Raw genomic sequence first — 144179 nt, 5'->3', positions numbered from 1 at the left:
GCCTATATCACAGAGGGTTTGGTTTAAATCCCTGTGTTTGGTCTTTAAGGCCCTTCATGGACTTGGAGCTAGACATTTGCAAGGGCTCTTTACATGGTACATTCCATCAAGGCGCCTTCGCTCAGCCACTGCCAGCTTGGTGAAAGTTCCAAGGACTCTAAGAGCAAGATCAGGAGGAAGAGCGTTTAGCTTTGCTGCGGCCAAACTCTGGAACAGTATTCCTCTGGAATATAGGCAGATGACTGATTTGCTGCAGTTCAGGAAAAAGATTAAAACGTGGCTGTTCCCACGTAATATCTAGGAGCCGCCTTTTATTCAGTATTCTTCCTCCACACATGATTCTCTTCTCCACCGCTTGTTGAGAATGTATGTAGCAGCGCTAAGATACCCTTTGGGTGATAGTTACGCTTTACAAGTGCCAAATACAATAAAATACAATACAAATACAATGTTATTATCCCACTTACCTGTTTATCATTACCCTCATCCTAACCTCTAATCGCCTTCCACAAACCCCTTACCCCACCCTGCATCCTACATGTAGCATGGGGAAAGTTTATTAAAAAATTTTGTGACTGTATAACATCACCCAACGTGTATTTATCTCCTTAAATAGGTGTATGCAGATGATTACCTATGATGCTTGTCAAAATTTAAATCAATAAACAAATGTAACCATAAAAATGAATGTATAAAGAACTCTATTTTGTTTTTGACCTTCATTGACCTAAAACACAATTCAACTCAGTAAACAGACCAATTTTGAGGCAAAGTTTGCTTGCTCTAGACCTCACTAGTAACCTTGTGTCCACTTTCAATCAATGTCTACATAGAAACACAGCCTCAGGAAGATATTGACCTAACGGGAAAACTACACCTAGCTTCAATCGAAAGACCAGTTTAAAGCAGTAGTTGTATCCTGGAGCTAGTATTATTTAACCTTTTTCATTAATGATGTGGACAAAAGCCTTCTAGTCCTGAGCCTGGATGTTCCATCAAATGGAGAAGATAAAATACCCATTCTCCTGTCCGCAGATGATGCCGTATTATTGACCAATACCAATCTATCAATGCATACGTTACTCAGAAGATTTTAAGATTTTTGGTACATAAAAACCCTTACAGTCAATAAGCAATCATCATAATCCATGTTTAACTTGAAGAAAAACATTCATAATCTATAATAGGGCCTTGTGTAGAGTTGATTACTATTTTATCTGTGGATCAGATTTGAGGAGAAACTGTCCTGGGCTAAGCAGATAATAAAAAGCGAAGCCACCATGAGCCAGTACACTAACACTAATTACACTCCCCTTACAAGTCTGTAAAATGAAAGTTGTAAGCCATTGGTTATTGGTTGAGGAAGAGTTGGAGGCCACAGCTAGGAAACAACAACAATCCTTGTCAATGCAAACTACAAAATATCACTAGATTTACCTGTGCGTAACCCTCTGGTAGCTTGGTACAAAGCAGTAAGGCTTAACTTAAGGCAATGTGAAAAGTATTTATGCAGCACATAAACAGTAGTAATTGAAAACACAAAGTCCAGCACAATGATTTACCTTCAAAGTGGAGGAGGCTATGATGAGCAAGGAGAGCATTACGGATGGTCGTCGCTGTAGCTCAAAGAGCCGGTTGGGGTCGCGGGCGGTCAGTGCTGAAGTTTTGCACTGGTAGTCAATGAGGGCTGTCATTGATGTAAGGTGAAGAGCAGATCTTGTGCTGCAGATCTCAATGGAGGTCTCTGCAGTGCGAAGAATTGGGTTCATTTCTGGCGGATATTGTGATCGACAGAGTTGCGGCATGGGCCAATTCGCAGCCCCAAGAGTCCCAAACCTCAGGATTTCACCTTTCTTCAGAGGAGGAGCTCAGCTGATGCCAACCAAGGGTACATGACCTGAGGAGGCACCTTATGGGGATCAGGTGCTCACTCCAGCAGAGGCCAGCAGGGCCCAGGCAGGTCCAGTGCAGCTGGTCAGCTAGGCAGTTGCAGGGAGACCTCTAGAGCTTTTTGTGTCCCTGTAGCTCAGACATGAGGTCAACCAACTGACCTTTGGTTAGCATGGACTGAAGGAAGCAGGTCCAGTCTTCCTACTCAGAGAGCAGGGTGGCCCTCTGGTAGCAGCAGGGCATCCTCAGAGATGCAAGGCAGTCAATCAATCAATCAATCAATCAATCAGTGACACTTGTAAAGCGCGCTACATACCCGTAGGGTCTCAAGGCGCTGGGGGGGGGGGGGGGTGCCGCTACTGCTCGAACAGCCAGGTCTTCAGCTTCTTCCTGAAGGAGAGGTGGTCTTGGGTCAGGCGCAGGTCGGACGGGAGGGAGTTCCAGGTCTTGGCGGCCAGGTAGGAGAAGGACCTTCCTCCTGTAGTTGCTCTGCGGATGCGGGGGACGGCGGCGAGGGCGTGGTTGGCTGATCGGAGGTGGCGTTTGGGAGCGTAGAAGTTGACTCGGTTGTTGAGGTAGCTCGGGCCTTGGTCGTGTAGGGCTTTGTGTGCGTGGGTGAGGAGGCGGAAGGTGATTCTCTTGTTGATGGGGAGCCAGTGAAGGTCTCTCAGATGTCCGGAGATGTGGCTGGATCGTGGGATGTCGAGGATGAGTCTGGCTGAGGCGTTTTGGATCCGCTGGAGTCTCTTCTGGAGCTTGGCGGTGGTCCCGGCGTAGAGGGCGTTGCCGTAGTCCAGTCGGCTGGTGACGAGGGCCTGGGTGACGGTCTTCCTGGTCTCTGTGGGGATCCACCAGAAGATCTTCCGTAGCATGCGTAGGATGTTGAAGCACGCCGAGGAGACGCTGTTGACTTGCCTGGTCATGGAGAGGGAGGAGTCCAGGATGAAGCCCAGGTTACGTGCATGGTCTGTCGGTTTGGGTGCGGTGCCCAGGGCGGGAGGCCACCAGGAGTCGTCCCAGGCGGAGGGAGAGGAGCCCAGGATGAGGACCTCCGTCTTGTCCGAGTTCAGTTTCAGGCGGCTGGTCGTCATCCATTCGGCTACCTCTTTCATCCCTTCGTGTAGGTTGGCTCTGGCGGCGGCGGGGTTGTTGGTCAGGGAGAGGATCAGCTGGGTGTCGTCGGCGTAGGAGATGATGCTGAGGTGGTGTTTGCGTATGATGGCCGCGAGGGGGCTCATGTAGACGTTGAAGAGGGTGGGGCTCAGGGATGATCCTTGGGGGACGCCGCAGATGACTTCGGAGGCCTCTGACTTGTAAGGTGGTAGGCGGACTCGCTGTGTTCTTCCGTCGAGGAAGGAGATGATCCATTCCAGCGCCTTGTCCTGGATTCCGATGTTGCTGAGGCGCCGTATTAGGGTGCGGTGGCAGACCGTGTCGAATGCCGCGGAGAGGTCTAGGAGGATGAGGGCCGCTGTTTCTCCATTGTCCATCAGGGCTCGGATGTCATCGGTGGCGGCGATGAGGGCGGTCTCGGTGCTGTGTTTGGCTCGGAAGCCGGACTGTGAGGGGTCGAGGGATCCGTTCGTCTCGAGGAAGGCGGCCATCTGCTTGTTGACGGTCTTCTCGATGACTTTGGCTGGAAACGGGAGAAGCGAGATGGGGCGGTAATTCTTGAGGCCGGTGGGGTCCGCTGTTGGTTTCTTGAGTAGAGCGCTGAGTTCGGCGTGTTTCCAGCTCTCGGGGAAGATGGCGGTGTCGAAGGATGTGTTGATGATGTCTCGCAGGTGGGGTGCGATGACAGCGTCGGCCTTGTTGAAGATGTGGTGGGGGCAGGGGTCGGTTGGTGATCCGGAGTGGATGGAGTTCATCGTGCGGATGGTGTCTTCTGTGCTGATCGGGGTCCAGGCGTGGAGGGTGGTGGTGGGGGGGGCTGGCTGGTCGGTCGTGGTGTGCGTTGGTTGGTTGTTGAAACTGCTGTGTATGTCCGCGATCTTGTTGTGGAAGTATGAAGCCAGGGAGTTGCAGAGGTCTTGCGAAGGGGTGATGTCGTTGTTTCCCGCGTTGGGGTTGGAAAGCTCTTTCACGATGTTGAAGAGTTCCTTGCTGTTGTGTGCGTTGTTGTCCAACGCAGTCCAACGCAAGGCAGTCCTTCTATGGTAATCTCCACAAGTCCAGGAGTGTAATAAAGAGTGGCACTGGAGGTCAAATATGTATACCTGTCTGCAGCCTTTGAACTGGGAAGACTCCCTATTCTACCCCACATCTGATTCTGGAAAGTTCTAGCCTTCCCCTGTAAAGGCTCCCAGAAGTATGGGACAACAAAAGACAGGGAAGGTCTGCTGTCAGATTCCTTTGTGTGTCTAATGCAGAGTCATTTAAAGTGGAGGGGGGACTGGGTGCAGCTCATCCCACTTATCTTGCTAGAATGGCCCAATCCGTCCACACCTAAGCTCACTCTGAGTCACTGTGTAGAAAGAAAACACAACACACAACAGCAGAGTCATGGCAAAAGGAAAAAATCATTAGGACAAGAAAATACAAATTTTCTAAATGTGGTGTTTCTAGAATTATGACCTAAAATCCGACTTTACCATTAAAGATGATTTTAAATTACAATTAATTTGAATGTAAACACCACAGCTCTTTCTGCTCCTAAGAAAAAGTTATCACTTATTAAATGTAATAAGTTAACCCTGTGTTAGTCAATGGGAGAGATAGGCCTTACAACACTGAAAAGTCACTTTAGGATTTATTTCACTGGCAGGACATGTAAAGCTTATGTACACATATCCTACACTTTTTAAGTACAATGCACCCTGCCATGTGAGCCTTTAGGGCATACCTTAGGGGTGACATATATGTATTAAAAAGGAAGGATTAGGCCTGGCAAAAGGTTTATTTTGCCAGGTCGAAATGACAGTTTAAAATGGCACTACAGGCTGCAGTGGCAGGTCTTAGACATGTTTTACAAGGATACATTAGTGGGTGCCACAATCAGTGCTGCAGGTCCTTGAAACATATAGTACCATTTACTAGAGAAATATAAGTACATTAAATGTGCCAATTAGGTGTAAGTACATTTTACCATGTTCTAGGAGGGAGTGTGCGAAAGCACTTTACCACTGGATAGCATGGAAAAAGTGCACAGAGTGTTATGCCAAGAAAACCGTGATAAGCAACAGAAGACATACATCTAGCAGATACTCTAGAAAAAGTGCCAGGTCCAACAAAAGCATTGGCAGAAAGCTTTTGTGAAACAGAACTTTGAAGGGGTTTAAAAATGCCACAGGAATGGGGAAATTTTTCTACAAAAATAATTGCACTTTGGACACCCATAGCTTCATTAAGGATGGAATTGTGCATCAACACCCTTGAGGGCAATTCTTTACTGGATTCAAATATGCATAACACCTGAGTTGGCCAATTATTTAAAAGTCATGTGTGAAATATTGCAAAGTAATCATTTGAGTAAATTGCTCTGTCTCAGCCACATTTCAAGTAATTTAGCTGTTCTTGGCTGCACTGAATTGTGGACCAACCCTGAGATGATGACTTCCTCAAAGGTGCATCTAATTAGCGGAAATACTTGAGTTGTATGAAAGCAAAGAAAGGGGTAAACCACTGTCATATTTACAGGTTCTCAATTTCTCCAATCAGTTTGAGCAACATATGGAGCAGCGTAAGATGGATAAAATAATTGTAGATAAGGTTCAGGCATGTGAAATTACAAGCAAGTAGGTGATGAAACAAGCTTGCACTTTCTGCCACTTTTTAGCAATTCCTTGCAAGCAAGGGGGCTTCATATAAGCCCACTCTTCATCAAATACAATATAAGACACTGCAGACGCATTGTCTTATGCCTCCAAACTGATTTTGAAGCTATTTTTATCCCGGTGGCTTCATACATCTATACCGCCCCTAAAGCTACGAGTCCCTGTTCCTTAGAAGCCCATCATCTTCACTGAAACTGTGCGTTCAGTTCTTTGAAACCTGCAAAGTATTGCTAAGAATGAGACTTTATATGCAGAAATGTGACTCCCAGTGTACCCTGCTCAGAACGAGTTTTGGACCTTTGGAAGAACAGAAGAGGAATGGACCTTTGGTCTATGACCTGAGCATAAACCTGCTCTCCCTCCTTTTCCCTGGACAATGAAATAGACTCCAAGGGTCATACGGATGACCTCCTGTTCAAGCCTCAGGGATACAGCAAGCAACAAGTGGGCTTTTCTGCAGCTGCCCAGATGACCAGTCCCACTGAACCTGACCTGGACCTTGTTGCCGGCCACTCCTGGAGTGAGACCTGATCCTCAATGATGTCCCCAAGGTCCTGGACCTTTGGATGATGTCAGTGTGCTCATCTTGACATTCCTGAAACCTGGAACTTTTGGGCTCCAAACACCTCTGGAGGACCTGGACCAACCTGCAAACCCGATCTGATGAAGATGCATTACCTCTGTACCAAAGATTCAGGTTGCCCCCCCCCCTGGGATTTTCTGCAGCAATAAAATTGATTTCATGAGACCTCACTGATAAGGTATCCAGCTTTGTTGAGCCCTTTTCAGCCTTGCCCTATTGATAGAATCCAAGCTGCAAAAGGTGACGGAGCCGGAATATGCATATCTTCACTCAGCAAAAGCACCAAAAGTATTCAGGTCGTGAAGTTCCATTCTTCGGAGTGAAATTCTAATTTGTCCTGTTATCCAATGTTATAGAGCCCTCTTCAGCCACAGCATTCTACTTTGCCTCACTGATGACTGGATCGAACATGGTTTCTGATTGCAATCTGCGCTCCACTGCAGTCAGATATAACTTGCGTCTAGGTATGGATCAAACACATAAGACAAACATAGAATAATATAATAAGGCGTACAAAAAAGTAAACTGTATATATACAAGACTTATTCATAGTCAATCAAATGCATGTTGAATGAGACTACAAAATAAGCCATTGTAAAGAGCACAACCGACCTACAGAAATCAGAAAATCAAATGTAACACATTTATACTGGTGATTAATGATTGGTAAATATGCTATTAATGATAATGATACGTAAAACATGGTTATAACTTGAAGTGGGTACTCACCCCTCTCAACTAATACCCCATTTTCCTAAAAGGCTGAATTAGAGCTTGTTTGGCCTGCGGACAACCCTAAACATTAGCAGGAAACACTGTCATGTTGCTTCCTGTCAATGTATTAAAGGCTTGACAGGTAGTACCGTCAAACTTTTAACAAGCTTTTGTTTTAAAAACAAAAAAATCCCAAAGCCATGTTTTTGTTGTTGAAAAAACTAAACTAATGGCACCACACCATAGGAGTTTTCTCCCATGGTGTGGGGGTAATTTTAGCATTTTTACTGTCCGTTATCATCACGTTTTTCGTGGCGATAAGGGAGAGTAAAAACTGGCTATTAGACTGCCCACTCTACATCTGGCTGGTGGTCAAATGGCCAAATCTCTGATGGGTCTTATGCCATTGGGCCATTGGAAGAGTATGTCAGCAATGGAGATGGAGTATCTCTGTGGCTGACATGCTTATGTTTTGCCTGTATATACATTAGGCCAGCAGCCCTTTATTTGATGGAGAGGGCACTGCGTCGCAACGGCGACAGCATACTCTCTCTGCCAATTATTGGACATCCGCCTAACTCTTAATCATCCCCATTGTCTGGTATACTGTAGAGTGTTGAAAATACTCAGGAGGATAAGAAGTCAGATATTGCCATTCTCTAGCACTGACTCAAGAAGCTATAGCAGGGAAAATGTATTTGTAGTGACAGAAAATCTTTCGAGGAAAATATGTATGATGTAGGTGGGAGGGTGTTAGATCTGGGGTCTCTAGTTGGCAGAGGTAAGTACCTTTGTCCAAATAGGGACCCTTGCTTCTAGTCAGGGTAAGGAGGAAACACACTGTTGATAACCCCTGTTCACCCCCTTGCTAGCTTGGCACGAGCAGACAGGCTTATCCCCAAGGCAATGTGTAAAGTATTTGTACCAACACTCACAGTAATATAGTGAAACACCACAAATGTAGCCCACTTAGGTTGCTTATAAAAATAAAGTTATCTTAATATAGATTAGGCAAGATCAAAACGACATAAAAATCACATAAACAGTTAATTTTTCCTTTGGAAATGTTCTTTGGAATGCTTTAGCAAGACAAAGTAAGTGAACTTATGATTTTGTTATTTCTCTTAGTTTCTCTTCCTTCAGTGCAGCTCTTCCTCCTGACTCGGGCCGCACGGTGAAATCAACACAGAGCCTCCAGGCAGCACACAAAGCGCTCTCACTCTCCCGAGCCGGCGGTGGTGAAATTGACATACAGGACTGGCTGGGTCACTGGCCAGTGGCGGTGGAATTGTCACAAGGCACTTGCAGCTCACAGGCCGGCAGCGGTGAAATTGGCACAAAACTCCCAGGCCTCTTCACGGCCACGAGCAGGGGAGAGCAGGCAGATGGTGCCAACTAACCGCACGCTTCTTGCAGCACCCACGCTGGGGTTAAGACACATGCCCACAGTCAGGAGCAGATGTTCTTCTGTAAACCGTTGTGTCCCTGAGTTTGCAACAGGAGGCCAGCTCTTCTCAGGCCCTTGGAGACATAGACTTCAGAGGGGGCAAAGCACACAGCACAGCTCCTCTTCAAGCAAGGGGGACATGGCACACAACAGACAGTCCCTTTGTCCTCTTCCTCAGCAATCACAGCAACTGCAGGTAAGCTCGCAGACACTCAGCAATGGCAGGACTTTTCCTCAGTCTTCCTGGCTGTTCTTCTGTGGCAGCGATTCCTTCTTGATCGCAAAGTTTTTCCTAATCTACATTCTAGAGGTTTCAGCTCAGATATTTATACCCCAAAAGTCTTGGTTCTTCATTTATGAGGGGTCCTGTGCCCAGTCCAAACCAGTTCTGGGCGCACTCTGCCAGTGCACACCTTCTTCATTTGTGAGTGTGGACCAGGGACATCAGACGCATTGCAGGAGGTGGAGCCAGCAATGTGGAAGGCAGGCACAGCCCTATTCAGACCCAGTTGCTACCCCTCCCACCACTCTGCATGCAGATAGGTCTATTCAGCCTAGTGCTGACTCACCCAGCCTCCTGGAGCCATTTTAAAGCTCTACGACTTAGAATGTGGAACCACGATGAAAACATAATATGTCACATGCAGTGGCATGCGACCCAGAACCTGACTTAAAGGTACATACACTATAACATTTAATGCATGTAACACACCCCAGCCCCTGTCACTCACAAACCAGACAGTCAATCCACAAACAGGCAGAGGCACACAGAAAGGTTGAACAAGAAAATAGCCACTTTCTAAAACTGCTATTTACAAACTTAGAATTTAAAACCATCTTTACTAAAAGATGTGTTGTTAAATTCTGAGTTCAGGTATACTAGATTCCAACTTTCTATCTTGCGGCTATGGGAAAATATGCAGGTAAACATGTTACACAGCATTCGTCATGTTATCCTATGGGCAAGTTAACCTTTCAATAGAGAAAAACTAAATTGGCAGTATTTCACTATCAGGGCATGTCACCCACACTAGTACATGTCCTACCTTTCACATACACTGCACCATGCCCTGAGGGGGTACCTTGGGCCTACCATAGTGATGTCCAATGTGTAAGAAAAGGGAAGGGTCAGGCCTGGCAAGTGTGTACACTGGCCAGGACAAGATGGCAGTTAACAAACTGCTCACAGGCACAGCGGAGGCATGCCTGAGACACCATTTTAGTGCTACTCACGTGGGTGGCACAGTCAGTGCTGCAGGGCCACTAGTAGCATTTGAATCACCAGCCCTGGCACACTCAGTGCACTTTACTTGGGACCTACTGGTAAAACAAATATGGCAATCATGGATAACCAATTACAATAACAATTTACACAGAGAGCATATGTACATTAGCACCGATCAGTGGTAAAGTGCCCAGAGTCCTATAGCCAACAACCACAGGTCGGGAAAAATAAAGGAAAAAGAAGCAACAAGTTTGGGGATAACCCTGCAAAAAGTGCCATTTCCAACAGAGGGCAACGCCAAGTTTAATAGGTTTTCCAGATAGGAAAGTCAGGTAATTAGCCAAAGGTGCCCAAGTCAATTATTGAGGAGTGGGCATTCTTGGCCAACTTTAAGGTCAGAGTGACAATAACTCTGAGAGGTAAGTGAATAGATTGCATAGGCTACAGAATATCTCTGCCAGCTGTTTGATATGCTAAGGCAGTACAACAATGCCAGTGTGCCCCATGGGGTTCATAATAGGCATTTTTTCAGAGGATGAGAGCTTATCAAAGTGGCGGATTGAATGCTGCTAAAGAGGAAGAAATCCTATTTAAGAATTTGCTTTCCAGAACGAACATACTTATTTACTTTTAAATGAAAGTGAGGATGGGAAGGGGAGGAACTAAGTTGTTTCCTCACTACTTAAAAATGTTTGCTGGGCAGGGGCTGCTACTCCACTACGGCGAAGGAGCATTGCCCTACTACCCGCAGAGGCAAACAAAAAAATAAAATGATCTTAATGCAGATCATTTTATTTTTTGTCCTACGGCTGAGTCTTGGGGTGGGTCCACAGCACTGCAGCAGGGTAGAAGCAGTGGGTCCTGCTGTCAGTGTGCATGATTGTTTGGCCGGCCATCCAAACCGTCATGCGCACTGACATCACTCCAACTCAGCTGTATTGCTGGGTGGAGAGATCAGTAGGCACAGGCCCTAAACCAGTGCACTCCGCCCAATCCCTACGCTGCTCTCATGTTGAGAGTAGTGTTGGAATTGGCCGCAGGGGAAGCTGGGAGATTCTACTTGTGACCTGAAGAGAAACCCAGGGAGTAGCACGGTGAGCAGCAGACCGGCAGGTTCGTTTTCTTTTTTTTATTATTATTCTAGCCGCCCCACACTGCCACCCACCCACACTGTCACCATGTTTCCCATCTCGGGTTCACCTCCCCGAAACTGGCAAACCGCATTTCCCTTACACCATCTGTGACTGTTGCTGGGATTTTAATGATATGAGTTGATTTGCAGATTCAGTGTTGTTTTCTGTACAGTAGCCTGTAGGAAATTGGCTTAGAGGGCGCAGCTCATAATCCCATCCACTGCGTGTTCTGTGTAAATTGCATTTCTCCTGACTTTCCGTAAAGCCCTTGACGGTGTGCGAATGGTTTGACACAGAATCAGGACGCAAGACTGAGAGGATTTATATAATCATAGCCATAATTTGCCAAGTTAACTGAATACTGCAGACCTCTCTGTCTCGTTACTTGTCACCCCGTTGGTCTCGAAATAAGTCTGAAACTGAAAACTATGCTGCACATCTCTTTGGCTACAGCGACAGGTTGACATATTGGTCTATCTATTACTGTGATCTTTTGAAACAATTCGAGGGCAAAATCAGTGACGATTTAGGTGAAACTGGAAATTTTTAATACGTTTATTAATTAAATTAAAATAAAGGACAACCTTACTTACCAAGCCTCTCTTTATCTCTGTCGGTTTTTGGTGTCTTTTGTTCACAAGGCGGGAAGGAGGGCATTCAAAGTGGATCCTGCAAGTAACTCTGGAAGTGGAACACTTCAAACTTTAAACAAAGTTATAATGGTGAATGGGTAACCATCAGTGCGAACGAAAACTGCCTTTTAAGAACCTTAGCGGCAGCTGCATGTCAAAATAGTGTATACAGAGATATTGTCTTTCAAAAATAGTTTCCTAACTTTCGATTCTGTAATTATGTTTTCATTTTGCGTAGATTTTCTGTTATTAATTGGATGATATTTTTCTAGATGATATGTAGGACGCGATATTTATGTCTGGAGATAGTCTAACAATGATATTCTTGTACCATACACTAGAAGCATGATTGTCAGAAGGTGGAGAAGAATTTGGAAGTTTGTGGGGACAATTTGGTTTCTTTGAGCTGCAATGCAGTGTTCTACCCGAGGTCTGGCAGCACAGTAGAGAGATCACATCCAATAGCATTCAACATGAATTTTTGAGGCCATCTGTGATATGCATGTGATCGCTACACTTAAAGGATGTGTCTAGCCATGCGAAGTACTCTTTTAATATTAATTAATTTGATACATTGCAGTAACATTGTTTATTGGCATGTCAGTGCAGGGGTGATCCATGAACTCCCCTCTGTTGTCCTGCCAATAGTTTATTCTTGCTACATTGCAATTGCAATAAAAGGCGTGTGAGGCAGCTTCCTGGCAGCCTCACGCCATATGAGTAAAGTACACACCATGTCTCTGTGTGCCTCTGTTCTGCGTGCCACGTGCTGGTTAGCCTATATGCCCAGCACCACATTGGCGATGATAATGGAGCTCAGCCAGCGCCATCACCTGTGCAGTGAGCCCATTTCTCCTGCAAGAGGGTGGCCACCAGCTCTCTCCCTCGCGACTGCTATGATCATGCTGCATGGCCTAATAAGGCCCACGAGGCCAAACCCTCAACATACTTACATGGCCTTGCCCTCCCCTTCGTGGAACTGCCCCAATCTGTCGCCTTGCCCCCAAGTCCATTTACCCGCATACAGGACAAAGGACTCTGCAGTCCTGATCAGTTCCCCTCACCTGGAGTCACAGCACAAGCCTATTCTGCATATCCTGGGAGAGTACAGCATTTGTTGGAGAGGCCAAACACCCGCACTGAGGTACAGTTGCCAAGCCTGCAGCACCCGTCCCAGCAGCACCACTACCAGACAGCAGGTGGGCACTACATCAGTCCAGCATCCAGGGGGAGCCTGCTGCTATGCACGGACTGCATGTAATTTCTTGGCAAGGTGGCTGTGTCACATCCCCAGTGTGCTCGTGCCACAAGGGGTATACCCACTCTGAAGGCAAGTCTGACAGAAGCCACATGCACAGCCACATAGTACTACAGCTGTGACAACATGGTTGGTGTCCCTGCCATAGAGCCCTTCGTCATCAAAGGCACGCCTTCATTACAGGCCCCCAAAGGGAAAAACTGGGTGAAACGTATCCAGTTCTATTTCGAATGCACAGACATAGCAGGGGAACAGAACAGTGCCCTCCTATTGCACCTGGAGGGCAAAGCCATGAATAAAATATATAAAACCATCATGGAGGTAACATCCAAGACATACACAATGCTCATTTCAGCTCTAAATGCGGATTTTGAACCAATGGCAAGCAGAGATTGCAGGAGGTTTGTCTTCAGACAGGCCCGCCAAGAACAAGAAGAGTGACGTGACACATTTCATGGCAGGCTCAAAGAACTAGCAAGCACGTGCGACTTCCAGGAAGAACACGAAGAAATAAGAGGTCATGTTATCCAAGGCTATGTGTCCTCCAAGCTAAGAGAAGCCATACTCCAGGAGTCTGGAAAATCGGTTTGAGACAGCGTTACGCTAGGAAGATTGAAAGAACTCTCAAAAGCTTGTGCAACACATATGGAAGCTCCCTCCACTCAATGATTAAAACACAACCTGTTAATGCAATCTAACCACAATGCAGTACAGAGTCCCCAAAGATGCCATCATAGACAGAAAGGACTTGAGGATATTGCAGGGGACAACCCCACAAAGCAAATGACTGTCCCTCCAAAAGACTGATAATGCACAGCCTGCGGCAAGTACAATCATTTTGTCAAGGAATGCAGATCAACAAAAGGCAAATCGTTGAAGGAAACCATTAACTCAATTGCAGAAAAATTGAGTGGGCCAGAAGACATGGACGATAATGATGATGGCATCACTGAGTACATGGCAAATACCATTTTCTCTGGGGGACCTGCCTGCACCAAATGCTGCCCACTCCCACAGTGCCAACTCCAGATGGGCCAACGCACTATCACTGTGATGATTAACACTGGAGCCTCATCGACCTCATGCCAAAGCCGCCAACACATGCAAAGGCCAGGGTCAGGGTTTTGCATACGTCCAAACCCAACTGCTGCCTATGCTGGGAAGTTTCAAGTTGTCTGTATCCCTGGAGAAGAGAGCGTGGATACCACCATCTATGTGGAGGAGGAAGGTGATGGCATACTCGTAAGTGGCCGTACTGCCGAAACTTTGGACTTGATCTCATTTGCATTCGATGTGCAAGTCGAAGACCTGTCGAACATACTAGTTGCGTTTCAGAGTGTGTTCCAAGGGATCGCTGCCTGAAAGACAAAGTTGTATGGCTGCACTGTGATCAATCCATGCTGCTGTTAGCACTATGTCACCGGTGCATCACATTCCACCTCATGCTGAAGATGAAGGAAGAGTTGGACAAACTGCAACGGGCCAGGATCACAAGGAAAGTCAATGGCCCAACATGTAGGTATCCCCATTAGTGGTAACAAGGAAACAAAAGCAAACTGCATTGGTCTGCATCTGTATAGACATGCGGCTGCCAAATGTTGCGATCAAGCAAAAATGTTATCTGACTCCCACCGCTGATGACATCACTGGGGAGCTCAACGTGGCAAAATGGTTTTCTAAAGTCGTTCTATGCTTTGGATTCCACCAGCTGCATCTGCACCCCAACTAGAGGTATATAACCACGTTTTTCACCCACATGGGCCTCTACTGATACCGATGGCTCAGCTTCAGAATATTGAGCACAGCTGAGGTATTCCAAAATACCATCCAAAAATGCTCCTCAGTGTCAGCAATGACATCCTGATCGGTGCCAAGCCCATGAAGGAACACCACAAATGCCTGTGAGGAGTCCTCGAGAGAATCTGTGGCTCAGGACTAATGCTTGACAGAGAGACATGAAAATTCCTCAAGCAACAGGCCAGCTTTTTTGGATACACCTTCTCGGCCGAAGGAGTAGCTCTAGAACTGGAAAAGGTGGGTAACATCCAGGAAGCCCCAACCCAGAACAGTGTGTCTGAAGTAAGACATTTTCTGGGAATGGTGAACTACTGTGGATGGTTCATACCTGATCTCACAGACCTCACCAAGCCCCTCTGAGAACTCACCACAACCCCATGAACATGCGGTGTGGAGCAAGAAGAAGCCTTCGAATGGACAAAGTGTTGTGTAGTTCCTAGGACCCCCCCCCAAGACCTGGGCGTTTTGGATGACCTAAACTGAGGGCTTGATATGCAGACAGACTCTGTATACCCCCACAGGATGAATCATCAGTTATACTAGCTGGCTCTACAGTGCCACCATTCTACAGCGGTGTAGGTAGTTTCTGGGAACCACTGAACATGGCAACCCTGATTCCTCAGGAATCATGGAAACAATATGGTGTCTTTCACTCAGTCACTCGTGCTTAGTTTTCTCAGAGTACACATAGAATGATGATTGGGACGGTTTCAATAATTATTCATTGGTCAAGCGTCAGTCTAGTGTGAAACATGTTAGCTGCGACAATCAAAAGACACGAGCAGACAAATGTAATCGCTAGTACAAATATCGTAAAAAGTAGAAACATTTCTACCATAGTGCTACTAAGATGAATAAAAGCATATTGTATAAAACAATAGCATTGACGGTCTCCTACAATGCGTAGCCTACCTAAATGTACCTAGCCTAGGTTTGTGGGTGAAGCCTGTGTATTTAAATGTCAGGACAAATCCTAACTGAGCCAAGAATCCCCCGGGGAATTACCAACTCCTCACCTGATGGTTCTGAATGAAGCACCCCGTCTCTGCATCAAAGATGGCACCACGCAAGGGATGTCAGATCTCTGCTTGTCGGAGGATCAACCTGCGGAGTCTCGGTCCAGCCTGGAAGGAATTCTCCTCTGTTTTGTAAGGGGCAGTCAGGGTCTTTTATACTAGAGTTGTAACTCCAGGATTTTTCCAGAATAGGTATGTTTTTAAAACATTCGCTAATCCTTTGCTAATCCTTTTCTAAACAAAAACACTCATGCACAGCTGGCTGTTGGCCATGGATGAAAAAAGTGGTGACACTTATACAGAATAAATCTACCATGCCTGGGGACATGTTTATGTTTGTCAGGTACAGTGATTAAGATAGGATACCATGAGCCTGGTTGTCGAAGAGACAGAAGTAAGCTACTAGGTAAAAGGTCACCTGTCTTTAGGACCGTTTTGTCATGTGGATAGGACACAACGTATGTAATCGGTATGTACATGATGGGTCCATCCTAAAGAACATGACAAAAGAGAGCCCTCTAAGCAGACACCACTGTGTCATACTTTGATCCAATTAAATCAACAACCATCGTAGGCAATGCCAGTTCAAATAGGCCAAGGGCTGTCCTCACCCAACAAAAACATCAAGGAGCCTGGACCCCTGTGGCATATGCCAGCCAGTCGCTCACCACCACGGAACAGACATATTCAAAGATTGAAAGGTAGGCAATCACCAGCTACTGGGCCTGCAGGTGTATTCATTGGTACATCTACGGTCACTCCTTCATGGTCACCACCGACCACAAGCCCCTCACACCCATGTTCCAGGGCTCAGCATCCAAACCTCCACCCGTATTGAAAAGTAGATACTCCAATTGCAGATGTATGTCATGAACTCATGACTAGGCCTGGGCTAAATTTCCGTTCCGCTCGCGGAAATTGCGATAATTTGACATTTTCGCGTTCCGCGGAGAGGGCGAAAATGTCAAAATTTCCGCATTCCGCAGCTTAGCGATAATTTGTTTCTTGCTCGCGCTGTAAAATAATACATTCTCGATCGCGCACGATTGCCTTACCTGAATCCCCGTGTTGGCCGACAAGTTTTCCCGATCCGGTCGCGTTCTCCACGACATGTTGCATTGTTGGTAGCCATTTGCGCTGTCTCGTGACAGTTCGCGCCCGCAGTAATGTCATTGGTCGCGCGATCACGTCTTTCTTTTCGCGATCATGCACCACAAGAAGAGTGAAAACAAGATGGCCGCGCCAACGAGCAACCGCATGGGTAAGTTGGCGAGCCGCGACCACACAGAAAATACCGCGAACGGGCGGGAAAAAAACGTACGCATCTTCGCGATATTTCCGCGTGTTTGCGGAGATTTTTGACATTTTCGCGATAATTTGCGAAAGTCACTTTCGCAAATTCCGCCCACCCCTACTCATGACTGATGCCAGGAATGTTTGCTATGAAGACCTTGTCTAGTGAGCCCCACCAGCTTATCAGAGCAAGCAGTACAGCTCGCCTACCACAACTACCAAGGCATGGTGAAGACAAAGAACTGCCTCAGGGCTATAGTCTGATTCCTACAGATGGATGAGATTGTGGAAACAACTGTGAGATCCTGTCAATGGTGCCAAGTTACAGGCCTCCCGAAAGCAGCAGCCCCTGTACTTACTGTACCTGAACGCCAGCAGCCCTGGGAATGCACCAGTTTGGACTTTTGGTTGTTTCTTTGATGGGTGCTACACCCTCATCTCAATTGATTACTATAAAAAAAATACCCTAAAATAGAGCTGGTAGGGTCTCAAGCTACCACTGAGGTCATACAGAAGATAGAGGAAATTATAGACACCTATGATCTCATAAAAAAACACAAAACTGACAATGGACTTGGATTTCAAAGCCAAGAATTTTCAGACTACCTCCAATCCTGGTGTATCCACCACCACAAAGTAACTCCGCGCAGGCCCCAAGCCAACGGAGAGGTGGAGCGTTTTATGCATACCCTGAACAAAGTATTATGCATCGCCCATGCCAATCACCAATCAATGAAATAAGCCATCTATGCATTCCTCAGGGAATATCAACAAACTCCCTTTCCACCCCGAAGCATGCCTGCATGGGGCGAGTGGTCAAAAACACAATCCCACATCACCCAGAGTCGACGCCGGAACCCATCATTGATGCTGAAACACTTCAGAAGAGGAAGAGCACAAATCACCAAACAAGTTCCACTCGATGGGCTTATCAGTCCAGCATCCTCCCTGGTGACAGTTTGTTCGTAAAAGACTAGCATCCCAGAAGCAAATTTAGACTACCATTTGAGCCCCATCCCTGGGTTGTCACATGACGAAGAGGCACCATGATAATTGCCCAAAGACAGAATGAGGAAAGCATCTCATTTTCAAGGAGTTAGAGGAGACTTTAATGATGAACACCCTCACCATGTATCAAATTGAAGGACAGGGATGTCACACAAGTTACTATTTACACAGCAATCCAGAGCCATCTGGGCTAAAGGACATCAGCATACCTTTTTTGCTTTTCTGAAGTATTTGCAATTTTGTATAATGGGTTTTGTGTTTTAATTAAAGTGAAGGAGGAATGCAACATTGTTCATTGATATGTTGACGCAGGAGTGATCCACGGACTCCCCCGCTGATGTCCTGCAAATAGTTTAGTATCAAAAGGCGTCTGAAGCGGAGGCTCGGCAATCACAACCCAGACAAAGTAAAGTACACATCAAGGGCCAGATGTACGATGTGGATTTGCATGCGCAAACAGATTTGCGAACCCGTTTGCACATGCAAAATCACTGGCGGCATGTACACTTCCTAAATAGCAAGTCGCAATTTATTTGTGACTCGCTATTTAGGAATTGCGAACTGGAATTAGGAAGGGGCGTTCCCTTCCTAATTGCATGCGCAATTCAATGTACGAATGTTTTGTGACCGCAATTGCGGTCGCAAAACACTCGCAAATTACCACCCTCTTCAAGAGGGTGCTAATGGGGTCACAAAAGGGAAGGGGTCCCCAGGGGACCACTTCCCCTTTGCAAACGCAGTGGAAAATATATTTTAAGGGCAGGCAGTGGTCCCAGGGACCACTGCCTGCCCTTAAAAAATGTAACAAAAACGTTTCATTTTTTAAAAAATGCATCCCGTTTTTCTTTAAGGAAAAAAAAACCATTGCATTAAAAAAAAACTGCTTTATTTAAAAGCAGTCCCAGACATCGTGGTCTGCTGAGCCAAGCAGGCCACCATACCTGGGAGGGCCTGCCATTCCTAATTGGGTCGCAAATTGCGAGAGGCTCATTAATATTCATGAGCCTCTCTATTTGCGACCCCATTGGGACTCACAAAACAGTGTATTAACACTGTTGTACATGCATAATAGCCCTTCTCAAATTGCGTACATCTGGCCCCAAGTCTCCATGTGCCTCAGTTCTGCGCAATACATGCTGGCTAGCCCCCAGGCCAAGCATCACAATTGACTGACTCTAAACAAGCACTGTTTTATAGAGACAGTGTTAGGAGGAGGAGGAGGAGCCTCACACAGGTTCGGATTCAGGATGGTACATACAGTCTGTTGCAGCTCTACCTCATTCTGCCTAGAAGTACTATACTGTTCCCTCAAAAATAATTTCCAGAGTTAATAGGGGTTCAAGGAGCCCAAGGAATGTAGGAAGGCAGTCAGGAACAAGAGAAGTATCTGGAGGATTGGATGGGAAAATTGACAACAACAAAGAAAATGCTGTCGGAAAGTCCCCCCTTTTGTCATAATCAACCCCACTTTTTGCTAACCAGGCCCCAGTGTCAGTGCTCTTTCCCTAAAACAAGGTAAAATGGTCCATTGTCACACAGTTGGCACACACTTTGGCACCCTTGTAAGTCCCTAGTAAGTATTACCTCTGGTACCTTGGGCATGTGTACCAAAGTGGGTCCCTAAGGTCTGCAGCATGTATTATACCATCCTTAGGAATCCCCATACAAATTGCATACGGCGTACCATTGCAGACTACGTGTCATGGTGCAAACCATGAGTAAAAAGATGACACAGCTCACTTGTGTACCATGCCAAAGTCAATGCATGGAATATATGTAAGTCACTCTTAAATCAGGCCTTGTAGCTCTAAGGCAGGGTGCATTAAATTACATGTGAGGGCATATCTGCATGAGCAGATATGCTCCTGGGCCATATTGTTCAATTACTAGATGGTCCAAGTGAACATGGTACCTGCACTGGGCACTGATCATTACGAGTTCCCCAGCTACATTATGGCTTCACTGAAACCCATGGAGTTTGGAATAAAACACCTTGTCTTATTCAACTCGTACTATTACCAGTACAAGATTTATTATGACATGCACCCAGAGGGCACCTTAGAGATCCCCCCTGAAAAACCTACCACTCTATAGTGCGTTGGCTGACTGTTCTTGTCCAGCCTGGCACCACAGGCAAGTTTCTGACCCTCTGTAGGTGAGCTTCCATACCTGCTCCTGAGGAAGGCCAGGGGCTTCAAAGCCCCCTCCACTTTGGATATGCGACCCTAGCTTACCCCAGACCTGAGAGATACCATCGCCTGCCCTTAGGACCATTTTGCACAGGGACACATGTCAAAATAGCTATGCAAGTAGGCATATTGCACTACCATGCCCTTCACACCACTAAGGTGGGCTGCCTGATGTGCTCCACGAAAGAAGGAATCCAACATCTTGTTTTAACTGGAATTCGAAACTCTGAGATAGGGTTATGCCCACTCCCCATAAGAAGTGGTTATGGGAGTGTAGTGACCCCCAAGGGCAAATAGCCCATTGGCTACCACCCTTCATCCCCTTAACACTCCTAAATTCATTTTTTAGGTGGCCCCCTGACACCAGGAATTCAGATTTAACTGACCCAATAAGAAGAAGCACAAAGAAGAGCTGAAGAATGGAAGAACAGTAGACTAGCTGTGGCCTTGGTGCCTAACCCTGCCTGCCTGCTCCTGTCTCAACAATTGCAAAGACCCAACTTGTCCTACAGCTGGGCACCCTCAAAAAGCCTCGGAGGACTGCCAACACACCACCAACCTGTCAGCATCTCCCTTGAAGTGGAGGAGCCACTTCTCTGCAGCCAGAAGGCACTGACCGCAACATCCGGTTCACCTATATGTTGACTACCGTGTCCACCAATGCAGCAGCCACCTAGGATGTCAGATCCATCCTCTTACCAAACTCGGAGATGCTAGGACCCTGAAGAACCCCCCTGCGCTAATACTCAAGGTACCCGACCCCTTGCAGCAGCCAAAGCTAGTGCAGTGTCCAACCTGGATACCTACACTGCCAAGACTGACCTACTGATGAGTGACATCAGCTTCACTGAGGCCAACACTGAAAGGGGCCCTGCTGTTCTGTTTTGCCCCTATCTCCAGGTTGACACCAAGAAGTCAGAGACTCCAACGCAAGCGACCCGCCAGACATAACACCTCTGCACCGGAGCCCCCCCGCCCGAGTCCAAGCCTACCGATGTTGCACCCTTGCTCCAGAGACCCTCAAGAACCGAGCCCCCCTTTGGATTCCGCCTGACTTGTATTCAAGTCCCCACTTGCAGCATCTTTCTGTTACAGGTTTTCTCAATAGACTTCAGAGGTCTATTTGTAAAAAACTCTAGGGTAAGTTCTGACTATCACTTAACTCCTGTAGGAAACACTTCTTTTTGCATGATCACCCCAATTTATTTTTTAATGATACTGCAGTGTTTTTACTCTCTGCACTGTGACTCAACTAACCAGGCCCCAGTGCATGTGCTTTGTCACCTAAAACATGTTGAAAAGGGCTATATCCTGATTGTCTGAGTTAACCTATATATAGGTCCTAAGAAAAAGGTACACAGTGTACCCAAGACCTGCATTTTAAATATTGCTAGTAGAATGCAGCAGACATTGTGGCACCACTAAAGTGGCAATGCAAAACATGACTGTAGGCCTGCCACCAATAGCCTGGCTGTGCAAGTTTAAACTTCAAAACTGAGCTGTCAAAATAACCAGTGTTGACACACGACCTAAACCCTCCTATTAAATATTAATAAGTCCACCCCAAGTAATTCTTAAGTGTCCATTAGGGAGCGTACATGGTGTTCACAAGTAGGACACGTAAAGGTTTGATATAAAACATTTCCTTACATTGACAAGGCCCCCAAAGCTATTTTCTTTGTTGCAGGCTCAGCTGGTCTATAGGGAAGTATTCAATCAACCAATCAATCAGGCATTTGTTAAATGTGACTACTCACCCGTAAGGGTCTCAAGGCATTGAGTGCTGATATTAAAATTAATTTATGCTTTCTTCTCCAAGAAACCAGATAAGAAGTTAATTCATTGACTTTTTAAAATATTTATCGCAAATCCAGTCCATTGGTAAAGTTGGATTTGCACTACATATTTCAATTTTTTTTTATTTTTTAACAGTAACCTTTTTTCCTTGCCTAAAACCTTAGAATCCCATTTGCAGGAGCTTCCAACTGTCATACAGAAGCTGACAGCTCCTTGATGAAGTGAGAATTTCCTGCAAGGGATGAGACAAGGGATTTGAGTGTAGGGAAGTGTCCTGTTCCTCTGACGGGATTACCATCTGGGCAGTGCCCAAGAACTTCATTATCTTCAAAGGGGCCCGCTCTGTCAGAGGCAGATGTGGCTCACACTGGGACCTGCCCCCTTTAGTGTCCTCCTAGCCAGCAAGGAATCAATCCAAGTGGGAGAGGAGCTGCCCCAGTACTGCGTTTGAGTAAAAACAGGGGAGGGATTGCGCATTTCCTTAGCCACACCTGTAGAATGAACACAAGAGAACTGCACAGGAGAGGAAACTGGCATTGGTATTGTTTGCACTACGGCACACAGGAACTGCTGCAAAAGTGAGAAGGGATACTCTTGGGAAGTATTTCCCTATTTGTCATGGAGGGACCGTGGCTACTGACAGGTATAAATGTGGTGCCCTTGAGCACCCTCTTCAGAACACAAATGGACCTGTGAAAGACAGAAGAAGGACTGCACCTTCAATTGTGACATGTGAGGAGAACACTAAGGAATGGACCTGCTCCCACCAGAATTCAGGACTGAGAAGTGATCACCAAGGCTCAGTTGTCTGACATGTTACACTAACGGGACACAAAATCTGCAAGAAACCCACTTTTCTGGAAGAGCCCAGCCGACCAGTTTCAACTAGATCTGCCCGGAACCCTACTGGTGGCTTCAAAAGGAGGGAATTTTGACAACCAGGAGCTGAACCCTTGTCAGACTACTCACCGATGTCAGATTGTACCCCTTCTGCGTAACCCTAAAAGCAGGGACATGGAAGTGTTTTCAAGACCTTTTGCTGGAGAACCAACAGAAAAATGAGACCAACCTCCCAATCCGATGTGCCGAGGGTGAATCGCTGGTGGGCCTGACTTTGTAGTAGCTTCCGCTACATACTCCGCTCAACATCAGAATCCATCCATGCCATGGCCACCTCTAAACCATCCCTCAGCTTTCTCAATGCCGCCATTGATGAGGACTCGATCTCTGCTGAAAGACCAATAGGGTGGAGAAATCTGAATTTCTTCCACCTTTATCGATGACCGCAATGGTACCCGGTCCTCCTGCAAGCCTTTGCCATTGAGCCCAGCTTCAGATTTCACCTCCTGCCTTCTACGATGTCAAAACCATCGATGACCCATATGACATGAACTTTTTCTAAGAAAAGTAGGTAACTCTTTTACCAGGATGAGCCCAGTCACTGTATCCGATTGGTGATTGACTACCGGGTGCCTTTATATTTTTACCTTGCCCTGGTCTAGTTTGACCAATTGCCTGTGGATCCTATTTTATCTAAATCTTTGTAAATTGATTTTTCAATTTACTCTTTTTCGATTTTTGCTCTTTTGGTGTCATTTTGTTTATTATATTATTTTCTATATTGATATCCTGGAATAGTCAGATGGACCTTTATTAATGACTGCCCATGGAAACCACAACAGGCTCGGAAGATTTTGTCTTTGTGCCTTTGCACACTTACTGTGTCTAAAAGGAGCACTGCTTGACAAAAATACAGTTGACTCTTGTGAGAACACAACTTCTTCCTTGGTGTGTTAAAAGCTGGGAGACTGTGGTCATCTCCGAGTGCCGCTCCTCCGAAACTGTGAAAATAATTGCATTATAGCATAGACAAAGAAATTCTGGGGCTGCCATTCCTAGATTCCCTAAAAAGTATTTCCAGAAAGACCTAGCCAACTGAAGCACAACAATAGCAAGCAGGCCATGAGTGCGACCCAAGTATAGCTTTATATTTGAGTCACTATAAACAGGAAGGCTCAAATATCATTAGTTCACAAAATAAATTATGGATTAGGTTAACAATTTAGGTGAAAACATTTTCTATGAATGTCCAGCTCTGAGGAAACAATTTAAAAGGTGACATACGCAAGACAAAAATGGCCTATGGAAGATTTATATCCATGAAGATCCATTTCAAGCTGGAAACTAAGGGCCTGATTTTCTTGGGGGATTGGGTCCAAACTCTAAAACTAAGTGTTAAACTCCCTTGAATCTCAACTTTGTGTGGTACGAAAGGCAGCAGTCAGAATACTGTCTTGGCTTAGAGGTGCATTAGGGGCATATCAACAAGAAATAGCAATAATTATCGCTAAGCGCTGTTAGCGTGAACATTTTTATCACCGGCAAAGTCCTCTGTTTATCGCCGCCTTGTTGATATGCCCTTTAGAGTCTATAGTAGCAAGTCTTTCACCTCCTCCCATGCCAAGTAAAAACTCTGGGCGCGATTCACAAAAGTAATCTGAGACAAAATCCTAACTTTACGACTTTCGGTATTTAGGTATTTAGGAGTACTCAAGTTAGGAATCCCAATTTTAGTTCTCCTAAATGCCCTTCCTATTAAGATCAGAACGTAAGTTTAACTGAGACAAAATCCTACCTTTATGATTTTTGGTATTCACAAAGGCATTTAGGAGTACTAAAGTTAGGATTCCTAACTTGAGTACTCCTAAATGCATTTTGTGAATACCAAAAGTCGTAAAGTTAGGATTTTGTCTCTGATTACTTTTGTGAATTGGGCCTTCTGCCTTTTTGATGTGGATGACTTTTTGCTGCAGGAGTGCACTCAGCAAAACAGCTATACCTTCTGTCTTGCAGCTTCCTCCACAAAATATAAAGTGGAGGGTGATGCTTCGAAAGCAGTCATGTAGTTGATAATTGCACACTCAAAGTGTAGCCAACTTATTGTATGTACCAACTGTAAGTTTTTGGTGTTGAATTGGTCAGTTGAAGTAACTGGTCAGTTTTATCTACTTTTTCTGTGTTCTTCTTCAGATCAGTTATACAGTTTATGTTATACCTGGCATCCTTGGCATGGTTTTACCCTAACTTTATGACTTCATTTTCGCTGGCAATAGGACTCTGCACACTTTACCACTGGTAGCCAGTGCTTAAGTGTTTGTGCTTTTTCTCTGAAACATGGCAACTTGTAAGTCACTAGCAAGGTGGCACTACCTGTGCCCAGGGTATAAATTAAATGCTACTAGTGGGCATGCAACACTGATTTTGCCACTCACATTGCACTCTAAACATGTCTCAGGCCTGCCATTGCAGAGCCTATGTGTGCAGTTTTAAACTGCCATTTCGACCCGGTGAAATAAAACTTTTGCCGGACCAAAACATTCCATTTTAGTACATATTAGCCACCCCTAGGGTAGACCCAGGACAGCCCAAGGCCAGGGTACAGTGTTGTGTAGTTCCTATAAACCTATAAAGGGTCTGCGCGTTTAGACAACATACACTATCGGATTGGTGTCCAGACTGATTCTAGACACCCCCACTGGGTATGTTAGCTTGTATACCAGCTAGCTCACAGTGCCACAAGAAACCCCTCTTAACAAGGAGAGAATAATACTTGGCAACTATCGAACATGACAACTCTGATCCCTCAGGATTGTGTAAACTGTGCAATACTTTTCACTCAGTCACTTGTGCTCACTTTGTCCCAGAAAACTACACAGAATGAACGGGGGGGGGACATTTTTCAATAAGCATTTATTGAACCAACTTCATTCTAGTGTAAAATATGTGTGCTGAAACAACCATTAGACAGTAACAGATATAAATTATTATAAGCACTAACAGAGTAAAAGGATGGTAGATTTCTACCATCGTGCTAAAACAATGAATACAGGCATGTATATAAAATACATGACAATAAAATGCCTAGTCCTACGAGGCAACCCTAACTAGATGTACCTAAGTGTACCTAGCATGTGTGTAGGTGTGAAGCCAAGAATCCCTTAATGATAAAGTCACCCCCATTACCTGAAGTGAGAGACTGTGGGACCCTTTCTTGGTCTCGAGATGGACACCCCTCTAGGGATGTCAGACCACTGCGACCTGGAGTGTCTGTGTGCAGGAGCCTCAGCGTCTTGCGTTGGTGTGTCAGCATGGAAGTCCTTTTCTCCTTTGACTACCTTAGCCAAATAATGTACTTATTACCCAAAGAGGTACCCTCAGGGGTTCCACCTTGCTGTGTCATGTCGGACCTAGGATGACGGAAGGAATGACCCATGTGCATAGTTATTTTGCAGGAGATGGTAGTCCTGCTGAGTTTCCAAGATTCTCATGCATAATGGATGAGGCTAGTTTTCAGGGAAAGCCCTATATCCTGTAAGCTGTACCATAACTGGGTAAAAGGTAGTTCCCAAGAACTGTTATGTAGTGTAATGGTACTGGTAGAGAAGAATACAGGTGAAAGGACAGGTGACTATCTGAGCCTATATTGAGGTGTCTATATGGAAGATAACAGCAGTGTATCTAAAAAAAAAAACAGGACATATACTTTTAAGTTTTACATGTCCTGGAAGTGAAATTTTTTTAATTACTGCAAGGTCTTCCTCTCTGATAGGATAACATTGGAATTACTTCATTACTTTTTGCAAGTGTAATTTCCAAATGAGAACATGTAACCCCTTCATGTTTGGTGTCTACTTACTTATGGTGAAGTTGAGTTTTAACTTGCAGTTCTGAAAATGCAATTTTCAGAAAGTTGCCATTTCTTTGCCTAATGCCTGCAGCCTGTTTCTGTGTCACATAACTGTGTGTGGATCACACTTTGGCTTTGTGTATTCCTCATAGACAGCCACACACAATGGGGAGCTTAGGTGTGACTGGATGGGCCATCACTGGCAGGATGGGAGGGAGGAGTCTGGCCCAGGCCCCACTTACACTTGAATTAGCTGTGCCGTTTCTCAACCCAAGGGGCTGTATAACCCCTGTAGTTAGTATGGAGTCAGGGCAAGGAAGACAGCGAACCTGTGCACTTCAGAGGAAAACCTCTAGAAGATTCTTCCTGCTTCAAAGGCACAACGCTGTATAAATACAGGACCTCAGACACCACCACTTCAGTACACTTCTAGACCTGTGAATACTCTGCATGAAAAAGGACTTCTGTGCTGCTGAAAGGAATGCTGATCTGCTGGACTGCTGCTGCCAGGACTGGACCTGCAACTCGTGAACCCAGACTGTCTTCACAGCCCAGTTTGATTGCTTCCTGATCTAAAGCCTGACAAGGATTGTGGTTGCTGCTTGACTAGGGCTCATACTCAAGTCTACCAACAATCCAACTTCTTACATTGGTGGCAGCAGTGGGATTAGGACTTCTGTTCATGCCATGCCTTAAAGTGATTCTGAATACACTACCATGCCATATATGAGTTCAATTTGAGTTCTAAATTCTCCTTGAATTACCTTTTTTTGATTTTTTGAAATTATCTCTCTGACTGTTGTGCCTGAACACACCTCCGTAAGTATGGAGTTTGAGGTGGATAACATGGTGTCCTACAATGTGGCCCAGTTCAGTGCAGTCTGTGAGGAGAGGGGACTTCCAGCTAAGAACACGCCCAGGAAGGTGGAGCTGCAAAACGCGCTCAGTGCCTGGGTGGAAGGTACATGCTGCTTGAAGAGTAGCCACCCATTGTACAAGCTTAAACACTCACCCCAACTATATACCAACTATATACTGCCCTACAGTATAAATGTCTGGAATATTTTCTGAGAAATATTCGAGAACAGGATTTTTTTTTGTCAGTCTTTCATGGTGTGGGTGGTTTCACAACAATGCTGCTATCACTGTAATGCAGCATACGTTGATGTATCAATTGAGATGGAACTCCGCAGGTATGGCTTGGAATGAGATGCTAGAGTGCCTTCATGATTCCTGAAAAAACAGTTCTGTGCACAAATTAGGTTGCTGCAAAATATCCTTAATGAAGGCTTCAAAAAGTCAAAATGGGCAAAAGAAAATGCATACTGACTCTACATCCAGAACCTCCATTAAAAAGAGAAATTACAGTTTCGAAACTATAAAGGAGTTGCCAAGTGATTACCCTTTCTGTGCCCAGTAGGGCACATATATACATTGTTGAATGTGCCTCAACACAACTGTATTTCAATGGTATAGGTTGTGCCTGTGAAGTGATCACAGTTGCCTTCCTGTGCTGTGGTCCTCTTTTTCATACTCATTTCAAGCAAAGACATCTGGAACTCTACCAATTCAAAAATCCCTTTCAGATTGTAAACCATCGGTGTTTGGACAGAATATCCTCCCCAAAAATATTACGATACAAAAACTATCCTGTCAAGAATATTGGGACTCTTAAGAGTAATAAACATATATTTTATTTTGATATTAAACTCTGTACACATAGGTTTGAAGTTTAGTTTTTTTTCTAGATAGTTTTTACATTTATATTACAGTAAAAAAAACAGTTGATGTTTATGTAGTATTAATTGTGGATTGAAGTTGTTCAGTATGTATTACCTTGTTTACAGCTATTTATATTAAATTGCCTACAGTAAAATTCACCTATTTAGTGTCCAACACCTTTTTCAAATAGCCTCAGATTGGAGTAGGATTATTAAAAGTCACCCTTTTAGGGCCTGATTACGATTTTGGAAGTGTGGAGCCGGGTCTGCACTGCCGTGCACCCACAAACCCATGGGTGGGCATCCTACCAGAATACAAGTGTTTCTCATGTCTGCCAGGCTTTCTTTTGACGTTCCCACGGCGGTGCCTCATAAAATAGGCACTGCAATGGGAACGCCAAAAACAGTGTATGCACGGCATGGACTGTAAAGTCCATGCTGTGCAAGAACTGGTGTACAAGCACACCCGGGGGCACTTGTTGTACCTCCCCAGTGTGCATCCACATGGGGTGAGGCACCAAGGAGCCCTGGAGGGCCCCCTTTGTTTCCTCTCTGCCATGGTTTTTATGGAGGAGAAACTGCCATGAAAACCATGGAGAGAAAACATGTCATATGCTTGGTCGGACCGTGGTGGTCCCACCAAGTATAATACTGCCTCTACAGTCCCGCACAGCCACCAGAGAATGGCCGTTACCTGGTGGCCGTGGTGGGGCAAAGGTGGTCTGACTGCCCAAATTGTAACTGCCACTCCACCGCGAGTTTGACGGCCCATAGAGTGCTAGACTCGCAATCAAGCCCTAAGGGCCTGATTACGACTTAGGTGGTGTGGCTTTGGGTCCTCCCCATAATCGAATCGCCAAAGCCATGGTCAGACCGCCTGCCAGATTAGGAGTTTCCTCCTGTCTGCCAGGCTTTTGTTTGGCGTTCCCACGGCATTACCACTAAAAACGGGCACTGTAAAGGGAACACTGAAAAGTCCATGCCGTGCAGGAACTGATGTGCATGCACACTGGGGGTCACATGTTGTACCCCAGTGTGCCTCCACAGGGTGCAGAGGTGCCCTTTGTTTCCTCTCTGCCATGGTCTTCATGGAGGAGGTCCGGCCATGTAAACCCTGGAGGAGAGGAAACTCCTAATATGCTTGGCAGGACCACAGCAGTCCCGCCAAGCATATGGATGCCTCTACACTGCTGCAAAACCACCAGGGAATGGGGTTTCCCTGGCAGCTGCGGCAGGGCTGTGGTGGTCCCAACACCCATTGCGTAATAGGGCGGTGGGGAGACCATCATGGCCATGCCCCTAGAAGTCTGGCGGTCCATGGACTGCCAGACTCATAATCTGGGCCTTAGTGTCAAACACCTTCCCCCGATTTGTTTAGATTTGAGTGGGAAACGGTAAATATCACCCATTCAGTGCCCAACACCTTCCTCAAATTGGTTTGGTTTGGGAATGGGAATAGTGGATGTAACTCTTTTATTGTTCAACACCTCAGTCAGAATAAATTGGAGTGGGAATAGTAACTGTTTCCCCTTTAGTGTCCTACGTCTTCCCCTCATTGTTTTAGTTTGGAGTTAGAATATTAAGGGCCCGATTACGACCTGGGCTGAAACAGCTCTGACTGTTGGTCAGAGCCCTTCAGACCTCATCGTATTTGGCTGGTCAGATTCCTTTCCGACTGGACCATTTTGATGAGGTCTGTGGGAAGGGAATCCAAATTGGATTTCCGAATGGCCGCTGACGGGCTCTGATAGCCCGCCCGCTATTTAGAGAGCCTACAGTAATCACTCGGCCGGCTCTTTCCAGCCGAGAGATTATGATGGCAGATTCCCACAGCCTTTCTGTGCTGGCATTTCCAACACGGAAAGGCATGTGGAATCTGTCTTTGGGGGCCCCCTGCAGGGCCCCCATGGGTGCAAGGCTGCCGAAAGGTGACGTGAGGGGCACCTATGGTGCCCCCTGTTGATCCCTGCACCCAGTGGCAGAAGATTTTAACAATTTTATATTTATAATTTACATTTAAAATTATGCAAAGACTTCTATTTTGTATATTAACATGTATGTTGTGTACATATGTTTTTTTACGATTTTGATGTTTGTCAGTTTGGGGAGGGTGGACTTATGGGAAGCTGGTGCTTTGTTTTCTGTTGGATAAAAAAATCAGAAGTTTCATTTAAAATGTTATTTTTGTTGTTAGTTTCTAGACATTGAGGTCATTAGGTTTATTTTTGCTCCCTACTTGGCTTGGTTAATATTTTTGCCTTTGTCTATGTATACTTACTTTTTGATATTTTTTCAATGCTATTTGATATTTGTTATTCTCAGGCAGTTTATCAATGTTTCCAGGCATGGATTTTCCTTTTAGGAAGTCTATTTAAAAAGACAGAAGTTGGATAGTACTTTAATATTTATTTGCTATTTAATATTTTAAGTTTAATAATAATTATGTCTTAGTGTACATATTAGTTTTATTTTCTTGGTTAAGAAGTTGTTGAAATGTATGTATTCTTTTGTGATGGTTTGGTGAGCAAATTCTGCAGAGATTCCTAATATTGCAGCATCTGTCATTTTTGAAGTAGTTAGTTGTTTAGATTAGTGTGCCTTTTATATTGTTGATTTAATTGTTTTTTTGGATTTATTGGTTAACGTTATTTATAGTTTTATTTTATTGGTTGGTTTTGTTTGATATTTTTAGATATCAATTTATTTATATCTATATTTATTAATATTTCGGTTTGTGTTAAAATGTTTGTTGTTACTTCAAATTTTTGGGGGGTTGTATTGATAATATTGTAGATCTATAGTTTTGGGGGGTGAATGATACATTTCTTGTTGATGTAATATATTATTATTTGATTTGTATATGTGAATAGCAAGTTATGATTATTTATATATGTTGGCAATAATATTGGAGTTGATATTATGCGAATCAATATTTGTAATGTATTATATGTTTTTAAAAGTATATGCTTTTTTAAGCTTTTAATTTTAATAACAGTTATGTTTTAGTTTAAAAATACGTTTTACTTACTTGGTTGAGTAGTTGTTGAGATGTGTACATAAATATATATATCCACCCAAACTAGGTTCTCCTTAGCCCAGTTCGTATGCACTCAATTAGGTGCATGACCACCGGGGTTGAAACAAACCGCTAAACATCCATCTCATCCTTCGTTACCAAAAGAAACGGGTCACACTTTTGCAGCAATATTAGGCAAAGTTAATTTATTCTTAAATCTATTTGTCAGGAACATAGACACACAACCAACGCGCTTCGGTATTTCGTAATACCTTGCTCATGTTAGCTGGAACTAGGGTGCATGCATAAAGGGGAGCTCAACATGTGACCCCCTGCATGCAGCCCATGGTGCAGAACCAACATGGGGCCCTGCCATGAAAACTGTGTTATTAAGAAAACTAGTAATATGCTTGGGGGTGCCGCAACAGCACCATTACCAGCCTCATACTGATGCAAGACCGCCAGGGATTGTGGATTCCTAGCGGTAGCAGTGGTTCCATGGCAGCCTGACCACCATAATCAAAAAATGGCGGGTGGACTGCCAGTCTGGTAGTCCACAGACTGCTACCACAACTACGGCAGTCCAATGGACCACTGTAGTCATAATAAGGCCATAAGATAGCTAAACCCTTAACAGAGGCACTCTGCCATGGGGTGTACGATACGATTTTGTACCTAGTTCAAAGCTTTTATTAAGACCCTGCTGTGCCAGTCAAGTTTCTTGAAGGCAGGGGTTCTGTGGGTGATTGTGCTGAATTTCTTCCATAATTTTATATCACTTGACACATCAGTTAAGGACTTTGACAATTAGGGGACAACTTAGTGATGGAGTTTCCTCCCGCCAACCGTGGTGACTATTCTGTCACTGTCATAGATAAATTCATCTGTAGACCGACAGAGTAAGAGCCATTGCTGGATAGTCTATTTGACCGTATGACAATTAGGATGTGCGGAGAGAAAGTTGTTTTTGTTCTTTCTAACACTGCCAGGCAAACCTTGGTGCTAAGGGACAGTAAAAAACAAATATGACCCTTACGTGGAGGGGGGCATTATGTTTTTTCGTTTTCAAAATGAAAATCCTGTTGTTGGAAGCCAGCTCCAAACAGCGAAAAGCATCTACAAGAACCGCCGTGTCAGCGGTTCCTGCCAATGCTTTAGAAATGAGCGCTAGCTTGCTTTCAAGATTTTAACTGAATTGGCAATATATCCATAGGTTTCTGTGAGTACAATGTAGAAGTGGCTTTTGAATGAAATTCACAACTTGTTGTTTTTCTCTATTACTATCTCCAGCAAACTTTTCCCCTACCAACCGACTCTCCCTCCCACTGTTTATCCGCTAAACCATCAGCAAGTTACTGAAACCCAGGCTTGTCCCCAATCATTCTTAGCTCTACAGTCAATGAGCAATTGAATCTTGTACTTTTTTTAAGTAGCTTGTTGAACTTTTGAACCTCTTCCAGTTTATGAAATATTTTTAATTCTCTCTGCCATGCACCTTTCAAACTTGTCAGTGCCACAATAGAGGATGCAGCTCCCATTCTCTCATTGTCGAAATACTATTCTACTGATGTTATAACTCTCTTCTGGCATTAATCAATATTCTGTGTTTGTGCAGAAAGTTCTAGAAAAGTATGATGAATGTTCTTGATGGAGCTCCTGTCTGGGAGTAATTCTGGGTGCTTCAGCCATTGTTAGTAGTTCTGGATAATTGTCTTTATCCTATTACAAGACCTCTTTCTCTTAAGACTTGATCCATGCAATCCATGATCCATGATCCATGATCCATGCAATCAAAGCCATATTGTCAGATGTTGACTCAGTTGCTTTGGGGATGCCTACTCTCTAGTCTATGACAGATACCAAAACGTATATATGATTACTTTGTAGACATCGTTTTGACTTTCATAATCCTTTCTTTCCTATGATAAAATCTGCAATAGCAGTGATTCATGATACTATTTCCGAAAGCATTACTTCACTCTCCTTTGCAATGTTGTTAGTGATTTTACATTGGAGTAAGCCAAGTTATGATATTATTGTTGTCTAACAGAAATCAATATTTACTTTTGATCTGAAGGAGATTCCTTCCATAAATCATCGAGGGAATTTAACGAATTTGATCATTTTGAAAGACTGTTTTGACCTGTAACCATTAGCTCCCTATGGCTGTGAATAGCATAGCATTGAGTAACTTCTTCTTTTGTACTTTACCACGTGTTTCCTCTCCTCAACAGATTGCTATGAAAACATGAATTGTATCATTTTTAATTATGTATGTATTTCTCCTAACCCCGATCAATTTGATCTATCTCAAAGAAAGTGGAGTATATGCATGTAATAGTTACTTTGAGAACACTTGACTAATCCCGATAGTTACTAATACCTAATCAAGCAAGTACTAAACCAATAATTAACAATTAACTCTGAATTGACCATTAATCTTGGGACATACAGTAGTGTGCGACCTGCTACAAAGTACTGCAACATCTCCTCAAGGGTAGTAAGTGCTATTTAAAGGAATTTAAAATACAATACAGTTCAATGCGGCATTTCCATAGAACAATCCTAACCAAAAAGCAGCATAGGCTGTATAGGTTCAACATAAAAAGACGCAGTCAATAAGTAATTGAAGGGGAATCTGGGTTCTGAGAGTGGAGGTGGACTGTTGCTTTGTCGTGATACTGTGTTGTTCAAAACCCTTTTAGTACAGAAGGATTTACTGTGATGTCGTCCATTTGCGGATTGTGACAGCTCCATGATACATATGAGGAATAGGTTACCTGGCATAGACCCTGACCTCTCCACCCACACGGTGACAAATAATGTAGCAAAAGCCTTTACCTCATCTTTGGGTGATCGGACCGTACTTCAGCAATTAGCCCCTCAAAGAAGGTAAAATTACACTAGATTCCAGGGACTCATTGTGGCTGCCATCCCTGACAACTTTAGAAATGGGAGAGACAGCACTGGGATGAGAAGTGCCTTATGAATTGAGTCCTGCTAAGAGACTGTGGCAATGCCGCTCCCAGGTATTTATGTAAATATAATAAGCAAAAAAAAAACATACAAATAAAACAATAAAGTTTTATGACACTAAAACTGGGTTCCAATTATACATTACAAATTTGCAATGGCAGGCACGTCTAAAATTAGCAAGTGTGCTATCTGTAGCTGACTATGATTTGTTGGTATCCTGGAATGGTAAAGCACAAATTCTGCATATGATTCTACCTATCAGGTTACTCTGCAAACTGAGAACTCTAGAGACACTTGCAGATAAGGAGGGTCTCCCAGCAGGACAATTTCATTTATACATAAACGTCTTGAACTCATTGCCTGATGGTTGACGGGCCAAAGATTCTGTGCCTGAGAAACAAGTAGTGCAACAACAACTACTCTTCCCAATAGGAGAGGATTGGACGAATGTGGATTGGTTTTATGAAGCCATGGCCAAAATGAAAAAGATATCATTGAACTGACTTAAGGGCCACCAAACCTACAAAAGAATTAGCCAGATTTATTATTTAATAATAGCTGAATATCCTACATGCAAATAGTGAGATGTGGGGTTTTTCCATTTGGTGTTTGATTGCCCTGTTATAAGCCAGCTCTGGAAAGAGGTAATCCAAAAATTTGAAGAAACACTAGACCAGGAAGGTTTGAGCTACTGCTTGCTGGGATTGTTTCTGTGACCAAGAGTGAATAAAACATTTAATAGATGGCTGTATTTGGTCCAAATGAGCAACCATAGTAGCCTGGAAATCGGTTATTACCCTCAGAATGGATGAAGGTCAGAATGGAGTTAAAAAATGGACAAACGGTGAAAGCATAGCATGCTTTGGAGAAGAAAAACAGGGACTACATATATAGCCAAGGACACGTTTACTGGAAACAGAACCCAGGCCACTGGACTGAATTAAAAGACCCATGATTATAAACAGAAGGACACAGACTTGAAAATATTAACCATATTATGCTTAACTGCAATAAGGGCACAAGAAGACTGCAGATGTTCCCCTGAGATATATGGACCCTACCTCAGGGTGCATATCAATTGATTAATACTGATAGACAATATTAAATGACCACCAAACCTGCACAATGTTTTCTGGTTTTGGTTGAACTACATTCAACAAAAAGTGAGCAATTGCAATTACCATCTAGAGGGACAAAATCTGTCCCATGTCACTGTTTCTGGTTAATTAAGTTTTTCAATACTATGGGGTCCCGATTTGGATGTTGGACGAAGAGCCGCCCAACATCCTGAGCCTTCCCTCTGACCGCCATATTTTGATTACGGTGGTTGGAAGGAAACAGCAAGGGGATTCCGCTCCTGTTCTGTCGGGCTCTGTAAGCCCGTCAAAACAGGAGCGTAATAGTAATCCCTTCAATGACGGCGGATTATGATGTTGGTTTCCGACAGCTTTTTCATTTCTCAGCGGAAGCTTGTGCTGTGGGCCGTTTCTGCCCACACAAGGTCCCATAGAGAAATGGCAGTTTGCGACTGCACCTTGTGCAATCAGGTGTGAGGAACCCCTGACCTATGGTTGGGCGGTTCTCTCACTGAAACGGTGTCAGACGGCGGCAACTCCAACGGACATCGTAATGAGGGCCTATATGTTTTACTTCATAAAGTGATTTTTACAGTGCAAAACTATTACAAATGTTTATAAGAAAAACAATTTATGCTGAGACCACTTATCACCCTGTTGGGAATCAGTTGGCAAAAGTACCTAATCCCATCTGTATAACTGATCATAACAGGAAAATGGGTAGAGTTTGTAATCAGAACAGGAGGCAGGAAAATTGGTACATCTGTCCCCAGGGCCTAAAACAGACACGCCTACAGATATGTTTATATTTGTAATTCACATATTTGAAGGCCAGGTTACTAAGTCAAAGAAATAGCAGCATCAGTCAGGAGAAAGAGGGGTAGTAATGCAAAAAGAGCCATTATTCAAACAGTAATAAAGTCTACAAAACCACAAGAAACATTTGAAAAAAATATTATTTGTAATGTTTAGAATAGAAAACATTACATCTAAAGTAAAAATATTTAGACCAGGATATATGTTACTTAATTCAATATTTTAAATATAGCTTAAATCGTAGGTAAAGGGTCATCTGTATATAGTGTGATGCTGACCACAGATGAGCAGGAGTTGGATGCTGTGACATGTTTATTTCCCTCAAAATTTCACTTTTGGACTTACATATTTTTGAAGAGCATTAAGTGTTCATTGTGGCAAGCCTGCATGCTGTACCACATATGGCTGTTTGTTGTTGTATGTTGTCTTATGCCAGTCAACTGCAGTCTCACATAAATGGATCTGCTGTTACAGCGCCAAAGCAACCTTGGCAGATTTGCTTTCCAGGATGGTCCTGGACCCATGCCAGCCATCATATTATTAATTTATTAAGATTATTAAAAAAAGATAGGCCCGATTCACAGAGCTAACTTAAGACAAAATCCTAAACTTACTACCATTTTGGTGTTCCCAGAAGGCACTTACTCATTGTGGTTTTCACACAAGGATCTTACTCATTGATGAGTAAGTGCCTTCTGTGAATACCAAAATGAGTAAGTGCCTTCTGTGAATACCAAAATGAGTAAATGGTAGTAAGTTTAGGAATTGGTCTTAAGTTAGTTCTGTGAATCGGGCCCTATATTTTTTAGTGAGGCAGTGAAGAGTACACTCTGACACCAGCCAAGATACTAGGACCTTGGGGACTACACTTTTAGGTTAGGACTCACTCCAGCAGAGGCCGGTAAAAGTGACCAAGTCAGATCAAGTTGTAACTAGTGTGCAGAAAAAGCAATAAAAGGCTTCATGCAGATTGCTGTATCTGTGTAGTTCAAACTTGAGGTTAGCCACCTAACCATTGTATAAAACTACTGGGTGTCATGAGTACAAGGAGAGAAAAACAGTCTCCTCAAGGTCTTCACACAGAAGTGCAGGCACTCGTCTGCATCTTCTGCAAGTCCAGTATTGTTTTGAGGAGGTTACTGGTGATGAATAAATTATTGCCAGTGGCAGCTTGTGGGTGTTGCCAAACCCAGACAAATTCATGATCAGTCTGGAAAAAGTACTAATGGCTAACAGTAGCTACCTTGGCAGCACATCCTTTGTGTTTTAATAAAACAATATAAAATAATGTTTGAAGCAATGGTCATAGCTCACTATGCCCACCATGAGGTGTGTCTATGGTAATGGGCAAACCATCCTGGTGGTCAATATTATTGAGTTTTGGGACAGCACTCAGTCCCACTAGGATTAGAGTCTGGCTCAGTAGATCAGTAAATGAGAAGACAGGGCTAGGAATGAACTTAATCTTGTTATGAACCCCAATGTACCCCAATATAGACCTAGATAGTTACACAACCCTTTACCTACATCTGTCCTACCATTGTTCTAGATAGCGAGTCTGTCACTGACCTTTTACCTAGTTAGGTGCTACATAAATGTTGTATGGTTTTCTCTGAAAACTAGCCTCATTTGTTATGCATGAGGATTCTCAGTATCACAGCAGGATTACCATCTTTTGCATAATAACTCTGTATAAAGGTCACCTCTATAGTCATCCTTGCCTGACATGCCAATAATACACTTCTAGGTAGAACCCCCGAGGGTACCTTTTGGGTATATAAGCACTACATCTTGGCTGAGCAAGATAGAGGAGAAAGACTTCCATGCGGACACGAGGGGCTGAGGTCCCTGCATGCAGACACTCTAGCATGCAGCGGTCTGACATGCCTTGAAGGTGTCCATCTGGAGTCCACGATGGGTTCCTTTGCTCTCTCACATCAGGTAGTGGGGTTGGCTCTATCCTAAGGGGATTTTTGGCTATATACTACATACATTCTAGGTACAGTTAGGTACATATAGTTAGGGCTTGCATAGTAGGAGTACGCATTTTATTGTTATGTATCTGTATGCCTGCATACATTCATTGTTTTAGCACTATGGTAGAATTCTACCTTTTCTTTACCCTGCTGGTGCTTAGAATTGTATATATCTGTTTCTGTCTAATGGTTGTTGCAGCACACGTATTTTATACTAGAATGATGCTGGTTCAATAAATGCTTATTGAAAAATATCCCCACCGTTTATTCTGTATATCTATCTGAGTAAAAATAAGTACGAGTGACTGAGCAAAAAGTTTCCATGATCCTGAGGGGTCAGTATTGTCATGTTCAATATTTGCCAGAAGCTATTCGCTCCTTGGTAGAGGGGTTCATAGTGGCATGGTGAGCTAGCTGGACTAACAGACTAACATATCCTTTGGGGTTGTCTGGAATCAGTCTGGACACCAATACCTTAGCTTATGTTGTCTAAACATGCAGATCCTATATAGATTTGTAGGAACTACACCACAATCTAACTGTGACAGGGGAAGCCACATTAAAAGTGCACAGAGAAACAAGCACTGCTCCTGTGGCATTCTGCTGAAAGACAGTAAATCACCTCACCACACACAAAGATTATTGCACTTGTCCTGGTAGAAGATCACACATCCCAGTAGAGTAGCTATCTACAGCCAAGTGTCAGTGGAATACTGATACATAATGGTCAGATTTAGCAACTAAAAAGGGAAAATTTTCAAGGTGTTTTCTCTTTATTGTTTTTACAAAGAAACAGATTAAAACATTACATTTATTTTTATATTAACACGAGTCCTTAAGTTATTAACAACCCTAATATAGTATTGTAATGTGTTAGTGTGTAATCCAGTGTTTCCCTAAAGTAACAGCCAGCATTACAAGTGTAAAAATAGCTTTTTGAATGTAAGGACATGTGTAACTTGAAACTTTGATATCTCATAATTTTAAATGCCATGCACCCGGCACTTTGGCCACCAAGGCCTACCTAGGGGTATGTTTTAAGCCTTATTAAAATATATATATGGCTAATTTTGACAAGATAAAATATTACATTTTGTTTAGAAATAATACATGTATGCAACTTTATTAGACCAAAATATGTCATAACAATGTTTTGACTTGATATATTAAATAAAAACCCATAGCAATAGTGTAGTGTCATTTAAACAAATAATATATCAAAATACATTATTCAACAATAGGCCTGGGTGTAGTTTGCGGAGTTTCACTACGCAGAACTCCGCAAACGTACAAAAAAACTCTGCGAAGTTCCGCGAGTGGCAGAGTGCAGTGCGAACTGCAGTTTGTACTGGTATTCCGGTCGCTCAAGTAGAGGAAAAAACTCTGCTACACATCGCGAAGCGGAGTTTTCTGCAGTTCGTGAGCTCCGTGGAGTGCAGAAAGTTCACCGCCCAGGCCTATTCAACAATAGAAATATTATTGTTCATCATTTTACAAAATATACACAATAATATACATTAATATCATTACACTTAAACGCATAAGCAGTAATTAAATCTGAATCACTGAAAACATTTTGAATCAATACATTCCTTCAAATACAGACTTCAATTGAATCCCTAACTTCTTTCTATTCAACAACATCAGAATCTTAATTTCCTGGTACCTCAATTAGCAATTACCGATGGATGTTGGATTGGATGCATATATTATGCCAGACAGTGGATACCAGAATAAATTTGCATAGGTCGATTATAAAGTCTTCTACTCCTGACAGATCCAAACATCATGATCTTGACTTTAGCATTCCAAAAGCCCTTTCCACAATGTTCAGAGTTTTTTTCAAAGATTTGTTAAATTTATTCTATTTTCCACTCTGTGGTTGGTGAAACGGCATCCTGAAACAGGCCTCAAAGCCATTTCAATGAACATCCAGATACAATTGTAGCACAGAAATAATATAAACAGAAGTTGGACAGAACATATTATTATACATTTAGATATGTTGAAAGATTTATAAACTTTGGCATATAAAGACGTGAATTAACAGTACAATGATGTTTAGATACAATGCTAGAGCAATCTAGACATGTTGACACTCATTTTAAAAATTTGTCAGATCTTTTAACAGAAAATTACATTTTTGCTCAATTATATTCAAAACAAAGCTTCTATTGGAAATATATCTCCTGCTTTGGATCTAGAAGTTTCTCATTATATGTGAACTAAAGCATAATTTTCCATGACCTTAAACTATCATTATCGCTTATTTGCTAATGTGTTTAAAGCTAAGGAGAAGATTTCTGCAAATAATGAGACTGGCTTGCCTCATATTTTTTCCACAGGCCCATTTGGCTCAATAACAAAAAATGTTAGGCTGAATATTGACCTGCGCAGCGTGAGTGTGAGTGAGACCTTCCAGGCCTGATTAAGATGTTGGCCGGAAGACACCGTTGCGGTTTGGAACCACCCGACCTTAGGTCAGCGGATCTGACCGCATGATTATGATGCAGCTGCCTACAGGGCCGTCGCAAACATCCATTTTCCAATGAAAGCTTGTGCGGAGTAGGCCTGCAGCACAAGCTTCCATTGAAAAATGGATGTTTGTGAACCTCCCTGCACGTTGTGGCAGGCACCATGCGGTGCCTGCCACATGGATCAGGGATATTTAGGGTAGCACCATAGCCCCCCGTAGACCACACTGCAGAGGGCCAGGGGGGAAGGTTGCCATGCTAATGGCCCCAAATGTCATTTTTTGAGAGCCTTTCCAAGTAGGAAAGGCCGACATGGAATGGTTGGCGGAATCTGACATCATAATCCCGACGGCGGAACTGCCGTCATTAAGGGATTATGTTGTCTTTTCGATGCACCTAAGGGCTCAAACACTGACAGGCTCTTTGAGCCCATCAGAACCACGTGGGAATACCCCAGCAGGTAGTTTGTAAATACCAAAAAAATAATAAACTCACATAAAGTGTATAATTACCTTTGTGAATTAGGCATGGAGTGAGGAAATTCCTCAGTTGACGTCCGCACCAGTATCTATTTGGTGGATCAAAAACACAGTTTTTTTTAAATTCCAAAGACTGTTCCACTTACAATTACCAACTACAGAGAGCAGGTGGTAAATGTTGGTGGGAGTTTGTTGTAGGTTGGTGAGCAGTGGTGAGGTTTTGGAAGTGTGTGTGCAGGCAGGTAGGACAAGCTCAGGATCTGATGAGGGGACCTCTTGATACTCCCCAGTGATGCTGGAGGAGTTTGGGTAGGGGCCAGACTGAACCAATGCTCAGTGGCCAGTGATTTTACTGGTTGTATTTTTGCACCTGTTAAGATAGAGCCAAGTATAATGCACCTAGTAAGTTCAGGTGCTGGAATACTTGGCCACAGTACTGTTTGTGAAATTGCAGCAGGCTGAGGGAGCATGTTACAAATAAAATGTTAGGACAATCTGGGTGTTCCATTTTCTCCTGCACTGATCCAAGTTGAATATTAACTGCCTTTGACTTTACAGGCCCCGACCAGCCCTCCACATTCTAGTTAGCCTTTTTCCTTTCCAGGGAAAGAGATGCACACAGGTTCATAAAGGTCAACACTACTAGAAAATACGATATCATTAATTATATGTGTCCAATAAAATACAAATGTAAACCCAGAGAGTGAATAGGACTATTATATACCGGAGCATTCGTGAATCTTTAGTAATGTTATATTCCGCCCTAAAGAATATCTGTAGAATTTCATATATGAGGTTTAAAAAACACACGCAACATTGACTCTTGAAAGACTGTCGTAAGTAGACATGAAAAGTTTAAAAGTCACTAGTTTAATAGATGCTTTGGATTTACAATAGCCTTTTTCATGATATATTGCTTTGACAAGGAATATGTACGACGCTCTAGTTCTGACTTATTGCTCCACTGTATTTAACCTAACGCTCCAAGTTGCTCACTGTAATTCATTAAACTTCCACGGCACAGAAAAGATAAATTGCAATTCTTTACTTTTGTGATTTATATTGCTTTTTGCAGCAATAGCGAGCAGTTATTCAATTCAATGTGTTGTTCTATTAAGTAAAAAGTTATTTGAAAGGCTGCAATGCGTCCATGCTTTCATGCAGCTCAGCATGTGTTGTGCAGTGAAGATTGTCATTATTTGTAATGATGTTCAATAACTAATTATACAAATATGTATACAGAGTCAGTTATAGGTACTTTGTAGTTCTGGTTAAGTTTAATTCTTATTTTTCACTGAAAGGGTATCTTCGGTTTGCATGTAAATTTGGTACATCTTGATGAATTTGTACAAAATGTGCCAAATATTTAATGCATTGGATTACACTTTTTGATGTCGAGTTTTGTGCAGATCCATCCAGGGAAGGAAAAGATATGGGATCCGGAGATTAATTTCATATTTGAACTCACAATGTGATGCGTTCTCACTACAACAGCATAAAAACTGCTAAAACAAATTACACAACATTTTAGCATGATACTAGAACTATAGGCAGGGGAGGACATTTTTGGTGGTTTCTTTTCAATCTTTTCAAGAATTTTCGAATATTTGTATTACAACAAAGTATTGGTGGACTTGTTAACTACACAGGGGCTTTGGTGAATATTCTCCATTAATTTGTGAACTGTTTGGCCACCCAGGTTAATATTCCAGATAAAACATGTTTTTTTTAAAAACCCATTGGACTATGGAACAACTTCTCTTGTCCTCCAATCAAGGTTCTGGACCTCAGCTAGGATGCTTTGATTTAAGCATTCTAATTGACTACAACAAAATAATTCTGAGCCTGATTCACAAGGACTTTTGCTGTTTTGCCTATACTTATATGCGCCTAGTTCTCTGCCCTGACTGCGAATTCCCCGCACATGTGGGTACAGCTTTTAGTTGTAAATGTGGGCGGGACACAAGGGATGGCTGGAAAAAGGGCCAGACTTACTAGTAAGGGGAATGGGATTGGGGAAAAGTAGTAAGGGCTTTGGGAACTTCAGGAAGGGTGTTAGGGAGAAAAGTCACCCACCCACACAAGAGTAAGCCAATTGCACTACTCCTGGAGTGGAGACATTTCGCTTGCACTTTTGAAATAAATTTACACTCAAAGTTTGTGAATACCAAAAGTTATAATCTTACTGCAAAGTGTTAACTTACTCAGAAGTGTAACTTAGCTTTGTGAATCAGGGCCTCTGTTTCGGCTAGCATATTGGTATACATGGCATGGTCCCTCACATCCTGAAATTGTTCTTATAAAAGTGTAGGGGGATATCTAACTTAGTCAAAATGGAAATGTTATAATTTTTCTCATTAAGTCAACAAAGTCATGGAGGAGTTTGAACAAAATATTGAATTAGAAAAATTAGAACACAGAAATTTTGGGAAACAGAATATTGGAAGTCAAATATCATGGTATAGAATATCATTGTCTAGAATATAGTTTTTGATAAATATATTTATTTTCAAGAATATCTGTATTTTTAATATCAGATTTAGTAATATAGTTGTAAAAAGTATAATCTTTTTGCTATTAATGTTTTAGGTAATATGTTAATTTTATGTGCTAGAATTGTTGGTATAATTGTTATTAATGTTAAAATATACAATATGTAATTTTAAGTGATTTAGTGTCCAAATAAGAGTTTGGCAGTCGTACTGCCATACTGCCACGGCGATGGTTCCAAGAAGACCGCGGAGCCAGCGGAGTCAGCCCGCCCTATTATGATGCATGCAACCAGATTCACCCACCCCATTGACAGAATGTGTCCTGCATTGGCCACAGTGAACAGCAATGTTGGTGATGCAGACCACAGGTTCCTGCCGAGCCGATTACAAAAACACAGTACTGGCGAGCCCTTTGTGGCAATTCCGTGATGACTGTAGTCCGCTGTGGTAAGAAGAACGCCATAACAGTGGCCATTGGAAGGAAGGGACTATAACACACCTGATGTCCACTGGCCAACTGAATACACTTGCAAATCACACTATAAAACACACCCTACTTCAGACCATGAGCCTTTTCCACTTCACTGCAGCACAGCAAGTCAGACACTAATTTCTGGTGAGAAAAGGCAGCCCTTTTATACAACATCCCTTTTATCAATCCCCACATGCTTTTGTTGCACATTTTCTCTCATCCCTGGGGGAGTGTGGTCTTTTTTTCATTGTCACTTACTTTAATTTGTAGTTATGTCACACCAAATAAATCCATTTTTTTCAGAGGCTGACTTGTCATTCATGGTGGATGAAATTATAAGAGTAGAGATACAATTGTTTAGAGCCCAAGTCCAACATACTGCTCTCAGTAAAAAAAGGAAACTGTGGTCCAGAATAGTCGACAGAGTGAATGCTGTTGGTACCACCCTGTGCACACAGGAGGCAATTAGGAAGAGGTGGAACGACCTGAGGGTGAAGGTGTGTCCCATGGCCTCCGCGCAACACCTGGAGGACCAGAAGAATGGAGGCGGTCCTCCTAGAACACCATTACAAGTCTTTCCCTGGGATGAGAAGGTCTTGGCAATCCTACATTCTGAGAGCTTAACAGGAATACCTGGGGGAGTGGAGTCTGGTAAGTTACCTCACTAACTGTCACAATACCTCAATGTCCTGTTTGCTCCCAACTCAGCTTTTTCCATTGGGTTGTGTACCTTGTTTCCTTTCATACAATCCTCAAAGTATCAATGATGTAGGTTTGTGTTAATGTGTACTGTTGAATATAAGATCACATGTATCAATCTCCATTACATGCTACATATTGAAATGCTGTCTGTAAGTGTAATACTATAAAAATATAATTCGAGTTTTCCTGATATGTGTTCAAATGTATATGTATGGTCCATACCAACTGCATTTTGGCAACAGGTATGTTACACTAACCATTTTGTAAGTGTTGGAAAGTGGAGATTGAAATGACTAGAACTCCCATGAGGCCCTCTTTTTGAGACTTAAAACATGATGGAATTGTGATTTTATCCATTCTCACGTGTCTGACAGGTTATAGTCCTCCATAAGAAAATCGCTGTCCATAGCTTTCATTTTTGATTTTCATGTTTGTATCATTAGAGTAATTTAGCATGGGTAGACATTGATAATCTGGGCCAAATGTTTTTGGACCTTTTTAAAAATGGCGGATGTGTTGCAGTAATGATGTAATGTTTCCGGAACCATTAGACCTATATACTTCATTTTGGTGTCAAAGCATAGGTTTGGGGCATCAAGTAGTCTTATAGAGACAGAACATAGCTGCTCAGAGTGACCCTTCTGCCATTTCCAAAAGGGCGGCTCTATAATGATCTGTTTTAGCTATGATATTGGTAATTTATTTAAATAGTGTTTTTGTTTCAGGTTTTCCATTGATTCAAATTTATAAACATGAGGGTAGTAGGTGGTAGCAGAGGATCTTTACCTCCCAAAAATGTGTTGCTAACTTCATTATCTGCCAAACTTACCCGAATGGAAAGCTAACATCGAATGCAGCTGGACAGAAGTGAGTTCAAGATGCAGCTGACGAAGTTCACAAAATATTGAAATTGATAAGTGAAGAGGAGCAAATATTTTACAAGTGCTACAAGTCTTATACAATGGAAAAAAACCTGGAAAAAATATGTCAAATAATAGTAGAAACCAGTGACTCACAACAATAATACACGGCTTCTGAGAAAGCGACGACAACCAAAGCCAGTGTCCATCCACGTCGAAGATCAATGGCTACCCTTCATCTACCTCTAACAATTGATCAGAAAGCAGAGGATATTCAGTGTGTTATCTGCGGTTTAGCCAGAACAAGGGCCAAAGGGATTGACAAAAGAACAAAGTACAGAGTATTTGAGTCTCAAAATGCAAACATGTTTTTATCTGCAGTTAGTTTCTCACAAGATGAAGTTTTTGGTCGAGCAGCTGATCTAAACGGCGAGGTCAATATATTTGCAGCAGATTTGTATGCACACCCGAACTGCATGTGTGCATACATTCAAAAATATGAATGTATAAGGAACTCCCAGCAGCAACTTAACCACCACCCTTTGGTTGAGTTTGCAAAAAAAAGTAAACAAAGTCTTAAAGCCATTCTTGAGTGCTGGCTATGGGTTCACACTCAGGAAGATCAGAGAAATATTGGTCAACATTGATGACACTGTATTGATCTATAATAATGAAATTACGATTCTTCTGGTTAGAATGTACAATGACAGAATTCATTATTGTCAATCTAACAAAACGAATGAGCCACTTATGGTGTTCTCAGATGATTTGACTCCTGAAGTTCTTGCTGCCAAAATAAGATCATAGGATGCAGTAAAATCGGCAGGAACCATTTTAAGAAACATCCTGAAGGACTTAGATTTTAGAATTAATTACACATTTTGTGATTCCCCAGAGCTCCACAAATCATGGGAGTCAACAAGAATGCCTGATGTTGTCTTAACATTTTTTACATCATTGTTTAATATCTTGAGTTTGGAACAGAATTCAACAACATTGATGGCTTTGAAGATATAAGCGAAGAAGTGGAAGACAATCCCATGAACCGACAGGCTTATGCTGTGCAAATGTACTGTCTTTTTGTTTTATGAATTACATGACAGATGAAAGAAAACTCTGCTACACATGGTGACTGCCCAAGCAATCTATGACAAGATCAAATGTAGAGAGCTAAGCACTTCAATGAATAGGATTGGTGTATCAACAAGTTATAATGACATAGTACGGAGCAGGAACAGGCTAGCAACTGATGCTGTAAATAATTGTGAATCCGACAGCACGCCACTTCCAAGTCGCTTAACCAGGACAGGGTTTTAAAATGCTGCTGTTGATAATGTTGATTTTAAAGACATCTATTCTTTGTCTTGAGCATCCAGCACATATTATACTGCCTATGGTCTTTTTTCCAGACTGCAACAATGAATTAGCTGCTGGAGAACCAGCTGTGCCAGCTGTAAGTATAAACAAACGAAGTTCAAACCTATGACCCAATTGCCTTGCCAACGTGTGTAAAATCACTACAAGCCATCAAAACATCCTGGTCTACCAGAAACGTTCATAGTGGCTAAGGACATGGATCTTCTTCTACCTGATGCTGTGGTCTGCAAAGCTGATTTAACTGAATTATCATATCGCTTATTCGGAGCAGACTGAAGGATGAAGAAAAAACAGTTTCTCCTTGGGCTGGTATTCATGAGGTGATCTCCCAGAATACCATCCCACTGAAGAAGGTTGGGTTTTTACCAGTGATACCATCTCAAGTCACAAACTATGCAACAGTATACACAGATCTAAATAAAATCCAAAATGTGTGTGCTATAGAAACATTGTGTTGAAAGTGTTATATACACGCAGAAAACCTGAAACCCAGGGACTCCTTTACTATATTTTGATGCATGCTGGCTCAGCAAGTCTTCCTGCTGCACTGCCGTGCATCAGAATAAAAGGGCAGGAATGCGCCATACCTACAAGATATTGTGCATTCCTGCCCTTCTCCACTGTGCTGGCACACAACCAGCAGCTGATCACCAATGCAGACACCCTTGCACCATAGTGCAAGGGTGCCTGCACTGCATGATGATTGTTGTGCAGGAAGGGACACCCTCCAGCACAAAAACAATCAATAATGTTGTTTTGCTCCTTCTATGTATGCTGTAGAATGCAAGTATTTCTCCATGTTGTACCACTTCTACACCTCCCCTGGGGAGGCATAGGATTCTTATGCATTCCCAGTTTACAACACTTTGTAAATCTGGTAATGTGTCAGGTTCCATGGATGCTGCATGGGAACTCCAACAGCAACACCCATGGAACACCCCTTTCACACAGAGTAATGCGTGAAAGGGGCCAATATTTACAAGGCCATGAAAAGTCATACAGGGTGACTTTATGTGGCCTTGAAAATATGGGCAGGGACACTGGCTGCTGGTGCGTCTAAAAAGTGATGCACTGGTGCTGCAATAGGCTTGTAAATGAGGCCCCACGTTTGTAGAGTTTGTCAAAGAATGTGGAGAAAAATCAGAACTTTGCAAGTACTGGGGAAATGTTTTACACACGATAGCTTTATTGAATAACTTGACACATGCTGATCAGGAAGGTGATCGGGAGCTGCACGTGAAGATTGTGGAGTCATTGATTACTGTCCTTCATTTATGCAATTGCATAAACCTCCTGAGATATGGGTCCTGGTATTTGGAAAGAGTGACAAAGCTTGAGGTGGAAAAACCATACCGCTACAGAAAATGCATCCAAAGACATCTTGTGGTGAAAGACAAAGAGGTAAGGTTCAATGTTGTAAAACTGCAGCAGATGATCCAGAGATCACAGAAAAGTTCCCAGGGAATTGTTGATCAGACACGTAAAAGTGAATATGTTGCTCAATGGCAGCTAATTTACCATGAACTCCTTTCTATTTGCAATGTTTTCAGAGAGATGACAAGTTCATAATTAATGGACCATCATGAAACTGTTCCTCACCCCAAACTTATGTGAAAGATAGGGGAACATGTTAATAAACATGTTGACAGGCTTCTTCATGCAGCAGCAAGGAAACCTCTTTGAAATGACTGAGCCTGTGTAACTACACAACATTGGGACCAAGCAATGTGTGGATAGCGATTTAAAGACACGTCTACTAGATGTCCTGGAACATGGACCGAAACTATATGCAGTACTGAAGCAGGAGAGATTTGCATTGAAAGAGAAAAAGCTGTTTGACATAATCAGTAAACGCCCTTGCTTTAATTGACATAGTAAGAGTTTCGTCCAACCAGCCACTACAAAACATGTAACAAAAAATCAACTTTTGCAAGTACATAGAGAGATGGATGTAGCAAAAGAAAAGAGTGAATTTGTCAAGGACATTCTGTCGCATGATCTTCTTCCAACAAATTCATTATTTAATGGGGATACTGCAACCAAACCAGTAAAGTACACACTCATACAAGAGCTTGCAAAAAACTTTTGCCTGAAGAATTTCAGTTTGAAAAGGTGTCCTCATTGAAAACTGCTGTGAACTAAATGTCACAAGTGCCAATGATCAATATTTCATCCATACAAAACTTCGGAGAGGTGGTTCATACTATTCTACAGATATCAAAGTCAGTGTGCACCCTTGCAAGAACTGCACATTGTCTTTGACAGTTATCTTGACTAGGCCTGGGTGGTAAATCCCGTTCCGCTCGCGGAATATGCGGAATTTGCGTAATTTCGCGTTCCGCGGAGAACGCGAAATTGCTCAAAAGTCTGCTTTCCGCGATTTCGCGAAATTTTTGCTTGTTCGCGTTCTCAAAATGCGTGTTCGCGAGATATTTCTCCCCGAGCACGCATACAGCAATTGTGAACAGGAAAAAAGCATCGCGAACAAGCAATTCCGCGTGTTCGCGGAATTTCTGCGTGTTCGCGGAGATTTTTTACCGTTTCGCGGAGATTTGCGTAACGCAATTACGCAAATTACGCCCACCCCTAATCTTGACCTACCTGTCAAAGAATGTGAGAGAATCAGAGAAATGTCTACAAGTGAAACTATTGACCTTGCCTTCATCAAAAATTTGGCATTTATACCTGTGCAACTTGATCAATTCTGGTCATTAACATCGAAGAAGATGAACTTAGAGATGTTAACTTGACAAAATATTGCTGATGCTTCAGTGAGCACTGAATTTCCAATTATTGCACGTGGAATGATTGTCAATGAGGAGTTGCTGACTGCAGAGATATATTCAAAAGGTACAGACTATATTGTTCAAGAACTTAGCAGCAACTTGGAGGAAACTGACCTTTGTGCTGTGCCACATCTTTAGTGGGCTATTCAAAATGGTCCAAATTGACTCATTGTACTGTCAAATGACATAAATGTTATTATTGTGCTAATTAGATTTGCTTCAATATTTTTAAGTCAAGGATTGCAGAATTATGGATACGTTATGGAACAGGCGAGAAAAGACACTTAAGCCCGCTTCATATTATGTACAAGAAACTTGACCCAGAGATGCCCAGTATTCTCATCAAATGCAAAAAATACAATTGATGAACAGAATGCTGCACAATGTCAAACATTTACCCCAGTACAGAGATCTGGGCCTTAATCCATTGTTGTTTTTGCTCCACATGCCTTTCCTGGTCAGACACAGCCATGTGCAAATCAGTCTTGACCGCCCAGCCCGAACTGCCAGTCCAGGTCCTCCCTGGACTGGAAACAAGCATCCTGGGACTGGTTTCAGGGAGTCACCCCTCATCAGCCAGGCTGAAAACGGCAGGACGGTTGCTCTGAGGAGTTATTTTCTGACCCTATGTTTTGAAACCAAAATGAAGCATATATGTCTCATGGTTCCTAAATATTACATAATCAGTGCAACACATTCACCATTTTTAAAAATGTCATACAGAAAAGTTTGGCCCAGATCAGCAATGTTTACCCAAGCTAAATTACTTCTGTAATGATCCAAAAACATAAATCTAAAATGAAAATCTCTGAACAACAATTTTTTTTGCAGAGGTATATCATGGGGCCGGGATTATTACAACTCATCATTTCTAATGGTGTTAAATTAACCATTTTGCAAGTGTTGGCAAGTAGAGATTGAAATGACTACAACTACTATGAAGCCCTGTTTCTGTAACTCAAAACAACATGAAATTGTGATTTTGCTCATTCTCACTGAAATATTACAGCTGTTGTACAATTTGCATGGACTGAGCAATCTACATACAATGCTGTACTCAGAGTCATGTCTGCCTACTTAGCATTATGCTGTCCTGGTCTACTCAACTGAAACTATTGATGTCATGAGTTACACCATACCAAGTGTGCATCTCAAATATTTGTAAGGCCCGGTTCTGAGGTGACAATCACCAGCCTAGCTAGAGAGGATCCAGCATCCAGTAGAAGAGCGCACACTGGGCTATGGGCACAGGCTTGTGGGGGTAGGGGTTGAGGGAGGAGTACTGAAGGTCAGGTGAGTGTGGCCACTGGGTCCGCTCACACCTAGGCCACCATCAACCAAATCTTAGGAGCCTATCAGGACCCCCAAGGTGTGATGGGCCACATACTAACTAAAATCTGGGAGATGAAGCAGCTGCAGAGGGACATTTACCTTGAGACTATACCCAGAAGATCCAGAACCAAAGCAAAATGTTCATGGACATATAAAAATGCCTGAGAGAACTTAACCTGTGCACCAGCATGATGTTTGCAGCAAAACTACAAATGGTGCATGAAGGGAAAGTGCACTTCTTCCTCACGGCTAGCGAGGTCAGTGACTGGGTGGATACACTGGATGGAGTTCCATAGTTTGACAAAATCTGGGGTGGCCGTTCTTGCTGCAGAGACACACTTGGCTCACCTGTGGAGAAGATCTAGGAGAGGTAGAATGTTGGATGCCATGGTTCTGGTATTGCAGGGATTCTGACCAAAAACGGAACTATGCGTAGCATTATGGGACCTTAGTGCAAAGGGACTGAGTCATCCGACCACCTTAGGACACATGAGCCCAGGACCAACTAGCTATAGTGTACCACTTGCCCTCCTACTCACTCACAGAGAAACAAGAGATTAGACACCCCAGATCATAACACTGCTGAATCTCTCAGGAATTGTGGTTGCAAGACACACCCTTTCACTCGCACGCTTGTACTTGTCCACATTAAGATCCGACAATGACATGAACAGGTTTAAAATATTTATTTTAACGTACTTGCTCTAATATGCATTATACGTGCCTCAAAAAGCAGAAAGATGCACAATACAAATATGGTCAGCATGGCAGTTAGTCCATAAATCATGAAAAGTGAAGTCATTATGAAAGGGCAATGTAGCTTAACCTCCCTCCCCTTGCATAGAACCTCTGTTATTTTATATGAGAAGATTTCTGGGCTTTGTCAGCAGAGCCCATACCTTAGCCTAAAGATGGTAGTCCTATTTCATATGTGCTGTCTCACTCTTCTCCCTGGAGATGTCCCTCTCCAAGTGTGTGCTACCTATTCGTGAATTACAGTAAGACCAAAGTACGCTATCCCAAACAAAAGCTGCATCAGTATTGTTTTGTCTAGGTGCTAAGGCCAGGTCAGAACAAACTAACAAGGGGCATTGTTATTCAACCTTGCTCACAATGCTCAGACTAAATCCCAGGAACCTGCAGAGAGTGAGCACAGTGATGGACTCTCATATGAAAATGGCAGTAGAGACAGTTGCAAAACAATGAAGTCTTGTAGTAATGTGTGCAAAGCAGCAGGCAATCTGCAGCATGCTCATGCTAAGTTAGAGAAAAAACAATGCCCCATGGACCATATGACGCTGCCTGGCCACACAGTGGTGTGCTTGGATGCACCCTCAGGGACACAGATATGGTGCCTGACTCACAAGACTCCTCCCAGATCCGGCAAAGTAACCCTAAGTCTGGAACAGTCAGCACAGGTGGGGGCCAAGCCTGAGATCTGAGTGATGCACTGTGAGTACTGAGATATCATCGTCAGAAGTACTAGACTTTGGGCCACTGTGGCACCTGTTGACCAGCGGCAGCTGACAGACTTTCTGGGACTGCTAGTGAGGAGACGTTTATATGGGAGAATACAGTATTTTGCTTGATTTGTTGCCTGATGGGTTGCCTGATGGGTTGGCGCCTACCACTGTTCTACATGCTGATTTTCTTACTCAGGGCAGGAAGGGGGGCATATTTGTACTAACTAATTCTTGACATGTAATATGTGATACTTTGGGCTGGCCGGAGCAGTAGGGACCAAGGGTTCAGACACTGGGGAGGCTGACGTGGGGCACTGCCTTGTAGCCACCATAGTGGGATGATTGTAGCACTTAATTGTTTAATGTTTGTATTCTTGGTTTGATTAAATGTACACACTGGGAATGGGGTAGAACACAGTGCCTAGTAATGGACAAGGAGAGCTTGTGTTACTGCCCATGGGGTGGGGAGAGTTAAGGAGGGTGAGGTTTTGTTCCTATCAATGTTTAGGGGAAACAACAGATGCTCGTTTGGATGGAGGCTATGGTGTGTGATCGGAATGGAGCCTGATAACCTGATGTGACTTGTAATGCCAGAGGTGGCACAATTGGAAAAACAGCACAGAGTACAAGTATACCTCAAACGATATTGTGTCTTCATTGCATTTCTGCAAGAGACTGATGTATAGGGTTATTGTATCCCAAGTTTCCAAAAGAGATAGAGGGGACAACTGTATTTGACCTCATACACTGGTAATGTCCCGGGTGCCCTGATATGGGTGGCTCCTGGATTTCCTTTCCATTATAGCCATCCACCCAGCTTGCGATCGATGGAGTATGTCTCACCCACCTCTGTGGAGAATATGCACAGTGTGGTGGGGGACCGCATGACCATGGGGCGGCTTTCCTGGCAGGGATAGACCTCGCCCAGTTGAGGGGCACTGCATTGGCGGAAAATAGCAAAAACACCGGGAGGCGATGGACTCCTGGCTGAATTTTACCACATGTATCCTGATGTAGTTGTTGAGAAACTCCTCAATGTCTACCAGGACCCAAGTGGGTGAGGCAACGCAAACTGTGTCCTTATGATGATGCACTAGTGTACATGCCAAACCTAGAGGAAACTGTCTATGTGCTTCTGCTTGTTCTGAGGATCTTTGGAGAGGTGTTGAGTCTCTTTGTGAACACCCATAAATCTCACATGCTACCATTAGGTGGCCGAACTGCAATGAGCCTTAAGTCACTTCCAGTGGTGGGGCTTCCATGGAGAACGGAAGGTATATGTTATCTGGGCATCAAGATCGCCTACATCAAACAGAAATTCTTGGAATTAAATATGGGCAGAGGCCTAAGAGTGTTGGTTCTGTTTTGGAGAGACTGTCCATTGTCACTGATGGGCAGAGCCTCACTGGTTAAGATGGTGGTATTGCCACAGTGTTTATACGCCCTTCAGGGCACTTTACATGAGATCTCCAGAAAGAACTTTCTTGAATTAGACTTAGTATGCAAATACTCTGGGTTGCTACGTGAAAACGGATGAGGGATTGAGCCCCCTACTGCGGAGCTCTATTATCTTGCAGGTCACCTTCAACAAGCAGTATACTGGTTGAATGAAGGAGATAACTGGGAGAAGATACTTCTGTAGGGGTCCTATGGAGACAATATGCTTCCTGGGCTGCTCATGTGTGGAGCTCGGGTGCCAGCAGAAATGCCGGCGTTGATACAACACGTGGGCCCGATGTGGGAACAAGCAGTCATGGGAGTTCTCTGCTGCACACCCTATGCGCGTGATATGCCACTCTGAGTGCTAAAGCCATTTGCCACTTTTGTGGAGGTGATATCCATGCAAAAGCCTCTGGCACGGGGTTGTAAGATCCTGGGAGATCTTTATCTGGGCAGCCAATTTATTACACATGACAATAACCACTTTTTGGCGGCGATATGCCCTGGCCCCTGAGCATGATGGTCACCATGGCTGCACACTTAATCGCTCCTGTCAATACCTTTTGACTCTCAAGGCTGTCAACACCCTCTGTTACTGCCCTCACCACATGGGCTACCGAGCGGACCGCGTCTTTTTATATTTCTAATTTTATTCTGTCCCCTCCGGGTTTCCCCTTTCACTCCAGGACCCACGTTAGGAGTCCTTTATACCCGCCGGAGACTGTTGCAAGATTACCTTGCTCTCACAAGAGGTGAGTTTATATATTCAGCTCTGTCTCAGCCCTTAGTCCTGTCTTTTTAGAGTTTTTTAGAGTTTTTTGTATATTTTTCTGTCTTTAGAGACCATCCAATACCCCCCTGAGAGCTTCACCGAATATGACTCTCTATGATTTCAGCTGATGTTGTTATGTATGTATTGCTTATTCGTACAGTTTTGTCATGTGTTTTCTGTCTCCAATCTTTTTTTAGGTGACTCCTGAGCACCTCTTCGGTACGTAGAACACACATACCTTGTTGTAGATAGTTTTTGTTTTCCCTGATCCTGATGAATTGCCGTGACCAATTATTGGCCTGAAGGGCAAGAAACATGTTGATCCTCCAGAGAGTAGGGCATACACAACTAGCATCATAAACACTAGTAGCTATCCCCACCTCACTTTCCTTTTAATTAGGCTGTTTACCACTTTATTAAACACAATTCTTGTGGACTAACAGTACCTATTTTATTTTTACTCCACATCTACACATCCTAGGGCCCCTTACCCCCACAGCACCCTTCGGCAGGAACAAAAGATCCCCGCCAAAGAGCCCCAATCTTGGGAGCCCGATAGGAATTGCAGCGCCGACCTGACGAGGGGCAGGCTCAAATGATGAAGCATGACACCTAGCTTGCTGGGTGTGTGAGGGCCCTAGTTCCAACTAAAGGGTTTCCCCCTCCGTTTTCATGGCAAACGACATTTTGTGCTGAAATCACTACTTTTTCTTAACTTGTATGAGGAACTTTGTACCCTTTTTGTCTTACTAAAACGTGATAGCTTCATTCACATTGGTCACGGGTCAATAACTAAAACATGGCAAGATATCGGCAACGGCCTGAGAGATATGGCCTTGTTTTCCAGAAGAGCTGGTACCCTCGCGGATGCTGGCAATGCTACTGGCACTGTCCAGAGGTCGCCGACTGATATCACATTTATAATGTGTACTGAGGGAGTACCTGCCGAGGATCGTGCCTGGGAAACATGGGAAATGAGAGGAAGTGCTGGGAGAGACCATCTCCAGGCGTGACTGGGAAAAGGTTCATATGGTTGTGCACAGTATGAGCTCCAACGTGCACTTTAAGCTAATACAATACAATTACATTCATCAGACTTATCTCTTGCCTAGGACGTTAGACAACATAAACACATCACAATCTGACCATTGTAGTAGGTGTGGAACCCCTGCCGTGTGCTTTGTGCATGTGGTGTGGAGTTGTCCCTTGTTGTCACCTTACTGGGGAGAAGTGGTGCAAACTTTAAATGGGGCAACTGGATGACAAGTTCCAAATACCCCACTGGGAGATATAACTGCGACTGATCCCTGCTCTATTGAAAAAGAAGCTTAGTCCTAAGTACCTCATGCTGGGGTTGCTTCTTGCGAAGTGACAAATGTCTATAAAGAATCGATGATGGGATCACAGACCCCCTGCTATGCTAATTGGATGCATGATAAGTCTGAATGGGTGGTGGCGAAAGAAGAGAGAATTAAACTGTGAGATGTGATGAGCGCCTAGAAGATGTCCTAGCAGCATGGACACAAATGCTGTCAGACCTGTGAGACTTTATGACTACAGAAGCTAGCTCACAGGACTAGCTTAGGGAAGAATGCTGTATGGGCATGATGGGTATTCCAGGACTCAATGACCTGGAAATGTGCATTCGCATTGGATGGATGCTCATAAAAGGAAGCCAGGGGTTGAAACAGTAATCCTACAGTCAACTGAGGTGGAAGTTCGTGACTACACCAATTGCTTCCAAATAGGATAACTCTTTGTCTTAGTTATGTTTCTATAATACAGAATGAGCAGCTAAGGTGGTGGGGGGAGTTCAGGACAATGCACTTTTTGCATGTATTGTTGTTGTGATGATGTTATACCAATATTACCACAATGTTGCCTTGATGTAATGTGTTACCCGTTCTGAAAACCAAAAAGGCTATTTTTTTTTATAGTTTAAAGGAAGTTTATTTGATATAAACATAAGATATAGTGCAATAAACAAAAAATTACATTTGTGCATAGAATATCAGCGTAAAAAAACAGGAAGGAGAAAGAGAAAGAGTAACGAAAGTAAACAGAGGGAGAGAAAGGTAGAACATAAGACAAAAGGGGAGAAACATCCATTTTATGCTTGATATATCAAAAAAGCAACAATTATGTTTGACAATTCCTACACACATCAAAATATTCCTATGATCATAAGATAAAATGTGGTTCGGGTACTTCTTCAATGTAGGGGTTATGCGGTGGTAATTTTTTAGCGGAAGTATTTAAGAATTCAGTAACGGGCATCCAAAGAGCCTTTCTTTTAATAGCAAGCGAGATTGGGTGTACATAAGCTCTATCTAACCTATGATTGTAGCAAACACCATACCACCATGCTTGAAAAGATACTCCAGAGGCATCTTTCCATGATTTAGTGATCTGTTGAAATGCGACAGCTATAAGCAGGTCAATAAAATGAAAAGAGGGGGCCCAAACTTCAGAGACACTACCTAGGAAAATATGTGAAAAAGAAAAAGGAATCTGGGAATGACAAATGATGTTAATCTGTCGCCAGACCTGGGTCCAAAGAGCATGGATTGCTGGACATTCAAAAAGCATATGTTTGAGATCTGCCGACAGGGATTTACATGACCAACAGGAAGAGGAAATGTTAGGGTCAATTTTATGTAGTTTAGCTGGATTGATGAGGAGTCTGTTGTAAATAAAGAATAAAGTTTGAGTAGCATTAGCTGCTCTAGAAGATCTTCTTACTTTAGCCCAGATTTAATTCCACAATGAAATAGCGAAAGATGCACCCAAATCAAAATCCCAACTACATTCAACATCAGATTTATTACTAGAAACCGGAATATTCATATATTTTTTGTATATTAGGGATGCCGAAGGAGAATTACTTACAAATGATGTGGTAACAGGAGTTTAAGGAATAGGAGGAGGAGAAGAGGAGAAAGAATTATAAGAGGCCTGAGCAACTGCCGCTAAAGATACATTTTTAGAGTGAAATGAAGAGGGAAGAGAAAAGAGAGATTGCAATACCGAAAATGGAACACAAGTACCATCTTGAAAAAGTTGGTAAGTCCATTTGAGACCATATGATAACCATTCTTTCCCAAAAATATATTTATTGTTGAGTTTAATGTGTTTATTTGACCAGATTGAGGAGTTCATAAATTGTGCACGTTCATCTAAAACAGATGAAAAAAGTGGTTGGAACAATTTCCGAGCATTTTTAAGAATAGGGAGAGAAAAAGATAAGGTACATGAGAAAGGGAAACAAATTCTTCAAAGGAGAAAGGATGAAAAAAGGCTCTCTCGATGTCAACCCATAATGGGGAAAGGTGAGAATCAGTCTCACTCTTAGACAATAAGAAAGAGGAATTTCTAAGAAAAAATTAGGAGGGATATGAGTAAAAATCCGGAATATTAACCCCACCCATGTGCATAGGTTTTTTAAGCTTACTAAGAGATATCCTAGGGGGTTTATTATGCCACAAAAATTTTTAAAGAATGGTATATATAGTTTTGTAAAAAGACTTAGGAATATTAATGGGTATATTTGATAGGTAAAACAATATCACTGGAACCGGCTTCATTTTTCTAGAATCTAATCTACCCCACCAGGATAAAAATAAAGGATGCCAGCAAGAAATAGAAGAGCGTAAAGTAGCTTGTAATTTGTTTAAGTTTAAAGCAACAGTATCTTTAATAGAGGAAGTAAGCCAAATTCCAAGATATTTTATTTTAAATGAGTTCCAATGAAAAGAAGAAAATAAGAAGTCAGCGTGAAAACAAAACTTGTTCAGAGGGAGTATCTCACATTTATCATCATTGAGTTTATAACCTGAAACAAGGGCAAAGAAAGTTACCTCTGATAAGAAGGCTGGTAAAGAGGATTTCAGATTTGAAATGAATAATAAAATGTCATCTGCTTATGCTGAAAGTTTTAACTGATTGACTCTGTAAGAGAAACCAGTAACGTTTGTATTCAACTGAATTTTTATTAAAAAAGGCTGTAGGCAAATGATAAATAAAAGTGGAGATAAAGGACAACCTTGCCGAACTCCTCGAAGAAGGGGGAAGGAAGGGGATACGAGTCCATTAGCTAATATAAAGGACCTTGGAGAGGAATAAAGCAAAGAGACAAAACTAATGAATTTTGGTCCGTAACCGAACCAATCAATCAATCAATCAATCAATCAATCAATCAATCAATCAATCAATCAATCAGGTGTTTGTTAAGCGTGACTACTCACCCATAGAAGTCTCAAGGCGCTGGGGGTGGAGGGGTCACAGGTTCCAGTCCATCAAGGAGGGGGTCTGTTGAAGAGCCAGGTTTTGAGGTTTCTTGTGAAGATGGGGAGCGATGTTATCTGTCTGAGGTGAAGCGGAAGATCGTTCCAGGATGTGGCCGCGCAGAAGGAGAAGGAGCGGCCTCCCAATCTGGTCTTGTTGGTGCAGGGGACCATGACGTAGGAGAGCTCGGTCCTTTGGGGTACGTGGAATCGGCTGTTCGAGTATGCTGGTCCGGTGTCGTGGAGGGCCTTGTGAGCGTGGGTTAGCATCTTGAAGGTGACTCTAGCTTCGATCGGGAGCCAGTGGAGAGTGCGCAGGTGCTGGGAGATGTGGCAGTTTCTTGGCAGGTTGAGGACCAGTCTTGCGGCGGCGTTTTGGATGTTCAGTAGCTTGCTGGAGAGGTTTTTGTTTATTCCGGCATGAGTGTGTTGCCGTAGTCAAACCTGCTGGTGACCAGGGTGTGAGTGACGGTCTTTCTGTGTTCGAGGGAGATCCATTTGAAGGTCTTACGTAGGAGGCGGAGGGTGTGGAAGCAGGAGGATGAGACAGAGTTGATCTGGCGGTCCATTTTGAGCTCTGAGCCCAGGATGATTCCCAGGTTGTATGCGTGGTCCGTGGGTGTGGGCGGGCTTCTCAGGGCGGAGGGCCACCAGGTGTTGTTCCAGGCGTCAGGGTTTGGGCCCATGATGAGTACTTCCGTTTTGTTGGTGTTTAGTTTTAGGCAGCTGTTTTTCATCCATTTGGCGGCGGCTTCTCTGCCTTCTCAAAAGTTGTGTCTGCCGGTGTTGGGTTAGTTGGATAGGGAGAGGATAAGTTGGGTGTCGTCTGCGTATGACACAAAGTTGAGTCCGTAGGTTCTGATGATGGGGTTGAGCGGAGCCATGTAGACGTTGAAGAGCTTAGGGCTGAGGGAGGACCCCTGGGGGACTCCGCAGGTGGTAGGTGTAGGGTCCGAGAGTAAAGGGGGGAGTCTGACCCACTGCGTTCTGCCAGAGAGGAAGGAGCGGATCCAATCGAGTGCCTTGTCTTGGATCCCTGCGTCGTGGAGTTTGCGTATTAGGGTGCGGTGAGAGACTGTGTCAAACGCAGCTGAGAGGTCGAGGAGGATGCGGGCTGCTGTTTCTCCTTTGTCCAGTAAGGTACAGACGTCGTCTGTTGCGTCGAGGAGGGCGGTTTCCGTAATGTATTTTTTTCTGAAACCGGATTGGGAGGAGTCAAGGATGTTGTGCTGTTCGATGAATTTGGCGAGTTGGCTGTTGATGGCTTTCTCGTTGACTTTTGCTGGGAACGGGAGAAGGGAGATGGGTCTGTAGTTTGTGAAGTCGGTGGGGTCCGCCGAGGGTTTCTTCAGGAGGGGGTTGATCTCAGTGTGTTTCCAGTCATCAGGGAATGAGGCGGTTGCTGGGGAGTGGTTCATAGTGTGACAGAGCATTGGTGCGATGGTGTCGGTGGCTCAGTTGAAAATGTGGTGGGGGCAGGGGTCCTTGGGGTCCCTGGAGTGGATTGACTTCATCGTCTTCAGTATGTCTTTGGTGGTGAGGGCTGTCCAGTTGTCGATTGCTGGCTTCAGGGTGTCGGGGTGGTTGGTGAGGGTTCAGTGTGTTGGTTGTCTTCGTCAAAGTTGTCGTAGATGCTCTTGATTTTGTGGTGGAAAAAGGTGCTGAGATTGTCGCAGAGGTCTTGTGTGGGAGGGATCTCGGTGGACTCGCTGGTGGGTTGGGCGAACTTGTTGATGATGTTGAAGAGTTCTTTGCTGTTGTGTGCATGAGTGGAGATTCTGTCTTCAATCGCTTTTTTCCTCGATTTTCTGATGAGTTGGTGGTGGGTGTTGGTGGCGGCTCTGAAGTTGTTGTGGGCTTCTTTGGATTTGGTGTTCCTCCAGGCCTTTTCGAGGCGGCGGCAAGTGCACCTGGACTCTCGAAGTTCGGTGGTGAACCATCTAGCTTTCTTGGCGTGGGTGTTGTTGTTTTTCTTCAGGGAGGCTATGGTGTTGGAGCTGTCGGAGATACATCTGTGCAGGGTTTGGGCTGCGGTGTTGGGGTCATCATTTTCCGCGATGGTTGGGGTGGAGTTGTTGAGTAATAAAGTTAGCTGGTCGTTGGTGATTCTGGTCCAGTTTCTCTGTGGGAGAAGGTGTTGGTGTCTGTGGATGGTGGGTGTTCTGAAGGTGAAGTGGACGCATCTATGGCCTGTGCATGGGAGTTCGGTGGTGTGGCTGAAGGTAATGGAGTTTCCTGTTTTGAAGAGGCGGTCGAGGGTGTGTCCTGCTGAGTGTATGGGTTCGGTCCAATGTTGTGGAGGTTGTCCAGGAGGGATGTGGTGCTGGGGTCCAGTTTGTTGTCGAGGTGGAAGTTGAGGTTCTTCCAGTAGGGTGTAGTAGGTGGACGCGATGGCATGTGGGGAGATGATGTCCGTGATGGAGTTGGAAAAAGTCTGCGGGGTCCAGGGGATGTCGGTAGGTGAGGGTTCCTCAGAGGGTGGATGTAGGGCTGGCCAGTATCTTGAAGTGAAGCAAGCAAGGGTAGAAAAGATAAAAGGCCAACTGACCCTATGAAAGGCTTTTTCAGCATCTAATGAGATTGCTGCTAAGGATTGTTTATATGATTTAAATTTGCTTAGAACATTAAAAAACAATCGAGTATTAACCTATAAATGATGTCCTTTAACGAAACCACATTGTTCCTTTCCAATCAACTGAGGCAAAAAAGAATCTAAACGAAGGGCACGGATTTTTGCAAAGATTTTGCAGTCTAAATTAATCAAAGAAATGGGCCTATAATTCTTACAGAGCGTGTGGTCCTTGTTTTACTTTGGGAGTAGGCAAATCAGCGCATCTTGAAAAGATCCTTCCGATTTTTTAATGGAAATGAAATGTGTGAATAACTGATGTAGTTTAGGAAGAAGAAAGGGGGAGAAGTGTGAATAGAATTCAATGGTAAACCCATCTGGGCCAGAAGCTTTGCCTTTCTTAATAGCTTCAATAGCAATAAGAATGTCAGTAGTTTTAATATCTTCATCTAAAGAGGAAAAATCTACATTGAGGGATGAAGGTGGAGGGATAGAGGATAGGCAACGAGAAATATCAGCCTGCTGAGAAGGAGATTCAGGGGTATAAAGATGTTGATAAAAATTGGAAAATTCTAAAAGAATATCTTCGTTTTTGTGGACTGTAGTGTTGGTTGAAGTTAAAATAGATTCAATCTTATTGCGCTCTTTTTAGATTTTAAGATATTTGGCAAGAAGATTGCCAGCTTTATTTTGCGCGCTATAATATTTAGCACTAGATTTGAGTAAGTATAAATTGGCAGATTCAGTAGAGAGTTTGTTAAAGGTAAACTTGGCTTTGATAAGTTCAGCCAAGTCAGATGGGGATTTTGTGGCACAATAAGAGTGTTCTAGTTGTTTAATACGTGAAGTAAGCAAATTCATGACCTGGGCGGATGCTTTCCTCTTTTGAGCTACAAATGAAATAATGAAATCTCTAGAAGCAGTTTGAAGGTGTCCCAAATGAGAGGGGGAGAGGTAAGAGGAGATTAATTTTCTAAAATGAAAGTGTTTGCAAATTTTTGGAAAGCAGAAGTAAAGTTAGGATCTAATAGAAGGGCATTATTAAACCCCCATCTCCTAGTACCTGCAGTGGGAGGGAGTAAATATAAATCTAAGGATATAGGAGCGTGATCTGAGATTAATATAGATCCTATTTCGGAGTGGGAAATATGCTGAGTAAGGGCTTTTGAGATAAAGAGATAGTCTACACGAGATTGTGAGGAATGAACGGGCTATAAAAATTAGTATTTGTAATAATAAAGGATGTCTCGTAGACAGGTTACGTAGAACAAGTTATAGGTTTATTGGTTAGTCATAAAGTCCATGTAGATCTCATGTAAGGCCTCAGCTAGGCCCCAGTAAAGCCCCACCAGGAGCAGCCTCCCTGCTGCTCAGCCCATCTCCTCCAACTGCCAACTCCTCCAGTCCCCCACACTCAACATTCCAAGTGACCTCACTCATGGCTGAGCAGCAAGGAACAGGACAGCAATGAGGAAGATGTACAAACAACTACAATAGATTATAGCACATCTCCCTTCCTTAGAAAAACTAAGCAAAAGATATAAATGCATTGAATCAAGATAGCACAAAATACCTTTGCTTAAATAAAGTAGAAATAAAAAGAAAGTACATTATGCAAATAATTATACATCAAATCAGCAAATAGTCGCAAGAAAATAACTATAACAAAAGAATAATGAACCCCATCCCCCTCCCTAGGGAAACTAATTAGATGGGTACACACTACCAAAAAGAACACCTCCCTAAGACACATAGAACATAGAAATAGGGAAACGCATCTCCCTATGAAACTCCAAATACTGTAATAGGGGAAAACACCTCCCTATAGGGGAAAACACCTCCCTTAGACACATAGAACATAGAAATAGGGAAACGCACCTCCCTATGAAACTCCAAATACTGTAATAGGGGAAAACACCTCCCTATAGGGGAAAACACCTCCCTTAGACACATAGAACATAGAAATAGGGAAACGCACCTCCCTATGAAACTCCAAATACTGTAATAGGGGAAAACACCTCCCTATAGGGGAAAACACCTCCCTTAGACACATAGAACATTGAAATAGGGAAACGCACCTCCCTATGAAACTCCAAATACTGTAATAGGGGAAAACACCTCCCTATAGGGGAAAACACCTCCCTTAGACTCTGCGAACACTGTAATAGGGAAAAACTTTCCCTATGATACTCCAAGATATCAAATCTTGTAATAGGGAAATCCCTATGACACTCCAAAATTCAAATTACTGTTATAGGGGAACAACGCCTACCTACAGGGGAATTAACCTCCCTTAAAAACTGAACACATTCATTTACATTGAATGTTACATCCACAGCTGCTTCTACGCACAAGAACGCACACACACAACTGCGTTGCAGAACACATTGCTTACAGGGTTGCACAGGGCAATCCACAACCGAGAACAACGGTATGACTAAGAATAAAATACAGATACAACACCATATCCAACATTCACTCATCAATATAATCACATTAATTACGTACAACACAACAAAACGCAACGCAATGAGGAGCAAACAAAGCAAAACACATAATAACAGTGTACATAAGCATGGTAATGCACAGTGTGGCAAAAACAAAGATATCATATCCGAGAAGCTTGCTAAAATAGTTAAATGACTAACGAGTGACTTCATCCAAGGACACCATCCAACAGTATCTGGAAAATAAAACCTGCTAATTTCCAATGACCACGCAGCTCGTTCTTCATAAGAGTACACTTCTTCACCTCATAACTTCAACATAGAAAGCAGTTACTAAACCGATGTCTTTGCAGAATTCCGTTTCCAGTCGAGATTGGCAGTATTCTGTTTCCAGTCGAGATTGGCAGTATTCTGTTTCCAGTCGTAGTTGGCAAAAAAAAAAAAAAAAAAAAAAACAATGAATGCAAACTTCCACAAGATGGCGGCACGTTACCAAAGCAGAGGCGGATGGCTCACAGCACAAACGTGCATTCTCTGTCCCTGCAGAACGATGCAGACGTCACCAGGAGACGACAATGCAGGAGGCAACCAAGAGCAAGATGAAGGTGAGTGGCGCGTGCACCGAATCCCACTTGGATTCAAAAGGAAATAGTATCGCATAACAGATTGGCAGTTGTTTCCTCACGTTATCCTTCAAATAGCTTGCACTAATTTCCCAAATATACACGTGTCTCCCACGCAGTAAAAATACCACAGCCAAATGCGCCACTATGTGCCCTTCTTAACTTCAAAAAAAAAATACTCGACAGTCTCTTTGTTTTCCCGGTTAAACTGGCAAAATAATGAACAAATGTCTCACCCATTGTCACGACCAATCACGCACCTTGAAACTTGCAAAAAATAGATCAGACTGATGATCCAACACGATCCACAACGTGCCCTCCTACAAGCTTCATAGATGATGTTAGTCACGCAAGCCAAGCACGAAGATTTATTCACCTCGTTGTCTCTTGTCAACAGACTTGCACTCTGACTTCACCTCGACCTTGAATGCAAGCGTGAAATTTGCCAAACACTTCACGGGACCAGACTCATGCCCCCCGATTTCAGAATGCTTATGCGATGTACTTTCCCAGCCAAAGTGAATGTTTCAACATCCGTGCACTTTAAAATCACATTGCCAGTTCGTTGTATTTCCAAGAGTGTAGGTTCACTTTAACGCGTGAGAATCTCTTGCACAGTACAGAAGAAAGAAACTGACACTTACATATTAGGGCGACCGATGGATAGGTCACTGGTGGGGCTCTTAAGTGTCAGCTTCCAAAGGTTCACTTGTAATCTCACTTAAATTCCGTTTTCAATTCCAGTTCCAATCACTTTACACACATCTTTACAGTTTCCTCTTTACTCACAGTTTCAGTACAGCAACCAGCTTGAAAGTTCTCTTGAAATTTTCCTTCTCTCCTGAAAATCCTTTATCCATTGAAGCACACACGTAAGTTCTTTCCAGTCGTCGCCAGTGTAATAATAAAGGATGTCTCGTAGACAGGTTACGTAGAACAAGTTATAGGTTTATTGGTTAGTCATAAAGTCCATGTAGATCTCATGTAAGGCCTCAGTTAGGCCCCAGTAAAGCCCCACCAGGAGCAGCCTCCCTGCTGCTCAGCCCATCTCCTCCAACTGCCAACTCCTCCAGTCCCCCACACTCAACATTCCAAGTGACCTCACTCATGGCTGAGCAGCAAGGAACAGGACAGCAATGAGGAAGATGTACAAACAACTACAATAGATAATAGCAGTATTCTTGGAGAGTAGGGTGACATAACCTCCAAGAATCAACTAGGGATCTTTGAGATATAGTAGACGTGAATTGAGTATGAATGGAAGAGGGTATAAATTTAGATTTGGAGTGTCTATCTAGAAATGGGTCCACAACCATATTACAATCTCCACCCAATACTAAGTAATCATCAGTACATAACATCAATTTAGATAACATCTGAGACCAGAAGAGTTTGTCTGTGGTGGTGGGTTAAAAATAGTTAGAGGGATTTTATTAACAAGTAACGAAACTGAAACCCATATGCCTTCAGAATCAGCCTCTTGATGCAAATGTTGAATATCTAAACATTTATGATAAAGAATAACTACTCCATTCCGTTCACCTGAGCCCGGTGATGCATAAACGTGACCTACCCATTGACGTTGAAGTTTGGAAATTTCTTTGCATGTTACATGAATTTCTTGTAATAAAACTATGTCACCTTTTAGACCAGCAATATGTGATAAAACCCGCTGACACTTGATGAGGGACCTCAAACCTTTAACATTCCAGGATATAACTTTTAACAACATGTATACAAGCAAAAACTTTAAATAAAACTTAATATGAAATGCAACCAGCAAAATAGCATAGCACATCAGAAATACATGTCGAATAAGAAGAATTCAAGAAGAAAAGTATTATGCAGAGGAGAGATACAAAGTAGGAAGGAATAACATAGTAAAACAAGAAATGAGTAATGATGAGAAGAGAAGAGAAGGAGAAGACCAGCAAATAAAATGGTGAGAGAGAAATGGATGATAGGGAGAGCGTAGAAACTGTGTGAAAAGAGATGAAAACAAAAGATAAAAAAGGAAGGAGAAGGAAGAACATGATAGTAGGAACAACACAACAACAGAGGTATAACCCTGGAGAATCTGATGCAAGTTCCATTAACACTGGAACCTCCTACTACCACCAAGCTACGTCTCAAATGCGTTCTACTAAATTGTAGATCAGCCTCAAAACACGCAGCTGACATAGTTGACCTAATTCTCACTCATGAACCTGACCTCCTATTCCTAACCAAAACATGGCTAAATGAGTCTTCCACGCCGATCCTAGACATTCTGGTTCCCCCCAATCATGACATCACCAGACTAGACAGACCTGATAAACTAGGAGGCGGTATTGCCTGCATTCAACGGAACAGTCTCTCAGTGAACAGCTCACCTTCACCAGATCTATCCTCTTGTGAATACCTCTGCTTAGATATCACAAGTAATAACAAACCAATTTGTTCACTGCACATATTCTACCACCCGCCAGGCGATAACATCATCTTCATCGAGCAATTTATGGATATTTTGACCACTCATACTGCTCAACATAATACCCAAATATTCCTTGGCGATTTCAATCTCCAATGGAATGACCCTAATGACCCAGCAGTAAATAGCCTCAGAACATTCCTTTCCGTCCTTGACCTCACCCAAATCTGCAATAGCCCCACACATGTCAAAGGTTCAACCCTTGACTTGATTATTGCCAACCCAGAAGCTATCCAGCTTAGCACAATCCTCCCATGTGATTGGTCCGATCATCATGCCATCACCTTCTTCATCAAGGAAGCAGTTAAACTACGCTCAGTACAACCTTCGAGACCTAAAATATGGAAGAGGATTCTAAAAAAACCCTAACAGACCTATCCACATCCGCCAGTGTCAACCTCCTGCTCCCCGCGAAAGACCTAACTGATGTACAAGCTTTGACACAACACTACTTTAACTCCATGTCCTCGATTTTAGATTCAGCCGCGCCTCTACAACTGAAGAGGATCTCCACAAAAGATTCTAAACCTTGGTATGACGGCAGACTCAACGAGGACAGACGAGCCCTTAGATTAGCCGAAAGGCGTTGAAGGTCTTCGCCTTCCACGGATCATCTCAATCTGCTCCAATCCACCAGAAACTTGTACTATAGAAAGATCAGACATTCAAAAGCAAACTTTTTCAAAAATCAGCTAGATCAAGCCAAGAACCAACCCAAAAAACTATTTCAAGTAGTCAAAATTCAATCTAGTGGCTTAGCTTGCCCTCCCCAAGCTGGACAAGGTACGCCACCCAGCTGCGAAGAATTTTCCTCCTTCTTCACTAAAAAAACAGAACTCCTGAAAACTGACCTACTTAAGGCCTCTTTAGCTCAGCCTAACTCTCTGAAGGACTCGTCATCCCACATTCTAGCAACCCCAATCAGCAGCTCATCTAAGCTCGCCCTCAAAAATAACGCCTCCTGGGCCACCTTCACAACCTATAGTGAAGAGGCAATTCTAAAAGCATTCACGTCCTTGAACCCCTCCAACCACTTCTCAGACTCCCTTCCTGCAAACTACATCAAAGATCTCATACCAGCACTACTGCCACTTTGGACAAAGATTATCAATGCCTCCCTAATCCAAGGAAATATTCCTGAAATTCTCAAATTAGGACAAGTGTCCCCCATCCTAAAAAAAACGACAGCTGACCCCACGGACCTAAATAAACTACCGACCAATTTCCAACATCCCAACTCTGGCTAAACTCCTAGAAAAATGTGCTTTCAGCCAGTTAGACATCCACATCACCAATTTCAACCTGCTCAATAAATTCCAATCTGGTTTCCAGGCAGGACATAGTATTGAATCGGCTATGACCCACATAGTAGATGACGCACTTAGAATCCTAGACCAGAACGAAACCTGCCAACTTATCCTGCTTGACTTATCTTCGGCGTTTGACACTGTCAAACAGGATAATCTTCTAGATCTCTTGCAATACAGAATGTGCTTATCGGGGTCAGTACTAAATTAGTTTACCTCTTTCCTCCTAGATAGATTCCAAAGGTTCAAGGTCAACCAATCTCTGTCCAAGACTGTCCCAGTCACATTAGGAGTCCCGCAGGGCTCCTCCCTCTCACCTACACTGTTTAACTTATTCATGGAGCCACTCACTGAGATTCTCGATTCATCAAATATCCACTTTCACATGTACGCAGACGACACACAACTATACTTAAAGATAAATTCTCCGGATGACATCAAATCTCTCAATCTAACTTTACAAAATACTCAGTCATGATTGACTGAAAACCACCTCAAACTAAACGCCCTCAAAACTGAATTCTTACTAATCACCCCACCTAACCAACCAGCCACCATACACAAATGGCTTAAATAACTTACAGCATTCAACTGCCAACCTCTTATAATCTATTCAGCAAAATCTCTGAGAGTAACTCTGGACAGTAACCTAAACATGAAAAAACACATCAGTGCCGCAGCAAAAGGAGCAAACTTCCAGATGAGCACTCTGAGAAAATTAAAACCCTTCCTCCCAGTAAATGACTTCAAGCTAGCAGTCCAAGCTCTAGTAATTCCCAGACTAGAATTTGGCAGTGCGACTCTCTGTGGACTCCCTAGATCTACAACTGCCCCCCTAAGAGCATCACTCAACTCAGCGGCCAGGCTCATCACAGGCTCCAAAAGAAATAGCCACATCTCCCCTCACTTCAAAGCACTCAATTGGCTACCCTTCAAAGCAAGAATTCAATAAAAAATCACCTGCATGATGCATAAAGCCATATATCACAACACCCCGAGGTATCTGGCCCAGAAACTGGAGATTTCGTGCGGAAACAGATCATCCAGGAGCGCCAGTAACCTTCTTCTAAAGCCTCAAATATTTGCCACGGAGAAAACATATAACCGTGCTTTCTCTGGTATTGCTCCAAGGATTTGGAATGCACTACCCCCAGAAACCAGACTTAACCCCTCAACTGCCTACTTAAAAAAAGAAGTCAAATCTCTTCTCATGTCAAAATGTACTTGAACATTGAAGCGGACTCTTTGAACAACCAGCTGGCACATAAGACTCTATTTCAAAATACTATGTTTCTTTTGTACATTGTATCCTTTCTTTAACTACCTCACTTGAAAAAGCGCTCTGATACCCGCAAAGGTTCACACTATATAAAACCTTCAATAATAAATTAAAAAAAGTAATAAAATAGGAAAAAGAACCAGAAGATAAATATATAGTCAAAAAGAAAGACCAAAAGAGGATAGGAAGAAGGAAAAATAAAATAAAAAGACATACCATGAACATACAATGAGAAATGGGGGTGGTGGAGCCACATAAGGAAGACGGCACAGCCACTCGAAAAACTCCAGGACGAGGACGGGGAAAGGAGGTGGGCAACTAGACTGGAGAACGGTCACAATATCAGGGGACCATGGGGATCATACCTAGTGATAAAAAAAAGGGTACATTATAATAACTATAGAATCCGAAACATATAACAACTAGAGGGAAACAAATGACAACTGGTTAAGACAGAACAATCAGATCCAAGGAAAAAGGACTAGTAAAACAGCTTGATCACACAATCTACAAACAAGTAGACTAGAAAGACTTAAAAAGTAGGGGAGAGAAATGGAAACAATGATATCAATGCAACAACATTCAAGGCAATGAAGAGTGAGGAATGTCCATATCTTCTTCCCTGCAAGTATCCAAAAGGAGTTGTAGTAGAGCAGGATCTTTATAGTTAGTAGTTTTGTTTTTATAAGTCACCCTAAAGAGGCAAGGATGAAACAAACCAGATCTGGCATTCAAATTTCGAAGTGCAGGCTTCATATCCAGAAACTGCTTCCGACGATCTGATGTCACTTTTGCATTATCTTGAGCACAAAACAGGTTAGACCCTTGCCAAGAAGTATTACCTTTAAGTTTGGCTGCCTTTTATACCTTAAGTAAATCAGTATATTATAAAAAGTACAAAATAACGCCTCTTGGTCTAGATGATAAGGAAGGATTTTGTGGGACACAACCCAAACGGTGTGCTCTTTGGATATTTAAAGGTGGAGAATCTGAAATATTTAGAAGCTCTGGGAGAAAAGACCGAAAGAAAACACGAGGGTCAGAGCCTTCAATACCTTCCATGAGGCCATAAATGCGTAAGATATTATGTCTGTTTCTATTTTCCAAATGTTACACTTGTTGTTTTAGACGTGAGATTTCCTGATGCATGGAAGGTACTTGGTTGACAATCACTTGAACAGAATCAACTCTATTTTCCAAATGAATAACTTTTTGATTGGTATGTGACCAATTATCTTCGATACTTTGGAGACGAGCATTTGTTTCTGTCATATAGGGCTTGAGAGCACGAATTTCACCCAAAAGCAGTTCCATGGATATAGATGTTGGAGAGCTGGAAGGAGAAGGGGGATCTTTCTTGACCCGTTTCCCTGTTGCTGATGATGATGCAGATGGTAGCTTAGAGACTGGTTTAGGCACAACTCGCGCAGTAACAGTAGTAGCTCCACTTATGAGGGAGGAAACTGGGGTGGAATCAGACTCTTCCATGTTGTCTTGTAGAATATTGAAAGGATTGTAGTACATCAAAGTAGCAGGATCGAGGGAAGAGGATGCACCACGGGTGACTTTTGCATTCGCCATAAAAATCGTACTCCAAGAATATTAACACCTCATAAAAACATTGAACTATAACATTGAGTTGTTTGAAAAAGAGTTGGATGATGCCACAATGTCTCAAGACATCAAATTATACGGACTAACTTCATACACTACGCAAGTGTTGGGCATAAAACAGCGTTCAAAGAAAGAAAGCCCATTTAAAAAGATGGAGCAAGTTCATAACTGTTCACAGTGTAACATCCCAAATTGTCATGTATGAGGAATACCAGACTGAAAAAATAAAGGCACTCTTTCTCAAGAAAAAATATCAAAAAGTCCAATATTGCCAGTAGAACTCATCACCTTTATGGGAAAGTACATGAAGATACACATTGAGGGAAAGTTAATTTTTCCAGGACTCCAAAAGCATAGTTTGTGCCGAAAAAAATACCAGAAACAGCTGAAAAGGAGCCAAAAATGAGAAAAAACGGCAAGGAGGAGCTATAGCCAGCCATTAAATAAGGGGAGCGCACATTCTTCAATGTTAGCAGAACCACCAGGTTTTAAAACCAAGAGTCGAGCGATAACAGCGCTCAAACTGCAAGACAAAATGGCGGACGCAAGCTGAGCTGACTGGAACAAAGTCAGCTCGAAAAGAAGGCAAAACACTCACACACGATAGTCTGGAGCGCAGCAATGAAGAGAGGACAGCTTCAATTCAACTCGCTGTCATTCTGGCAGCGAACTATCAAGCTGCGACTGCCGAAAACAGCCTCCGTTCGCCGCGCCGCCACGGAGCTTCAGGGAGCAGCAGCCATCTTCTCAGGCACCGAAGCCACACCCCCAATAAAGGCTATTTACTAAAAACCAAAAAAACATTGGCATCTGCTTCTTCTGGACAAAAAACGTAAAAAATACATAAGAAATTTCCCTGAGATTACTTTCAAAAGATGGAGATCATTAAACGATATCTTATATTCGAATGACACTATTGGATTTTATAAGAATGAACATAGACAGGAAACCATTGTCAGTTCGGTTTGATTCCTTAAATGTAGGAATTGCAATTGTTGTGCTAAAGAAACGTGTTTCTATGACTATGAAAAGATGAAAAGTTATTCCTTCCCAGATTTCCTTAACTAAAATACCAAATTTTGTATCTATACCATTAAATGTACATGTCATAAAATCTATGTCTGCTCAACAATTTGCCCTGGGAATGAGAGATGGCAAGAACACTTAAAGGCCTTCAGAATTCTGAATTCAAAATATCATGTCTTAGCAACTTAGAGACTGAGAGGAGGAAATTGTGTGAGGTATGCTTGCTAGCAATTGAAACTGTTAAACCATACAGAAGGGAAGGAGATCACACCCAGAAACTGAGTGAAAGCGAGAGCTTCTGGATAAACAAGCTAAAGGCTTTTGAATTGGGTTTTCCTTATGGAAGAGGAATTACATTACCTATTGTAATATCCTTTAGCTGACCTTTTTGTATGCTGAACATAGAGGACTGTTATAGAACTCCCATATAGTTGAAGGCATTCAAGCCATAGCATACATTTAGAAGTAGTACTTAGGCAAAAAGGCTATTATTTACAAAAACAAATTACGGTCAGATGGGAAGATAATTTCCATATTCTATTTGTAGTCAACTTTGGCTTAACCTCTTCTGTGCCCATGACGAGATAGTCTCGTCATGGAGCACGGTTGCGCTGTGCCCATGACGAGACTATCTCTTCATGAACCCCACCCACTAATGCAACGCCCGGCACAGGAGGGGGAAAGGGCGTGGCACTGAAGGGGTCAATGAGCATTTGGGTGTGTTGATGTTAGATCGAAATAGGAAATAATATCAGTAATGAGATTTGCCACTATAAACGTCAATGTATCCATTGAATACAAACTATGAAACAGCATTAAGGAGGCCTCATTAGCTACTTAGTAGCACACATAAGGCGTGAGGCTATAAATATTTGTCTAAAGAAATGCTCATATAGGAGTATATTCTCGTGATAGAGAGTTATGTATATTGATCCCTGTCAGAAGTGAAACTAAATATGTACATGATGTTGAACTTGACCCTTAGTAAAAATGGGGACCATAGAAAGACACACCAGGGTAGAGTTAGCGCTTTAGTTTCCGTTATAGATAGTATGCGACTGTTGTAGCGCAAAATTCATTTCCCATTTGTAGTGGTGTATTATAATCATTAGTAAATCGCACCCTTACATATTCCTTTGTCGTACTAATGTGTGACATTAGAACATGAACTGTAAATAACATGAAAGGTGACGTGTTAGGGATATTTTCTACGTAATGTGAAGAAATTACCATTGAATTTACATCTGTTTAGCTGAAAACATTAACGTACAGAAATCGTATACGCTTCTGACAATTATTCACGTATTTGTTCTGCTTATGTAACATGTTAATTTAGAAGTGCTCAGTAAAAGTATTCATTTCATATATAATTTTGTGAGGCCTGTGAGCTGGTGTTGGCCGATTTCTGTAGGCCTGAAATGCATTTTCCCTGGAAGCTCTCGCATTAGATTTAATCGTTGAATATCATGTGTGTGAGAAGTTGGCCTGGTATATGCTGTCCACTAATTATAGTGGGCACCTTGTACCAGTCCAAACAACCCCTTATTGATGATAGGTTAAAGACAACCTTTATTGAAAGCTATCCTAGTGGTAGCTATGGAGAGCAGCCTTCAGGCTAAGTCTTGAAGAAATGTAAAGCAGCTTGTTTTACCAGTCTATAATCTCTTGTATGGCTAAATGAAAGACAATCACACCAGGTATAAATATAAATATATGTATTTATTTCTAAACACACCCTCCTAGTCTCTTTATGAGGCTAGAGGTCAAAACACCTAAGTTACACTTCAAATATCACAGTAAAATAGCATAAATACATGTCAGGCCCTAGGGGCGAGCCAAACCATATACTAAAATAGTGGTATAAGAACTAGACACTAGGCCTAGAGCCTGTAGAATTGCTGGGACCCCAAGGAACCACCCAAGGTAGTGACGCAGGGGACCCATGGGAGCCGTGTGAGAACACAGCAGCGAGCTCCCGTTAGCTTCTATGGGGAAAGTCGTGGTTCGATTTTTAAAGATTAGGGACACTTAGAAATGAGTCAGGACCAAACCCTTTGGGACTTAGGAAGTTCTAGGGTCAACACCCATGGGAGCACCGGAGTACTCGTGTTACCTCACCCAGGGAAGCCGGGTGCATAGGTGTCAAATGGTGTTGGGTCGCATCATCGTTTTCAATGGAAGCTGGCGAAGAAGTGCTGCTGCCGGGAAGATGCGAAGTGTCCGAAGAGATCCAAGCCTGGACCAAAGTTGAGAAGAACCTGAAAGCAGAGGGGACAGAGTCTGGGTCACTTGCCAGTGACCAGGGGCACGATAGGCGAATGCCCACCGAAGTCGGGTGATTTCAGGTGAAGAAGGTGAAGCTTGACTCTTCAGCCACGAGGACCATGAGGCGTCGAGGACAACCAGGAGCTGGATTTGAGCTGTCCCATAAAGGATGTCGAGTGCTGCAGAGTCGGTGCCCGGATTTGACACAACAAGCCTTGGCAACAGCAACCCATGCAGAAAGGAGAAAGATGCTTTGGTGCAGACCAGCAAGGTCTGAGGGACTCACCACTTGGTAGGGAGTCAGGGCACATCTGGGGCAACCAGGGAAGCCCAAGGAAAATCAAAGTTGCCTTCGCTGAGACCCACCAGTCGACGGACCAGGGATCGCGAAGGGACCTTGAGAGGAAACACAAAATGGCAGGCCACAGGTCACTCGGGTTGATTAGGAAAACAATCTTCGGTGGATTCTCTGCTCGAGGTGAGGGCTACATGTATCACCAAGCACGACTTCAAGAGACGTTGAGAAGCCAATGCACTTGCAAAAGTGCATGGTGACGAGGAGTTCCTGTTCCACGTTACTCATGAGGGCTGCGGGTCTCAGCTTTGCTGGGGACTCGGGTCGGCCTCTGAAAATTTTAGAAATCCTCTTCTGGGGCTGCAAATACTTTGGAGTCTGGCGAGAGCTTCGGAGATGAAGACCGTCAAAATGCTTTGTTGGTGCCTGCCAAGCAGGGGAGTCACTCCTTGACCCCAAAGGAGATTTCTTCAGTCCTCTAGTCTTGAGTAGAGCATCAAGTTTCGTCCAGGGTTATCTAAAGTCCTGTTGCCAGGGGTTCCTTACTTATACCTAAGGAAGGGGTTGGACTAACTCTGGGGACCCACCTATGGGAGGGTTTGGAAGAGGGGTGGGTACTGAAGAACCAGAACCTTTTGGGTCTGGCGGCGCAGGGTACGCCCAAGTCTCCGGAGTTCTTCTGCTCAGCTACTCTGTCGGCGTTAGAAGATCAGATTTATTTAGCTGCAGCTAGTACAGTTATCCTAGAAGTACACAAAGTAGGTTCTCAGGAGACTGCCACTTCACTCTGTGGCGCACAGGGTTTTATACTATATAAGGTTCATATACATTAACAAAAAGCACTCCCAGAACACACAAGAAAGAGCCAATAAGGAAAGTTGGAAAACAGGATAGAACCAATAGGAGAGATTGGAAAACAAAAGTGTCAGATGACTCGAAGAAACCTCTCCTCCAACTATGTTTGTCACCCCTCCCTCAAGCTAATTCATTAACAGACTCATAACTAACTTGCAGGTGGCGAGATACGTTTGTGTGTGTTGGAGGACAGTTGTGAAACGAGAGAATGCTAGAAGAAGGCAGTGAAGGCCAGAGGATAAGATAAAGTCAGGAAAGAATGGTGTGAATCAACAGATAGTTGAGACGGGGATTAGGAAAGCCAGACAGGGATTAGTGTACTCGGTCAGTCCTAACACCAGCTTTGTAAATAGAGGCAGAAAGCGTATTTCGACACCAGGTTGCAGAAAAAGCAGAATAGACTTTGCTCGCCGTGCTGCCTGAGTGATGGCAACACAAAATGGCGGCAGAGCACAAAATTGCGGGTCGATACGATCGCGATCAGAAATCGAAATTCCTCAGTACAACCATTTCCTTTGTCCAGTTTCGCGCCAGAGCAGGGGCTGGAAGCCCCTGAACCGGTTTGAGCTGAACTATGCACAGGGACACCAAATGTGCCCCCCGTGCAGGACTTCAAAGCACTCTGAGAGTGCTCCTACCCAGCCCCAATACACATCAGCCTGTCAGGGAGGTGGTTACATCTCCCTGTGACAGGAAACCTATTGTCCAGTCCTCCCCTGCCGCAGTTTCGGTCAGCAGCAGGAGGCCAGACCCGTGTCTGTGGCTGCAGCATCAATTTTGTGATGCCAGGGCTCTGTTAAGTTTCTACCAGGTATACCAGCGCTGTCATGTCTCTCCCGCTAGAAGGGTGGGATCATACTTCCACACCAGTTACTGGTGTGTGTGTATGATTCCAAGGTGTGTGACACCAAACACTACATGTTTCCGTGCAGCCAGTCCAAAGTTAGCTTTTACCGTTTGGTTATAATGCACTTAAGAGTATATGGTCAGGCTGCACAACCCCGGAGAAGAGATTACTAAGGCTGCAGAGGGGCTCAGCTCATGCGTGGGCACCCTCCCACATATAACCAAGCGCCCTGCCTTCAGGATTGATAAGGCCTGCCATAGGGGTGACTGATAGGTTTCTATGTGCAATTATAGGTGCGGTATAGTGAACCTATACCTCAGTAAGGGGTGCATGCCACACCTTACCCAGGCTGCAGTAGCAGACCTGTGGTGTCATTTTGGAGTGCTTTCCAGGGGTGGCACAATAAATGCTTCAGCCCCTGGTAGGCCTCTGGGGTACCTTTGCCCTGGGTACATAGTATACATTTACTAGGGACTCAAAAAGGTACCACAGAATCCAATCTGGAGGGTACCTAAAGTACATGGAAACAATTTAGAGAGGAAGCAGCTAGGCTGGGGCCCTGAATAGCAGGGTCCCAGCCAGACTAAAGTCGAAAAACAGTGAAACACCAGCAAAAAGTGGGGGTAACCATGTGAAGCAGATCTTACTCTCCTACAATGTGCATTTTGGATTTGTTCTTTCTCACGTTCTGTTGCAGGTGGAAGATTCATCCTTGTTAGTTAGAATAATGTCTTTGTTTTGAGAGTTAGGCTTAAGGAGAAGAGGATACATTGAGCACCGATACTGATAATGGAGAACTCTGTTGTACTTCCTCATTAGAGCAAACCCGGGAATCAAGGTAATCGCGACAAAGCTTGGGAGCATCGCTGATCCATGGAAAGTTACATACCAGGATGTGGTTTGACTAGATGGTGTGTTTTTGCAGAGGACTATGGGCTACTACCCATGGTATTGATGTATCATAAATAGGGAAACTATCTGAGATACTTCTGAATTGCTTTAAGAGAGAGAGGGCATCTTAGAACGAGCTCTGTAGCTTTATGCTACAAAGCCCATCTATTGTGAAGCGGCTTCCTAGGAAGGCTTCACACATTGACACCTTACTGGAACTTGCCTTGAGAAATGCTATGTTGGGATGTCACGCTAGCAGCACTATAAGGACAGACTAATGCTTTATGCCTACGAACTTCCAATGAAATGGAATCTTGATGTCTGCTCAGTCGTCTTTGCATCTTGATTCTCGAACTGATTATCCTGTGCCTTTTGCACCACATTAACTTCATCCATAGATTTGGCTTTGTATTAGTATACACCTTGAGATGCCTGTACGTCCAGTTGTTTTTGGCTTTGTGATAAACTATCTAAATCTAATTGGGAGTCTGTGATTCCTAGGAGTCATGGTAAATTGGAACTGAATAATTGGGCTGCTCAAGATTTTTCTCTTCTCCATGCTTTCATTGCTGACAAAAAGAACCGTTGGTTACACCGTCATCTATCGAGCTGCCTTTCGGTGCCGCAGGACTTCCTAGACTCTTGGATCCCATTTTATGGGTCTGTGTACTCTTATCATGGAGTGACTCAATGAGAACTTTTGGTACATGACCAAAACGTACCTGTCGAGTTAAACTTACCTCTTGGTGATCAGCCCCTTTATTTTTGATTATCGAACCTAGAATTTGCTTAAGGAATACTTATGGAACTACTTACATTTTATTATCATTGCTGACGGCTACAACGATTCCACTTTGCCTTGAAGAAGTTCTCGTATAGAACGAAACGCGTTGGATGAGGTTTTATCACACTTTTTTGTACCACAAGAATAAGGGAAATATTAAGGACTTCATTTCGAACCTTCCGAACCTGGACTGTTTTTGCTGGTGCACTTTCCTCTTTGGTTTCAATTTCTTCCTCTGGTTTTCAGTGGAGTCTTTCTACGGCAAACTCCAGAAGAATTGTGCACAGCACCTTAGTATAATTTGATGTACTGGGATTGAGGTGCTGAACTAGGTGTCAGCCGTAGTTACTTTCCAATACTGACAAAAAGAACCATCGACCTGGGGTTCCAGAGCCGACCTAGAACATAGATACCGGCTCCTTCAGTTGGTAGCAGAGTAGGATGGTTGTCACCTGAAGCGGGGGGGAGAATCAAGAAAAATCTAGAAAGACCTAGACCAAAAGAGCCCAAAAATAGAGCCCAATGATCAAGAGCGGAGAACAACAGACTTTGTCAGAGACTGACGGAGTTTGATGGTGCAGTGAAAACAGCGGTGTACAGAGGAGTTAGCATCAATAGGGATGTGTTGTGTGTTAGATTGCTGGAGTGTGGTTGTGTGATGCCTGGCGGTGTTATGAGCCCCAACATACCCCAATATCAGCCTATGAAGCTGCACAACCTTTTACCTTTATTTGTTCTACCTTGCTCTACATAACGGCTCTGTCGCTGACCTTTTGCCTAGTTTTGTGCCGAATAAATGTCATGTGGTTTTCTTTGAAAAGTAGCCTAATTTATTATGCATGAGGATTCTTAGTATCACACAGCAGGATTACCATCTTCGGTATAATAATTCTGTACAAAAGTCACCTCTATCGTCATCCTTGGACAACAGGCCCACAGTGTCACTACACATCAAGGTAGACCCCTGAGGGTACCTGTTGGGTATAGAAGCACCACATCTTTGCTGGACAAACCAGAGGAGAAGCTTCCATGCTGACACGAGATGCTGGAGCCCCAACAAGCAGAAACTCCAGCACTTAGTGTTCTTACATCCCTGGCTGTCCAACTTGAGACTCAGACAGTGTCCTTCGAGTGACTGAATGAAAAGTGCTGTAGTTTGTCCGCAATTACTGAAGGATCAAGAGTTGTCATGTTCGATAGTTGCCAGAAACTATTCACTCCTTGGTAAGGTTAGGGGGCTTATAGTGACACTGTGAGCTAGCTGGCTTAAAGGCTAACATATCCGTTGGGGGTGTCTGGAATCAGTTTGGACACCAATCCCTTAGTTTATGTTGTCTAAACGCACAGATCCTATGTATTATTAGGAACTAAATGACATGGCACTGCCAACATTGGTTTGGTTCTTATTTAACGGACAAATCTAAGTAATTCAGTTGTGCTTTCTCAAAAACCCCTACTCACATTTACCCAGAGACGTCTGGAGTGAGGAGGGAAAATTTGACACACCTGAGTAGGTATACCCCATGCATTGTCTGTAGGTTTATTCAAAATTGAAGGATTATTGTTCCCCACATGGTGCAAAACCTTATCTCTTTCTCTATAAACTTCCACCCATAATGTCTTAAAGCGCGGACGCTGGTGCTAGTGGTACTAGTGGTGCTAGTAGGTAGGAAGTTGAGCAGGAAGGTGCTATAAACACATCCGAAAATTGCAGATATTGAAACTTTTGGTCTCACAGCGATAGGCGGGACCGTTACCTTCCTTATTGAGGCACACAAGGCCTTTAGGACAGAGGTGTTCAATTCCCTCCTGCAAATGCATGTACACATACGTTTCATTCATATACTCTGGATAAAATACTAGATGAATAATGTCCATACAAGGATATAGAAGTCCTGTTAACTTACCAAGAACATATAAATTGGTTTAAAGGTGCTCTCCCCTATACCACAGATAAAGTGAGGCACAGTCCACTCAGCAGAGATGGAGTGACTTGACTGGTCCTAGCTGCTTAGACACCACATCCAGATATTGATACATAGCCAGCAGGAGACTTAGGTCTACTTCACAAAGAAATAATAAAATATTACAGGAATTTTACACAGTTCGTAATGCGAACATTCATACTTCAAACTACAAGGGTCACTCAGGCTGGACAACTACATGGAACTGCAACAAAAATCATCCCACAAACTGTGAATGCAATTATGGGAAAAATGCCTACTAAATGTGAGCAAATGCCATTCTGGATAGCACAGAAAATAGCACAACTTGAGGCAGTTGTTCTACACACTGACTAACAAGAAAAACACAGAATACTGACAATTTGCATGCCAATGGGGATAGCTCCCCCGATAGAGGATCGTATGACTTGGGGTACAGTTTTTGCTGCTGTTTATACAAGAACCCATGGTACCCCCTCAATAGTAGTCAGACCAGAAGTATTGAAACAAATATAGAATGAGTACAGGGTGAAATTGATCGACAATTTTGCCCAGGTATCAACAATTATGTTGGCTAAGATAAAAATGGAGGCAGCAGCGGTGGCTATACGCCGACACCTGAGGGAATGCACTCCTGCACAACAGGAGCGAAAATTACCAAAAATTATCGAAGATACCTGTGCTTCACTGGGTAGAGTTAATTTGGGAGCTAGACCAGTGAAACTACAATTAATGTGTAACCCTGAAAAAGATAACCCAGAGCAAGCACCCAATTCTTCTAAAAAGAAATGAGACAATAAACAATCAAAAAACAAGCAAAATGCATCACAATCACTGGGTTGGTCTTCTCAACAGGTGCCTTCTGATAGGGAATATAACCTTAGAAACCGTGACAATATTAAGAAACCTGACAGGTATCAGGATACTGATACACGTTCCTCTCATTCCTATCAGGGTTTGTCAAAAAACTCCAAGAGGGAAGGACAATAGGAAACAGATCAGAAGAGCAAGTCAAGCCAAGAGACACACATCACACTTCAGACTACATTATCAAAGAAGAAGATAAACTCAAAAAGTAAACCTCATTTTAAAAAGAAGAAGGAAGCTGGCTTTAAAATAAGAAATGCCCAGGCTACTGAGGACTCAACTATTGAACGAGAAATGGGCTCTGACAATGCTAGACAGTGCAGCAGAAGTAACAATAGCTCACCAGAACCTGAAGGAATTTATGGTGACAGCAGCGTTGAATGAACATATCACGTTGAAACAACTGATACAAGGGTAACTGTCCCACATCACTTATAGAAAATAACGCTCCAAAGGAAGGGGTAGATATCGAGAAAAGTGAAAGGTCTCTTTTGGGAGAACCTGACTTTTGGATATGATATCCTTTTGGCTCAAAGAGATTGACCACTGAGTTCGTCATAGATTGCCCAAAGGTAGAAGTGGTCATTTTACTGGCTTTCTCCGACTTCATTCTATACTCACTAAAACACAAATACGCACAGGAGTGGGCAGTAATGCTAGCTCCTGCATTATATTGCAATCATGTATGGTGGAATGCTGTGTCACCTCACCATGAAAACTACTCTTACATCACAGAGGCTGTACCCAATAAAACATGGCTCAAAGAAACAAGTCAGGGAGATGTTAGATTAATTTGAATACCAAGGTGTAATTGAGAATTGCACCTTCTCCAAGAATAATCTTTTGTTTCCCATAATGAAACCCGACAATTCTTACAGTCTAATTTTAGACTACAGGCAATTGAACACATGCACGAAAATATTTGCAGTACAAAATGCACACAGTGCAGCATTAATGAATAACATTGTGCAGAAGAAATACAAAACAACATTAAATATCTCAAATGGATTCTTTTGCCAAAATGTAGGGCCTAAAGCAGATATATGACAGCATTTTCAGTGCTCCTCTCTCGGTGCCAATTCTGTAGAATGGCCCAAGCGTATAACAATAGCCCCAGGTTGTTCTCAGCAGGAGTAACATAGCTACTTCAAAATGATGATAAGGAGTCATTGTCCTAAGTAGATGATATTAATCTAACGGATAATTAATTATTGGTTCACTTGCACAGGGTAAACAACATTATTCTGGGGTTCACCACTGTGGGCTACAAATTTTACTTTAAAAAATCAAAAATTGCCCATCTCATTGTCCTATTTTTAAGAGTTGAACTCTCAGGGAAGGAAAAAGCCTAGCAGCTAATTTTTCAGAAAAATGTGCGCTGCTCCAACTTTCAAAGACTCAAAAAACTTACAATCCATTTTAGGATTCCTGAATTTGGGCAGTACATACATTTTGGATTATGCAGAAAGAGTAAAACCTATCTACGACTTAATCAGACATGATTTTTCAGTTCAACATTGGACACAGGAACACACAGCTGGCATGATAGCTTCCAAACACTTACATACACGTGTAAATACTTCAAATTTGGTGATCCATGTAGTTGCGTGTCAATCTGGGTACAGCTACCACACCTTCAATGAAGGGAAAACAGTACCCAATGCACACAAATCTCATTTGTACGCAAATGCTGAGATGCGTTTTGCATCCACAGAAAAAATACCAACAGCAGTACAGGCTGCTGTAGTGAGAGAAAGGCCATTACAAAAATGGGGTAACCCAAGGAAGAAGGACCTGGGCGAATTAGTAATATCAAAAACAATGGTCCTTATCCAATGATTGATAAGTGTGAGATATGTTTTACTTAGTCAGTTAGTTAACTAATCAGGAGCCTAGACACAATTATACTTAAACAGAGGCTCGTAATATTGAATAAGTCATTCTAATCAGCAAAGGACAACAACCAAAACACTGAAAGCCGTTATATATACATTTATTTTATAGTTTTGGCAATTTACTGCAATATTCATAAAACAGAACAAGGTTGCTCCAAGAGAAAACGTGCATCAGAGGAAAGTGATTGAAAAGTGCGTGGATAGAACAAGGAATGAAAGATGCATAGTAGTAGGGGTGATCAATTAGTTACAATTACAGGCAATGTGAATCGGTTGTAATTCACCGTACACAAGCCAAAAACCTGGTCACATTTATTGAGAACACAATTAGTATAGTTCAGAAAAAAGACCCCATTGGTGGTCTTGCACGAAGAACTGGAATTGTGTCCCAGGTAGCAAAGGGTGGGCGTCGACGTTTCGACCCGTCTTGATGGCCTATGTGGATTTTTAAACCTTGGCCTTGCGGGTCTTCATCAGGACCAATAAGGGGCAACCCGACTGGAGGGTACTTTAATTAAACCACCTGAAATATTAAAACAATTCGGTATGAGGAAGTTCTCCTAATAAAAACAGTTAAAATGCGGTGTGTAGGGAAAAATTCGCCTACCTAGTGGTGTGGTTCCACAGAGAAAATGGCCGGGTAAGAGGGCTCGGTATTGAAGGGTCTTTAATTCCGTGTCTAATGGAAAGAGAATTTGGATCAGACAACTAATGGTGCAAACCATATTAAATGGAACCAAGTCGTGACTAATTAACCAGCTCTTTGTGAGTGATAAAGACCCAGGCATCTTACCGCTTCAGAAGAACAGTCGAAACTGATAGCGATGTGTCCAAGGTCTGTTCATGGATACCCAGCGCAGAGAATAAATCAGGGCTAAAACAAGGAGGGGGCATCGTTACTTAAAAGCCTCCCATGTGAGTGATCGATCTACAAACTTAAGGTGGTGGTGTTGGTAGAGCTTACCATGGAGTACACATCAAATGTGTTCAAGAAACCGGAGCGTCTGTCTCCGTTGAAGGCCCGGCGCGGTGTGAGCTCGTCCGAGGCTCCGTGCGGTTACCAGGGTAACCGTATTGGCGTTTAAGTCAAGGGGCTCGGAGATAGTAGACGGACTAAAGTTGCGCGTCTCAGTTGGAACGCACGGTGTAAGTTTGCTAGACCGAGGCTACCGTGAGGTTGCCATAGTAACCCAGCATGAGTCCGGGATTAGTGAAGGGACTGCAGATCGCGGAATAGTCCACCTCTGCTGTGGGACAGTGGATCGTCATTCTCCCTATTTAGGCAGGGTGGAAGGCGGGACATCATTGATTCCCATGGTTGGACCGATTAATGGATAGGCAGTGTGGGACGACTAGTGTGTATCGGGGGAATGGATTACTCTAAAGAATTCAACTCTGATACAAAATTGGAACAATCAGCTAATGAGAACAACTTATCAACGCCGTTTGGATGCTGTAATACCTTACAGACACAATTACTGTTCACAACCCACATATTGACACTTATTTACAAAGACAATGATGAAAAATATATAATAATTTCACAGACATTATATACATACATACTGACAATTATAGAGCACGATATATACATTACTGTCATCCTACAATGGATTAATATCCAGGTGGTACTTAACAGTCTGTTCCCACTCAATACGTAACACTGATTAAAGATCCCTTTAATCACAGAATGAGTCGGGGGGGAAAAAACACTCTATCTTTGATTCATGGTGGAAACTTGTTTGTTGGTTTCTTCCAGTTCGTTCAGGCCCCTGGTGACCGTGTCAAGGGAATGGATCCATCTATACTCACGTTTATTCAGTATTTCAGTAAAGTCACCACCTCTAGGGTTTGGTTTAACTTTTTCCAAAACCCACCACCTCAGGCTGTCTGCTGTATGTTCAAAATTGGTGAAGTGTTCAACCAGAGGGGCCCCAGGTGTCTTGCATCGGATACGGCTGCAGTGTTGCAGTATCCGGCACTTAACCTTCTGAATGGTTTGACCCACGTATAGGAAGTTACATGGGCAGGCGATAACATAAATGACTCCTGAGGTGTTACAGTTGCTGTGTTCCCTTAATTTGTAAGTGTGGTTGTTATGTGTGAACTCTTTAGTGGGTCTGGTTAGAGCGCATGCTTTACATGAGCCACATGGGTGGTGGCCCATGACCTGGGTACCCCATAGGGTAGTCTGTACTCCCGTATGACTAGTAGGTAGTAGAGATTTGATAAGATAATCTCGGATGTTTTTACCTTTTCTGAAGGCGTGGAGGGGAGTGGGCATGTTGCCTAATTCGTCAGCCACTAGGTGCCAATGCTGATTAATGGCCTTCTTGATGGCATTGCTCTTTGTGTTAAACGTGGTTACACAAACCAACCGTTCCTCTTGGGTGTTATCTTTATTTTTGGGTGTGAGTAAGAGTTCCCTGTGGTTGTACCATGCGCGTTTGCGCGCTTTTTTCAAGAGCCTGATGGGGTAGCCACGGTCTACCAGTCTGGATAGTAGGCCTGCGGACTCCTCCATGAAATTCTCCTTTTTGGAACAGTTGCGCCGAATCCGTAGAAACTGTCCAAACGGTAAGTTATCACGTAGGTTGCGTGGATGGTGGCTGGTGTAACGAAGAAGAGTGTTTCTTTCGCTACTTTTCCTGAATAGTGTAGTGTATAGTTTCCCTGATTCTGAGTCTGATTTGATTGTAATGTCAAGTAAATCAATTTTTTCTCTACTGTAATTCATCGTGAATTGTATATCAGTTGAACATGTGTTCAACCAAAGGTGGAATTTCTTGAGATCATCCTCCTCACCATGCCAGATGAATACAATATCGTCGATATAGCGACGCCATAGTTCTATACACTCACTGTATGGGTTAACCTGGTTGAGGACATATTGATGTTCAAATTCACTCATGTAAATGATGGCCAGGTTGGGAGCAAAGCTGGCCCCCATCGCCACGCCCTTAGTTTGTAAGAAAAATTGATCCAGGAAGGTGAAATAGTTTTGGGTCATAGCAACTTTAAGTAGTGACACAATGAATTCTGAAGGAACCGGGTGTGGTGCAGGTCTAGCGTCCAGTGCTAGTTCTATGCATTGGAGAGCTGCCACCTGTGGGATGTTAGTGTAAAGGGCAGTGATGTCCATAGTGACTAATAAGTGGGTGTCAGGGTCATATGGATACTCATCCAAGAGCTGTATGGTCTGCATCGTATCCCTTAGATAGGTAGGTGTCTGTTCCGCGATGGGCTTTAAAAATACATCGATGTATTTACAAAGGGGTTCTAAGACTGAGCCACAACCAGATACAATTGGCCTCCCTGGGGGATTTTGCATCCGTTTATGTACTTTAGGGAGGGTATAGATAGTGGGAAGTCTGGGATGTTTATTATTCAGGTAGTCATGCTCTAGTTTGTTGATATAACCAATCTCCAGGGCAGTACCTGTTAGGTTCCTTATGGTCTTACTTATGTCCTGGGTGGGGTCCCTACGTAGTTTCAAATAGTTACCATCAACAGCTAGTTGGGAGTCAATCTCTCTTTTGTAGTCCTCGGTGTTCTGAATAACAATGGCACCACCCTTGTCAGCAGGTTTAATCACAATATGGGGATTGTTTCTTAAGGTGTCCAAAGCTGCGCGTTCCTGTTTACGGCTTGTGTACGGTGAATTACAACCGATTCACATTGCCTGTAATTGTAACTAATTGATCACCCCTACTACTATGCATCTTTCATTCCTTGTTCTATCCACGCACTTTTCAATCACTTTCCTCTGATGCACGTTTTCTCTTGGAGCAACCTTGTTCTGTTTTATGAATATTGCAGTAAATTGCCAAAACTATAAAATAAATGTATATATAACGGCTTTCAGTGTTTTGGTTGTTGTCCTTTGCTGATTAGAATGACTTATTCAATATTACGAGCCTCTGTTTAAGTATAATTGTGTCTAGGCTCCTGATTAGTTAACTAACTGACTAAGTAAAACATATCTCACACTTATCAATCATTGGATAAGGACCATTGTTTTTGATATTACTAATTCGCCCAGGTCCTTCTTCCTTGGGTTACCCCATTTTTGTAATGGCCACCTTTGTGCAGGCAAGTCCTGCGAGGGTTTAATTGTTTAAATGTTCATTGTTTGTGTATTTTTGAATTGTTTCATCTTTGTGGTTTCGACTGTTCTTACCACACTGTTGTCATTATAAAAATTTTCTATACAAATAGTCCTACTATGTCAGAGAGGGAAACACTGTCATACAGCGAGGATTATATCGAGAAACTATTACAACTACAAGGAGGTAACACCTTCCTAGGTGGTACCTCTACAAGTATAGACCTAACCCTTAACGAAAAGGTGTCTAAGCTAGAAAGACTTGAGAAGAAATTGATCAGGACTAGACTACACGGTCGCACTCTCGCTCAATATCTCCAATCGAATGTCATCCCGGTGGGACTACAAGTAAGGAACGAACCAGCCATTTTTCTTGATAATCCCAAGTTTAAAGAGAACTTCAGCTTTGTGTCTAACAACTGCTCAAGGCACTGGATGGTGCTCGGTATAGAGACAGCAGTTGAAGAGGTACAACGACTTATCAAGGAAATTTCTGAAATTAAAAAAGAAATTATTGAAGATAGGGCTTTAGTCAATGCTAAGGAGGCATTAGAGAGATTAGAACGTACAATCCAGGATTTTGATACATACACACAGGCAACAAAACTAGACAAAGTGACTAGAGATATTAAATTTTATGACAAGAAGATAACTTATCCATATTTGCAAGAAGGTTACTACGTTAGGGAACAACAGGGTACCTTTTTCAGTAGAGGTAGGAGTGGGTTTAGAAGGTACACTACATTCTCAGGCTCCTCCTTTGGCAGCAGCTCAGGGAGTGACTCTGAACGCCCAGGACCCAGTACAGCCATTCCTACTGGAGGTCTGAACCAATCCAACCAACAGCCCTCGTCCTCCTCCTCTTTTTTACCAGAGGAACCATGGTGGGGCCAGCGAGGACGGGGCCGCCCCTGGGGGAGACCCAGGGGAAACAGAGGACAGACATGGAACCAAGGGAGAGGCCAGTCAAGGAGACAGGCACACTCCCAACAGGAAACACATGGGGAGATCCAAACACGCAGGCAGCATTACAGATGGTAATTTACAAAACTGACAATCCTGTCATCAACTTGTCTAATTATACCTTAGCCCCTAATGAACAAGGGATCCTGGAAAAGGGTTTGTCATTTGTCCCGACCAACATGCCTAACAACTTCCACTTGAAGATTGAATTACACCAATTCTTTCGCAAACTGCTTCTTAAATATCACTTTTTAAAAACCCCCTACAACCCCACCTTTTCTGCCAGCGGACTGCGACCACCGTCTAAATTCAATCCCCCTGCGTCATTGATGCCACATAAACTTCTGGCCTTTGAACAGGTGGTTATGAGGGATGTGAACAACATACTGACTAACAGACAGTATGTCCCATATAACATCAGTAAACAGGAACGCGCAGCTTTGGACACCTTAAGAAACAATCCCCATATTGTGATTAAACCTGCTGACAAGGGTGGTGCCATTGTTATTCAGAACACCGAGGACTACAAAAGAGAGATTGACTCCCAACTAGCTGTTGATGGTAACTATTTGAAACTACGTAGGGACCCCACCCAGGACATAAGTAAGACCATAAGGAACCTAACAGGTACTGCCCTGGAGATTGGTTATATCAACAAACTAGAGCATGACTACCTGAATAATAAACATCCCAGACTTCCCACTATCTATACCCTCCCTAAAGTACATAAACGGATGCAAAATCCCCCAGGGAGGCCAATTGTATCTGGTTGTGGCTCAGTCTTAGAACCCCTTTGTAAATACATAGATGTATTTTTAAAGCCCATCGCGGAACAGACACCTACCTATCTAAGGGATGCGATGCAGACCATACAGCTCTTGGATGAGTATCCATATGACCCTGACACCCACTTATTAGTCACTATGGACATCACTGCCCTTTACACTAACATCCCACAGGTGGCAGCTCTCCAATGCATAGAACTAGCACTGGACGCTAGACCTGCACCACACCCGGTTCCTTCAGAATTCATTGTGTCACTACTTAAAGTTGCTATGACCCAAAACTATTTCACCTTCCTGGATCAATTTTTCTTACAAACTAAGGGCGTGGCGATGGGGGCCAGCTTTGCTCCCAACCTGGCCATCATTTACATGAGTGAATTTGAACATCAATATGTCCTCAACCAGGTTAACCCATACAGTGAGTGTATAGAACTATGGCGTCGCTATATCGACGATATTGTATTCATCTGGCATGGTGAGGAGGATGATCTCAAGAAATTCCACCTTTGGTTGAACACATGTTCAACTGATATACAATTCACGATGAATTACAGTAGAGAAAAAATTGATTTCCTTGACATTACAATCAAATCAGACTCAGAATCAGGGAAACTATACACTACACTATTCAGGAAAAGTAGCGAAAGAAACACTCTTCTTCGTTACACCAGCCACCATCCACGCAACCTACGTGATAACTTACCGTTTGGACAGTTTCTACGGATTCGGCGCAACTGTTCCAAAAAGGAGAATTTCATGGAGGAGTCCGCAGGCCTACTATCCAGACTGGTAGACCGTGGCTACCCCATCAGGCTCTTGAAAAAAGCGCGCAAACGCGCATGGTACAACCACAGGGAACTCTTACTCACACCCAAAAATAAAGATAACACCCAAGAGGAACGGTTGGTTTGTGTAACCACGTTTAACACAAAGAGCAATGCCATCAAGAAGGCCATTAATCAGCATTGGCACCTAGTGGCTGACGAATTAGGCAACATGCCCACTCCCCTCCACGCCTTCAGAAAAGGTAAAAACATCCGAGATTATCTTATCAAATCTCTACTACCTACTAGTCATACGGGAGTACAGACTACCCTATGGGGTACCCAGGTCATGGGCCACCACCCATGTGGCTCATGTAAAGCATGCGCTCTAACCAGACCCACTAAAGAGTTCACACATAACAACCACACTTACAAATTAAGGGAACACAGCAACTGTAACACCTCAGGAGTCATTTATGTTATCGCCTGCCCATGTAACTTCCTATACGTGGGTCAAACCATTCAGAAGGTTAAGTGCCGGATACTGCAACACTGCAGCCGTATCCGATGCAAGACACCTGGGGCCCCTCTGGTTGAACACTTCACCAATTTTGAACATACAGCAGACAGCCTGAGGTGGTGGGTTTTGGAAAAAGTTAAACCAAACCCTAGAGGTGGTGACTTTACTGAAATACTGAATAAACGTGAGTATAGATGGATCCATTCCCTTGACACGGTCACCAGGGGCCTGAACGAACTGGAAGAAACCAACAAACAAGTTTCCACCATGAATCAAAGATAGAGTGTTCTTTCCCCCTCGACTCATTCTGTGATTAAAGGGATCTTTAATCAGTGTTACGTATTGAGTGGGAACAGACTGTTAAGTACCACCTGGATATTAATCCATTGTAGGATGACAGTAATGTATATATCGTGCTCTATAATTGTCAGTATGTATGTATATAATGTCTGTGAAATTATTATATATGTTTCATCATTGTCTTTGTAAATAAGTGTCAATATGTGGGTTGTGAACAGTAATTGTGTCTGTAAGGTATTACAGCATCCAAACGGCGTTGATAAGTTGTTCTCATTAGCTGATTGTTCCAATTTTGTATCAGAGTTGAATTCTTTAGAGTAATCCATTCCCCCGATACACACTAGTCGTCCCACACTGCCTATCCATTAATCGGTCCAACCATGGGAATCAATGATGTCCCGCCTTCCACCCTGCCTAAATAGGGAGAATGACGATCCACTGTCCCACAGCAGAGGTGGACTATTCCGCGATCTGCAGTCCCTTCACTAATCCCGGACTCATGCTGGGTTACTATGGCAACCTCACGGTAGCCTCGGTCTAGCAAACTTACGCTGTGCGTTCCAACTGAGACGCGCAACTTTAGTCCGTCTACTATCTCCGAGCCCCTTGACTTAAACGCCAATACGGTTACCCTGGTAACCGCACGGAGCCTCGGACGAGCTCACACCGCGCCGGGCCTTCAACGGAGACAGACGCTCCGGTTTCTTGAACACATTTGATGTGTACTCCATGGTAAGCTCTACCAACACCACCACCTTAAGTTTGTAGATCGATCACTCACATGGGAGGCTTTTAAGTAACGATGCCCCCTCCTTGTTTTAGCCCTGATTTATTCTCTGCGCTGGGTATCCATGAACAGACCTTGGACACATCGCTATCAGTTTCGACTGTTCTTCTGAAGCGGTAAGATGCCTGGGTCTTTATCACTCACAAAGAGCTGGTTAATTAGTCACGACTTGGTTCCATTTAATATGGTTTGCACCATTAGTTGTCTGATCCAAATTCTCTTTCCATTAGACACGGAATTAAAGACCCTTCAATACCAAGCCCTCTTACCCGGCCATTTTCTCTGTGGAACCACACCACTAGGTAGGCGAATTTTTCCCTACACACCGCATTTTAACTGTTTTTATTAGGACAACTTCCTCATACCGAATTGTTTTAATATTTCAGGTGGTTTAATTAAAGTACCCTCCAGTCGGGTTGCCCCTTATTGGTCCTGATGAAGACCCGCAAGGCCAAGGTTTAAAAATCCACATAGGCCATCAAGACGGGTCGAAACGTCGACGCCCACCCTTTGCTACCTGGGACACAATTCCAGTTCTTCGTGCAAGACCACCAATGGGGTCTTTTTTCTGAACTATACTAATTGTGTTCTCAATAAATGTGACCAGGTTTTTGGCTTGTGTACGGTGAATTACAACCGATTCACATTGCCTGTAATTGTAACTAATTGATCACCCCTACTACTATGCATCTTTCATTCCTTGTTCTATCCACGCACTTTTCAATCACTTTCCTCTGATGCACGTTTTCTCTTGGAGCAACCTTGTTCTGTTTTATGAATATTGCAGTAAATTGCCAAAACTATAAAATAAATGTATATATAACGGCTTTCAGTGTTTTGGTTGTTGTCCTTTGCTGATTAGAATGACTTATTCAATAGTACGAGCCTCTGTTTAAGTATAATTGTGTCTAGGCTCCTGATTAGTTAACTAACTGACTAAGTAAAACATATCTCACACTTATCAATCATTGGATAAGGACCATTGTTTTTGATATTAGTAGTGAGAGAAAGAGCACTAGCTCAGGGGATACGAATAATTGTTGTGTCTCCAGTACCAACCCTAGAGGCTGTTACCGAAGCAAGCATTCCAAAAGCAAAACTATTGCATCCAAGGTGGATACAGTGGGCTAATTCTCCCACTGCAACAGATGTAGACTACAACCTTGATTCTACATTAAAAAAAAAAACATTCCTGCAATATGAACAAGAATATTCTCTCCAGAATAAAATAATAATGCCTCTAGATCAGTATGAATGCATCATTTCCACTGACAGATCTTACCAGCCTACCGCAGGAAGTATACAGCAATATAGCGCAGCATGTGCAATTCTATGTGGGATGGCAAGTTCCATCCTAGCAATACGCAGACGCAGTCTCTACGAGATTGTACAGCATAGCTGACAGAACTAAAAGCCCAGATATTGGCACTAGAATATACGGATTGGGAATTCCCCACACTTATCGTGTGCGATTGGTTCTACTGTGTCCAGTCATACAATGAATATCTTCACTATTGGGGCCAGAATGGGTTTAGAGATTCCAAAGGTTGCACAATAAAGCACAAGTTGCTTTGGGAACAAGTGGCAGAGCTGGAAAAAGTCTTGCTGCAGGCTCATGTGATTCATACATTGAGCCATCATTGCTGCCTCATGGAAAGTTACCTTTGAGGATGTGGTCTAACTGGATGGCGTGATTTTCCAAAGGACTATGGAATACTATCTGTGGTATCGATGTATCGTAACTAGGGATGGAGACAGAGAGAGAGCATCTTAGAAAGAGCTCTGTAGCTTTATGCTACAAGAAGACCCATCTATTGTGAAGAGACTTATTAGGAAGGCTTCACACGCTGACACCTTAATGGATCTTGCCTTGGGAAATGCTATGTAGGATGTCACACAACAGCAGTGTAGGGACAGACTAATGCTTTATACCTATGAACTTCCAATGAAGTGGAATCTTGATGTCTGCTCAGTCATCTTTTGCATCCTGCACAAACTGATTATCCTGAACATTTTGCACCATCTTTACTTCTTCCGTAGATTTGGCTTTGTATTAGTTCCCATGTATTTCTACACCCTCACCTTGAGGTGCCTGTATGTCCAGTTGTTCTTGGCTTTGTAATAAACTAACTAAATCTAATTGTGAGTCTGTGATGCTTAGGAGTCATGATAAATTGGAACTTGAAATGATTGATTGGCTAACAATTTCTCTCCCCTCCATGATTTCATACTGAAAAAAAGAACCATCGACCTGAGGTTCCAGATCAGAACTAGAACTAGAACATGGAACCTGGCTCCTTCACAACTAACGCTTGATATTATTAAAACATATGTTGAAAAGGTCCTTTTATTTTCAGGAGCAGTTATTATTTGATTTTGTCACGGCATGATTGATGTTTTTTTATAGGTGGATCTTTTGAGTTATTGTTTAAATTAGCTTACACTTTGAATCTTAAACTGACTTGAGCAGGATAAAAAATGGTAGCCGTAGTGTGACAGATCTTATTAAACTGAGCGCACTAGTGCTTTCAATGACAAGCAGTACATGTAAAAGTGGTCAGGGTAATCAAATCATAAGTACAGCATTCAAGATGCCGACATCTAATACGACCCCAGAAAGAACATTGCTTCATATTTGAATCAGTTATCAAGCCGTTAAGACTATGTTTTAGAATTGTTACTAGGATTCTGGATCCTCTTTGGTTGCAGGTGAGTGACTTTAGTTTAACCACACAAGAGTTTTGATCAGATTAACATGTGCATAAGGACAGCAGGTTGTGTTGCATTACAGTTGCACATATTAGTTAAGACAAGGGCATAATCTGCTTATGGGTGATAAACCTTTAAGTTATGCATTAGAATTGTGTACCTACTAATTAAGACATGGATTCTATTTTTTGATGGGTGAGATACCTTTGATTATGAATTTGTTATATTTATTATTTTAGAATATGAACTATAATATTCCACTTGAGTAAAGTACTTGAACACTTTGAGATTAACACATAGGCTAATGTTGTGTTTAATCCTGACCTACGTGTAAGCTGCGTTTTCACTTTCTAATCTAGTTTGTGATATGTAAGAAGAGAGACTGTTTCAATGAATATTACATCCATTCCAGAGCAGTTTTAGAAAATAGAATAGTATTCTTTGTAAGTATTTGGATAAAAGTGTAACGTCACCCATATAGGTCATCTCTAACAGTGTCTTCTTTATAACTAAAACTAACAACAATGTCTCAACTGGTATCATTGAGGAAGGCAAGAATATATGCATGTACAGGACATTACAAAAAAAGAGAAAGGGAGACTCATGGTATGTTTTAAAAAAGTGCTCATGGCATCATGTAATTGAATTAACAAATTATACAGAACAGTTATATCAGCACTGTGGGCAAAAAATGCAAAGGCAACCCAAAATGAACTTGGTGCGCTAATGTGCTCGTAACACACAAGGGTGACTGTAATGTCTTGTACATACATATATACTTGCCTTCCTCAATGATACCGCTTAAGACATTGTTGTTAGTTTTTGCTTACTTACCCAGATCTCAACCTGGTCTATGGGTTATACTCCTGTTGTTTTCTACTTCTTTATAAATATTCAATTGTTCTTACAGATTTCATTTTATGACCATGCTATTATATATTCATGTGAGAACTAGCACAGAAAAAGAGTATCAATATATTTTTGGGGAAGAACTGTATGCTAAAATAGAAAAAAGGTATTGTATTTATTTCTGGTAATTGTGTTATGAGAATGCTTCTTTGCACCTTGGGAAATTAGTGGTGATCCTCAAATGTCACAATATTTCCATGTGCTTCTCCCGACGCTTGCCCTGTGGTTCTTTTAGTTTGAGAGCACTAGCGTTGCATAAATATTTTCTAGTTTAGAGCACAATTTTGGACTATTGGGTCTTTCCTTGTGTCTTTCTAAACTTTGAATATTGATCCAGGCACTGACCTGCTTACAATTCAATGGACTTAGTTACCCCTACATGTGGTGTCTTCAATATTGTGGTGCAGGTTTTTTCTTATGGATATGCATGGACTTATATGCAGCATATTTCTGCCAATGGTGACACTTACTTTGGTGCACGTGTACATTTCAAGTAGATTCTCCCATAAATAAGTATGATGTGATTCTGATATCATTATTATTATTTCTGTTTGTGGTTTCAATTCACTAATCATTTCTTTAACAAATCTGGTTATGCTCTCTAGCTTTTATGAACTAAAATGTGTATTTACCCATTAACAACATTGTCTATATTTATAAATACATTTTGTTCAAGATGTTAAATTAATGTATTAGCCCTGAAGAAGTGACTCTGATGTGATGAAACACGTGTTGGCTAGTTTCTATCGAAAATAATAAAAGACATGTCTGAAAACTCCCTTGTCCATGATCACTTCATCTAGAGAGCTCAAAACCAAGTCTACTTTGCATTTAGTGGAATAGAGTGGAGAGACATACAGTCAAATAGCATACAGTGGTGTGCAGTAGAGTGGAGTGGGGCAGAGTGGAGTGGGGCAAAGTGGAGTGGGGCAGAGGGGAGTGGCATATACTGGAATTGTGTACAGTGGAGTGGCATAGAAGGGAGTGGCATGGGGGAGTGACATAGAGTAGATTGGTCTACAGAGGAATAGCATACAGTTTAGTAGCATACACTGAAATAGAGTACAGTGGTGAAGCATGGAGTGGAACAGCATTCAGTGGAGTGGCATACAATGGAGTGCAATAGAGTGGAGCAAAATACATTGGAATAGCAAACAGTGGAGTGGGGTAGAGTGGAGTGTGATATAGCGGAGTTGAGTACAGTGGAATAGCACACAATGGTGTGGCATACAGTGAAGTGGGGTAGACTGAAGTTGCATACAGGGGAGTGACATACAGTGGAGTGGTGTAGAGTGCAACACCGTACAGGGGAGTTGTGCAGGATGTAGTTGCATAGATTGAAGAGGAGTAGAGTTGAAGAGCATATAGTGGAGTGGTATAGAGTGTAGAGGGGTAGAGTGTAATAGCATATAATACAGTTGAGTAGTGTAGAGTGGAGTGGCATAGAGTGGGGTGGCATGCAGAGTAGTGTAGAGTTTAGTGGTGTAGAGCAGAATAGCGCACAGTGGAGTTGCATAGAGTAGAATGGCATACCATGGAGTGGCGAGAGTGGAATAGTGCGCAGTAGAGTGGCATACCATGGAGTTGTGTACAGTGTAATAGCAAAAAGTGGAGTAGCATGCTGTGGAATTAGCTTAGAGAGCAGTGGCAAAGTCTGGAGTGACATATATTAGAGTTGCGTAGATTGAAATAGCATACAATTGAGTGGCGTACAATGGAGTGGAGTAGAATATATTGGAGTGTTGTAGACTGGAGTGACGTAGAGTGAAAATGCCTAGAGTGCAGTGGCAAACACTGGAGTGGTATACAGAGGAGTGGTATAGAGTGGAGTGGCATAGAGTTAAGTGGCTTAGAGTGGAATCGCATATAGTGGAGAAGCGTACAGTTGTGAGACAGGGAGCTTAGTGGAGTACAGTAAAATAGCATATAGTGGAGTGGTCAGTAGAGTGGCATACAGTAGAGTGGGGTGGAGTGGAATAGCATAGAGTGTAGTGAAGAGAGTGGAGTAGCGTACAGCAGAATAGTGTAGAGTGCAATAGTGTAAAGTGTAGTAGCGCAGAATTCAGTGACATAGACTGGAGTGGCATAAAGTGGAGTGCCGTAGAGTTGAGTGGAATAGAGTGGAAAAGCATTTTAACTTAGTGATATCTGTTGCTGTATTTTCGTGAAATTTCCTGATATTTCACAGAAGTGCTGCTGTAAATAGCAATGACAAGCACTATTTGATTGGCTAATGACTGCTTTACAGAAGTTAAAGGCAGCCAAATTTCGTTGGCTGAATTCTGCAATTAGCCCATAGATATATGTAAGTATTAGGTTTAATATTTTCCCCTACCAATTACTACATGAGTAAAGTGCTGATAGGTATAAACAATATTTAAAAGTCTCCATATATTTAAAAGACTTGTAAGGAGTACCGCAGTGATGCCTCTGAAGTACTGTGGTTTCTAAAAACAAATACACTATGCTACCCTATAATTTACAAATATAGTTTACTTCAGTGAATATTCTGTTTTTACTATACTTAAATCTTCACAAAAAAGTCTACAGCATACCACAATTTTTCCTACAAATTACAGCACTTCTTAAAACATTGTTTTAAAGTTAGCACTTCTACCTAATTTGCTGTAAAAATATATAGAATATTATAAATACTTTTCTCTACTCAATAATACTTTAATAATGTGGTAATAGGTAGATAACAATAATAAAATCTACTACTTCCCTATATCTAAGACCCTAATCCACAACATAGCAGAAACGCAAAATGCAGCTAAAATGTGCTATACATAACATAGCTGCCTTTTACGTGTGGTAACTCCAGCCATTGCCAATCACATGGCCGCCACTATACCATACAATACTCCTTGGTATAGCATTACACTGTACAACAATACACTCCTTTTATTGCCACAGTATAGTACTCTACTTTACTCCATAGCACTTTATCACACTCCACTCCACACTACTACACTCTATGTCATTCCATTCCAGTTAATATATTCTATTCTATGAGATACTACTACACTTTACTCCACTGTACTTCACTATTGCAACCTGTGCCACTCCTTTGTACGCTACTCTATGTCACTCAATTGTATGACAGTCTATCCCACTCCTCTTTACTATACTGTAATGCTCTGTACTCTACTCCACACCTCTCCACTGTACAATACTTTAATCCACTAAGTGATACTCTACTATACTCCACTCTTTGACAATTTCTGACATCCTACAATATGCCAGTCCACTCCACTACACCACTGTCAGAAACCAGGGCTTTTTGCAGTGTCTCCCTAATTGTGCCTCCATTTTGACTACTAAATGATGGTTTTCTGACTGAGATTACCCTGGGCTCTGCTAACCAGACCCAGGGCCTGTGTGCTCTTATTAAAAGTACATCGTGAATAGGTATAAATACAATTGGTACCGACAACCTACCTGTAAGTCCCTAGTATATGGTAGTGCATGTGGGTTTGGAGGCCCAGAAGATTCTATTCACTTAAGTGTGCACTGCTACGTTACCTGCTATCATTTTAAAGCCAGCCCTGCTTTGCAGGCTGCTTTTACATTTAAGTTATATGCAAATTTGACTTTGGAATTAAAGGTAATTCCAAAGTATTAAACCACCTTATTTTTTCATATATATCACACCTAAGGTCTCTCCTTGGTCCCCCATGGGTAGGGGCCTTTGTAACTATAAGCAGGGACATTGTAAAGGATGTTTTATATGCCTTGGTGAGGGAAAGACTGCCAATTTCAGGGTTTCCCCATTGTAGCACATTGGTTTCTCAGGCCCACATGGGAATACTTTAATAAAGTAAAACAATCGACAGACGTGAGCTACAAATACACGTCAAAGTATTAAAATGATAGAATAAATCCATCAACTTGCGATGTTAGATTTATTATAACTACCACAGAAAAGAAGTTATAGAATTTGCTTTTCTGATGGACCAAAATCCAGCCTTCCAGCAGCCTCTCCTGGTTGGCCAGCCTTTGACAGGCTGAGCTAAACTGCTTTGATGAGGTGTGAAGTGGCCTGCATAGAGACACAAGACATCGGTTGGGAGGTGATCTGCAAGCTTCAGAACAGAAAGTCAGGATGGGGGTGGAATAGCCAAACTGGTCTTCAAAGTGGGAACAGTTAGGACAGGACACAGGCTCAACCCCACATCCTGCACCCCCAGCCAAGGCTGAACCCTAGTAATTGAATTATCAGAGAGACTGAAAGGGGAGTGTTAGGGAAAATTAGCCACACCAGAGTGTTGGCGTAGATGGATCTTAACCTCCAGGAGAGAGTTTCTCCTTTTTGGATTTTAAAAGAAATAGTGCTTTTTGGGATAAGAATATGCCCACTTTGGAGAAAGTTGTCATACCTGAGGATGTCACCCTGTACCCCATTAGTCAGGGGTGCCCTCCTGCTGGTCACCCCAGAAGCCCGTAAAAATATGGGAAAGCTGCTGAGCAATTCATATCTCTGCCTTGAAACTACAAGAAGAAGAGGGACTGCCCTGTTGAATCCTTGGACTGCACCACAGAGGACTGCACTCATAAGGACTGCACCTGCTGTACACTTTGGCCTTCTGCCCTAAAAGTGCTTTGCACTGCCCTGATAGTTGAAGGAGTGGACTCCCTGAAAGCAACCAGTTAAAAGAGTTCCACCAGCAATATCTCTACCAACCCAGCTGGACAGCGTTCAGTGGACATTTAAGTATTTTGCCAGGTGCATTGTGGGTCTTGTAGTCCCAACATCCCAAGGAGCCACTCAGATTCTGGAACCTTTGATTGGTGTTGTGAACCCTCAAAGCCCCAAAATACACATCTGGAGAAGAAGGCCTTCCCTGCTGGACCCTTGGACTGCACAAGAGAGGACTGCACTCATCAGGACTGCACCTGCTGCACTCAGAAGGCTTCACAACAAAAAGACGTTGCCTGTCTTGAAGGATTAGAAGTGGAAAGCCTGATCAGCAACAATTAGAAAAGTGCTGGAAGGGCTACCTGTAGCAACAACAACGAGGACAACTCCAGCAGACAAGCTTCACCTGGATTTTACTTGAATTGACCAAGTGCATTGTTGGAGTCGTGGTTCCAGACCCCAAGAGGCAAACTAGAGCATCTGAACCCTTGGCTGGGGCTGTGGACCACTTTCCACTTTTCTTAAACGCAATGGTATCACATTATTACCAAATACATTATTCAGCTAAATCCCTGTTACCATGCACAGTGTTGGATAGACGCCTCATACATATAAAGTCTCTGAAATCAAAGTCTCTCTATGTGCTCAAAATGTGCCAAATTACGATTTCAATTGGTAGTCCTTATACATAGAATTTTGTTACAAAATATGTTTAAAAAAACAATGTTTATAAATGAGCCAGCCACTGCAGATCTTGATGCATAGTCTTGGTAATTTACTTTAAAAGTAGTGCACTAACCTTTTATATGGTAGACACTTCACCCTCTAGATGCCACGTGCGTCTCTTCCACTCTGTACTCACTCACCTTTGCTGCTGGCTCATGTTGTCATTGCATCCGAAAACCTTGTCGGGCTGTCGGTGGCTTCTTTCCTGATCCTCGACCTCCTAATTTGCTCATACTAATTTTTCTTGCAACAAAGAAAATAAATAACGCCGATACTTTAAGCTTCACCACTTACTCAGGCTGTAACGCACTTTGCGCTGCATGTAAGGTCTAAGGGGCATATCAGCAACAAACGGCGATAATTATCGCTCAGCGCTCTTAGCGTGAGGATAATTATCGCCGGGTAATGTGGATTTTTATCGCTGAGATAGCGTGCTATTAGCAACGCTTATCTCCTCAGCGATAAAAATCGTAGCGCTAACAGCCTAACGTGAGATTATCGCTGGAAACCCAGCGATAATCTCACGTTTTGTGGCGTTAGCTTGCTGATAGGGACTCACAAACTTAGCCATGATATCCACCTTCCATAGGATATCATGGCTAAGTCAGTCCTGAAGCAGGCGTAAGGAATGTAGCGATAACAGGGGTTATCACTACTTTTCCTGCCACTATGCTTAATAGCGTGGGGCTTGATGATAAGAGAAATGTCGCTTAGCGGCATTTCTCCTGTCATGTTAGTTCAGGAACGCCCACTTTGCATCTCATTAGAGATGCAAAGCTGGGCGTTAGGAATCCCCACGCTAAAACAAGGTTTCACGCGTTAGCGTGGCCTTGCTAATTAGGCGATAACATTATTGCCGCTTTTCGGACAACAACGGCCGCAAAATCGGCGATAATTTTTTATCGCCAGCTTGTAAATATGCCCCTAATTGTTTATACTTAGCTGTAAATGGTTCTCAGCATGCTGGAGGTTCCATTGATTGTGCCAGCCTTTCTCTTGACCTAAATAAGAAAGAAAGAGAATTACATTGTCTTCTGATTTTTAGCCCCGCACTAATTTTTGTGCTCGAGTTTTTGTTGGTTCACTAATTGGAATACACTTGTTTCCTACATTCCTGTTATGGAGATTGTTATATGTTTGGGCTTACTTATATGCACGGCACAGAATGTTTATAGGTAGGTTGGGTGTTTATTCATTCATTTCCTATGAGATTTATTTTAATATACATATGTTCCAAATGCCCTTGTCTGCTCAGTTTTTTGCTTCCATAGATTGTATACAAACCCTGTGTATGCAGTCATTTCTTTAATTTCAGAAGAGGGGATTTATACAGGTAGTTAATGCATGAAAGAGCATAGACATTTAATACAGTATACTGGTCTTGACTACATGTATGAAGGTTCACACCTACTGATATAGTTCTCTCTTCTTTATACACTGGGAACACTTGGGACCTTACTTACCTCTCTGAGTTGACTATGTGGGACTGGTCTTTCACCATTGCATGCTTTGACATTGTTTGGTGGTCTTGGTGTTGCAGGGAAGTTGTGATCTCTCATCTTGTTTTTCCTATCGCTCCTGTGGAAACTCAGATAAAAACTAAGGTGACTACACATTCTGCGGGCCTCTGGAGATCTTACCATATGTATCACTGAGTCCTTCAAAGTCAATGCAGATATCATCCATCAGAAGCCACAGGGGCATGAGGACATGTGTTTTAGCCAGGAAGCCCACAGCGCAGAGCACACAGGATAGGCAACTAGATCCATGAGAACCCAGGCCATGACACTTATGATCTCCCATATTACATCACTCATGACATGTTCTATGACATCACTTACATCATGTATGACTTTACTGATGACATCTCAAATGGACCCCATTCCTCCACACCACACGCCGATTTATATTAAAAAGGGGAGGGGCCATGTAGCCCCTCTCTTCTCTGGTAATTTTTAGTCCCCTGGGACCCCATACCCTGGGTCCGCCTTACAATATAAAGGGATGAAGGATTTCAAGGCCTGCCCTCCCAGAGCCTTCTCAGGCCCAAAATACCCCAGTCCCCAAAGCTGTGCATTTTTTTTTAAAGGGGGAGGGTGGCCCTCTACCCCAAGCCTATTTGGCCTTGGGGACCCAATCACATTGAATGTGCACAACAAATAGGTAAGTGCCCCAGAGCCCATATGAGACACCTACCAATCATACTGTTGGGGGTCATAGGGGGAGTCCCAGCCCTCCCTCAGCCCCAAATGGCTAAACCCCATGCTGCAAGAGCCCACATTTCTCCCGCCCAGAGGGAGCAGCAATATGGGTTCTGTTTTACTGGCCTCATCAATCTCCCACCCACTGGAAGCAGAATTAGGGTCTGGTTACGAGTTTGGCAGACAAGGTTACTCGTCATAAATGTAATGGATATCCTGTCTGCTGTATTCCAATTCCATTATATCCTATGGGAACTTGTAATAAGGTGGACGGCATATCCATCATATTTGTGACAGAGAATCCCATCCGCCAAATTCGTAGTCAGGACCTTAGTGTTTGCTCTCATTTGGTGGGAGATTTAAAAATGCTCCTGCCATACTGGAGCAAATATGTTTACGTGCCCACTGTAGTGCTGACATGGAAACTACTGTGTCCCGAGAGTGAGCTCCTCGGGACATAGTAAGTGAGCCAGCCCCAGGGGATGGGGATACCAGGCCTCGAAAAAAGGTTCAGGGAGGGGAGCAGCATGGCCCTTCTCTCTTTTGTTTAAAATGACAGGGGGTGGGGTCCCAACGGCCTGTTCAAGGCTTGGGGAGTGGGGCCCCCTTCCCCTTAATCAATATTTTGGGTCCTGGAGGATGAGGTCCCTAGGGCTGAAAATAACTCAGTGAGGAGGGGCACGTACCCCCTCCCTTTAATAAATAGGTTGTTCCCCGGGCGATGGGGTCTCTGGAGCCAAATAAGTCTTGGGGAGGGGTCCACATGCACCTACTCTTAATAAATATATTGGCCTCAAGGATGGGATCCCTGGGGCTGAAAATGCCTAGGGGAGGGGGGCCATGCATCCCCTTCCCCTAAATATACCCAACCCGGAGGATGAGGTTCTTGGACAGGGAAGGGAGACCCCACTGACTGTCCCCTCCGCACATATATTGTATGATGGCGGACAACATTTTTAATTTTGCTATCCTACAGGACTCCCTCTGGATTGTGGCAACATTTGCTGATTTCTTTTTCATTTTGGCCCCAGGGGTTTCCCTCATGTGGCCTGGGGAGCTGGATATCCCTAACCTGCCCCCATTGAAGAACCAGAACCTTTTGGGCCTGGCGGCGCAGGGTACGCCCAAGGTCTCCGGAGTTCACCTGCTTCGCTACACAGAGACACGGGACACACTGTCGGCGTCAGAAGATTGGATTTATTTAGCTGCAGCTAGTACAGTTATCCTAGAAGTACACAAAGTAGGTTCACAGGAGACTACCACTTCACTCTGTGGCGCATCAGGTTAAATACTATACAATGATACAATTATTAACGAAATACACTCCCAGAGCATATAAGAAGTAGCCAATAAGGAAAGTTGGAAAACAAGGCAGAACCAATAGGAAAGGTTTGAAAACAGAAATATCAGATGACTCGAAGAGACCTCTCCTCCAACTGTGTTTGTCACCCCAGCCTCAGGCTAATACATTACAGATTCATAACTAACTTGCAGGTGGCGAGATACGTTTGTGTGTATTGGAGGACAGTCGTGAAACGAGAGAATACTAGCAGGAGACAGTGAAGGCCAGTCGATAAGATAAGGTCAGGAAAGAATAGTGTGAGCCAACAGATAGTTGAGACGCGGATTAGAAAAGCCAGACAGGGATTAGTGTACTCGGCTAGTTCTAACACCAGCTTTGCAAATAGAGGCCGAGGGCGTATTTCGACACCAGGCTACAGAAAACGCAGAATAGACTTTGTTCGCCGTGCTGCCTGAGGGATGGCAACACAAAATGGCGGCGGGCCACAAAATGGCGGGTCGATTCGATCGTGATCGAAAATCGAAGTTCCTCAGACCCTCCTTTTGCCAGAACTCAGGCAAGATAGACTCATGTTAATCTGAGTCCACGTCAATAGCCATGAGGTCATCGAGCTGTTGCTGTTACATCATTCTTATGTTTTCTGTTACTTGTGGCTTGGGTTTTAGGATGTACATAGTAGCACAAAGATCACAGATAGCGGGACCACAGTGCATACAAAGGCAACAGGAAAATATAATGGTCAGGATTATACCAAGGAACGTCAATGCTTTCCAACCCCATTTGGACAGTAGTCCCCAAAACCATTCCGTTAAAGACCAATCTCCTTCGTCTTGATGAATAGACTCAGAGATTATGTGCAACTTGGAGATAGCTTGGTATTCTGTCGGAGCGTCATTAGGAATGAAAATACAGCAATTTGACCCGATCAATTTGCACACTCCACCACGATCGGCAAGAACAAAGTGTAAGGCAACTCGATTTTGCAAGGTCATAAGACGATCCGCCTGTAGTTCTGCCGTGATGTTACTTAAGGCTCCTACAGTGATGTCTATTGTAGTCTCTACGACACGGACCAATTGCCTTATATTTCTGCTGTTAGCCATTGGACCCCAGAAGGGAAGAAAACCTTTAAGGAAATCTCCTCCTTCTTGTCCTGCTGTGTCTTTTGAATCAATAATCCCTCTGCCATATCGGGTTCGGTGATGATTTGCGGAAGCAGTGTAAGTAGGAGGAAGAAGAAAAGCTATGTAACAAGTACCAGAGAAACCCGTTGGTAACCAAGTATAAGCTCTATCATAGCAGATGAAATAGGTGCCTTGAGAAGGCACTAGAGGAGGCGAGTTCTGAGAGGAATAAACGTACGTGTAGGAGCAGTTATTCCTTTGTGTAGTGTCAGAAGGGCGATCATTGATCTGTAAGCAGAAGTTACCCTGATGTGGTATAGTCCAGATTGGCGAGGACTTTCCTTTTCCAACCTTACTACTGAGACTTGATATATATTGGGTGACGTTCCAATTGGCATATGCCTTTCTTTCGTCAACGGAGATTTTGCTGTTTTCCATGATTTTAGCCATAACTACCATACCCTTAATCAAAGAACTGTGACTAAAATCAGGATAATTAATATGTGAATTAATAGGTCGTCTGAATTTGCTCTGATAAGCATTAGAGAAGATGACGAAGTAAGCCCAAGCAGAATCTTCATAAGAAAAAGGAAGGACTAGATATGACATTCCTTTCTCTGTGGTATGTGGCATAAGACCACACACCCAACAATCAGTTGTATTAACCACTAATTGGTGCTGATGTAATAGCTGGATAAAGGAATTGTTATAATACTCAGTTCTTCTGACGAGTTCATGTGAAGGAGAGTTTAAAAGAGGTGTGGAGAGATAGTAGAGGAAGGCAAAGAGGAAGAAGGGGAGGTATTTCTTGGCTGCAAAGCATAAATTATCCAACCAATAATCGCCAAAACAATACATAATGATATAAAAACACATAAAGTTATACTAAAACGACTGTACATTATTTTATAGGATGTTTTCTTCATTTCATCTCTTCTTTCTTTATTACTTAGTGTAGTTTCCATCTTAATAATGGATGCTCACGGCAATCTTCCTCAATCACTGAAGTCACGATGCTCTACCGTCCTATGACACTGAAGATCCTGCAGACCTATTGTCACTACTCAGGTCGTGACCTAGACTCCTACCGTGACCCTGCAACTGGGACAGAATACTACACAAGGGAGAAGAAAGGTCTTAAATGTTCTTTAGCTTGGGTCTCAAATTGTAGTGTTCTTTCCCTGGAACATTCTGATTTTGGAACAATGTTCGTGGTTCAGTCGTATCCAAGCGACGATGCGATGGAATTGCTTCCTGTAAAATGTCGTCGTCCTCTTTCTCAGACATTGTCCCATTCTGGTGTGCATCACTAAAAGGCACGAATTGTGGAGTCTTTTCATTTTCACATTCAGCAACCCCTCTATGAACCCACTGATCAAAAGGCAAAGGCAAAGGCACTTTCTTGCAATGCACACCGTGAATCCAATTTTTCTTTCCTTCGACTTTAACTGCTGTCCTTGTAGTCAACAAGACCATTCGAGGCTCCCGCCACCTGGGTTGCAAATTGCTGGACCTCTGAAAATTCTTCACACACACCCAGTCACCTGGTCGGATGGAGTGACCTGGGTCTGTGGAGGCCTCCGGCAGAGCACACTGAACCTGTTGATGAAGAACACGCAATTTAGTCGTAAGGTCATGCAGATAATCAATCAACATTGGATATGGCAAGTCTGAGAATTTCTTAGGGCGAGGTATTCCCCATAAGTTGGCCGGACGGCCAAATACCACTTCATAAGGGCTAAGTCCCAAACGAGAGTGTACTGCAGTTCTGGTGGATAGCAGAGCTAACGGCAAAGCATCAGGCCAATTGAGTCCTGTACTTGCTTGAACCTTTGCTAACTTCAACTTCAAAGTTCCATTGTAACACTCTACTAAACCCGCTGATTGTGGATGATTTGCCGCATGGAACTTTTGCTTGATACCAAGACCTGCACAAATTTTCTGCATGACTTGGCCAACAAATTCGCTCCCATTGTCACTCCAGACAATGCGCGGCAAACCAAACCTGGGGAAGAACTCTTTTAGAAGTATTTTAGCTGTGGATAGGGCTGTGTTATCCTTTAGAGGGTATGCTTCTATCCATCTTGAAAAGGCGCATACTACCACCAGAACATATTTGAGGTTGTTGCATCGCTCCATATGAATGTAATCGATTTGCAACACCTCAAATGGATATGTTGGAGGAGCAAAGTGACCTGCTGGAGTTGGGGTTCCCTTTCCTGGGTTGTACATTAAACAAACAATACAGTGGTTTACTACATTGTCTGCACATTTTGGGATATTCTCATTCTGCCACACTGCAGCCAGAAGTATGCAAATGCCTTTTGCACTTAAGTGGGCTGGACCATGTGCCATAGTAACCACTGGGAGAACATAGGCATCTGGTAACAGCCAACGCTGATGTTCAGATAATTCCACCCAACAACCCATCTCATCTAACATTCCCGTACTTTCTTTCCACTTGCTCAACTCCCTTTCTGAAGCCTCTTTCTGAATCGCTTTACGCTTTCCACTGTATTCTCATACATTCCTCTCTCTCTGACCCAATTCGCACGACCTGCCACAAACATTCGACTCTTTGAATCTCTCGCTGTTTTCTTTGCTATTTCGTCTGCAAATGCATTTCCTCGACCAACATCATCCGTAATCTTTTTGCGTGCACTACACTTCACTATCGCTATTTGGGTGGGTAAAGCAAGTGACTCAAGGTGATCAGTCACTAATTGACCATGCTGTATTTTGGTGCCATGTGAAGTGAGGAAACCCCTCTCCTTTCAGAGACGCCCAAAATTGAACGCTACACCAAAAGCGTATTGGCTGTCAGTGTACACGTTCACTCTCTTCCCTTTCGATAATACACAAGCTCTCGTTAGTGCTATCAATTCTGCTGCTTGCGCTGAATTGTGTCTAATATGTGCAGTTTCCACAATCGTGTGTAAGGTAGTTACAGCATAGGCTGAAACCGTATCTCCATTAGGCATCTTAAAACAAGAACCATCTACCCATAGAGTCCCATCCGGACTCTCTAGCGGTGTGTCTCTTAGGTCAATTCTTCCTTTTGTCTCTTCCTCAGTACGGAAGAAACAATCATGTTGATCCTCAACACTCTCCTCATTTGGAAGGGGCAACAAAGTAGCTGGATTCAGGGTATTACATTGTTTGATGTGTATGTGACTAGCCAAAAGCGTCAGCTCGTAACCAGTTAAACGTGCACTCGTAAGATGCTGTGTTTTTGTTCTGTTTAGCAAAGTATCCACTGCATGTGGCACCATGACAATGAGAGTGTTATCCAACACCATTCCAGCAGACTGTCAGATAGAAATTGCTGCTGCTGCTGTCGCTTTGAGACAACTGGGCAATGCTTTAGCTACGGGATCCAACGTAGCCGAAAAATAGACACATGGCCGCTGTTTGTCTCCAAATTGCTGTGCTAAAACTGCCAATGCACAACCTTCTCTCTCATGCACATAGAGCGTAAAAGGCTTAGTGTAATCTGGAGTGCCTAGTACAGGAGTAGAACACAGAGCGGTAAGTAAGTCAGTGAAACTCTTTTGGCACTCATCAGTCCATGGAAGGGGCTGAGGCGTATCTTTTAAAGTGAGTGCCAACAAAGGTTTAGCAATTAGAGAGTAGTTAGGGATCCACTGTCTACAATAAGAAGTGATACCCAGAAAGGCACGTACTTCCCTTTTTGTGGATGGTACAGACATTCGCGCAATCGCCTGTATTCGTTCTGGTGTCAAACGTCGTCCCTCCTTTGAGAGGAGATGACCTAAGTAGGTAACCTCTCGACAAACATATTGTAGTTTGGAAGGTGAAACCTTGTGATTCAGTTTAAACAAGTGGTGCAACAAAGCAATAGTGACATCTTTGCAGAAATCTTCTGAATCAGCGGCGACTAACAAGTCGTCCATATATTGAATAAGAGCAGCACCAGACGGCAAGTGAAAAGTATCAAGATGACATTTTAAAGCTTGGCTGTAAATGGAGGGACTTTCACAATAGCTTTGGGGTGCGCGCTTAAACCGGAAGCTTCGGCCTCCAAGAGAGAAAACAAAAATGTCCCTACTCTCTTCTGCAATGGGAATACTAAAGAAGGCATTCTTTAGATCGATAACAGAAAACCAAGTCGCTGTGGAAGGTATAATTGTCAACAAAGCAGTGATATCTGGAACAACAGGAAATTGTGGAATCACAATTTTGTTTACTTCTCGCAAATCAATTACAAAACGGTACACAGGAGGCTGAGAAGGATCAGTGCGTTTAAGAACAGGAAGAATAGGACTATTGCATGTGTTACCTCTTGTTTCTTCAACCACACCTTTCCGAATTAAGTCATGAATGATTTCCAAAAGCGCTTTCTCACCTTCAGCAGAAATTCTATACTGTGGGATACGTGGTAATTCAACATTGGGCTTGAGAGTGACAACATAAGGCGGAATCTCAAGACAACCCACATCGTTCGGACCCGTGGCCCAAAGTGCTGCTGGAAGAGAAAGTAATTCAGGAGGAAACTGATCTTTGGACAAATACATTGGGGAGATCAATTTCTGTCCTAGAGTAAGATGTACGCCTGAAGGAGAACAATATATGGTAGCATGCATTCCTTTCAATAGGTCGAGACCCAACAGATTCTCACCGCAACCATTCATTAACAGAAGTGGAGCTTCCAAATCATAGGGACCAACTGAAATAGGCAAAGGGCAAGAAACTGGATTGCGAACAGGGGCGCCAGAGAATCCTACAGAAACATTCGTTAAGCCAGACAAAGGTGCCCCAGGAAGTTTAGAATGAATGATAGAACTTCTCATTGCTTCAGTATCCAGAAGAAATGGCTCTGAAACACCCATTGTAGTGACGTTAATATAAGGACCATTTTGATCTACTGGGATTGGCACAACTCCCTTACTTTGTCCATGGCTGTCCTAGTTAGCATGAAGACTCTCATTCTCGCCTTCAACATAATGGTCTTCATTATAATACTGTGTAGATCTCACATTTTGCTGATCAAAGTAGTTCGCGGAATTGGGAGAAGGAAGGGCACGCTGTTCTTGAGTCAACATACCCCGACCTCTACCTCTGTTTGCTGACTGGAGGCCAGCACGACCTCGTGGAGCAGATAACGCTCCATTGCGCTGCAATAAAACCGGACAACTATTCTTAAAATGACCTTCCTCTCTACAATAGGCACATTGATTAGGACCTAACAAAGGTCTCGGATTGTATGGCTCAGGTTTTTGATACAACCTCTGAAACTGCGGAGGCTGCTGAATTTGAGGCTGAGCATAACGTGGCGGATAGGCTTGTTGCAAGAGAACCTTCGTTTTTAATTCTTTCGTCTTTTTCTCTTGCTTTTCTTTTTCTTCCTTGTCCCTATTCTCATAACATTGTGCAGTAGCCAATATCTGAGCAGAAGAAGAAACAGCCCATGAACTTTCTGAATCCTTTAATTTGTGTGACAGCTCGGGAAGCAAATTGAATACAAATTTGTCCACGAATAATCGCTGTCCACCCTCGGTGGCCATGTCTTGACCACTGTGGTCGATAAATGTCTCCTCGAAATGAGTAAAGAAGTCAGAGACACTTTCAGCTTTCTTTTGTGTACATGCTGCTAGTTTATCCCAATTAACTCTCAGTGCAGGCATCATAGTTTTCATTAACGTAATAATTCTACCAGGAAGTTCCGAGATCAGAGCGTCAGGCTTTGCGCCACCCACTTGGTCTCTATCTGTATTAGTTATAACATCCCAAGTAGCTCCTAGTTCCTGTGCGTGATCCTCTCTACGAATCTTAGCCCATATTGTCTGTGGGACTACATTTCCCATCAACATATCGATGTCTGCTAGATTCATAATGCAAGCATCAGTTGTCTGCGATAATTCTTTATAATAACCTGCAGGGTTCTTACGAGGATCTGGTAGAGTCTGCTTAAGAGCCAAAACTTCAGATCTCTTCCAAGGGACATGTACCCATATACGTTGGAAATGAGCAGGAATAGGTGCATTAGCGCCTACAGCCAAAACTGCCTCCTTCCAAACTGGAGGAACCTCTCTCATAGGGTAATTTTTTGACGTCAGTTTAACCGACGGATCGGAATCAAGAAAAATCTGAGAAAACAATAAGGATCTATAAGAGATAAGTGTCCTTACAGCTTCCTATACTTTAGAACCTACAAAAGTCCTTTTTCAAAATCAGCCTGAACATTTAACAGATCTTGTGAGATCGGACTCGAACTCACATCTTCCCATTCTTTAATGAGAATGTCGCACATTACATTGAAAACATATCTTTGCGTAGGCGCATTCCATTGCAAAAAGGTAGGCATAATATCAAGCACACTATATTGTGGACCCTTCTTGATCCATCTTCGTGAAAGAGAGTCAAGCTTCTCTCGTTCCTCAAAATCTGGGAACTGACTACGAGATTGTCTTTGAGCAAAAGCCGGAGACACATTAAAAGCTCCAAAGAAAGGAGATAGAATACTAGTGACAGAGTCTGTGAGACGCTTAGGCACAGACGATGAATTAGACATTAGAACTGGAGACAGAGTATTAGGGGAACTGAAAGGAGAAGAACTGGTAATTGCAGGAGGAGCAGAAGGCAAAGGAGATCTGAGATCAGGAGATGAAGGCAAAGAAGTTGAGACTAATGGTAAAACCGGCAAGGGCGGTAATACTGGAGGAGGCAAATGCTGAAGAGCCGGAACCGGCGGAGGTACCACTGGCAGCTGAGCAGGCAGTAACAGCTGAGGTACATTGGCATTTTGCGCATAGGGCGGAGGCAACCTTAATAAATGGGACATTAGGGGATCTTCTTCTATATCTTTCTTATTATCAGAAGGAGAAACAGGCAACACCGGATAGCATTTATCTATCGCCATACGATGTAGTCTTTCTGAAATTTCAGTCGCATTATCAATTTCATCATTTTTGAACTGTTGGGCAGCCTGTATAATTGTCATACCCTGTGCTTTCCTATCCCGTTTTGCTTGTTTAATTTCTTTCTGTTTGGCTTCCTTACGCCAAAGGCGGAAAGAGTCAAACATTGCCGGCCGGGCTTTTCTTTTGAACAAAACTGCTTCTAAATTATCTAGCACATCAGGATCGAAGCTACCGTTTTCTGGCCATTTGAGAACACCATCTTTCTTCGTGTATCGAGTCCATGTCTCGTTAAGGGCAATGGGGCCGATACCATGTTTTGAATAGAGCTCGTATGTGGGAGTTCCAACCGAAGGAATCGGACAAGAGTCCTCAAGTCGGGAGTCCCTATTACAACCAAGACAACAAATTCTTCCAAACTTAGTCAGACCAGGCATCTCGAGATGTCTCCGGACTGTTCACAAACTTCAAGGGAGTAAAACTCAGTTTACGCAGCACAAATGCACTTACCCTCGGCTTTATCTTTTGCAAAAGATAAATCTAAGAAACCTAAGGAAATCAAACAAAGAACAAAATTGTGGGCGCGACCCACGAAAATACTTAACTAAGGACGTCTTCTTCCACCAACAGAGGCCCATCTATCGTCTCGCCTTACCCTACATCATCAAAGGAATGGGCCAAAGCAGGGCGGCAGTCAGGGCAGCGGTCGTCAGTAGCCATCAGGAAGGAGTAACCGCGCTGCAAAAGACCTTCGGACCACTTTCGACATACAGGGGTCGCTTAGTGTGGCTCGCGAACCCTCCGGAATTTTCTTGCGGGGTTCCTCACGACCTTCGAGCAAAACCGGTACCACTGAAGCCGCCCAACGTTGGGCGCCAGTTGAAGAACGAGAACCTTTTGGGACTGGCGGCGCAGGGTATGCCCAAGGTCTCCGGAGTTCACCTGCTTCGCTACACAGAGACACGGGACACTCTGTCGGCGTCAGAAGATTTGATTTATTTAGCTGCAGCTAGTACAGTTATCCTAGAAGTACACAAAGTAGGTTCTCAGGAGATTGCCACTTCACTCTGTGGCGCATCAGGTTAAATACTATACAATGATACAATTATTGACGAAATACACTCCCAGAGCATATAAGAAGTAGCCAATAAGGAAAGTTGGAAAACAAGGCGGAACCAATAGGAAAGGTTTGAAAACAGAAATATCAGATGACTCGAAGAGACCTCTCCTCCAACTGTGTTTGTCACCCCACCCTCAGGCTAATATATTACAGATTCATAACTAACTTGCAGGTGGCGAGATACGTTTGTGTGTATTGGAGGACAGTCGTGAAACGAGAGAATACTAGCAGGAGACAGTGAAGGCCAGTCGATAAGATAAGGTCAGGAAAGAATAGTGTGAGCCAACAGATAGTTGAGACGTGGATTAGAAAAGCCAGACAGGGATTAGTGTACTCGGCTAGTTCTAACACCAGCTTTGCAAATAGAGGCCGAGGGCGTATTTCGACACCAGGCTACAGAAAACGCAGAATAGACTTTGTTCGCCGTGCTGCCTGAGTGATGGCAACACAAAATGGCGGCGGGCCACAAAATGGCGGGTCGATTCGATCGTGATCGAAAATCGAAGTTCCTCACCATGTATTTTTTTTTTCAACTTCAGGACAGGGGACTAAGTCCTGGAGTCCTGTAACGGCTGCCATCAAAATGTTTCTCATTACTGGTATCCAGTCAGTGCGATTGCTCCCACAGGAGCCTGATTCTTGCAGGAGCGGGATGGTCCAAGGCAAAAAAAGCTCCCTGGGCCAATGAGAACTCTGTGTTTTTTAATTGCAGTCCCTGCAAAACTCTTGAGAGACTCTCGCGGTCCCTAATGTCCAGAAATACAAACATATTTAAACCTTAATTTCTCAAAAACTACTCAACGGCTTTACACCAAATCCCAAAAAGCACAATCTGTGGACCAATATCTAGTCAAATATGGTGTAATTCCTTTCAGCAGGTTTTACAGTGGTGCTTCTTAAAGAAGTCCATGGGAAATGAATGGGGATTTTGTGTTTTGTGACCCCTCTTTTTTTCTTGGCCTCCGCTTGACGGATCACCCCAAATGTTGTCATGCACAAACTAGCCAAGAAAGTGCACTTTTATTGAATTCATTTTGAAGATTCTTCAGATGGTGCCCAAGTTATTACCCATGAAAATAATTCCTAAATATAACTACCCAATGGTGATATATAGTCATTGAAAGAATCAAAGCTTAAAGTGACATTACATTATAGTTGGGTAAAATGTTAGTTTAAAAATAACATCTTAAAATAAACAAAGCTTTAAAATATATCAGTTATAGTTATTTCGAGTAACTATAAATTGCTGTCCCACCATGCATAGTGCTGTCGTTAATGATGTCGCTTTAGTTGTCATCAGTAAAATTATCAACAATGTCACAGATCAATCCATAAGTGTTGTAATATGTGGTGTCCTGAAATGGCTGCTGCAACATTTCTCTTCATGTTGTGGTCAGCCATTCAGAGCGCAAGCTCCTGGGGGTGTTCACCGAAGCCCTTTACTCCTGTGGGGGTGAGGTAGTTGAAGGGAAAAAAGGCCCCTCGACCAGTCACATCACTCTATTGTTTGAAGGTCCATGATGGGTAGCTTCTCACAAGCCACCTGCGAACCGAACAATCCAAATATACAACATTTTTGAACCTTTGTTTCTCAAAACCTTTAGCGGATTTAGACCAAATCACAAGAGTCACTCTTTCTGGACCAAGTTCTAGCTTTCTCTAAAATTTGGTGTAATTCTGTTCAGCCATTTTTTTGTTATTGCCGTTCAAATTTCCTATGGAAAATTGCATAGGGAAATTACGTTTTGGGACACCCCTTTTACAAGCCTCATTTAGGCCCTGGGAAACCCATCACTGAGTAAATTAGGTTTTACGGGGAGGAGGCATGCGGAACACCTCCCCTAGCTTCATAGAGGCCCTGGGGACCCCTCACAAAGCCATAGATTGGTCCCGAAAAGCCGATTACCCGGGGTCCAATAAGTACAGTGCATAAATGAGCATCACAAATTGCTCATTTTTTATTCACTGTTCCTGAGGCTTTTTTTCATATATATTTTTCTAGGTGGGCTGCAAGGAGTGCAACATAAAAACACATTTAGTCTCCTTGTTCATTGAATCCATGACCCGAGATGAACTTATCCTTATTTTTCATGCAGTTCGAACTAGAGGTGGAGCCATATGCTATTCAACTGCAGTGCAGGGGCCTCTTGTGGCTACGTCTGTCTTCACTTTGTGGCTTAAAAAGATGCTAAAATAAGACTCAAGGGCATGTTAATTATTTAAAATGTGTTATTATAAATAATTTGTGACAATCACTATTATTCAATATTGTAATATATGAAATATTTATTTGATTATAGTTATTGATGGCTTTTTGACAACGCCAAGAGGTCTGCTTTATCTTAGTTGATATGCTGACCCCTTGATAAAGTCAATAGGCCGAGCCACTTTTCTTTTTTGGCATTTTATTTTGTGCCTTTGAAAAAGCCAGTGGGGCTGCCTTACTTCAAAAAGGCAACTTTCATATTATTACATGACATGATTAGCCATGCATGGTGTTGGGGGTTGGCCACCAGGTACCACCCATGGAGATGGATGTCTTATATTACATTTTTTTTTTACTTGGAAATTCTTTGAAAAAAACAATGTTTAAAGGGACGTTATAGTTGGGTGAAAATGTCAGTTAAAAGATGCCATTTTAAATTTCCACAACCACTGAAATTCACCATTTAAGGTTATCTCAATTTACTATAACATGTGTTGTTAGTAGCTATATCTTGCGCATTCACGATGCACTGCTTCTGCCCTCACATATTACATCACAAATGACATGCTCAATGACTGCATTGATAGCATTGCTAATGACATCTGAACTTACATCATTGATAGAAAACACTGTGCATGAAGTGGGCACAAGTTATAGTTATTTTAAGGCATTAGTTATATTCACTGTAAAAACAAATGTTAAAGTGACATTATAAAGATATGTCATATCACTCATGGAATGTAATTTGATATATCATCAAGTCATATGACAGTGTCTTATAGGGCTTGTTGACTTGAAGCAATGTAGTGTGCTACACCCATGGTCAATTTTCTATTCATCTTAATTGGATTACCCTCGTAAAAACGTCACATGACTCATAATTTTCAGGTAAGACACTGACGAGTACGCATTTGCCACTGAAAAAAAATCCTTGTACCAGGCCATATGAACAATTCTCCATAGTTTGATAAAGTACAGTACACACATTCTTGAGAAGATCACAATGGCATGCAATTGCAGAGCTATGGTTACCATGCCAGTGTGAGATAAAACATCTCTAAATGGGACACCAGCAATTTTACATTATACAGTAATCTGCAATGTCACAAAATCTTTAGGGAAGTTCTAGGAAAAAACATGCACAGCAGAAAGAATTTGTCTATAGCACTGTAACAGAGCTACATAACATTGGCAAGTGCCCAGATAAAAACTGGTGGATAATCTATTGTCCACAAAAGCTTTGGCCATTCTCACAGATGTTTTAAAACTGGTTTTAAGCCACAACCCACTTTGAAATATAGTTCTGCATCCCACATCAGATGTGTTAAGTCTTTACCTCATTTACCATGGAGTAACATCTGCATCCTAAACCTTGATTTATAAACGGTGCCCCATAAAAATGTTAACATGTGCAATTACACTTGCCTTCAGAGCATGTGCTATTTCCATGGTAAGGACCCAATGTGTACACTCAGTAACTCTATGCTGTATATTACTATGGTTTTATCATTGATGTTATCTGTGGGGTTATAAGTGATGGCATCACTGATGTCATTTGAGATGTCATTAGTAATGTCATTATAGGAAGTGTCAAGTAGTGGTGCAATTTATAGTTGGAGAAAATTGTTGGGTTTTGTTTATTTAATATTAGTTTTTCTCTTATTTTGACACCTACCTATTAATTTACTAACTTCGATCTGTGTATGATAGTATTTGTAGTCCTGCAACGCACATTTTTCCCAAGTGGGTTTGCTATAGGCACACTTCAGTTTAGAAACAATAGCACCCACTATTTGTCAAATCTAGAGTACCATTACTGGGTCTGTGGGAAATTACATGTCTAACCTGTCATCCCATTCATGACTCAATTATGAAGGTCCAAACTGCCTGCTCCTTAGTGCAGTGGAGCGGTCCTCATGATTGGACCAGCCGTTATAATCCACAGAAAAGGTTTCCCTCAGACGAAGACACATTCACAGGAAGGTTTGTGTTCTTTTAATATTGACTGCAGACGACTCAGAAACTCACATTGAATTCATTTGAAAGAGACCTAACGCATTTCAGACTTCCTAGTACTTGCTCACAGGCCAAATACTAGGTGGTTCATCTAAAACATTGCAGGCACCTGATAATAATTTTGCCTTTAAATGGCACTCCAAGGTGAGTTCAATACAAGTGCATTAAGGTAATTGTAGACTTGCAAAGCATGTTTTTCCCAAGTTGATTTGCCATAGCCATGAATCAGTTTAAAATTATCACCTACCAGTTGGCAAATCCAGTGTGCCTTTACCAGGTCTACCGGGAATTACACATCCAACCCATGATCCCATTTATGACTCAATTATGAAGGCCCAACCTGTCTGCCCCTTAGTGCTCTGGTGCTGTCCTCATGAATGGACTGTCCATTATAGTCCACAAGAAAGGTTGTCCTCAGACAAAGATGCACTTACAGGCAAGTTTGTATTTCTTTATTACAGACTGGAGCAGAGCCAGCATCTCACATTGAATCAATTTTCAAGAGGCCTAACGTGTTTCGGATTTTGCATTTTTTGCTCACAGCCAAAATGAGTGGTGGTTCAGCTAAAACATTGCAGGCACGTGGTAATAATTTGACCTTATTTGGGCCTTCAAGGTGAGTTCAGCACAAGTGCATGACATAAATAGTCCTGCAAAGCACGCTTTTCCCAAGAGGGTTTGCTATGGCCACACATCAGTTTAAAACCAATATCACCCACGAGTGGGCAAGTCCAGTTTAACAGTCTGCTGGAAATTACATGAAACAAGTTAGGCCTTCTGAAAATTATTTCAATGTGAATTCGTAGCTCTTTATGGGGATTTCAAGCCCCTGGAAGACCCCAAAGACCCAACTCCTGTGGCTCTCTAGAGTTGCGGTGCACACCAACTCCCCTGGGTCCTGGGGACCACTACGTGCCAGGGGCCCAAAATTTGAATAGAAATCGGAGGTGGCTGCACGGCCCCCCTGCACGGCCCCTCTCCCGGGCAATATAAGTCCCAGAGACAAACACCTACTCTTGGCCATCCTGTGGAAAGTAAACTCAGGGGCTGCACAAGCCCCCCCCTGTAGACAATAATGGCCCTGGGGACCACCATTCCCCAGTGCTGGCTCTTGATATCTCCCGAGGTGGTAGCAGTTCGCTATTGCTTGGCAGGATCTTTAACAGTTCGGACCAAGCGAGAGCAAACTGTAAGTCTGCTACCAGCTGGCAGGAGCAAGTAACCTGCTCCTGCTCACTGGGAGAGGACTTTTCATCTGTTTGTGCAAGAAAACAGATGAACGAGTAGCTCCTGCACACAGGGAACAGTATTTTTGGCTGCTCCCTACATGCGTGAGCAATGCTGGCTCCCGCTGGAGGTGAGGATCTGGCAGGGACCACAGGAGGAATTAAGGCTAACCACCCGGTCACCAACATAGCACACCATGTGCCTTGGGTGAGCTCTAGGCCACCCAGCATGAAAAGGCTGGACCCCAGGGGTGGGGGCCCTTGAGTTGAAATTGGCTCATGGGGGGCTCTGTTGCCCCCCTCCTGCATACATTTTTAGTCAGGCCCCGTGGTATTGGGTCCCCTGTGGCTAAAAATGGACTGGGGAGGTGGCCCCCTTTCAACTCAGTGATTAGGGGGTCCTGGGGGTTGATAAAATGGATTTGAAAAGCCTTGTGGAGGTGAATTCATTATCTATTTGTCAGAGCGCAATCTGTATGTTTTTTCCTGGCCTGTCCTGGTGAGAGCAGAGTCCTTGGTTCTTTAAATTCAAAGTATGTAAAAATACAAATCACCTTGAAACTTCGCCGGTTTGGCCCTGCCCCATTCACCTTAGTAGTATGCAAAGGTCTTCCCACCTTTTGGCAGGGTGATGGGCAGCTTACCAAAAGGTCCCTCAGCATATTTCCCACCGATTTTGGTGACGCCTTTATGATGCTGAAGAATATGAGGACATCTCCACCAAAAAATAAAGCACTTAGTTCATATAGATAAGAGGACGTACCCTTGTTCGGTGGAGATTTGCCTCTTTGTAGTCTCACGGTCTGCTCTATAGGAAGATTCATGTTATCACAGATTTCAGGATAAAGACGCACCAATAACAATCAGATTCCCAAATCTCACACAAGGTCACTGGAGACATTTCCTTGTGGTCAGTTACACAGATGTAGTATAGAATATGCACTAGGCATTTACCTAACGAGGTAGTACTTACAAATTAGCCAGGAGAAAGTTCTTCAGCTTGGGAGATATTTTGTGCAAAACTGTGGACTCTTGTTGCATAAAGGGGCAGGTGAGGTTCCGTTCTGGCTGAATCATTCACACAGCTACTGAGACACCCATACAGACACCAACTTATACATCCATTCTGCCACTCTCACACCCACTCACACACCCACAAAACCACTCACACACCTACTCACTCACCTCTACAGCAGCTCACAGATGCACTCACTCACTCACATACTCATTCACTCATATAGCCAATCACAGACCCACTCACTTACCCATACAGCCACTCATGCACCCACTCATTGATATAGCTACTCTCATAGCCAATCACTCATCCATAGAGCTATTCACACACCCCCTGACTCACTCAAACAGTCACTCACACACACTCACTCACTCACCCATATAACCACTCACTCACGCTTACAGCCACTCATGCACCCTGTCACTCATTCATACAACCACACACTCACCCTGTCACTCACCCATACAACCACTTACACACTCATGTAACCCACTCATTGACTCATACAGGTACTCACATACCCACTCACTCACTCATTGAGACACTCACAGACTACCTCACTCACCCATACATCCACTTATAGATCCACTCAGTCATTTATACAGCCACTCACATACCCACTCACTCACCCATAGACCTGCTCACACACTCACTCACTAACCCATACAACCACTCATACATGCACTCACTCACCCATTTAGCTACTCACGCACCCACTCACCCATACATTCATCAACTTACCCTTTCGGTCCCTAACACAACCATTACTCTTACAGGTACTCCCTCATCCATTCACTAACCCATTTAAGCCACTATTATGCCTTCTCATTCACCCATATAGACACTCACACACCCTGTCACTCTCTCATAGAACTACTCACATATCGTCACACTCATACAGCCCCTCACATACCTACTCACTTGCCCATACAGCACTCAAACATCGACTAACTTACCCATACAGCCCACTCACATTCCCACCCATTAACCCATAGAGATACTCAGCCATCCACTCAGGCACCTACAAAACAACTCCACACCCACTCACACACAGCCACTTACACTGCCACTCTAAAAGGGTACAGGTTACTGTTAGGAAATAAGATTTTTCTTTAAACCTTGGGAATTCACTAAACAACCATAAATTACAAGGATGTTATAGGGTACAGGGACACTATAGTTAGAAAATAACATAACAAACCTTAGAAATTCACTGAGAAAAACAAAGGTTATAGGAACTTTATAGTTAGTAAGTAGATATCTTAAAACTTCACTGAAAATACTAAAGGTTACATGGACATTATAGTTATGAAATAGAGTTAAAAAAGCCGTAGAAATTTTTTGAAAACACAAAGGTTACAGGGATGTTATAGTTAGGCATGATTTCACTCCAAACCCATAGAAATTCTGCATTTATAGTTACCTGAGCTAAGTATAACTTACACTCCCGCAATGCACTGCTTATGACCTCAAATACTACATCACTCATGACATGGTCAGTGACATCACTCATGACATCTCTAAGGACATCTCTGATTATATCATCCTGTGAGCGAAAGTGTTTCATAACTTTTCTGAGACTTAAAGATATATAGAAGGGAATCATGCCTGTTTTTTCTGAAAGAATCAGGTCTTGAGCCTCTTTCAGAAGTCTATGAAGGAGAAGTTGTTCTGAGGTTGAGCAGGACATCATTCCAGTCTTTGGCGGCAATGTGTGAGGGGGATTGTCCCCCACTTCAGGTCTTCTTGATGTGAGTAGTACATGCAGTAGCATAATAGACAGACCAAAGATGTCTGTGAGTTGGTAGAAATTGAAGCGGTGGTTGAGATATGCTAGTCTGTTATTGCCGAGGGCTTTGTAGGCATGCATGAGCAGTTTGAAACAGCATCTTTCTTGTACTGGGAGCCAGTGGAGTGTGTTGAGGTGCAGAGAGATGTGGAAGTTAATGGTATGTCCAAGATTAGTCTGGAGGCAGCATTCTCATGGTTTGTAGTCAGCATAGGATGCAGGCTGGGATTCCCTCATAGAGGGCATTTCCAGAGTTGGGTCTACTTGTGCCACCAAGAGGCACCCTGGGGAAGTGTTTGTTTCTGAATATCAGAGCTTTGGTTTTGTCTGAGTTGAGCTGGAGGGCGTTGCTCATCCATAATGCAGTTGTCATGAGTCTAGCCACTTCCCAGCTCACTTCGCTGTGATCCTCCACATGAGATATATATTACACTTACAAAGTTTCTGTATGCCAAGTATTATTCTTGAGTTACATTGTTTATTGCCTCTTCATAATATAATGGAGCTCTGAACTGGTTAACAAACCTTGAACATACTTGTGTATAGGGAGCAAACTGTCAAGGTAAAACACGAGCTGCATACACAAGTATGCAAATGCAAGAGTCTCTGGCATCTCTCTGCTACACGCGTGCATGTGCAAACTGTCAAATACGTGCTACACATGTGGAAGAGCTGGAGCGGTTGCAGCAAAAGGCATTTAAACCACACCCTCACATTGAGACTCGCTTAGTCTCGTTAGATACCTTCACTTACCAGCCTCCGGATCCCTCATCAGTGGTGTCTCTTACTGAGCTCCTCTTCTCAGCTCCGTTCTTCTCTACCTGGCTGTGCTTCCAGCGGGTGTTCTCCTCGGTACCTCCCTTCTTCCTGTTTCATGGCTGGAAACACCAGAACTTGCAAAAAGAAACACAAAAAGAACCAGAAAATGATGTCAGGCGATCATGCATTCAAGCAAAGTAAAACAGGAGAATAACTTGCAGCACGTTCCAGTGAGTTTCAAATCAACCTTTACTTGTTGAAAAAGAAACAAACTTCGGATTGCTCAACTTTAGAGCAACTTAATTTTAAGAAAGAATAACACTGTTTTTGTGCTTGGCAATAATCTAAAAAGTATTGAGACTTTGGCAACAATTACATAAAGAGTTGATTGCGGTACGATTAACCGCAATTAAACAAGACCGAGTCATTAAACCAAGAGACAGTGCTTAAGGACAATTGTTCTTAATGGATAAAATATATATATATATATATGTGTTTATATATATATATATATATATATATATATATATATATATATATATATATATATTACCTACTGGCAGTCGCCAGTAGGTAGTTATAGTTAGGACCTAATTACCATATTATTATTATTTAAGAAGCTTGTAGAGCGCGCGGCTATCCCCAGAGGGGGTGTCCCGGCGCTGTAGACTGCATACTATGAAAGAGAGGCAATTTTAAGGGGTGGTGAACAGCCAGGTTTTCAATTTATTACGAAAAAGAGATTCTGAAGGAAGAAACCTAAGATCAAGTGGTAGGCTGTTCCAGAGTTTAGCCGTCATTACGGTAAATGCTCTACCGGCCATTCTGGAGCGGCGGAAGCGAGGAACAGTAAGAAGACGTAGGTTGTTTGACCGCAAGGATCTGGCCGATTGGGAAAGCACTAGTCTCTTTCTCAAATAACCCGGGCCTGACCCATTGAGGGCCCGAAAAGCAAGAGTCAGCATCTTGAACTGAATGCGACGGGAAATGGGAAGCCAGTGTAACTTCCTACGGTAGGACGCAACCGACTGACGGTAGGGGATATTACCTATCAGTCTCGCCGCCGCATTCTGAACGATCTGAAGACGTTCGATTAGGTACAAGGGGGCACCGGCATAGAGACTGTTGGCATAATCCAAATGTGACGTAATCAAGGCATGGATGACAGTTCTACAGGCATCCAAAGGAAGATAAGGAAAAATCTTTCTAATCATACGCAGTTTCCCGAAACAAGCTGCCGTGACCTTATTAATTTGAGCTTTACAGGAAAGAGCGTTGTCAAATTGAAAACCCAGATTATGAGCTGTTTGGACAGGGGAGGGAGGGGGGGTTAAGCACACTCGGCCACCACAGAGTGGCAGAAGGAAAGGTTTTCTGATTAAAAAATAAGACCTCCGTCTTATCAGTGTTGAGTCTGAGATGATTAGAAGTCATCCAGGAACATATATTGCCAAGACAATGGCGAAAGCTGGCAAAGCTGGAGTCAGAGTGATCTCTAAAGGAAAACATAAGCTGAGTATCATCAGCGTAAGAGATCACTCTGTTCCCCCAGGATTCCACCACCTCGGCCAGAGGGGCAAGATACACGTTAAAAAATAGAGGGCTAAGCGCTGAGCCCTGAGGCACACCACATAGGAGGGGTTTACCCTCTGATTTGAACGGTTTGAGAAGAACCTTCTGAGTACGTCCAGTAAGAAAGGAGGCAATCCAAGATAGAGCGGCACCACCCAATCCAATCTGCCTCAGCCGATCCAATAAAATTTTGTGGGACACCGTATCAAAAGCGGCGGATAGGTCGAGGAGAACCAACATGGCCTCCTCGCCCCTATCCACACACTCCAGGATCATCTCGGAGACCTCTAATAGAGCAGTCTCAGTACTAAAACCAGTTCTAAATCCTGACTGTGAGTCATGAAGCAGTGAATTGGCTTCTAAGTAATCTGCCAACTGTAACTGCACAGCCTTTTCCAGGACTTTCGCCGGTTTGGGGAGGAGAGAGATGGGGCGATAGTTGCAAAATTGCGCCGGGTCCGCATCCACTTTCTTCAGAATGGGGACTAACATGGCCTCCTTCCAAACAGTTGGGAACTGGCCCGTGCACAACGATAGAGAAAAGTGGTCTGACCAACAGGGGAGCCAGGTTACCCATGACTCTAGCAGGGACCGGGTCCAGAGGGGAGCCAGACTTACACTCGGTGAGCAGTTTAAGTGCAGACTCAGTAGTAAGCTCTTTAAAAGCCATCAATGATGATCTAGCAGAGTCACTGGCACAGGAAATATGGGAGGGCAGCACCATAGGAAAAGAAGACGTAATGTTGTCAATTTTGTCTTGAAAGTATACCGACAGACCATTACATAAAGCCTGGCTAGAGGAATTCTGAGGCACCAAAGCGGGGGGTTAAACAAAGTCCTTTACAATCTTAAAGAGAGTTTTAGAAAGGTTATCTGCATTCTTAATTTGTAGAGCAAAGAACTCTCTCATCATAGATTTTTTTAGTTTTGAAAAGTTTTTTAAAGCAGACTTGTAGATAGTTTTAGCCTCTAAATCGTAAGTTTGCCGCCATAAACGTTCTAATTTTTTGCAGCGACTCTTTTCCTCACGTAGGGCAGGGGAAAACCACGGGGCAGAAGGTCGAGATCTAGCCGAAGTAATAAGTTGAATAGGTGCGATGGCATCGATGGCAAGCAAAAGAGCAGAATTGAGCTGAGCCACGCTACCGTCAACATCTTTAGACAGAGAGTCTGGTTGACATGAGAAAAAGGGATCTAAGGCAGTACAGGTGACTTTATGCCATTTTCTCCCATACTCCCTGCCAGGCGCCACCGAATCAGGTGCCGACGGAAGAGTGAGATCAAAAGGGAGAAAATAGTGGTCTGACCAGGTGAGAGGGAGGGAAGGATGAACTGTGATATCAGGATGGTTAGAAAAAATTAGGTCAAGAGTATGGCCCGCTACGTGCGTCGGGCCCTGCACTAATTGGGTCAGGTTTAAGCCCTGCATAGTGTCTAATAGTTGAGTAGCCTGGGAGCAAGTAGAATTATCAACATGAAGGTTGAAGTCACCAAGCACTATAAAATGCGGATGTTTAAGGGAGAGATCCGCTATCTGGTGTATCAATGGCTCAAGGGAGGGGGCTGAAGCGTTGGGGGGGTTATATACTAAAATACCAGCCAAGATAACAGCAGCCGAGTCTGAAATGGTAAAGTACATGGCTTCAATCAGTCCAGTACTCGTAAGTTTACTGATAGTCAGACGGAGATGAGATTTCAATATAATAGCAAGACCGCCTCCAGTTTTTCCACCCTCTCGATTAATGCCCATTAAAAGATAGCCAGGGGGAATAGCTAGGTGAATATCAGGTTTTGAAGAGTCTTTTATCCAGAACTCGGTGAGAAACAGGATATCCCAAGCATGTGTGTCAAGCGAAGTCCAAATCTCACTAGCATGGCGAGGGAGAGAGCGGCAGTTGACCAAGCCAGCCCTCAATGTCAGGGAGTGAGTAGGACGCTTGGTCGAGTAGGAAAGAGGGAGAGCACGTTTACGCATGGGGGAGAATATCAGATCACAGTGAAGGCATGTAAAAGGACGCCCCTCCAGCTTGCATGGAGCACAACGGTAGGTCAGCATACACGTACCCACTCTCATCTGAAGAAGCTGCTCTCTAGACCAGCAGAGAGGGCTAACATCAGAGCGGCAGGCAGGGGAACTGGCCCTGGGCACGGGCCAGGTGCAGACGGGCGCAGACGGGCTTGCCTTAGGCGCGCCCGCTGCGCCCGCCCGCTGCGTGGACGGGAAGTCCATCTATTTTTATACATAGAGAGGAGGGTGGGAGGCGTCCAAGATCTGGACCGCTACCCTGCCTTCCCCTAAGATGGCGGCGGCTATCCTCTGCGTGCCGGCGACAGCACCTGAGATCGGCTGCACCGGTGGCCGATAGAGAGTGGGGACCCTTGGGGACTCACATTCAGGGATCGAGGTAAATTAAAACAGCACAGTTTTAAATATGTACAGATTCTAAAAACAGTTACCAGTCACACGAGCACTCTGTAGCGTGTAGGAAGTAAAAGAACGCCCCCGGCTTCCGCCTCAGGGGAAAGTAAGCATTAGTCTGGAGGCAGGGAGGAAATAAGCCCTTAAGTAACGAGGGAGGGCGGGAGGCGTCCAAGATCTGGACCGCTACCCTGCCTTCCCCTAAGATGGCGGCAGCTATCCTCTGCGTGCCGGCGACAGCACCTGAGATCGGCTGCACCGGTGGCCGATAGAGAGTGGGGACCCTTGGGGACTCACATACAGGGATCGAGGTAAATTAAAACAGCACAGTTTTAAATATGTACAGATTCTAAAAACAGTTACCAGTCACACGAGCACTCTGTAGCGTGTAGGAAGTAAAAGAACGCCCCTGGCTTCTGCCTCAGGGGAAAGTAAGCATTAGTCTGGAGGCAGGGAGGAAATAAGCCCTTAAGTAACGAGGGAGGGCTGGAGGCGTCCAAGATCTGGACCGCTACCCTGCCTTCCCCTAAGATGGAGGCGGCTATCCTCTGCGTGCCAGCGACAGCACCTGAGATCGGCTGCACCGGTGGCCGATAGAGAGTGGGGACCCTTGGGGACTCACATACAGGGATCGAGGTAAATTCAAACAGCACAGTTTTAAATATGTACAGATTCTAAAAACAGTTACCAGTCACACGAGCACTCTGTAGCGTGTAGGAAGTAAAGGAACGCCCCCGGCTTCCGCCTCAGGGGAAATTAAGCATTAGTCTGGAGGCAGGGAGGAAATAAGCCCTTAAGTAACGAGGGAGGGCGGGAGGCGTCCAAGATCTGGACCGCTACCCTGCCTTCCCCTAAGATGGCGGCGGCTATCCTCTGCGTGCCGGCGACAGCACCTGAGATCGGCTGCACCGGTGGCCGATAGAGAGTGGGGACCCTTGGGGACTCACATACAGGGATCGAGGTAAATTAAAACAGCACAGTTTAAATATGTACAGATTCTAAAAACAGTTACCAGTCACACGAGCACTCTGTAGCGTGTAGGAAGTAAAAGAACGCCCCCGGCTTCCGCCTCAGGGGAAAGTAAGCATTAGTCTGGAGGCAGGGAGGAAATAAGCCCTTAAGTAACGAGGGAGGGCGGGAGGCGTCCAAGATCTGGACCGCTACCCTGCCTTCCCCTAAGATGGCGGCGGCTATCCTCTGCATGCCGGCGACAGCACCTGAGATCGGCTGCACCGGTGGCCGATAGAGAGTGGGGACCATTGGGGACTCACATACAGGGATCGAGGTAAATTAAAACAGCACAGTTTTAAATATGTACAGATTCTAAAAACAGTTACCAGTCACACGAGCACTCTGTAGCGTGTAGGAAGTAAAAGAACGTCCCCGGCTTCCGCCTCAGGGGAAAGTAAGCATTAGGAAAATCGCAACATTCTATTCCTAATAACTTTGGCGCAGATTGACAAATCTTCGAGAAATTTTCAAAACTCGTGGGGCGCTCCAGTCCGCTCCTATCTTGAAAGTTTCGGGGTGATTCAGCAAGCGGGGGCTGAGAAAAAAGGGGGGTCCCAAAACGTGTTTTCCCCATGCAATTTTCCATAGGAACATTTAGTTGCAGCTGCAGCCCGAACTGCTGAACGGAATTACACCAAATTTGGCAAAAAGGTAGCCCTTGGTTCAGAGTTGTGCCTTTTAGTTAAATGGTGTAAATCAGTTTCAGTAGTTTTTAAAATATTAATGGAAAAAGAAATATATATATCTGGGCGGAGCCTAACCACACATCTCATTGTGAGATCTGATTGGCTGTCAGCACTTCATCCAAGCAGTGTTGGCAAACATCTTGGGAACAATATACATGATAGTACCTTATTAAAAAGCATTGCAGTTAATAGAATGTTTTAAGACATTTGTTACATTATAAATCATTTGTTGATGGTACCATACTCATTTTAGGAATTGTGGTGTGTTCTAAGGTGATTTTACCATGTGAAAAAGCCTTCTGCTGGGACATTATGAATCATGTTTGAGAGAAAACTATTTTCTAATGCTTTTCCCACAGAGGTTTGGAAGGTGATCTATAAGCTAAACTGAGAGCATATTTTCTGTAAAGTCACATTATCTTTCTCAGTCATGTGAGAATGAAGTCTGACATTCTCAGTAAAACATGTACATCCAACAAGGGCAGAGACTGTCAGTTGAGTCCTTTGTGTTCTATTGCAGCTTCCCAGAGTGTTCTAAAGAACAACTAGAGCGCTAACAGTCCTACTTATGACAAACGTATTGAACACCTGAAGCCATCTTGATTGGAATAAAGTGGTAACTCTTAAAACATTTAATTTAAAAAGGAACAAAATGAGGGGGTTCATTTTGCCATAGAAAGTATGATTAGTGCTGCAGAAAGAAAAATGAGGGCACATTTTGAGTGACTTCTCAAATCCTCTTCTATTTCATTAAAAAATTCCGACATGCAGACTGAAACATGCACTTTCAATACCAGCAGCAGACTTCCCCGGTGAGCAGTAGCTTTGCTACAGTGATCTAATGAGCAACTAGAGTGCTAACTTTCTGAATCTGAATTTATGGCAAATGTGTGACACATCTGCATGCCTTCTTGATGGAAGTAAAAAACTGAAAGCATTTTCTACTGAGGAGACTGTAGTAAATGAGGAAATTAGGAAACTTCATAACAAATAAGACTCCCAAGATGGCCACCAGAGACAAAAGAGCCCAAATGTAGCACAAATATCACCCAGATGTAGCCCAAGTATAGCCCAATGACAGAATGTCCCAGAGTGTTCTTAAGAACAAGTAGAGCGCTTACTGTCTTACTTATGACAAACGTATGGCACACCTGAAGCCATCTTGATTGGAATAAAGTGGTAACACTTAAAACATTTAATTTGCAAAGGAACAAAATGAGGGGGTTAATTATGCCATAGAAATTATGATTAGTGCTGCAGAAAGAAAAATTAGGGCACATTTTGACTTCTCAAATCCTCTTCTATTTCATTAAGCAATTCTGACATGCAGACTGAAACATGCACTTTGAATACCAGCAGCAGACTTCCCTGGTGAGCAGTAGATTTACTACAGTGATCTAATGAGCAACTAGAGTGCTAACATTCAGAATTTATGGCAAATGTGTGACACATCTGAATGCCTTCTTGATGGAACCAAAGTAAAAAACTGAAAGTATTTCCTACGGAGGAGACTGCAGTAAATGAGGAAATTAGGAAACTACATAACAGATAAGTCTCCCAAGATGGCCACCAGAGACAAAAGAGCCCACATGTAGCCCAAGGACAGAAGTGTGCAAAACACTTTTTATTTTTTGTGTTTTTGGCAGTTTTACATAGTGCAGACTTGTCAGGTATTGGAGTTCTTTACATGAGCATTGGTTACATCACACAAGAACAAATTCATTTTGGTTGTAGACATGGGGAGATTAAGTGATTTGAGCAGAATCACAGAATGTCGAGCTGAAGCAGACACTCCAACCTGGTTCCCCAGTTGCAAAGTCTGCAGCTCTGGAAGTAACACCACATCCTCTCCCCTAAGTGCAACATTTAATCAAGTGGTCAACTGGATAAAAAAAACATAAAGATAACAAATAATTTAAAAGTGCTTTGTCGCGATTTGAAAACTCAGAAAAAATGTCCTCATTTTAGTTTTTTAGAGCACTAACCATAATTTTGGTGCAAATAAGACCCTCTTAAATATGTAATTTTTAAAGGAAATGCTCTAGGTATTACAGTTTTGATTACATCAAGTTGAAGTCAGGCGTTCCACACTTTTGTAATAAATATAGAATGTTAGCAATCTAGTTGTTCATTAGGATACTGTTGAGAGGCAGAGGCCAGGGGCACGGACTCTGAAAATTGAAGGCAGGTGGGAGGATGCAGAGGCAACAATTTGACCACATTGGGCAGGCAGGAAAGGCAGTGGCAGCACAACAGACTATGGGGGGCAGTGGAAAGGGGGGCAGGGGCAACAAACCAACAATACAGGACTGGCAAGAGAGGCTGTGGCAATATAACAGATCATTGTGGGCAGAAGGAAGAGGCAGTGGTAGTACAACCATACATGCCAAAAGACCCGATTCAGCCAGGAAGCGTCCAATTTTTTTAAGCCCAAATGGGCTTTATTTGTGCTGTCTCCTGTCTACAATCTCCTCTTTTTCAATGTAAGTCATAGGGGAAAATCAAAACCCCAGTTTTTTTTCAAAATCTCCCTCTTATCAAATTCAAAATGTTAGCAAGTATGGTACATTGGATCATGGAAGGCAGGAGGAATTGGGTTAGGGACATAGACTTGGATAACAAAGGACAGGAGGGACATGGAGAGGTGCACCAAACTGACCCTACAGGGCAGGCATCAGGGTTTGCAGCAGCACAATACACCACACAGGGGATGCGGGACGGGAGTGCAGCACAACAATCCATAGAAAGCAATAGGGAGGGGACAGGACCATGCGCATGGACAACAGAGAACTGAGGGGAAAGAGGCAATGGTAGCTAGCTGACCATAATGGACACACAGGAGAGAAAGCTGCAGCATAACAGACCATAAAGGGCAGGAGGGACGGATCAGGGGCATTACAATGGAACAGACAAGCCAGGAGGGAGGGAATAGGGGTCTGCACATGGAAACAGAGGGCTGGGGGCAAGGGGGCAGGGCAGGAGCAGCAAGATGACCATGGAGGTCAGGCAGGATGGGCACTAGAAGCAAGACACACCATGGAGAGCAACAGTGAGACTATGATGGCATACACACAGACCATGGAGGGAAGGTGGGAGGGGGTCAGGGGCAGCTAGCTGACCACACAGGGAAGGTGGGAGAGGCTGTGGCAGCACAGAAGACCATGCATGGCAAGCAGGAGGGTTATTGGCAGCACAATGGCTATGATGGTCAAGAAGGAGGGTGCAGGGGCATGCAAAAAGGACCATGGAGGATAGAAGGGAGGGTCAGGACCTGGGCTCAGACAAGAGAGTTCAGGGGAAGGGGCCTCACAACAGACCACGTGGGACAGGCAGGAGGAGCAGTTGCAGCACAACAGACCAGGGGTGGCAGAAGGGTGTGGCAGTAAAATGGACCATGGAGGACAGGAGGAAGGGGATAGGGGTATGGAATGTGCACAGGCAGCGTGGAGGTGGCAGGGACAGGTTACAGTCATCAGATAATGCTAGGCAGGTGGGCTAGGCAGGTGGGAGGGGAGTGGCAGCACAACAGAACACTCAGAGTAGATAGGAGTGGCAGGTCCATGGAACATGGTGGGCAAAAAGGATGGAGCAGGGGCATCCACAAAGACATCGGAGGGCAGGGGGAAGGAGAATAGGGGCAGCAAGCTAAGCACAGAGGCTAATAAGGAGGTAAATGATGGGGCATAGAATTGGGCAATGGAGGGCAGGAGGAGTGGACTGGTACATCATGCTAAATGAAGGGCAGTGGCAGCACATCAGACCATGCATGGCAGGAGGGAGGAGGCTAGTCCATGGATTCAGACAACTGAGAATAGGAAGGAGGTGGATGTGGCAGCAAGCTAACTGTCCAGAGAAGGCGGGAAAGCCAGTGTCAGAACAACGGCCACACAGGGCTGTAATAAGGGAGCAGGGACATGGACTTGGACAATGGAAGCCTAGGAGGAGGGAAGGCAGGAGCAGCAAGCTTGGGTGGGGCAGCACAATGCCAGGCCCTGCTTCCAACCCCCCACCATCCATTGTGATATGCATCTTCCTTAACGTTAAAAAAAAACTAGAAATTTTCTGAAAAAAACAAAGATTTCAGGGACGGTATAGTTAGACTCAGATTTCACTCATACACAACTAGTGAAATTCAGCAGTTATAGTTACCTGAGCTAACTATAACTTACGCCCCCGCAATGTACTGCTAATGACCTCAGCCATTACATCATTCATGACATGGTCAGTTACATCACTCATGACATCACTCATGACATCTCAAATGAGCTGTGAATGGAATCTATAATCGCTAGAACTTTATTTAGGGATAGTGTGTGTATATTAGCACCCCTTTTTTCCTTTTCTTCCGTGTAAGAACCATTATAATACCCAACGTGCCCAGATTAATATGGCCGATAGCCTTTCTCTTTAAAGTAATGTGTAGTCCATTGTATATGTTGATGTTTGCAATTCTAAGTATGCTTATTATGAATAAGTCACATTGATGAACATTCAAGTATGGCGGTCACGGGGCAAGATATGCTGAAATGACATTGTGTGCATATTAACACTTGTTTTCTTTTCTTTATTGCATCAATTCCTGAATTTTCACATCGTGACCAGGCCAATATGGCCGCCAGCTTTTTGAATTAAAGTAATGCACTGCTGATGACGTCACATATTACATCACTCATGACATGGTCAGTGACATCACTGATGACATCACTGATGACATCTCAAATGACATCACTGATGACATCATATACGTGATCATCTGATGCACCTCCTCACACCCTAAAATACAGACTACCATTCTCGAAACCATAGACACACGAATACTAGTACAGCTACAATATTCTGCGCACTATGCATGCAGACCTCTAATCAGCTACATAGCTTTGATACAATCTTTTAAATACTCAGTTAGTACCAATGCAGTCTAGGAATCCTTCTGTCTGTCCCATGCACTTTTCCATTCAACCATCCAGCACTATCTACGTATCCTATCACTCTGCCAATACCTAAGCACTAATACATTTAGCATGCACTCTCTTTGCAGCACTGAAATTACTCCAGTTATTCGTCATATACTGAAGGAATGGCCTAGCCACTAACACAAGTGCAGGTACAATATTTTGTACACTATGCATGCAGACCTCTAACCAGCTACATACTATTGATACGCTCTTCTAAATACGCAGTTAGTACCTATGCAGTCTAGGAATCCATCTTTCTGTCCCATGCACTTCTCCATTCACCCATCCAGCACTATCTACGTATCCTATCACTCCACCAATACCTAAGCACTTATAAATTCAGCACGCACTTTCTTTGCAACACTGAAATTACTCCAGTTATTAGTCGTATACTTAAGGAAAAAACACAACTGCAGGTACAATATTTTGAGCACTATCCAAGCAGACCTCTAACTAGCTACATACTATTGATACACTCTTCTAAATACCCAGTAAGTACTCATGCAGTGTAGGAATCATCCAGTCTGTCCCATGTACTTCTTTAATCACTTATCTACCACTATCTACTTATCCTATCACTCCACCAACTCTGTTTGCAGCACTGTCATCATTCCAGTTACTAGTGGTATTCTTATAAAATGACCTAGGCACCAACACAAGTACACATAAAATATTCTGTGCATAATCCCTACAAATCTCTAACCAAATACATACTATTGGTCCACTCTATTAAATACTGAAGTAGTACCCATGCAGCGTAGAATACCTCCTGTCAGTCTCATGTAATTCTTCAATCACCCATCCAACACTATGTTCTTATTGTATCAGTCTGCCAATACCTGAGCACTTATGGGGCAGATTTACAAGCACCCTGCGCCACCAGTACATCACTTTTTGTAACGTAGTGATGGTGCCAGGCACTCCTTCATATTTACAAGGAGAGGAAAAGCCACCATGCGTGGTTTTTCCTCTCCATGTATATACGACCCCTTCATACACAGAACTTAGCATTGAAGGGGCGTCCCATAGGTGTTGCTGTGGTTGTTCCCACACAACACCCATAGAACAAGACACATCTCCAGATTTATGAGAAATCGTAGATCTGGAGATGTGTGTGAATGCTGCGCCATTCTAGAGTTGGTGTAGCAAGGTGCAACGAGGAGAATTGTTTTAATTTCTCCTAATTTTTTCCTCTTTCAATGCATGCTGCCTTCCACAGCATACATTGAAAGAGGAAAATGCCTTTACTGATTGTTTTTGTGCAGGAAGGTGTCCCTTCATGCACAAAAACAATCTCCACACGACGACACAGACATCCTTGCACCATGGTGCAAGGGTGCCTGTGTCACCGCATGGCTGCAGTTTGTGCAGCAGTGCAGAGGGAAGCACAGAGTTGCAACATATTCATGTACATATGTCACATCCCTGTGCTTTGGAAGTGCCACAGTGCAGTGCAGCTAAAGAGCTTGCAGTGTCACGCTGCAGTACTTACTCTAAATCTTCACCTATAAATTCACCATACACTACTAATGCATTCTTTCAGTCAATCATGCTGTATACATATATTCAACCAAACTTTCACACATTACCTTGCAATTATAGTTCTTTCTTTAACCAGATAAGGTAGTTCTGATAAGAACTTTTTTTTTCTTCTTTCTTCTTTTTAATTTTTTTTATTTTTTTGAAAGTACGAATAAAACAGGAAACATTTGGAATTACTTATCATTCCAAAAACAAAAAAACAAAACAATTGACAACGATGGTTGCGTTGCGCAGCACAAACTTCATCCACCGACTGCTCACCGAAGCATATAAGTTTCTTACACTTCACGCAGTGTTGCTCGAGAAAGGCGAATTCTGGCCTAATGTTCATTGCAGGTGTTCCTGAGGACGCTCCAGATGTACTTGCCACAGCAGGTGAGGGGTTCAAAGCAGCTCGCCTCATTTCCTCCCGAGCAAGATTGAGAGTATCTGTGATCCGCAGATGGTTGTACATAGAAGCAGTGCCAGAAGAGTATTTTTTTTCACTGCCTCTTGACAGGACTCGGTCACAAATTTTGCACGTCACCTTTCTTGCATTTACTTTCTTCTCTCCAGGTGGAAAAGTGAAGAATTTCCACACAACAGATTCCGGCCTCTGTGGACGTGATGCCTCCTGCAAGAATTCTTCTTCAGAATATACTTCCTCCTGCTGCTGTCCAGATGCCATTTTGTTTGATATTTTTTGAAAAACACCCAAAAAAACATGCAAAAAGGGTTCTTGTAGGAAAAGAGATGTCTCTCTAAAGATGCTCCAACAAGAATGATTAAAATGGGTGGGGTCCTTCAATAGTTACAGTGGGAAATGGTATGAACCAATGAAATCTTTTTTTTTTAGGTCACATGGGATCCGCGCACTCTGCGCTCATGAAGCGCGCACCCGACGCGACTTCGCGAAAATATATTTAAAAATATTATAAGTTTATTATAAGTACAAATATATTATTTTTATGAATATCTTAGATAGTCTCTTGCCCTAATATGTATATTAAACACACATACATATCATTTTAGAACATAAAAACATTTCGCGGGAGTCGCGCACCCAGCGCGCCCCAGCATGTCTATGACGTCACGCGGGATCCGCCACCGCGCAAGCGTCGCGTACCGTAATGCGCATGTGTCACAAATGAGCGGGAGCAGGAGTCGCGGACTGGTCGCATACCAATCGCACACATCACGTAATATTAAATGTATATGATGTAACTGAAAAACACGCAGCCGTCATGCACCGCATGTGGATCCTTCACGACGTTTCTAAAATGGTGGCTAGAATCCACGCTCCCACCGTGATGTGTACGCTTTGGGTGCGCAACTCCAAAAAAAATTGGGAAAAAAAGTAAAAAAGAAAATAATATAAATATATTAAAATAAAAAAATTAAACAAAAAAATTAAACAATATTTCAGTTTGAATTTTTTTTTTTTTGCAATTTTCAGAAAAATATATAATGTTATTTATAAATAAACAGTTACAAATCTGTAGAAAATCAGTACAAAAAAATAGGTATAACTACTATTACACTTAAGAATTAGCATTTAAAAAACCTTTGAAATTCACTGAAAAAACCATAGGTGTCAGAGACGTTATAGTTAGAAATTAGCATTTAAAAAAGCTTTGAAATTCACTGAAAAAAACATAGGTTTCAGGGGTGTTATAGTTAGCAGGGCATTTCACTCGTACAAAACCATAGAAATTCCTCCGTTATAGTTAGTTCTGCTAACTATAACTTGTGCGCCTGCAATGCATTGCTGATGATGTCACATATTACATCATTCATGACATGGTCAGTGACATCACTGATGACATTTCAAATGACATCACTGATTACATCATCCACGTGACAATCTGATACACCTCATCATACACTAGTATAACCTTTCATCACTCACTGTAAAATACAGAGCACCATATTTGAAACCATTGACACACCAATACCAGTTACTACATACCCACTCATTGATTCCTAAGTCTACACACACAACTACCCATTCAACAACAGAATCACTTATACATGCAGTCACTAATTAATAGAACACTATCAAATTCACTTATACACATATATAGACATTGACACATCAGCAGTCATCTTGGTCGGTTATGCAGTCATACTACTCACTCATGAAAAAAATTAATCACACTTACATTTACTCACTTACACAATTATACACACACCTCATTTCTTCAAACACACAGTAACTCAAAGTTAATATGTTAAAAAATCACCATTACAATTATACACTCATTCATATAGTTACTCTCACAATAACTGACTCTTATATATACTTATTTATATATACCAACTCTCACATACAATGCCTTTTATTTTTTTACTTTGTTGAAGATGTACAACTAAAACATATATTCGCTCACCAACACACAAATAAATACACTCAGTCACCCAAACAACTGTTACAACATGCACTCTTAAACCTATACACCTAGTCAATCAACCATTCACACATCTATGCATAGAGTTACACACACCCCATCCAACCACGCACAAACTCAGTGTCCCATACAAATACTCACCCAACTAATCAATAAATAATATACACGCTCATGTAATTAGTGACCAACTGATGCAGCATGTTATACAACAACAGAGACAGTGATGCACACATTCACATAGTTTAGTTACAAATCCATGTATTAAGTGAGACACTTTCAATTACTCACTAAAACAGACAATCAGACAGCTACTAAATCCTCCATCCAGACAGCTATATATACACTCAATCAACAATACAGATTGATATATATATAATACATATTTAAATTTCAAACTAAACCACATTCACTAGATGATGTCATCAGTGATGACATCAGTGATGTCATTTGAGATGTCACTGACCATGTCATGAATGATGTAATATGTGACATCATCAGCAGTGCATTGCAGGAGCGCGAGTTATAGTTAGCAGAACTAACTGTAACGGAGGAATTTCTATGGTTTTGTATGAGTGAAATGTCCAGCTAACTATAACACCCCTGAAACCTGTGTTTTTTTCTGTGAATTTCTAAGGTTTTTTAAATGCTAATTTCTAACTATAACGTCTCTGAAACCTATGTTTTTTTCAGTGAAAAAATACATATATCACTCCACCAAATCGCTGCTTGAGCGGTTTCCCTTCCTACAATGTTGGTGCCAGCCATTGGTAGCAGTAGCCACTTGAATATTCAAAATGTCTTAGTTCACAACCAGTTGGTAGAAAATTAAGAGGCGGCACACCAGGAAACAGCACAACAGATTTATTGGGCACCAAACTTCAAGGACGACGCGTTTCGGCGTTAGCCTTTGTCAAGTAACTTCCCATACATCAATTTCCCATAGAAATAGGATTCACAGTTAAGGAAATAGAAGAGATGTTGGTATTTCAAAAACATTGCGCAATTCACGTTCAATTCATGTCGGCAGTTATTGTTTTATATCTGCTTGATAAATACAGCCATAAACATATCAGAATATTGAAATAGCACAGTATAAATTGATTGTCGTGCAATTTACATATACGGCAAATCAATGGGTTGCGCCCGTCGTCAAAGACATCCCGTCCGTTCATGAGCATAGACTTAAGGGAAATGGGAAAAATCTCACATAGCATGATACGATAAATGACATAATTATATTATATGCCTTTAAAGGGCCTTCCCACATTTAAAATTAAAGTGGCCAAATAAAGATTTCTGATATTCACTGAATACCCAATGCCCTCAATTGATGGTCTACTGCAATTTCACTAGTGAAGTATGGGTTGTATCCTTTACTTGGTGCCAAGTGTGAAAAAATATGCTGGGACTGTAGTGAGTGAATGTCCTATCGTATGTGATCTGTGATAAGTAGGAGAAGGGCGAGGGGCGGTGAATCAGCAATTGGAACCCAGTCGAGTCCCAACGTGTTGCTCCACAATTGTGGTTAATGCTAACTTGTTGTTCCTAAATAGGAATCATATTGCATGGTACAATTCCCTACCAGCCAATTCCCTTTAAAATTGTGAATAACCTATAAAAGGACAAAAAGTGCATAATCTAAATTTTAAATCTGAAATAGATTTAATGAGAGAGTCAGCATAGATTAATCGACAGGAACATTATTGACCTATATGCGTGGAGAACTCCTCCCCACTATTAAGCCCTTTGGGGACCTTACAGTTCAAGTACAAAATGAATCTGGAGTCGAGGATCCTGAGACGTCTCTCACGGTCACCTCCTCATATATGTTTGGGAATCCTATCCACTCCAAAGAACTGCAGACAGCTGTTATTGCTATTGTGTAACTCGGTATAGTGTTGTGCCACAGGATAATTATGGTCACGATTTGCAATAGCACGTAAATGCTGCAATATTCTTAATTTCAAGGGGAGCTTAGCACTTCCCACGTACTGCAGGCCACAAGGACACTCCAAAACGTAAACAGTAAATTCACTATTGCAATTAATGACCTGTTTGATTTGCTCTCTCTTGATTAGTGCCTGCTTTGTAATCCTTACAGTTCTTTCCATTACGACAGGCCTTACATGTCCCACAGGTTTTAAACCCATTAGGCGTTTTGAGCCATTGTGAGTGCATGTTCTCCAGGGGATGACCGCAGACTAGGCGGTCTCGTAGGGACCTGGCTCGCTTAAGTGTGACCTGCGGTCTGGCTCCTATGCATTTACCTAATATAGGGTCTGCCGCCAACAGGTTCCAATGTCTTTTCATAATTTTTCTGAGAGCCCATGCGCCTCTACTGAACGAGATATCATTCTAGGCGCTTCCACATTGCCTTGTTTGCTTTTTTTGATTGTGCTGTTTGATGGTTTAAACAGTAAATCATATTGTGTTAGATCTTGAACCTTTTCTTTAGCTTTTATCAAAGTATTTTCCTTATACCCTCTCTCTCTGAAACGAGTTGTTATGATCTGTTGTTCTGTTTGGTAGTCCTCATTGGTTCTGCAATTACGGCGGGCCCTTAGTAACTCCCCATAGGGTATACTCTGTGCTAGGGGAACTAGATGGTGACTGGCCGCATGCAGCACTGTGTTCCCTGCAGTTTGTTTCCGGAACAGGCGATTTGTAATTTTTCCTTTTTTGACCTCCACCGCTATGTCTAAAAACTCACAGTAATTAGAGCTGATGACAAGTGTGAACTGTAAGTTTAGATCATTGACTCCCAATTTTTCAATAAATTCCCTCGCCAAAGTTTCCGGACCATTCCATTTAAGAAATAAGTCATCAATATACCTGATCCATACAAGTATGTGATCAGTATATTTTTCCAAATTCTCGGTCCAGACAATGTGTTCTTCCCACCAGCCTAGGAATAAATTTGCTAGGTTGGGGGCAAAACATGTGCCCATGGCAGTACCGGATCGTTGCTGGTATACGGATTTCTCAAAAAGAAAGATATTCTGTTGTAAGCAAAAAAAGCATCACAGTTTCCAACATGCAGTTGTGTTCCCAATGGTCGATGTGCCTACTCTTCAAAAAATACATACAAGCTGCTACCCCCTTGACTTGATCAATGTATGTGTAAAGAGAGCATACATCTCAACCAATCATCAGATACCCTTCTTCCCACTGGACATCATGAATTCTACAGAGAAAGTTTGTACTGTCCTTCAAATTCACTTCGTATTCAGATATAAAGAGGTCCAGAAATATGGATATATTCTCCAGTAATCATCCTTTAGAGGAGACTATGGGGCGCCCTGGTGGTGAAGTGGCCTTTTTGTGTACCTTTGGAAGAAAATAGATACACGGTATTTGTGGTTTCTCAGTTCTCAAAAATATGTATTCATCGGTGTCCAGCAGGCCCTGATGGTACCAGTTACCCAGGAGAACATGATATTCTTGGAATGTTCGTTTGTATGTATCCCAATTAATCAATTCGTAGCACAACTCATCAGATAGCTGCCTCATCGCCTCTGCTTTGTAACTTATAGCACTCATAACAACAACATTGCCCCTCTTATCGGAGGGCTTGATTATGCCATTGGGGTCCTTCTCTAAGGCATTGATGGCTTTCCTTTGTTTTTTGGATAAATTGTCCCAATTTTAATTGCAGGGTTTGTAATCATATGGAACATTCAGGTTGTATCTCGACTTCATTTTGAGGCCGCTGTGTTTCTGTTGTTTGTTTGTGACCCCACAAGATTGCAACATTGAATGGTCATCCATCCATTGAGTCTCGCCCATTTCAAGTTTGTGCATCATTTTTCAATAACTCTATATCCTGTATTTGTAAGCCTAGAGTGCTGGGATATTCTAGCATCATATTGGTCGGTGGTTTGGGTCTGCAGCGTGTTTCATACAGCTTCATCATTTTTAACTTGCGAATATAAAGGAACAAATCAATTCTTGTGTCCGTATAGTTGAGATTGTTACTAGGACAGAAGGATAATCCTAATTGTAAGACGGATATTTCCACTTCTGTTAATGCTCTTGAAAATAGATTTATGTCTGAGTTGCTGGTCATGGTATTCAGAATTCCCGCAGTCATCCACTCTGCTTTTCTGTGCTTTCTCTTTCTTAATCTTTGTCGTTTCTTGTCCCTCGTCCTCTTCCTCTTTTTGGACCTTTGCCTCTTGTTTGCCCCCTCGTTTGGGGTTTGTTCAATTGATTTTGCTCCTTTTTCTGTTTCATGATTTGGAACTCATGGAGGAAGGTTAGCGGGTGCGACCCCAAAGGGGCCGCCACATTGCGATCTTCTGAGTCTGTACTGATATCTGAGCTTGATCCAGTTGATAAAGTTTTACCTTTTCGGTCACTGAATATGGCTCTGAAAATCCTCTGTGCCCAATCATATCTTTTGGCGTAAGTCAAGATACGTCCTTCAGCGTAATCTCGTTTATCCCTAAGAAATTTTCGCTGTTTCTTTAATTTGATGGTATCCTCATATTCTTTTAAGTGTTTTCATAAATTCTTCCACTACTTTGTCACTCTTGATTTTCTCTAGCTCAGCTCTTAATGTTATCAGTTCCTTTCTAGTTGTTTCTAAATCAATCTGCGCCTATTTGATGAGCATATCCTGGGTTTGAATTGCTGATACAACGTCCCTCCCCCTTCTCCTACTTATCACAGATCACATACGATAGGACATTCACTCACTACAGTCCCAGCATATTTTTGCACACTTGGCACCAAGTAAAGGATACGACACATACTTCACTAGGGAAATTGCAGTAGACCATCAATTGAGGGCATTGGGTATTCAGTGAATATCAGAAATCAATAGGGATGGATTGTCTCATGACTAATATACCCCCATTTTTTTGCAGGTCTTCCAAAATTACAATTGTATATACAATGTGGCATCATTATTGTACAGATTGATAAATATTGTTGACGTAAATTAACGTGGAAGCTGATTTGAGCCATACACGGCATTTATCCCACAATATAAATGTCGCGTCAAATCGGTCTTCGTAAAATCACATATGATTCAGCATATTAGAAATTGTTAAATCTTTATTTGGCCACTTTGATTTTATTTCTGGGAAGTCCCTTTAAAGGCATATAATATAATTATGTCATTTATCGTATCATTCTATGTGAGCTTTTTCCCATTTCCCTTATGTCTATGCTCATGAACGGACGGGATGTCTGAGAAGACCGGCGCAACCCATTGATTTGCCGTATATGTAAATTGCACGATAATCAATTTATACTGTGCTATTTCAATATTCTGATATGTTTCTGGCTGTATTTATCAAGCAGATATAAAACAATAACTGCCATCATGAATTGATTGTGAATTGCGCAATGTTTTTGAAATACCAACATCTCTTCTATTTCCAATAATTGTGAATCCTATTTCTATGGTAAATTGGTGTATGGGAAGTTACTTGACAAAGGCTAATGCTGAAATCTGTTGTGCCGTTTCCTGGTGTGCCGCCTGTTAATTTTCTACCAACTGGTTGTGAACTAAGAAATGTATGAATATATATTCACTGAAAAAACCATGGGTTTCACACACGTTATAGTTAGGAATTAGCATTTAAAAAACCTTAGAAATTCAATGAAAAAACCAAAGGTTTCACACATGTTATAGTTAGCTGGACATTTCACTCGTAAAAAACCATTGAAATTCCCCCGTTATAGTTAGTTCAGCTAACTATAACTCGCGCGCCCGCAATGCACTGCTGATGACGTCACATATTACATCACTCATGACATGGTCAGTGACATCACTCATGACATCACTGATGACATCTCAAATGACATCACTGATGACATCATTCAGAGAATGTGTGTTTTTCAGAAAATTACATATGTTTTATATATGTATATCTCAAGGTCGATGGAAGAATAAATGGGTATATAAGTGTCTAAATGGATGAATTGTTTTTGAAAAATTGATTGTATAACTGACTGATTAAGTGTATCTTAGTGAATACATGGCTTAGTGAGTAATGTTTAAATATGTAAATATCTGTATCAGTCTCTCACTTTGTGTATAAGTGGCTGCATGGGTTGGTGAGTAGCTACATGGGAGTCTATATAGGTTATTAGTTGGTTTTTTGAGTATCAGTGTCTGATGTCTGCATGGTTCGGTGGGGGGTATTACGTAGTGCATAGGTGCATGAATGAGTGACTCACTGTTTGTATGTGTTGAAGACAGCATGTGTGCAGGACTCTATGGGTGAATGAGTGTGTGCATGGGTGTGTTAGTGAGTGAATGACTGTCTCAATAGTGTCTCTATGAGTAACTACATATGTTTTAAACTAGTATATGTGACTATTGGTGTATATAAGTGAGTATATGTGAGAGTGAGAGATTGAAAGAGTTCCTGTATGAATAAGTATGTGTTTCTATAAGTGATTGTTTAAAAGACTAAGTATGTGTAAGTTTCTGTAGAAGTAAGTGTGGCGGTGTGTGTATAACTGTATATGCAAGTAAATGTATGTTTGATTCTTTATTAGCATGAGTGACTATGTGTGTGAGTACCTCTATGGATGAGTGGCATTGTGTAACAGGATGTATACGTGTATGAGTACATATGATGAGTGAGTACATGTATGAGTGACTGTACAGGACTGTTGGTGAATGAGTGGATGTGTATGTGGATCTTAGAATTACTGAATAGGTTGTTGTAACTGGTATTGGTATGTCCATTGTTTTTAAAATTTTAATTTCTATTTTTGAATGTGTGTATCAAAGGTTATATTAGGGGCAGAGGTGGTCTGCCACTCTATCACAAGGATGATGTCATCAGTGATGTCATCAGTGAAGTCATTTGAGATGTCATCAGTGATGTCATGAGTGATGTCACTGACCATGTCATGAGTGATGTAATATGTGACGTCATCAGCAGTGCATTGCGGGCGCGCGCGTTATAGTTAGCTGAACTAACTATAACGGGGGAATTTCAATGGTTTTTTACGAGTCAAATGTCCAGCTAACTATAACATGTGTGAAACCTTTGGTTTTTTCATTGAATTTCTAAGGTTTTTTAAATGCTAATTCCTAACTATAACGTGTGTGAAACCCATGGTTTTTTCAGTGAATTTGCAAGGTTTTTTAAATGCTAATTCCTAACTATAACGTGTGTGAAACCCATGGTTTTTTCAGTGAATTTGCAAGGTTTTTTAAATGCTAATTTTTGTATTTTCTTCTATTTTTTAAACATATATTTTTTTTAATTTTCTATTCTTTTTTTAGACTATGGTTAAATTTTTAAAATTCTATAATATGTTTTTTTAAAAATATTTTATAAAATAAACAGGTAAAATTTATTAGCAATACATTTTTTCCTTCTTTTTTATTTTTTTTTTAGTACGCGTACCGTAAGCTTACAGTAAGCGTACGGTTTACGCAATGTCCGTAATTTATCTACGCTGTTTGCGTATAGTTACGCAATTTGCGTAGCCGCGCGTACTCCGCTTGGGACGCGTACGCGTACCGTAAGCGTACCGTAAGCGTACGGTAGGTCATGTGATCATGAAACACAACTTTTGATTGGTTGAAACTACTTTCAGTTCTAGAACTCTCCTACACCACACCCATTTCCCTCATTTCTGCTTGTGATCCCTTAGGAGAAGGAGCTGGGTTGTCTTTGTGATACGATGGCAGAACAGCAGAGCCCTTCTGAGAGTGAGGCTAGCACTAGCAGCACTACCTTGAGGCAGAGAGCGAGGAAACAAAAGACCTCTTATGTATGGGATTATTTTACTTTTCCTGAAGGCCAGCAAAAGGTAAATGCACCCTTAGTGACTTGCAAGCTGTGTCAGCGTGTACTTT

The sequence above is a fragment of the Triturus cristatus genome, chromosome 6, assembly GCF_964204655.1.
Source record: "Triturus cristatus chromosome 6, aTriCri1.1, whole genome shotgun sequence".
Classification (NCBI taxonomy): Eukaryota; Metazoa; Chordata; class Amphibia; order Caudata; family Salamandridae; genus Triturus; species Triturus cristatus.
Note: the sequence above shows the minus strand (reverse complement) of the source record.